The sequence below is a fragment of the Ambystoma mexicanum genome, chromosome 5p (genome assembly GCF_040938575.1).
Source record: "Ambystoma mexicanum isolate Mex_15411 chromosome 5p, UKY_AmexF1_1, whole genome shotgun sequence".
Classification (NCBI taxonomy): domain Eukaryota; kingdom Metazoa; phylum Chordata; class Amphibia; order Caudata; family Ambystomatidae; genus Ambystoma; species Ambystoma mexicanum.
The window spans coordinates 91,598,927-91,743,105 of NC_090930.1; positions in this window are offsets into that span (position 1 = coordinate 91,598,927).

The following is a 144,179-nucleotide window of genomic DNA, read 5'->3' on the forward strand; positions in this document are numbered from 1 at the left end:
CCGCATTGGCTATTCTGATTACATTGCCAATGCAGGCCAAGATTACTGGCAATTCTGGATTTATTTTATTTTCTAGTAATGCTGATTGCATTTTAGTTTCTGTCAAATTTGATTGAATTTGATTAACTAATTAACTATCCCTGAAACAGGAATGTCTAGTATATGTCCCAGAAAAGTATTTGAAACTTGTGTAATTATACTTCTTGCACAATATGTGTGCCAGTTTAATTTCTTTTGGTATATACATGTTTAGTTGGCACATAGTGGAATGATTTAGTGCTATGTCACTATCAATGTTCTGCTGATAATCAAGTTTTTCTGTCTTGCACTTAATTTTCTGATGGGCACACATGTGATGTGCTACTGTTAACAAATTAACAAAGGGGCTGTGTCAGAGATGGACTCTGAAGTATTTATATATCACATCTTCCCCGTTCCGAACGGTGAAGAGGATGGGACCATGATAGGGAGGTAGTTAGAAATGTTTTTGTGACATCAGAGACATTTGTGTGAGAGAGAACGTAGAAGGCTGGCAGTAAGAGAAAAGAGTTGTCTGCTGAGAGGAGAGGTGACAGGAGCATTGCTGTCATGAGAGAGAATGAAATTAACTACAAAAGGATCAACCATACTGTGTGATCTATCCATTTGGACCCGATGAGACACACATAACAACTGGCATCAAGCAGCACTGTGGCAGCAATGTGGCACCCACATTTGCGTTAACATGCAGCTATGGTGCAGGCTTGATCCGCCACCAGATATGGCAAGGCGGGTTGTCCAACTAAGATCAGCAGTCATTTGCATTTCGCATCCGTGTGTGGGGGAATCTCTGTGAGGTATGAGGACCCGGGAGGTGCAAGCATTGGTTGCACTGGGGTGGTGCAGGTGCAGACTTCAGAGCACCATTGCTCGGCAACAGAGTACACTGCTGTGTGTTGTGCCCAAAATCTATATAACCATAATTAAGATGTAGCCCCTAAATGATAACAGAGATGGTCTTCATGACTGTATCTCTTTATCCCCAACTGCCCCTTCCCATTCCATTCCTTCCCAAGTTCTACCCACACTGCATTCCATATACTATTTAGCCACAACACCTCCCCTTTGCTTATCATATAAGTTCACTCTCTCTGTCGTCTGGCAGGACCACCTCTACATTTGCTAAATAAGACGTAAAGGCTTGCGCATAGTCCTTTGAGGGCAACCACTGGCGCCTCAAACTTCTCCACCATGCCAAAAAGGTGGTGAATATCCCGAATCTTTAAGTGACAAGAGACCAACAGATTCTTCATTTCTCCTTTCCTCAGATGTTTCTCCTTCCACCTCATCTTGGAACATTGCATGGAAGAGCAAAGCATCCCCAGTTACTACAACATCATCTTTCATCACAGTATCTATGGGCCGTTTTACAGCCATCACTGTTAGTGACTCTGGCCCGTGGCTGGATCCCATCCTCCTTCACTGTTTTTGCCTGATTAATACAGTCTCACTTTAACTCACTGGCATCTGATTATCTTAAATTCTCCTCTATCGAGTGGTCCAATCTGCATTGGCCTGCATACTTCTTCCGTAAAAGTCCCCCCACCCATTTTCAACATGCTTCGTGGCTAGGCATTGCCCTCATTATCACCAAGGTCAGCTTTCCGATCATTCATGTGATTTTCCTGAACCGGAGAGCTTTCATATATATTCTCCACAGATAGTTCTCTACATTGCTCCTGACCTTTCCTTTGATATGATTGCGAATCGCAACCATATTTCAAAGTCTCACTTTCATGCACTCCAACTTGCAAATTTCCTGCTGCTTTGATAAGTCCCAGCTGGGTCTGATGTTTTTCCACATAGCTACTAGCACTAGGCTGTTTGTTCCCTCTCTCCCTATATGATCTCATTATGCCATACCTCTCTCTTGATGGCAACTTTGCTCTGGATCTGCATGTAGTCAATGATGAGGCCCCCTCTCGTCACATGATCTGGAAGTGGTTTTCTGACCACATCCCATACATATCCGACCAAAAGCTGGACATCTACCTTGGTGTGGAAAATCCAATCCACATGTAAAACACTGCCTTTCCAGTGAACTTCTGCCGTTACCATCCTATGTGCTTTGTCGGGTTGACAGATTTGAGCATCGGGACTGCCTCTGCTTGTTATACCTGATGTCAGTAATGGTATTCAATTCACTTTTGTTTTCCATATTGGCTACTTGCCCTTCAGTTCTCTCATACACTTGTGCCAACTCCAGGACTTCTTTTAATGGGAGAGGCACTCTTTGAAGATGTCTCGGAAGTTGTGATGATGTGCACCCTTCAATTATTCTCAGCCTAATCGCCTCATCATCACCAAAGCTTGTGAACTTTGCTTTTCTTCTGGCCCCTGTATGCACTGGTTAACTGCGTACCGTTCATAGTCCTGATTGGGAGGGACCACCAAATGTTCATCAATGGTAGAGATCAAGTGTTGATACGTTGTTCTTTCCTGAGCTGGAATAGCTGTCACAACATTTTTCCCCTCTTTTCCCACCAAATTAATCAATATGTCCATCTTGTTCAAGGCATCCTGGTTTCCCGCTGCTCTCAAAAAGTCCTCAAACTCCTCCATCCATTCCTGCCACCGTTGTCCTTGATCTTCCTGTGGCTCAAGTATGAATGGGTCAGGGCGACATAAATAAATCACTGGGATCATTGTATTTTGGGTCGGTCTTGCATCCCCACTCCGATTATTCAGAGACATGGCTACTCACTCTTCAGCAGTTGTTTCACTCACTTTCTTTGTCTTTTCTTCTCTTGTTTTATCCTACTTACTCTAATCATTTCTTGATATTCACCTTCGGATGATATCACATACGTGCGTATGCCATTAGTGACAACCCTCAGACTAATGTCAATGTTCATACATTCTGCCCCTGCTTGAGACACTTTAGTTTTTGTAGGCTGAACCCTTGTGATGCAATCCCAATCCAATAAAGGCATGAAATGCTCAGGGCACTGTAATACCGAAGCTGCAGGTAGGTGCAGGGAAGACATTGTAATCTGTAGTACAGCAAGATTGTCTGTATGGTCACTCAAAATGTTCAGTTATTATTCGGTCTTGGCAATTCTGCTGAAATAAGGTTGCAGCATTTGTTTGCGCGAATAGTTCATAAATGTAGCACTTCATCTATTTTGATATATGTGCTTCCATTACGTGCCAACAGTACTTATACTTCCCTCATATCAGTTGTTTCAAAATTAGTTATTTTTCTCTTAATGTTGTCTTACTCTTGTTGTGCAGGTGTAGAACCTTGACGGTTTATTTATTAAATTATTGTTCCTTTATTGACTGTGTTGCTGTGTTTGCTTTTCCTTTACTTGTAATGTCTTTGCTTTTACTCTTAGTTCATTCAGCCTTTGTTTCTTTGTTCTTTCTCCTTTATTTCGTTCTTTCCTTAATTTGGAAATGAAGACACCAACTGCTGTGTGTCTTATTTCCTCTTTGCATGTGGCCTTACTGGGTGAGGTATTTATTTATTAAGTAATCCGTTGTTTGCTCTGTCTTGTCGTTATTTAATCCTGATACCCATGCAAACATTTGCTGTATTAATTATTCTCACTACCACAACAGTGTTATGTATGCTCAGTTTCTGATTCTCTTTATTTTGCAATGTTCATGATGCAGCATTCAAAACTATCTTTGCTTGTGTGAGTGAAGGCGCTCACTCCCCACATCACAAATAAGACTCAGAATAATGGACACATCCGAGTAGGGAATGAGACCAGGAGATTGGTTGTGAGGGGCAACAGAGTCTTTATATAGGATTCAGCATCCAGAGAACTCTGCTGCTTTGAGAGCGCTCTGGTAAACAATACAAATACAATGCATTTTAAAGGGTTACAGTGTCATCAGTGATGTTTTCTATCCACTCTACAAGTTACTTTTGGATTGGTGAGGGAATCGGTTTGAGTATGGTGCTGTAGGGGCCGGCTCCACGAGATTGGCTGGAGGCTTGGCGGGATGTCGGACATCACGTGGTTCATCTGGGCCAGTCTGTGTGAGGTGAAGGTCAGGTTGGGTCCGGGAGAGGCGGCTGGTATGTATATGGCCCTATCCAATATTGGATAGGGCCATATACATACCCAAGAACATTGAACACACAGAGCCTTGTATCAAATAACTTCATGCTGATAGCTCATTGAAACCAACCCAAATCTATGGCTCAGTTAGTAACTGGATGAACAAGCATTGTGGGATGTATCAACCCACTCATCCAAGCCCCGCAACATCACTGTGCGTTGCTGGCAGCAGAAACATCATAATGGCCACTGGAAAGCATGCTGCTCGCTAGAAATCACCAGAAATTGCACGGTGAAAACCTGAACAATAGGCCGACATCCACTTTTACCTATCTTAGTGAGCACAGGAACCACCATTGCACTACCCACAAAGTAGCCTGAAACCACTTGGAAATAGCAATGCTGATTGAAAAAGAATCACAGAGCTGTTGAAAATCTGTTTTCTTGATTGTCAAAAATTTCTAAAATCATGGCTCACAAATTACCTAAAAGATCCAACCTCTTTGTTGAGTGTTCCACATCATTACTGCAAGAATCCACACAAATACCATGTCCGCAAAAATCATATGTTCTCAGAACAAAATCCTATTTTAAAGATACTTGATGGAAAGTCAGCTGTCAAAATGGGTGTAATACCGTTGCTCGCCTCTACCAGAAAGCCGGCGTTTTAAAACCATTTTGTGTAAAGTTGAACATTCCATCAAAATGCCATATAAGGGTGCCACACAGTGATTTCATGTTGAAAAAGACTTGATTTAAAGATATGTTGCTTATTTTAAGTTTATAAATGTAATTTTTTTTTACAAGGAACTATGTTACAATTGATCAGAAAGTAACCTGATGCAGTTAAAAGTCCAAAAGGCTTGCTACCCTGAGAACCCTTCACACCTTGTCATTCCCACCAGAAGGAGGATGTCGCATTGGCATGCTAATCAAGAGGGGAGGAGATGTTCTCTGCAGCCCTGAAAAAGGAACAATAGATGCCTTGGACTGGATAGGGAATGCTAATTTGGGGTGTAACTGACCACAAACTGCTGGCAGGAAACAAGACATGTGACCCTCTAAGTAAGCCCAGCTCTGGGGGCAGACCAGAGTGAGATGTGGATTTAACATTGGAGTAAATGTATGTTTTATAAAAATGCTTATAACAAAGTGTACTGAACTGACAAAAATTTGAAACTTTGAGATTGTGAAAATGAAAAATTCACTCACAGTTTAAGACTAAGCTGAAATCTGTGTGATGTTCTGTGACCAAATCCTGGAATTTATTCATATTGTAGCTGCAGTATTTTTGCTATGAACATAAGAAATTACAGTAATATGCTCAGAGAGGATATGCATGCATGTATCAAATTTGGTGCAGAATGAATATTGAGAAACCCTCCAAAAGCGCGAAAATGTTGTCATTTCTGAACCCAAGCTCGTAGAAACATGGGATTTGAACAGAAATGTACCTTAAGCAATCAGTCATGTAATTATGTATTCTCAACAACTTGTGTAACTGGGAAATATGTTTTTTGTGAAAAAAAAAGATTTTCTATGTAAAAGCAAAAGGGAGGGATTTCTTTTGGACCATAAACACAGCATCACTCTGACTCATTCTGACACACCGATCCTGCCTCAAATCAGGGGACAAGGAATCTTCCAACCTATCAAATCTTTAGAGGGTTGGGCATTGTAGAATCAGCCTCGCCACTCACTTTGGAAATACATAAATAGGGACTGTGAGGACAGATAGGACATACAGTTTTCCACTACTCAACTGATTTCTTGGCTCAGCATCCTGCAGGAAGACTCCAGACTCCAGATCTAGACAGAGACTCTAGAACCAAACTCTAGAACCCTGAAGCAGAGGCCTAACCCAAAAATGAACTCTTTGAAGCAGGCCTTCAGAATCTTTTGCAACCTGATTCTAACCCTTAAACTTCCACAGGGCCTAACTAAACCATTCAACAGCCTGGCTGAGCTGTTTTGCTTCTTGCTAAGAACCCTGTGCTAGAACCAAGATCCAGACCCAGAAAGCAGCGCTGTATCCAGAACCCGTCAGATACAGTCCAAGAGGCCGTCCAGACCGCAGTGCAGTGCTGAGAGCAGAACCCAGAGTGCCTGAGACATGTCCAGTGGCGAGAGTGAAGCCAAACCCTTGACCAGATCTTTGACAAGGCCCACTCCATTCTAAAGCCTAGGAGTGAGTATTTAGTCTAGAACTGTGCATAGTCATCTCTTAGTCTAAAATAATCTTATTCCAAACATTTCCACTTATCCAGAACTGCATTATAGAATCCTGTGTCCATCCTGAATCCTTTCCATTATATTGCCTGTGCTAATTGTAGCAATAATCATCTTCGCACTGATATTTTCTGAAGTGGGACCAGTGTTTTGACTGATAGGGATCAGAGCAGAGGCGCCCTGTTCTGATGGCTGCCCGTTGAGTGTCTTGCTTCTTCATAGCTCCATAGTCTAAGCCTATCCTTGTTGCTAAATCTTTAAAGCGCGATCTGTCATATTTGAAATCCTGACTTTATTTCTAAAAAATCTACCTTCACAAATGCCCCTGTAACTCTTGAACCGCACATTCTAGAACCGATATTTAACCGTCATAGTTTTTCTGTAATGGGGGGCGTGGCTTGGAAGCCATGTGAGTGGACGCGCTCTTGGGAGAGCTCCCGGAGATCCTACAATTATCCTGTGCAATAGGGCATTGGCACTAACTCCCGCAGGCCAGAAACGAGAGTACCTGTCCATGAATATGAGCTGCACAACTATGGAAGAGCTGAAACCTCCACAAGCCCGGCAACGGTAGATAAATGCCATCGAAGTTCCTGGAGTCGCGGACCGGACGGAGTGAAAATGGCGGCCACACCGGACAATGGAGGGGACACAAACGCGTTGAAAGGAATACCCTCCCGGTGATCGGCGGCGACGTGGGCGGTGCAGGCCGTGGAGACACAGATAAGCCTTTGGGAGAGCGTCAGCGCGTCTCTGTGGGCACCGATGACCTAACGCGGGCCTGGGAAACGGTCGGCGACGGTCGGCGGTCGGCACTAGGACCCGCCTGAGCTGACTGGTGCAACGGACTACGTGCTTTGGCCCTGACCTTTGAGGGACACTCGGATAGTGGCCGGATAGTGGCTGATCCTACGACGGGGTCGCGTGTACGGGCCCACGGCTTACAGCGGCTGTGGAATGGCGAACAAGGCCGTCAGACAGAGAGCAAAACAGCCCACATTGGACGAGTTTACCAAGACACCGACGGGCCCAGAGAGTGCTCGGACCAAGGAGAAGCCACCCATGGCCGCGGCTGGCCCAAATCAGGACGTGCTGGCTGCTCTCGCTGAACTGAAAGCGGACTTGAAAAGTGCTTGGGAGGCCAAGCTTGAAATGGTGGTGGCGGACCTGAAAACAGCGCTCGACCTCAAAGTCGGAGAAGTTCGGGAGGAGGTGAACCTACTTCGACAGGATGTGAAGGCCCTATCGGAGCGCACGGAGAGCCTGGAAAAGGAGGGCAGCGCCAACACGGCAGATTGTGCCTCACACAAGGCCGACCTGCATATTTTGGAACAGAAAGTACGCAACTTGGAGAACAGGGCCGAAGAAGCGGAGGGGCGCGCCCGAAGGAACAATATCCGTGTCGTGGGCATCCCGGAAGGATTGGAGGGTCATAACCCCACGGACTTCATTGAAAATATGTTGCTCCAAGAGATCACCGGGGGTGCGCTGTCGCAGGGTTTTGCGGTGGAGCGAGCACTTAGAGCATTGGCTAGGAGGCCTCCACCGGGCGGTCCGCCCAGGCCAATGATAGCCAAAATTCTTAACTACCGTGACCGGGAAAGGATTTTAGAGCATTTTCGTAAAGGAGGAACCATCAAAAGGGGGGAGGCCACTATAACGGCCTACCCAGACTACACCATGATGGTGCAGAGGAGTCGGATGAACTTCGGGGCGGTCAAGAGAAGATTGAGAGAGGCAGGGAAGAAATATATGCTCCTCTACCCGGCCAAACTAAAGGTGATCCACAATAATAGATCTCTGTTTTTTGAGTCACCGGAGGAAGCCATGGGTTGGCTGGACATGCAGGGCAGCCCCCAGGAGTCGGAGGTCCGGGCGGATGAAGGTGGCAATGAGAGATAAGTGCTCTACGACGAGAGAGGGTGTTGCCGGAGACTATGGGACTTGACTATAGTTATTGCTATGGCCTGGGGAGGTCGGGCCTGGAACAGGATGTTAAATGCACTGTTTGCACTGTAATTGTTGTCGTACATGGGAGCCTTTCGGGGCTGGTCCATTCACCCCCGTTTAGTATTTCTTAGTTAAGTGGCCGCTAGGGCGACTTTACCCTACTGGGCTCTGTGTGTAACAGCCGGAACTAGATGTGGGGGGGCCTGAGTTCCCGGGATGGAGCTGGGCAACAGTTGGGGAGGGAGTTGGGGGGGAGGGGATGGGCAGGGGGAATGGGGGGTGTGGGGGCAGTTGGGGTGTACATAGTGTTGGGAGGTTTGAATGGGATCGCGAGCCCTGAGGGAAGATTTTGGATGAGATTTCTGGATAGCATGAATGAGCAGGGATGGTCGGGAGGGAGAGTGCAAGATATCAGTACATCATGGGGGAGCTAAAATTGTTAACATGGAACGTCAGGGGCCTCAATAGCTACCTTAAACGGAACAAAGTTATGTTGTACTTGAGGCGACAAAAGATAGACGTCGCATTACTGCAAGAGACGCATTTGACCCGAGACAAATTAGAGCTGGTGAAGAAAAAGTGGGGTGGAACGGTGGTAGGATCCGCGTACTCAGCTTATGCTAGAGGCGTGCTGATCTGGGTGGCGCCGCATGTCCCGTTTCAACTGCAGCAGGAACGTGTGGATACTGAGGGGCGTCTGGCTATGGTGAGAGGGGTAGTCGAGAACAGAGAGATGTGTGTAGTGAACACGTATGCCCCGAACCAGGGCACGGCAGAGTACTTCCGGACCATGAGTACCAACTTGAGTTGGTGTGTGGGGAGTGTGGTGTTCTGGGGAGGGGATTTTAACTGTGTGTTGGACCCGGGGATGGACAGATCCGACGATAAGGTGATTAGGCCCGCCCCGGCAGCCCGGGTGCTGCGGACGCTGCTGCGGGACTTTGAGCTCGATGACGTGTGGAGGACCAAGCACCCCAATGAGAGACAGTACTCGCATTACTCGGCCCCGCAGCGGTTGCACACTAGGCTAGACTATATTTTTGCCACGTCGGACGTCTTGGGGGATGTGTCTAGTGCGGAATACAGAGCGAGGGTCCTCTCGGACCACTCGCCTATGGTGGTGGGATGGCAATATGGCCGCCCCAGAGCGCGGATCCCGACGTGGCGCCTGCGCGCAGAGGCGCTTAAAGACCAGGTTTTTAGGGAAGACATGCGGGAGGAAATAGTTAGCTATTTCGATACCAACACTGGCAGCGTTGACTCGGCAGGAACTCTGTGGGAGGCCTTTAAGGTTGTGGTACGAGGGGTGGCGATTGCTAAATCGAAAGGTTTGCAGAATGGGGCCCTGGTCGATTTACAGAAGGCGGAGAGAGAGCTGGAAAAGGTGCTGAAGAGCGAGCATATAGATAACGAACTGGTGCTTAAACTGCAGCAGCAGTGTACAGAACATTGGGGGAGGCTCTGTAATCTAAATTACAAAAAGTATATTGAAAGGCAACATGCGGGAGGAGATAAAACGGGTCGTCTTTTGGCATGGTTATATAAAAGAGAAACCCCGAGGCCCCCGATTAGGACAATAATTAGAGAGGATGGGGAGCAGATAGATATCCAGGAGGGTGTCAATGAGGAATTCGTAAATTACTATAAAGCATTGTATGGGGATCCGGGTGGCGGCGACCGGGAGGAAATGTTGGAGACCCTGCAAGATATCGGGTTGCCCAGGGTGAGCACGGAGGAGAGAGAGGAACTAGATGCCCCAATAACACTAGGGGAGTTGGAGGCGGTCGTCCGGCAGCTACCCACTAGCAAGACCCCAGGAACGGACGGCCTGCCCAGTGAATTTTATAAAACTTTTGAAGCGGAAGTACTCCCCCCGATGCTTGATATGCTTAATGAGGCGTTCGAGAAGGGGAGGTTGCCGGAATCGCTCAGGGAAGCGATTATTATACCGCTCCCTAAGCCTAATAAACCCGGGCATAGTTGTGGGTCGTACAGACCAATATCTATGCTGAATCAGGACAGCAAAATACTAACGGCTGTCCTGGCCAACAGACTGCGGAGGGTGATAGACAAACTGGTACACCCGGACCAAACGGGATATGTCCCGGGGAGAAACATTGCCCAAAACCATAGACGACTCCACCGGGTGATTGAAATGGGATCTAACAGTGAGGGGGCAATGGCGATAGTGTCGTTGGACGCTGTTAAAGCCTTCGACTCGGTTAATTGGAAGTGGCTGCTGGCGGCCTTGAGAGGATACGGACTGGGACCAGGATATATTAGATGGGCGGAGCTGCTGTACAGCGCTCGGCTGGCTAGAGTTCGGACGGGCATGATTATATCCGAGAGATGGCAGCTTAGTAGAGGCACTAGACAGGGGTGTCCTTGGTCCCCGATGTTGTATATCTTGGCCCTGGAGCCTCTGGCACTGTACTTGCGGCAGCAGTATGATATCGTGGGCATTGAGGTGGGGGGAGAAAACCATCTGATATCCCTGTATGCGGATGACTTGTTATTGTACTTGAGTCATCCGGAGGAGAATTTACAATATATCCTGGACGTGATGGGGAGATATGCGAGGCTGTCGGGCATAGCGGTCAACCCCCAGAAATCGTACATTTTCCCGTTGGGCTGTTATAGGGGTGTTCCCACGGAGCGGCTGCCGGTGCTCCAGGTGCCCTGGTCAGTCAACACATTCCGTTACCTGGGAATAGATATCTACCACACGGTGGAGGAAGAATACAAGCGCAACACAGAGATGGCTGTTGAGAAGATACGCGCATGTATGAGCTTTTGGCAGAAGTTGCCCTTAGCGATGATGGGGCGTGGGGCGATGATCAAGATGGTAGTTCTGCCTAGGCTGCTACATTACTTTAGCAACATCCCATACATGATCCCTAAGGGTTTTTTCACTAAAATAAATGGGGTTTGCAGAGAGTTTCTGTGGCATGGTACTCGTAACAGAGTAGCGCTCTGGAAGTTACAGAACTTTCATGAAAAGGGGGGAGTCAAACTCCCAAACTTTGAGGCGTATTACATAGCGAGCCAACTACAGTTTGTGTCTAAATGGCTGTCCGACGAAGAGACCCCAGAACTCAGACTATTCGGGCAAGATTGTGCCCCATTTTTCTTAAAGGAGGTCATTTGGTTACCCGAGGCTGTCACGAGAAGGTACCCGGCGATGGTGAAGCTGGGGTGGAAGGTGTGGAGACGGGCATGTACAATGATGGGTGACCCACTTCCGTGTTCTCCGCAAATTCCACTGGTTGCCCTGGCGGGGGTGGATGGACAGCTGAGGGAGATTATTAGGACCTACTGGGAATCGGTGGGGCTGGTGACATTGGGCGATGTGTGGCAGGAGGGTGCTATTAAGGGGTTTGTGGAACTTAGCGAGGAGACTGGATTGCACGAAGGCCAATATGTTACATACCATAGATTGGGGAAGAAAATTCGGGAACTGTGGCCTGAGAATATCATGGCAGACGAATCGGAGGTTACGATGGCGGGGATGTATGATACAACGGAAGGGGGACATGAAATTTCTAGGCTGTATGAGATGGTGATGTCGAAAGTTGGGAAGGAACTGACATGCCTACGATTGGAATGGGAGAGTGAGGTGGGGATCGAAATGGGAGATGGGATGTGGGAACGGGCTTTGGGGTACCACAGGAAAGTGTCTCGAAATGCCAGACTGCAGCAAATACAACTGTACGTCACGCACAGAGCGTACATGACCCCTCTGAGGATATCCAAATTTTGGAATGCAGGCAGACAGGCGTGCCCCAAATGCGACGAAGAAAATGCGGACATGACGCATATGTTTTGGGCGTGCCCAGTGATTGAGGGATTCTGGAGGGAGGCGGCGCGCAAGCTGAGAGAGAGAGGGGTCACGTTTGCCATAGACACCGCCTGGGCATGCCTTCTGGGTGGGTTTCCCAGACCTCGACAGCAGAAACATGTAAGCAAACTGAAAGACTTAGCGTATGTGCTGGCCAAACGACGAATAGCCATGGGCTGGAAAAAATGTAGCAAGCCACGGGTTGAAGTGTGGTGGAATGACCTACAGAAATGGGCGGAGGCTGAGACAGCGGTGTGGCAAGAGGCGAGTTGTATGTCTTGGGAGGAGGAACTGGGCTCTTTGATGGCATGGAAGACATTGATATCCTGCATATTCGGGACAGGGGTTTTGGGAGATCCAGATGATGACGATGCTCGCTCATGTGAAACAGAAGCGGAACAAGACATGGAAAATGGCTCGCGAGGGGGGAGGGATCAGGGGAGTAGTGCGCACTAATGGTTAAATGTTTATTGGAATATTGTTTATTGCACTGCTGTTTGGTTTGTATCATTGTTTGTGTTGAAAATTCAATAAAAATCTATTTAAAAAAAAAAAAAAAAAAAAAAATATAGTTTTTCTGTAATCGCTTTCACGCACGCGGAAAAGTTGCCGCGAATTGCAATTTGGCTCAATTTCTATTTCTGTCAAAATAGCTGTTTCTTGCTTTCCACTGCTGAATTTCATTTTCAATCTGATAATCATTCATGATTCTCTGCTAGTGTTGATATGTACCAATCCAAAGTAATTCTCACTAGTGCTGAATATCCTTTATTGAATTAAAATCATTTTAGCATATTTTCCCTTTCATGACAATCACATTCAAAAGTATTTTTGCCTGTTTTAAAATCATACCTGTTTTCTCTAAGCTTGCTGGGGGGAACTGGGATTGAACTGCATTGTCGATTAATATTCCTGAAACCTGTGTGCCCTCATTTCCATCTCTTCATATTGCATAGTGAGGGGAGTGAGTAGTCACAGGGGAAAAAGTGATCATATTATCTTTTGATTGAAATCATATCTAGTTTATTTTTGTGCTGCATTCTTTCCCATCTTGCATTTCCTTGAACCATAAAAGTATTCTCTGCTACCTTATTCTCCTATTCCTACTACAGACTAGGCATTGACTTAGTTGGAGTGCTGGATTGAAGTCACTTACAGCATTAATACCAGCCAAGAGAGGGAGTGATCAATGGGACACATGTAGCAAAGAAGAAAATAGCCACAATCTGAGTGGGAGAGAGGTTTCTCAAGGCTGGGCAAAAGTGCTGAGAGCTGATGGATGCAGCTTTGGGGGGAGGATATGCTATCACTGTGCCAGCATGAGTCACTTTGCAAGTGACATAGAAAGTGTTGCAGTTCATGTATTCTGTTGTGACTCTGGTAGGAAAGGACATCTGGCTAGATGCTGCAGAGATTACAGATTCCTGGGCGCCATGATAAAGAGAAGTCGTTGAATACAATATTACTGATCACACAGTGGAATACAGGGCAGTGCAATCATCGGTTTGCGCTGTGCCAGGAAAGCTCAGGAGAAGACAACCTCATGGAAACATATGCATAAACAAAGGTGTGGTACCCATGTTAGTTGATATTGCTGCTGACTATACTTAATCAGTTTGAAGAAATGGAGGGAATAGTTCAAGTGTTGCACATTGATAGAACCAAGGATAAGGGCCAAGAATTATGGGGATGTTCCAATAGACATTATAGGAGAGGATGAAGACGTTTGCTGGTTTAAGGGCTCAGAAGCCATTGGGAATGTTTATGTGCCCAGGGGAGGAGGAGAATTACTGTCATGGGATGATCAAGTGGACTTGGCCATTAGACTTGACCCCCTCCACACAGAACAAGTAGTTTAGGTTCAGGAGGAGAAAAAAAAAGTCATTGGTGGTGAGAAGGGCAAAAGTGGGAGATTTCAATCATTGGTTGAAACTCAAAAAGAGGGCTGTGCTTATAGAAGCCTTAGTGAGACTGGTACCTTTAGCTCTGGGGGGAGAACTGGAAGAGGAACTCAAAAGGATGCAGACTGTATTATTGAATCCATTTAAGCCCAATATTTGTGGTACGGAAGTTCAATAGCAACTTGAGACTTTGCATAGACTTGAGGAATTTGAACGAGAATAAGGTGTCTGAGAAGTTTCCACTTCCTAAAATAGATGATCTTGTAGAGAGTTTGTCAAGGCACAAGCAGTTTTGCTATTAGACTTGAGGTCTGCTGACCATCAATTAGAGCTACATGCAGATTCTATTAATTTAGTGGCTTTCATAACATCATCTGGGCTTTATTGCTGTAGGCGGAGGTCTTTTGGCCTGGTATCTGCAGCAAGGTCATGTACAGGCTGTTGGGGTGAGAGAATGGCATGATGTTTTAACAAGATGATGTGCTGACGAGGGGGCCATATGTGCAGGAGCCTGACTGCAGACTTGGGAGGGTATTGGATATATTGAAAAGAACAGGTCTCACCATCAGCTTGGCTATTTCTACGTTCAGGAAGGAGAAGGTGACAAACCTGGGGCATGAGCTATCTGGGTGTGGGATACAACCTAAGCATGACTCAGTGGTAACCATAGGCAAAATGCAGGAACTAACTAATACGGGTGAATTAGCAGCTTGTTTGGGGCTGGTAGAGATTTATGCCAAATACATCAAGAACCTATCAGACAAGACCAAGAATGTAAGAAGCTCACAAAGAAGGGGGCTCTGTTTGGGTGGTCTGAATCTTTTGCAAGGGAGCTTGAAATAGTGAAACAAGATGTGGTGCAGGAACAATTTCAGGGAGGAGCGTCAGCCAATATTATATACTGATGCCAGTAAATTAGGTTTGGTGGCAGTGCTCAAACAAGAAGATCGGGGACAAGTATATATGATTGTGTTTGATTCCTGAAGGCTCTGAAGTGCTGAAACAACATACTCAGTGATTGAGAAGGAAGCCCTGGTGTGTATATGGGGGATTACAAAATGCAAGACTTAGCTCTGTAGCAAGACAGTTGTGGTGAGGACTAACCATAGGACGGTGGTCAGCATATTCAAAAAGGATGGCTTGGAGGATGTGTCCAGAAGGATAATGAAGTGTAGTTTACAGGGTGTGCAGATGTTAGTGAAACATATCACTGGTAGAAATAATGTAGTGGCTGATGTGATGTCAAGAGTATCAGCAGATGATGGGATTGAAGATGTTGGAAAGACAGGAGATGGGTTTTACAAAATCTTAGACATTTTTCAAGTGCAGCAAAGTGTGAAACAAAGTGACTGGGATGAAGCATGAGCACAAGTTGAAGCAAGCGTGAGAGAGTTTGCGATTCAATTGGACTGGCCAGGGGGTAGGTGAAGAATGTAAAGGCTATTAGCAATTCAAGGAGGAATTGTCAGTTTATGGAGGATACCTCTGTGTTTGAGTCACCATTTGGTGGTTCCAGAAGACATGAAAGATAAGGTTCTAAAACTAGGCCACAAATGACACTTGGGTGTCATGGGGACAGAGACCCGAATCTGTGCCAGTGTTTGGTTGCTGGGAGTAGACTGCATGATAGAGAGTAAGGTTCAGGACTGTGATTATTGTGGCATGAGTGAGAAGACACACATTCACACCACCCATGAGAGTTCACAAAGTTGCTAATGTGTCCTGGTTGAATGTGGCCATAGATATTTCGGGGTCTTTCATCAATGGAGGTCTAACAAGCGTGTGTGTGGTGGTGTTGATGGATCTTTTGTCAAAGAGACCTAAAGTATGCATTGTATGTGATGTCACATCTGGTAGCTTGATTAGGCTTCTAGAAGCAATATTCTGGAGATAAGGGTTTCTTAAATGCCTCCTCTCAGAGATTGGCCACGGCTGGTGTTCAAAGAATGTGAAGATTTGTTGGAAGGGTATGGAATGTAACACGTAACCACTGTGTTGTATCATCCATGAGGTAACAGGTGGATGGAGAGGTTTAATCGCACATTGAAGGATTGCATAAGGATTGCTGTAGGTACAAAAAGAGATTGGGCTACGGCAATGATGAAAATAGATTTCCAGTATAGGTTGGTACTGCATGTGGTGAATGGAGAGACACTATTTAAAGTGCAGATTGGATGCAAGCCCAACACTCATCTGTATCCAGTGTGGATGGGTAGATCAAGAGTCATGCAAGCTGCTGTGGAGTTATTGAAGAACCGCACTTGTGAGAGTGAATTGAAAGTCAAAGTGAGATAAGACTTCAAACATGGATGCAGGGACCTCAGGATGAAACCTGGAGATTTAGTAAAGCTGAGGTTACCTGTAGGAGTTAGGAAGGGTGAATCAAAATGTCCGGTGTGACTGAAGTGGTTAATGATGTAGGCTCCTCATTGTGGTAAGATTAGGTGGTGTATTGAGTAAGGAGATGAGGATGATAGTTGTGCACCACAGGGAAGGAAGGGACGTGTTAGGAATTTGAAGCCATCATCTTTGTGACATCAGCAACAAGTGTGTGAGAGAGAGCAGAGAACGTTGGAGAGAGTGGAGAGAGTTGGTGGTTGAGAGAAGAGGAGAGAGGAGCTCCACTGTCATAAGAGAACATTAAATAAACTATAGACAAATAAGCTGCTCTTGCCTGTGTGTTCATTCCATGTGGAACCAATGACAAACATAACAAAGGGTTTAGGAGTGGAAGTAACTCGTTGGTCTCTTGTTGATATATTGATGATATAATGTCCTTAAGGCATTCTTAATAGCTAACTGCACAATAAAGTTAACAATACAACACATTAAGTATGATTATTTACTTCCAAACTGCTTAAATAAAACCACCAGCCACCACACACTACCTTGCTGTCCAACTCCATGGTTGACACACAATGGTCAAGCAATGCCACAAATACAATGGATTATACTTCCTAAACCAATGGTCTGTAAATCGTTTAAAGGATAAACATAGGTATTGGCTGGTTAGCCTCCTTTTTACGAATGCCATGCAACCAATGCTACTTTCAGCAAATGGGGCATTTATGTGGAAGCTTGCCATGTTGGAGAGGTGCGAGGATTTCGAGGAAGGGGACATGGGCAGCTAAGGCAGGTATTGACAAAAGCTCATTGCAGTAGGGGAAGCACCAACACAAGGTTGGGGTGTTGTGTTTTTCAGTAGAAATGGACGACAGAGCGTCTGAGGAAAGGGGAAGTGGCTATAGTGGGTGTCTTCCCACACGTATATCAAACGAGTCTCGAGAAGGGAGAGGAGGAACGAAGTTGCTGGGGACTCACCTACATGGACAGCAAGAGGGATTAAGGGAGAGGGCAAGGTGTGTGGCGGTAGTCTCGCCAACACGCATGCCTCTCAACTCACATGCTTTGGTGGGTGTTACTTGCCATGGAGTCAGATCACTCACCCTCCGTCCATTAGCCGCCAGAAATAAAATCCTCTTGTTTCAGCTGCCCTGGTGACACAAAAGGTCGAAAGGTAAACACATGCATGCAAAGGGGTAAGGTGGACTGAGTAAAGAGTCTCAAGGCAGCTTTGGGAAAAGTGGCAGTAGGAACATGTCATATCATCGTGTAAGGTACATCAACATGGGTCTTTTTTCTTTAAAGGGGAGGTGCACATGTGGGTGAAAGTGACTGGTTGATGACGAAGACACAGAGAGAAAGGCACCCATCCTGCCCCTGTCCAGATTGTGCCAAGGTTTACTGTGATGATGTGAACATTCATACTAAAATATGTCTGCGGATTGAAGAGTCAGAAGGGCATCCTGCTTTCCAGCACAATGCCACTGCACATCACTGTCACTGTATAATGCAACTGCAAAGCACAGTCACTGCACAATGCAACTGCACACCACAGTCACTGCACAATGCTACTGCACACCAGTCACTCCACAATGCCACTGCACAACAGTCACTGCTCAATGTCACTGCACATCACAGTCACTGCACAATGCCAATGCACACCACAGTCACTGCACAATGCCACTTCACACCAGTCACTCCACAATGCTACTGCACATCACAGTCACTGCACAATTCCACTGCACACAACAGTCACTGCACAATTCCACTGCACATCACAGTCACTGCACAATGCTATTGATGGGCATTTGTGATTCTCAAGCAAAGCCACATCACCATATCAATTGTAGTGATGTTGCCTTGTCAACCAAAAATATGCTCATTCAGCCAACAACACAGTCACGCTAGCGAATGCGCGAATAGAGAAGACACTGTGAGAGGGCGTACTTATTTAAGGTAAACACTCATTCAGTACGATGGGACGATCTGACCTTCCAAGTTGTTCACATCTTCATAGTGATTTTTTCCTACATAGAAGAGGGTCATTCTTGCACAGGATTTGGAGCCTAGACTACGCCACAAAACTGCTGCTGTCCTTCCCAACACTGAATTACTTGGGGAGGTACAGTTTGTGCCAACAAAAGCAGATAGTGCATATGAGGCAGGTGGTAAAGGCAGCCTCATTATAACATTGCTGGTAGCCTGACCAAAGAGCCGCCAGGATACCAGCAAATGTAGATAGCATTTCCGGCACCTGGTCCTGCCGCATTGTTGCCAGAATACGGGTGCCAGAGGACTCCATGAGGGGATTTGCGATCATTGTCCTGAGGTTTTTTTTGCCATTGTGGTGCCTGGCATACCTCCAGATGTTAGCTGGAGGTAACCCAGATGTCCCACTGGCAAACCCGGAGTCGGACGGTTCGGTAAAGTGCCAGTTTTAATGAATACCGGGACTTTTTTACCAGACAGGCGGACTCAGAATGATGGTCTCTAGACATCGGAGTGGCACATTTTATAATGAAAATGTGCAGTTTAAGAGCAACTGAGTGCATATTGCAGTGAGGTGTGTGTCAGTGGCTAACAAAAAACGAGACCATCCCCCCCCAACACCAATCTCTAGAGTGTTGTAGGCGCTGGCATTATTAGACATCCTGGCATGTGCTGTGTTTTGTGACCTTTGTGAAGTTTTGATACTTTTTATAACTGTAAAGCTTTGTATAGTGTTTATAACCAATGAATGCTAACTGATAGCTGTTAAAAGGATGAGTCTGCCAAGATGCAACAGACAATGCGCCTTTTGCAAAACACCGTATCTAGATCAGGCATGTGACCTCGTGGCAGGACTTTGCTGAGCCCTGACACCAACCACACCCATGAAGGTGACCTATAGCCATGGATCAAAGAGGAGTTCTTTAAACTCAAGATGTTCCAATCCTCTGATCTTTTAAATTGCATGTATAGAGGTCGGGCGTCACACTGTAGGCAGACAGACAGTAAAATGCAATAGGCCAACTTCTATTGGGCTCTGATGATGGCTGCTCTCTGCTCTTTGATTCATATCTAAGTACATCAAAAATAAGTGGACGTGTCTTCCGGCTGTGATTACACATCTTAGATTGCAGGTCATACGACTTTTCCACCAGGCAGTCAAAGCAAAGAGTGCTGACCACGGTATGTAAAGTTCCTGCCACAAAGCAGGGAGTATGCATGGACTTCAAAGGAAACCTGGGGCGGAAGAAACAGTCCATGCCTGCTCTCCAGGGACTAGCATGGACTACAAGGGAAACCTGGAGGGGATGACACAGTCCATGCCTGCTCTCCAGGGACTAGCATGGACTACAAGTGCAACCTGGAGGGGATGACACAGTCCATGCCTGCTCTCCAGGGACTAGCATGGACTACAAGGGCAACCTGGAGGGGATGATGCAGTCCATGTTTTCGACCATGGACATGCATGGACTGCAGGGGAAGCCTGTTGAGGATGACTCAATCCCTGTCTGTCTCTCATTGACAGTCATGGTCTGCAAGGGAGATCTGGGGAGGATGTCCCAATCCCTGCCTCTACATATGAACAGGCATGGACTGCAAGGGAAGCCTGGGGAGGAAGGAAGCCTAGGGAGGACAATGCTGCCCATGCCTTTATCCCTTGTTTCCCTTGGGCAGGCGTGCACTGTCAGGGAAGCCTGTGGAGGGTGATGCTGTCCATGTCTTTATCAATTCAAAAGGTGTGCACTGTCAGGGAAGCCTGTGGAGGTGGGGGATTATGCTGTTCATGTCTGTAGCCCTTGGACAGGTCTGCACTGTTAGGGATGTCTAGAGGGACGATGCTGCCCATGCCTGTATCCCTTGGACAGGTCTGCACTGTTAGGGAAGTCTGTGGAGGATGTTGCTGCCCAAGTCGGTATCCCTTGGACAGGTGCACTGTTAGTAAAGCCTGTGGAGGATGATGTTGCCCATGTCTGTATCCCATGGACAGGCGTGCACTGTTAGGGAAGCCTGTGGAGGGTGTATCCCACTGTTAGGGAAGCCTAGGCGTGCACTGTTAGGGAAGCCTGTGGAGGGTGATGCTGTCCATGTCTGTATCCCATGGACAGGCGTGCACTGTTAGGGAAGCCTGTGGAGGGTGATGCTGTCCATGTCTGTATCCCATGGACAGGCGTGCACTGTTAGGGAAGCCTGTGGAGGGTGCTGCTGTCCATGTCTGTATCCCATGGACAGGCGTGCACTGTTAGGGAAGCCTGTGGAGGGTGATGCGGACCATGTCTGTATCCCATGGACAGGCGTGCACTGTTAGGGAAGCCTGTGGAGGATGATGCTGTCCATGTCTGTATCCCATGGACAGGCGTGCACTGTTAGGGAAGCCTGTGGAGGGTGATGCTGTCCATGTCTGTATCCCATGGACAGGCGTGCACTGTTAGGGAAGCCTGTGGAGGGTGATGCTGTCCATGTCTGTATCCCATGGACAGGCGTGCACTGTTAGGGAAGCCTGTGGAGGGTGCTGCTGTCCATGTCTGTATCCCATGGACAGGCGTGCACTGTTAGGGAAGCCTGTGGAGGGTGTATCCCACTGTTAGGGAAGCCTAGGCGTGCACTGTTAGGGAAGCCTGTGGAGGGTGATGCTGTCCATGTCTGTATCCCATGGACAGGCGTGCACTGTTAGGGAAGCCTGTGGAGGGTGATGCTGTCCATGTCTGTATCCCATGGACAGGCGTGCACTGTTAGGGAAGCCTGTGGAGGGTGCTGCTGTCCATGTCTGTATCCCATGGACAGGCGTGCACTGTTAGGGAAGCCTGTGGAGGGTGCTGCTGTCCATGTCTGTATCCCATGGACAGGCGTGCACTGTTAGGGAAGCCTGTGGAGGATGATGCTGTCCATGTCTGTATCCCATGGACAGGCGTGCACTGTTAGGGAAGCCTGTGGAGGATGATGCTGTCCATGTCTGTATCCCATGGACAGGCGTGCACTGTTAGGGAAGCCTGTGGAGGATGATGCTGTCCATGTCTGTATCCCATGGACAGGCGTGCACTGTTAGGGAAGCCTGTGGAGGATGATGCTGTCCATGTCTGTATCCCATGGACAGGCGTGCACTGTTAGGGAAGCCTGTGGAGGATGATGCTGTCCATGTCTGTATCCCATGGACAGGAATGCACTGTTAGGGCATCTTGTTGCGGATGCTGCTGTCCATGTCTGTATCCCATGGACAGGCGTGCACTGTTAGGGAAGCCTGTGGAGGGTGATGCTGTCCATGTCTGTATCCCATGGACAGGCGTGCACTGTTAGGGAAGCCTGTGGAGGGTGATGCTGTCCATGTCTGTATCCCATGGACAGGCAGGCACTGAGAGGGCAACTCGGGGAAAGAAGAGTGGGTGTGAGAGGGATGGCAGAGCGATGACGTCTACACCTGGATAGGATTATTCTTTCCTGATGAGAACAGGGGGAGAGTGGAAGATGGAGGATCAAAGTGAAGGGATCAGACAGCCGAGGGATTCTTGAATGCTGAAAGGAGACAGCTGAGCCAAACACTCCAATTCATCCTCATTACAACGTCTGTTGTATTTACGCAGATGTATTTGGCTCTGAATCTCTCTATTCCATCCCATATGTCAGAGGTTCTCGTTCGCTCCATTTCTTGAGCCTCTCCTCATTCCTGCACTTTCCCCAGCCAATAAACTGCTGCCAAACATTGTACCATCCCCCGTACCCATCCCCCTAATGCTTGACCCTTTCACGCCCAAGTTACGCACGCCTGCTCACAGTCAGTGATGTTGTCCCGAATGGGAAAAATGGGTGAACAACTTCATGGGTGAATGACTTTATGGGTGAATGACTTTATGGGTGAACGGCTTCATGGGTGAATGACTTCAAAATAATCAAACTACTCAGGGGAGATAGGGGCTAAAGTGTATGGACTCTCGGCACTTAATCATACACATAGTTGGTCAGGCCCTGCTTCAAGCTGTCCTGTAGCTCTGGTACAGAGGACAAATGTGTTCTTGTTTAAAATTGTATTGATATTTTTTTTTTTATTTATTTGTAGTTGTTTTGGTCGTGAAAACAAATTCACAACCTTTCAACTTGTGACAAAAAGGAAAAAAAAGAATTACATAAAATCACATTTACAAATCACTTAAAATCAGATAAAACATTGTATGCGTTAGTGAACAGTAACAACAGTGGTTTACAACACATGGTTATAAAGCATGTAACAAGATCATTATTTTCTTGGCACTGCATACATTGAGATTTTCAACTGGTGCAAGTAATTAACAACTGCATATCTTACAGCCTTTCTATTAGTATGGAAAATTAAGACCCATAGCTCTTTTGGAGTCAAAATGTGTTGCTCCTTAAATAAAGGCTTGAAATGAACACTCCGTACTGATGCTAATTTATCACATTCTGAAAACAGGTGCATAAGAGTTTCTGGATAATTTTTACAAAACCGGCAGGGCAGAGGGATAGCAACATTATTCCGTTTATTCATCACTTCATTAGTCAGCCACAGATTTAGTCTAAATCTCATAAAGCCATTTCTGTGGTTGGAACTGGGGGACCTCACCATATAATCGGCCACTGTGTTATAACGCTTTAATTCAAATGGAGAAGCCTCAAAATGTTTATAGTTGGAACATGCAAGACGTGTATAAATCCAGTCGCCTTCCAGATCTTTGTTCTTGCTTTGTTTGAATTTTCCATAAGCAAGATTGGATCAATCTGAGCTTTTGCTAGAATTGAGTGGATTTTTCTGGCGCCATGTTTTTGGAAAAACGTCCATTGAGCTCAATAGATATATGGAAATAGTATTGATTATCCCTGTTGTGGCTTTGTTCATGAGACACTTGCGGTACAAAGCACACAGGCGCCATTTGTAGGCTGCATACAGAGAAATTAGGCCCAACTCATATCTTAAAGTTGGAAGTGGTTGTGAGGTTGGTAAGTTCAAAACTTGCCTCCAAAATCGACCTTCCCTCATAGCCCAGTAAGAGTATGACATGATAAACCGGGTTTCTGCACCATAGAGGATAACAGGCACAACTTTCAATTTGAAATACGTTAGAATTGGGATTAGAGAAAATTTACAATATCTTGCCTTGATGATTCGGGCTTGTGAAATACACATTTGAAGTTTCTGGAGTCCTTGTTGATTATAGTGATCAAAGGCACACAAGTTAGACACAGTTGTACCCAAATACACATAGATATTAGTGCTGGTGATCTTACAATTTTGAAGAGGCCAGTATAAATGGGCACTACTTTGTTTCTTGGTGCCAAATTGAATGACCTTTGTCTTTTCAACATTGATTGTTATGCCATTTATTTTTGTATACTCGTCCAGAGCACCCAAAAGAAGTCGCAACCCTTTTGGGGTATGTGACAATAGTACCATGTCATCGGCATATAATAACCATTGTATCTGTACACCCATGATCTTTGGAGAATCGGAGATCAGTGTTGTAAAGCTTCGATAGATATCTGAAAGAAAGAAATTGAACAAGGCTGAAGCTAATAAACAGCCTTGTTTTAGGCCTCTGGCAGTTGGTATTGGGGGGTTAATAGACCGTCATTAGTAAGTCTAATCTGGATGAAGGTATTTGTATGTAGTTGGATTATCCATTTCAAGATTTGCCATGGACAGTTAGCATCAGCCAATTTTTTATAGAGCTGTTCTCTTGGAACGGCATCAAATGCCATTTGGAAAATTGTATTGTATGTGCTCACCGAACGCGAACATAGCTTTACTTACGCAGCAATCGAGTGCTGCACCAAGTAGCGGCTACAGACGCTAATTATATGGTTAATATAGGTTAAAGTTCATACATCTTGGCACTTGTTGCAAGTATACGACTAAGTACATTTAAGCGTATGCAACTCCTGTATATCCCAAGACAATATTACTTACATGCGCCTGCATTTTTATTCCCCGAAAAAATACAACATAAAGGACGCAGATACACTGTTTTTTTTTTCGTTTTTCTCCATTTCAAAGTAGTTTTTTTCCCTATTTGCACACTAAGGATGACACTAAAAATGTACAAGTTAATGACCCTAGGCATAGTGTCATAACAGCTGATGGTGGAGAAAGGCATCAAAGGTTTCCCCTGCGGAGTTTGAGAGAGTGGTACATCCGGAAATGACATGGCAGCCCACAGTAGTTCACTGTGAAAGCCGGCATGCAACCACAAGGACTCAATTTAATAAAATAATACTAATAGTACTAATACTACGACTAATAATAATAATAATAATAATAATAATAATAATAATAATGGCGGTGTGGACCATTGGTGCTTGGGTATTAGGCCCGGCCTGTGGCACAGTAGGAAAGGTCAGGCAGAGCAGTGTTATTGCGGGGGATCACTGATCTGTCAGAACTGAATTAACTTCACATGTGGACTACTCTACAAGAGTCTAAAGATATCCTGGAGCCACCATACTCTGGGTGAGGCAATAACCAGGCACTAAATAGCGGGACTCAAAGGTCTGAGACACGCAAGGCTTTATGCCCACTGAAGATAAGAACCCAGTGCCATCTACAGCATCATGGACGCTTCCTACAGAAGCTAAGCTGGCAGAATTTGCTTGCACCCTTCGCCAGGCCAGGAAAAGTACAGGCGTTAGGTAGTAGAGGAGAGGAACCAATTTGAGATTAGGGCAGGAGACTGCCACATTGAAGCAGAGGGTTGAGGAACAAAACATTTGGCAAAATGGCAGGAGGTTGAAGATGGGTAGGGTACTGCATTGAATTCTGACTGAAGGACTCCCTGAGGATTGGAGTGGGAGCATGATGTTCAGGGGGCATGGAATGAAGCAAGGAGTGGTTGGGATGGTGAAGGTGGTTGTATGAGAGCTGGTTGGTGATGTGGAAGGGATGAAGCGCAGTTGAGAGAGATGACAGTGGGAGTTGCGGGAGATCAGAGAGGTGTCTACAGAGGTCCTGGAGGGTTGGAACCCAAGGGAAAGGCCATTCTGTGTTGAAGGTGATAGATGTGACCTTGTAGAATAGACATGGCAGGTGCTATGCAACAGTAGGCAGGTGCTATGCAACAGTAGGCAGGTGCTATGCAATAGTAGAGTGGTGATGACAGTCGCCCTGTGCAGAGGACAGAGCAAAGAAGAATATACCAGGTTACGGTCAAGAGATAAGGTATGTTAGTACCCAGCGAGCGTCAATCAGATTGTTTGAAACAATATGATTGGACCTTGCTAGGTCCTTACCAGCCCGGCCATGCTTTTGTGGCCGCCATGTCCCTGCCCACGATTGTCTGCCATGGAAAGGGAGAACGGACTATGTGTAGTCTTTTCTTCCGTTAGATGGTGGCCAATTTCTTGTATTTCTTTTTTCCCTAATTTATTAATGGCCACCAGGGAAAGACAGAAGGGACTATGCATAGTCCCTTCAGCCATTCCATGGCATCCATTATTTGTTTAATTATATCTTTTCAATGGCCGCCATGGAAAGGGATAAGAGACTTTGTACAGAACTTTTTCTGTTTTTATTTTAAAGTTGTGAATGCAGGAATGTATTGCAACTGAATAACAATAGCAATACGCCCCTTGCTGGGGTTCATTACCGCTTCAGATAATGCCCTGGGTCCTGCGTTAGGGCCTTTGCTTCACACAGGGCTCTAACTATGGGCTCCGGGGCATTACCTCAAGCACTAGTGCCCCCCAGTTTGGGGTTTGTTGCTTAAGTGATGAAGCATGTTCTTGGTGATTGGTGAGAGATGTGAACGTCTATTCCTGAGTGTGTGCAGGAAGGTACCAGATCACAGATGTTGATGAAGTGATGACCATGGATGCACCGGCATTTAAGTAGTGCTTGTTCTTGGGTGCCAATCAAGTACTGACCATGCAGGTAATGGGCCTCTATGGGGTCTGGCCATGGGAGCAGATTAGGTGTTGACCATGGTGTGAGGTGGGAAGAGCAGTTGATGGTTCTGTGGGTTGACTGGCCCTGGGAGCAATGGGTAGTGTTCACTGTCCGAGTGGTGTCTAAAAAGAGGTTGCTTATCCACACGCAGGATGTGGCCTGTTGGGCTCCGATTTGAGGCTGAGGAGTCGGCGCCTCCTGACTTTTGTTTGAGAATGTTTCTTTCCAACAGCGTTCTGTTTAGTTCAAGACGGGGTTGGTGCAGGTGTGATTTTTGGCTGACCTCCTTTGTGGGGCGAGAAGAGGCAGGAAAAGTGTTTTGGAGGATGTTGCAGGCCTCTGAGAATTTGGTGCAGGAATTGTGGTATTCCATAGTCTCTGGAGAAAACTGAGTAGGACATGGTGAGGTTGACATTCCATGTCAGTGAATGGGATTGTGTTCTAATGTGCTATAGATTGCAAGAGGTGAAAGAGGCGGTGCTACTTCTTCTGACAGGAAAACAGACAAACAAAAAATAATAAATAATAATAATAATAATAATAATAATAATAATAATAATAATAATAATAATAATAAAGTCCATTTTATTTTTAATTCTACATTTATAACACATGGCCAAGCAATTAATTTGAATAATGATACAATGTGACTGATAACACACAGGAACAGAAACAGCACAGTATTTTATGATTGTTAATCTAAAAACATACTCCGGAGCGTCCAACAGAGTTTGTAGAAATACAGATGATAACCATTTTTTCAAATGGTGGAGAGACAATTACCTTAAATTGAGAAGTAATTTTATACATTGACAGATGAATACGTAGATAGACACTGATCCATGTCACAGTCATTGTGTACTTAAATTCTGCAGTTCTATCGCCCTCCCCTGTGCCCTGCTCACTTCTTAACTTTTCTTACTAACTCACTAATGGCCCGCTACCCATAACCCCAACCCATAACTCATAGCCATCTTCGTACCGCATCTAATGATGCTCCAATTTATGGGACCCTCAATTTTACCACATTATCACAAATCCAGCTTAGATCTTTCACAAATGTCAGAGTTACAAACCGAAACCTATACAAATATAGCTACCCTCCCTCTTGCTGTACATCTCAGGCCACCGGTGAACACCTACGACTTCATAAGACATGTGGTTCTTTTTATACGTGGTTCAGATAAGGTTGTAGTTCTTCATTGTGTATGAAAGAACACTACGTTTGCATTCACTGAGAGACTAGAGATGGTGCATCAGACACTGAACCTCTTTTTCTTCAGGCCAAATATGTATATGGTCGCTCTGCTGCTGTTTATGTGTCCCTTATGAACCTAACATCAGCCTTCCATCGAAAGGCTTTGCTTGCAATTGACCCAGATTGGTGATATTCCAAGAGCCCTATTTGATGTTTTGATCAAACGTCAATAATGCTAGAGTTCAATGCCCTTCCAATGGGGAATTCACGCAGAGCTTTCGTTTAGAGGAGATGTTAGACAAAGGTATGTTCTGGCCATTCCCTATTTCAGCTGCATACAATCTCCCTCACAAGCCTCTTGGATGAAAGTGCCCCTAGCATACCGATGTGGGTAATAGGAGAGTAATGCCACTCAGCTATTATGATGATGCCGCCATCCTTGCAAGACCACCAAAGGCACTGTGGAGTCTAGTTACCTCTTATCCCACCAACAACAGGGAAAGACTATGCTGAGCTGACTAAAGTTTTGGGGAGAAATTTGAGTCAGTTTCTGCATAGTAATATAATCACTTTGCTATGGTTTTTTAGATTGCAAATTGATTCGGTAGGAATAGGAACTTGGCATGAGCACCAGTATAACACTTTGCAGGATAGCAAATATCTATTGCGGGGTCATCTGTCTCACTTGAAGAACTAGGGAAGGTACTATTAGGACTTTCTAGAATTCTGGCCCAATTGATTACTGTTTTTTCTGTAACTTCCCAAAAAAGCCAATCTGTGCTTTTAACTCGTCTTAAAATTGACAAGCTTCATTTAGGAACAATAGCATGAGTTTGTCCTGTGGGCTCACATAGGGTGGAGTTTGACATCGGGGAACATATGTGGATTTCTTCTTTTTGTGAATTGTATTCCTCAACCAGGAAAATGTATTTGATCCTGCATTGCAAAGCTTGGTGCTCGTCAACATAGATGAGCTGTCTGCAGGCTGGGGATCCGTTTATATCTTGGGTGGTGGCGTTGATCATCAGCACTGCCGGTAAGACAAGGATGAGATGAATAAAGACACTAAGCAACATGACACTGTATTTATTCTGTGACATCGACATCATAGAAACACTAAAGCACATTCTTGTATCCTGCCCTTACAGATCCTTGAAACGAACATGTTGGCAAATGTGGGAAATCCTCGAATCAAACATCTTGGCAAATTTAGGTGATCCTCAAATCGAACATCTTGGCAAATTTGGGGTTTACATTGCATGTATGGAGAATGTACCACTTTGGTCTAAAATATTCTCAGGATCAAACACTCCAATAACACTAGGTATACTTCTGTTTTTTAAAATCTTTAAAATGTGTTGATTAAGATCAGAAGGGGTTTTAACACATCATTTGTTAGATGACGTTTTTCTATTTTACATATATTTGTTAAGGTTTTTATGATTCATGCTTCGTCATCTGAGGAAAATATGTATTCATTATATCTGTTTTCTTTTTTCTTTTCTTCCATTGCTGTATCCTATTTTTAATTTAAAATGTTTAAATAAACCAATGCAATGTTTTGTATTGTTTTAATGAGGGATCAAAAGATATTGTATTAGTGTCAATGTTTTGCAATATATTGATAAAAACGTTATAGATGTTTATGTTAAATTTCTTATTTTGTGTGATTGTGTTGGATATGTTTTATTCAAATTAAGTGAATTTGATTTGATTTCAAAGGACATTCTCTGTCATTTAATTGAGTGCACTTTACTTCTTCACCTTCATCCACTGAGCATAAACCCAACTGTCTTTGCATATCAGAAACATGGGCTCCACAGATCTGACTTTCCCCTGAGCAAACATCCCCTCCAAAATACTCCACTCTTCACAATGGGCCTCATTACGAGGCTGGCGCTACGAGTCTGCCTTTAACGGCATGCCGGTAAAAACATGTCCGTCTTGGCTCGATTCCGCAAACAGGGGGTGATTACGAGTGCGCGAGCATGCGCACTACTGCATGCCGGTAACGGCCGTACTGGCATGCCGGTAACGACTCTCAAACCCCCAGATAGCGGCATCAATGAATGCACACATAACACCTCTGCCCTCGGCAACACCTAAATAGCTGTACCGGTATTAACATAGTGGTAAGAACGGGCCCGTTATTACCGGACCTGGAAGTAACGTCATGGCGCCGGAACTGGAAATGCTTTGGTGGCCATCTTCAAAAACACAATCCATTGCCATCCTCCACATACTGGACCTTCACCACCAAAACTCCTAGCACACCACAGACAAAATGTCAAAGGCTACCCAGAAAGGCACTGCCCACCTGCATAAACCACGATTTAAAGATGAGGAGCTGAACATGTTAGCCGATACCCTAGTAGAGAATGCAGATGTGGTATTCTGCAGCGACCTCAGGCATCCAGCCCAGCTGAGGAAGAAGGCCATCTGGGAGGAAGTTGCTAGGAAAGTAAGTGCAGTCGGCACCACCGCACGCACAGTGCGTGATTGCAAAAAGCAGTGGGATGACCTCAGGCTGAGAGTGCGAAACATCTTGTCAGACAATCAGAGCCAGGAGCTGGCAACAGGTGGCGGACCTCACTCACCAATAAAATTGACCAGATGGGAGGAGACTTGCAGCTCAGTGACAGATGTGGAGTCCATTGAAGGAGTCGGTGGAGCTGAGTTTGGCGTGCCAACATCGGCAGATGAAGGTGAGTGTCCCTACAAACAGACGACAACCAATCATGACCGTTGACCTCCAAATGTGATAGCAATGACAACCAATTCATGGCGCATCATACACACCTACACATATCCATGTACACATGATGTGCCCACCACTATCACATCCCAATGCATGCTGCATGCCACGCCCATACATGAATACACACCCAACACACAGATGACCTGCACGTATCACACAGCACGCAAGTCACAACACACATCAAGGTCCCACAGCAGACACCATGGTGTACATGTGAAAACCTGCATGATTGCCAAGCAGCACCCCTCAATCTTGCACGTACCCAGTCCGCTGCAAAGCCAGGCATACAACTGAGCAAATGGCGCCCCCTGCACAAAGACAAACGCATGCATGATGCAAGCTCCACCATCACTGATGCCTTGCCACACTCTGTTCCCCACAGGTATGGATGCAGACACCGAGGAAGCACAGGGAAGTGCACAATCCACAACACCTGCCAAAAGGGCCAGGGCCAAGCTGATGGCACCGGGTCATCTACTTCGAGGGGACCAACGATGGGCCAAGCGGCATGCAAGACAACAACCAGTGCCCAACCAGCCACGCTACCAGCCGAACAGGACCAGCAGACACCTGTCCCTGCACCCCTGGAAACACAACCTACACAGGCCAAGGACACATATTCTGACATGGACAATGATGGCACACAGTCCGCTGCCGCAAGTAAAATTGGGGAGATGGCTGCATCGGCACAGCAAAGTGGCAACGAGGAAGCTGGCCCTGATGATTACACCAATGCAGGAGTCCTCCACTCAGAGCCTGTAGGTCAAACACCAAGCCCGCAGGTCACCCCACAGGACACCCCTCGCCAGGATTCATCAGAACAGGGCAGCCTTGGAGAGTGGTCTCTAACATTGCACAACCCCATATTGCCTGCAGTATCACCACCTAACCCACCAACCACCACCCACACTGCTATACGGGACCTTGAGGGACGTCTGTCCAGGATGGAGGGCCGGCAGGAGGAGATGCAAGGCTATGTCAAACAGTACCTTGCTGAAGGCGAGTCAACACACTGTGTCATCTGTGATAGCACTGTGGCCGTAATCCAGGCCATCAACTCAAATTCTCAGCAAGTGCGGGATGGATTCAATGCCTTGGGCCAGACCCTCAAAAGGATTGCAGACAGCATGGAGCAGCGGCAAACTGCGGCTTTGGGGACACAACCATCTAACTCATCCGCATCGACCATGCCAGCAAGTTCCAGGCAGACCAGCCCCGTGCGCATGTACCTGCGTAGTGCGCAGCGCTCAGAGATCCAACCCCCACCTCTGAAGAGGGCTCCACAGTAGCAGGGCCACCCTGCACAATCTGTTTAGCAACGTATACAGACACATGTTGTGCCATTGTTCACTTTGGGTGTTAGGGGGAGGGTGGAATGTGGTGGTGGGTGTAGTACTGGGGGTGTGGGGGGTAGGTGTGGGGTGGCGTGGGGGCGTGTGGGGGTTTGTCAGGGGAGGGGTGTTTGGGGGCATGGAGTGTTAAATCATGTTGTACAAACCATCACTTGAATACACCCGTTGTGTACAAAACATCACATGAGTGGACATTGCTTCTCTGGTGTGTGTCAATTTATTGCTTCATAGTGCACTGTGCCCATATACCCCCACACCCAGTGCCCACAGTTCCCAATACATAGCACCCTCTGTATCCCATCACATCATAATGATTGGTCTATGACCGATTGGCACACGGCGCGACCCTCAAGTGTATGGCGTCCAGGCCTATGTCCAACATCTACTCCTTCCTCTCCTTCTACTTCACCAGGTGGTGGCAGCTCCATGTCAGGTGGCAGGAGTATGTTCCGCTGGATGCACATGTTATGCAGCATAGCACATACCATGATGATCTTGCCCACCTTCTCAGGCCCGTATATAAGGGCGCCACCCGACCTGCTGAGGCAGCGAAACCTTGCCTTCAACAGGCCAAAGGTCTGCTCAATGAGCACACGCGTGCGTGTATGTGCACGATTGAAGTCGTCTTCATGTCTGTTCTGCAGATTCCTGACAGGGGTGAGGAGCCACGCCTTCAGAGGATAGACAACATCACCTGCACGGGAGCAGAAGAAGGTATGTGTAAGGATACTGCTCAGTTGCCATATGTGCTCAACCTGTACATCTTTCAAGTTCACATGCACTATCCTGTCGATGGCAGCCACATCCATATGACTGACTGCCCTGTACAGTACTTGCCAATCCATGGTGCGAGCCTTGGGTGACATACATCACTTAGGGGCCTAGACATTGAAACCACCGGGCCCCCCGATGCATTGTCAAGGTCCATTACGTACGCACATGTGAGGGCAGTGTGGCAGGGGATTACTCAAGATGCTTTTAGCCCCCCATCCCTCTCCTCCCATGGCACAGAGGACATTCCCCTTGCATATTCATATAGACCCCCATTACTCTCCTCCAATGTCCCAGAGGGCATTCCCCATGCATATACATGTAGCCCCCATCCCAACCCTCTCCTCCCATGGCCCAGTGGGCAGACTCACCCAACAGCCAGCCACGTCGTTTGACGTCTCCTTCGATGTAGCGGGGTAGTGAGGAGTTCCGCAGCACCATGGCATCATGCGTGGATCCTGGGTATCTGGCACAGCAATGTGTTATTATCTGGCTGGCATTACACACCATCTGCACATTGGTGGAGTGGTATAGCTTCCGATTGCGGTACACCACCTCCTCGGCATGTGGGACTACCAACTCTGCGTGGGTGCAGTCGAGGGCACCAATTACATTGGGCATGCCTGCCAGTGCATGGAATGCTATTTTGGTGGCAGTCACCTCCTGTGGTGTCCGTGGTAGGGATATGTAGGCCCTTGCGCACTTTAGTAGTGCATCCAGCACTTGGTTTTGCACAACAGAGAAGCATGATTGTGACATGCCATGCATTTTTCCCACTGTGTGTTGGTAAGTGCCTTTGGCCAGGAAGTGGAGCACAGATGCCACCTTCAGCAGAGGGGGGATGGCTGTGCGGATGTTGATCAGGCGACCAAGTCTTCCTTTATTAATTCCACTATGGTGGTGATGTTGTCCCTGTCCAGGCGGTACAGGGTGTGGATCTGTGCTGGGGTTAAGTCAAAAGGATTGGTCTTCATACGTGAAATTGATGGCTGTCTGCGGGGAACAACTGCCTGCACTGGTAGGATTTGCTGGGCCGGCCTCACCCTCCTTCTCCTCCTGCGTCTCCTCTGTGTTACCTGTTGTATTGCCTGCTCAAGGAGTAGCAGTACAGGCATGTCCTCCAGCCCCAGTATGGCCAGTGCAAGTGGTATCATTTTGGTTTGGGAAGGGGTGTGATGTGTGGGTTTGCTCCTTTTGTGCTGGGCCAGACTCCATTGCCTCCACCTGTGCTGATTGTGTGCACCTGTGGCAGTTGGTTACACAGCAGATTGCTGTTAACAGGTGATCTGCGATGCCGGTATTGCCGGCATCATGGTGGGCCTTCTTACCGGCATCTCGTGAGCCCGCATGCTGGTACGGTGGTGCACGGCCACAGCGGATCCGTATCGATGCCGGTAGGACCGGCGTCTAGTGTCGTAATACTGCGGACTGGTGATGGATGCTGGTATTGCCTTACCGGCTCTGTTATTACCGGACCGCCAACCTCATAATGAGGCCCAATGACTGTTTGTACAAAGTGGGTGTGGTGTTGCCCCAGACCTCTCTTATATCTACATCAAACTTTCCCCTTACAACTATTCTCCAAACGGTATCGTTAACCCTAGAAACACTGTCCCTGCTGAAGAGGTTTGCCACACACCACTGTCTGCCCTCCTTCCTGGAGAACTTTAATGACTTATTCCCTGCTAAACTCAGCAAACAAAATGATCATAGTCAGAAACCTCAATACCTGGATTGATTATGTTTCCTGCACAATAGCCACGTCCCTCTTTGACTGAATGACCCTTCTGGAGTTCAAGCAATTGATCTGCATTGCCATTCACTGGAAATGTTGCACCTCGGCGCTTTCCTTCACCTACAGCAGAGAGCACCAAATTATCTACTATCACCTGAATTGGTTTATTGATTGATTGGTAGGTTATTTATAATGTCCCTATACACAAGTGTTTCAAGGTGCAACCAGGCAGGTTGGGGAAAACAGGGTAGAACAAGACAAACAATCTTACTAGGCCGAGTATCATTTAGATCATGCAAGTGTGCAGACAAGAAGTGCATGGGAGAGAAAGGTTGGAGAAGTGCACCCAGTGGAACCGTACCCTGGGTTAGGTGCAAGGAAGGCAGGGCCTCCAAGGGGCACATGCCGCGAAAGTTCAAGGAAGTTCAGTTGGCAGTGCAGGAGGGCCCAAAGGATAGTGCTAAGGACTGGATGGACAGGTGTGGCACCCTATGCATGTAAAGATGTTCTTCTATTGGTCTGGCAGGATGCTGCCAATGAGAGGAGGGAGAAGGAGAGGGCCGATGGAGCAGATGTTTTTTGGTGTGGGATCCAATCAATATCTCCTAGCAGTAGATATCTGCTATTCCTAATTCCTAGCGGCATCGACTTTGCAGATAGGAGGAGTGCCATAACCTACAACTTCCTATGACTTTTAAAACCTACGAATTATGTTGCGTGACTGATGATCAGAATAGCCATTTCAAGAGTACTAATGAAGACCATCTTGCTTTCCGCCGCTGATTGAAAACAATTCTCTTTAAATAATCTATGACATTAGTCATTGCCTTGTCCAACTGTTCCTGCTGTAGTATCGCTGTAGTAGCACCAAGAGGCCTTAGGGCGAACGTTGTGCTTTATCAGTGCCAATTAGATGAATGAATAGCTGAGCCTAGCCCCTGGCACGCTGATTGCCAGGGACTTCTACTGAGGCGATCCCAGGACTCCATCCACCTTTTCTCCCCCATCTTGTCGAAAACTAAAACATGTATTCAGATTTTGAGAAGTCTCCACATAAATGGCGCAATGGGCCCACAATATATCCACCTCCCAGCAAAACGTAATGCATGCAAACACTCAATACGAGAATTCCTAAATTCTATTCTTAAAAGGTGGAAAACAGCGTGCAATGCAAAGGGTAGGATGACCAGTTACATGTTCCCATCCTCCTGTGTCCGTCACATGCTGCATGTCAAGCAACCTCTGGAAGCTTTTAACATCAATTCCTGTGAACGTTCTTCTACTACTTACTTTATGTAACGTTATTCACTGCTCTCCTCATGCATTTCTTTATTATCCTTTCCCTCTGTATAACTTGGTAGACATGGTTAACAGGGGCCTACTTTTTATGCCTGCACAGTTCCACATAGTTTTTTGGACCCTGATGTCTGGGAGGTGTTTGACAGTGTAGTGGCTATACCCCTGCCTACGCTTAGTCATGAGCACTCAGGGGAAAGCGTTGACCAATGATGTAGCCGGAAACACGGGCGGAATACCACAAACAGTCCAGCTTGCCTGAAACAAGAGCGGAAGGCTACAAAACCTTCCACATTCTCTTGGGCACCGAGCATGTCTCCCGGGTGTTCGCCATTTTATTCCTATCTCTCCTGCCCTAACCATCAGTCCATCCCACACCCCCAAGCTCACATTTTGTTCACGCACCCCCTCACCATCCCCTCCACAACCAACCTAATTACCTGCCCGTCGCCTCCTGTCCATTTGGCCTCCCGCCATTAAAATAGATAAGAAATCCATCCGCTTGTTCCTGCTCCCAGAGCATGCATGAAGCTTGTGAGGCAATGGAACCCATTCCGTACCTGCCTCTGACTGGCAAATCGTGAACACACATGGGTCCATCGCCATGATCTGCTAGGAAAACAAGTAGGATTATTTTGGGGACAATGGTTATAACAAGGGCAGGCCATGTTTTCCTGAGGACCAGAAGTTGAGTTGGAGCAAACAAAGACTGTTCGGTAATTAAATGGTGTGGCGAGGTGGAGGGTATCAAAATAGCACTAGTAAACTCTTAGAGCCAGGTTGATGGACTTTTAATTAGACACAAAATGTCCCTGCTGCTTTTAATGAATTTCATTTAGAATATGGTGAGACGTAGATCACAAGATGGTGTATGCATTTTTTTCAATTTGTCATTGATCCAGCAGATATATTTATTGGCTCATCGGTGTAGGCTAGCCAATGACAATGTGCCCTCTATAACCCTTCTTTAGTCTTGGCTTCGACTCTGCATAATATGATATAATATGACATTTATAACGTGCCTATACACAAGTGTTTCAAGGCGCGATAAGGCAAGGGAGGTAAAACAAAGGGAGGACAAAGACAACGATCTTACTAGGCCAGGTGAAATTGAGATCGCACAAGTGAGGGGACCCGTAGTTCCATCAGTCCATTGAAGTCCATGGTTTGCTTGCTTAGGACACACCTGGATGATCTGTGGGATCTATTGACTCTAAAGAGATCGCCTAATCAACCCAAACTGTTCAGATCACTTTTTCAGGTCCTCAGACCCCATGAGAGAAGGTCAATAGGATTTACAGCGGGAGCAGAATTTGGTACGGCGTTCTTATTAGAGATTGCCTGGAAAGGGATTTCAATTGATTCCAGTGAGAGCGGATTTGGCGAGCTTAACCCTGATGTTCAGCTGCATAGCACGACGCAGTATAACGAGAGATTTAAACGGATGAGACGACAAGGCAAATTCCACAGCCGGTAAATTGCCCTCAGAGAGAATGGCGGCGCAAGGACGAGACCAATTGGTAATGGGCGTTACTCATCAGCGTAATTGCGCCCTGGAACGTGCTCGTTCGCCACAGGGACTGGAAAGATCTGAACTGATGGTGTGTGTGTGAGCTGGGCCAGGAACTGCACCTGATTAGCTCTCAGTACATCTGCAGCTGGAACCTGAGAGTGGAGAGGAATGAGGGATTTACTCAAGCCCCAAGCATGGTTAGTCACTTGCGGTATGGGCAAAGAAAGGTAGGCGAGGGGGAATGTAAACCAAAGCCAGACACTTCGGCTTACAGCGATTTAGGCAACAAAACACACACACAATTTGTCATTGTTAAACCTCCAAAAGAGGTTTCTGAAAAAACAGCTTAAAAATGGGAACATTTTAACAATTGAGCCCCGACTTTAATGAGTCCGATGAACAGGCAGAGGAAAATAATACTGGGAACATTCTTGCTGGATAAATGTAAGGCAACAGGCAATGACCGCAGCCATTCCCTTTACAGGCCATTCTAGTTTCACAAGGAAGCAGCAGGCATTGGACAGCATACTGCATGTTGCCTGGAACAGCCAGAGGCATTGCTAGGGGGGGACTGAGAGGGCTATAGCCCCGAGTCTTTTGGTTGTGGCCCCGGATAGATACTCAGGGACTACAATGAAAAGGTTATAGCTAGCCCTGAATCACACCAGTTCTGACATTAGCTTAGCCCCTGATCTTTTCCAGACCTAGCAACAATTTAGCGGCAAGCCAACATTGACACTGGACAACTTACTGTGATGTCCCTAGTGAGAAAAAAAAGTATTGTATACTTGCACAATGGCAACATGCTCACTAGTACCACTAGTGCTAATATGGAGTGGAATTAGCACGAGGTCAAACATTGCCCTGATGCAGAAGTGCATTCAAGGTCCTAGTGCTGATACCACGCACCATTGCACTTACACTGCTGCACAGTTTCTGTGATGATGTGTGCTGCAGTATGAAGGCTTATGATGCATAGAGCAACATTAGGGCAAAAAATAACACCACCTTAAAAATAAAATGCATGCAAACAAAACAGCTTCTTATGTCAATGCAATGTGCATTTGTTGGGCTGGGCGTCGATGCAAACGAGTTGCATACAAGAAAAACAGATCAAGTGTGGCTGCCGTTTGGGACTGCGAACACCCAGTAACGCAACTGCGTTTTTTACGAACATCCAGTAACGCAACTGCGTTTTTTACAGCTACTTTTTCCTTTTACTGCCATTAAATGCTGAAGATATATGCTTTCAAATTCTGGGTAAGTTCTTTAAAGTATGCAAAGGCAATGAATAGTGTATCTGCCGAAGCCCCACAATAGCCAAATCTTCTCTGGGGGACAGGAAGTAATGGGTTTGTTCCAAACCTTGTGGGCGTTACTTTTTGATTCTTATCTGGAATGCCATGCACCTTGCAGAGACTCATATGATGATTTGTTATTTATATAGCGCTCACACCCAATCGCTGTACATGAAACATATTTGCATACATCATCCCAACCGAGGTTGGTACTCATTTATCAACCTCAGTAAGATGAGTTGGCCTTGTTGGGATTTGAACGTCTGACCTGCATATCACACATAGATCACAGCAGCGAGCGCTCAAGCCGCTGAGCTATCTTACCAGCATATTGCATGACATGCCCCTTCCAAAGCAAACTACCAATGAAGATGCACAATGTCAGGTCTACCCCCTAAACAACCTTATTACATCCTTAATTAAGCTATCCTTTGTAAAGGGGATTGTCACAAGGTCTTAGAAATGTTCACATTAAAGCCTCTTCTGAAAAGACCTGGACCATTGATTCTTCCAGAGTTACCACCCCATTGCTGGACTCCCACGGCTCGCAAACGTTCTTGGAAAGTCAGGAACTCTCCTATTGCAAAAATGTGTCAAAGAAAACAGCTTTTCAATAGCTTCCAGTCCGGTTTTAGGCCAAGCCATGGCACTGGAAAAGTGCTGGTGATAGAATGGGATGATATTTTGTAATATTCAGACGAGGGAGCCCCCACCTTGCTGATCATGCTGAACCTTATAGTGGTAATCGACACATAACATTCAATATTCTGTTGTCATCGACACTAAGTGAAGTTACCTGTGTGTCTCAGAAATCTATGAGTTGGTTCAGGTCCTTTCTGTCTGGCCATAAATAGCAGATCAATCTTGGAAACGACTATTTGGACCCCATTCCTGCCACTCGCTCATGGACAACAGACTTTCTCTAGAACTTCAATTCAATGAAATAGGGAAACAAATACTTCTACCTCTTCCGACTAATAAAAGTGATACTCCCCTACCTCAACTTCCCACAGAGAACCCTTGAAATCATCTCCTTGGCACTATCGAGACTATGCTACACAAACAGCCTCTACCTTGGAATGCCAGAATGCCCAAAACTACAACACATCTCAAATACTGCAGCAATCATACTCTTGAGACTAAATAGAATGGACCACTTCACCCCAGCCCGAGAAGCCTACACTGACTACCAGTAAAGAAATGCATTAACTTTAAAGGCCTTTGCATCATCCACAAATCACTACATAGGCAACGATCCACATTTCTGCAACCTAAAATCAACTGCTTCCAACTAGGAAGAAACCTAAAATCGAGCAACAGCATCCAAATGGAAACAAAAAAGGACGAGACAAGGAATTTCGGAGGAAGGGACTCTCCTATTTGATAGCCAAACTATAGAACTCAGTACTAAAGAAAATAAGAAGGACGAACGACGAAAGTGCACCTAGAAATCTGACTCAATTGCAGGGTAGCAGCTGTGTAAGCAAACACCAGCGAAAACCTTGTAAGGAATGTGCAGCTCCTGATCCTATAGGTGTACAACCAACACAATAATCCTGTGTGCCCAGGGGCTTTCAACACAGCTACCACCCTGCACTTTAGTGACTTGGCAATCTGAATGTCTCTTCAAACAATTCTGAGGTGAGACTGTTACATTACTAAGATTGAGAAGTCTACATGTCTGTAGCAATCTTTTTCCTTGCAAGCATACCATGAAGATGTTACTAAAAAAGGTGGCACCAACAACCGAGACCAGTGAAACCTGTTAACACAAACGTGGAGATGGCAGTAAGGTTACTTACTCAAACCATGTCAAAACAGTGGGAGACTAAGTAATTCTACTACCCACTCCCCTGGTATAGTCTTCACAATAAGATAACTCTTTTTATACCTGTAATCAGAGACACACATTTTAATTTGGGTTCATTTACCTCCAGTAATGCCCAATAAAATTACAATTTTGCCCTTACATTTAGGTATTTATCGGCACCCCTTATTTGTAAACTCTATAGATGCAAGGGCTTTGTTTGATCTGTGCTGACCATCCGTCCCACACTTTGTATAGTTTATACACAACAAAGTCTGGACAATTAGACAAATGAGCATAAATAAACTTTAGGTCAGCTGTTAAAAATAGATTTATAATGCATGATTTAATTGTAGAACTCAATCTTGATGTTCACTCATTGACAGAAGCCTGGATCCTAGATGATTCTACCCCTGTTATTCTTTCTGATCTTACACCTAGTAAACTTTAAATATATCTCAAAGCCCCACATCAAAAAGACAGGGTGTGGATATGCAATTTTTATTTCCTGAGCTAAATATAACAGCGCTAAAGTGTCCAACAAACTCAGTCAAATAACTATTACTACTAAATCTTAACATTAGACAAGCCAATGCTATTCATTTCTTATTAGTATACAGGTCTCCTGGCCACAAACAGAACATAATTGATGACCTTTTGGACATGTTGGCTGAGTTATTCATAGAACCCACTAGTCTAGTTGTTTTGGGTGATGTTAACCTTTGGACTGAATCAAAAACAGATAGATATGTTATACAATTACTAGTTTCCTTACAAGACATCAGCTTATCAGCCCTGCTTAAACTCCCTGCTCATAAAACATGCCTTATACTAGATTGAAAATGTGCATGAACATCAGATCTTGCAGACTCTATACCAATCCCCTTCTCCGGGACTGACCATTATGGTATGCCTTTTTCACTTGGCTTTTTACCTTCAAAAGGCAAAACTATAACACTCAACCCTCAAGTATTGTCCTGCCCTTGCAACAGAATCACAAAAGAATCTGTATCTAGATTACTTGCCACACTACCGCCTAACCCAAAACACAACAGATAATAACGATCCAAATAATTTATTTGGGAATCTAGAACATCTCTCTACAGAACAGATCAATAAACATGGTGTATTTTGTCTTTCCAGACCACGACCGGTTCAGAAACAAAACAACAAATGGTTCACTTTCGATGTTAACACTCTGTGCCATGAAGTTAGGAAATTAGATTACTCAAAGAACATCAACTGGCTTATAAAAAAGAAATTGTAAAGGCAAAAAAATAAAATTCTACGGCCACAACATTGCTTCTGACCAAATACAATTAAGAAGGTCTTTACTATTAATGTTCATGTTAAAGGTTTTTTATACCGTGCACAGGTGCACCTGCGTGGTCCCTCAGTGCTCTGGCGGTACTGTGAAAATAAGAGTGGGGGATGTGGGTTAGTGGAATGAGTGGGAGAAAAAAAACAAGGGAGGTGTGATGTGCTGTTGGCAGCTTCCGCTCAGATGTACTGTTTGCTGAGATTGGGTGCGAGATTCGGGAGGGCAATGTCATGTGGTGTTGTGCAAGCGTGTGGATGCTATGTCTTGTTGTTGCAGTGTTTTGTAGTGTGTGTGGTTTGATGTGCTGAGGAGTTATGGTTGTTTTAGTGCAGTATGTCAGAGGTGTATGCAGAGGGTTGATTGTTAAAATTCACAATTCTGTCTAAATATGACGCAGGCTAATATTCGCAATTCTGTCTAGCTGTGACGCAAGATAATATTCGTAATATCTGTCTAGATGTGACGAAGGCTAATATTCACGGTTCTGTCTAGATGCGATGCAAGCTTATTTTAAATATTCTGTCTAGTTTTGACAGAAGGTTATCTTCACGGTTCTGACTTGATGTGATGGTTAATCTTCACAGTCCTGTTTAGATGTGACACAAGCTAATATTAACATTTCTGTCTAAATGTGACAGAGGGTAATCTTTCCAATTCTGTTTAGATGTGACGCAGTCTAATATTCTCAATTCTGTCTACAAGTGAAACAGGCTATTATTCCCTAGTCTGTCTTGATGAGACGCAAGTTAATCTTCACAGTTCTGTCTGGATGTGACGCAAGCTAACCTTCGCAGTTTTGTATAGATGTGATGGAAGCTAATCTTCACAGCTCTCTCTGAATGGTTAGTATGGCTAGGGGAATGAAAGGGTTTGGGAGGAGGTTTAAATTATTAGAAGGTGTTTTGAGCTCTGGTTTTGCCAAATAAACTAAAGAGATGGTTCTGAGGGCAGAGCATAGAGGCAGCACAGTGGAACTGAGGAAACTGAGACAAGTTGATGAAGATAAGACTAGATTATAGATTTTGAAGGGTTTCACACTGTGACAGCGCCACAAATATTTGTAGAATATTTGAAAGATTAGAATCACTGAAAATCATTCAAAATGTGTTTAAAGCCTCGGAGGAGGGGTAGTGTTTCCTCCGAAAAACATAATTTCACACAGACGCAACACTAAAACTTTAGAATTTACCAAGGGCGCAAGACCCAAGAGGTTGACCTAAAATCCCCAAAACAGTACCTAGATTATAGATAGAGAGTGAGGTACAGTTAGAGGCATCAGCAAGGCAGTGGGGGCTAGACCATGGATAGTTACATGGAAAAGTATATGGGATTTATAAAGAGAGTGATTTTGCATGGAAAGCAAAATAGCATGGCAATGGTATGTAAAGATTGAGCAGGATCTGAGTGTGTTTGAAAATGGTGTCTGTCACAAATATGGGGACTTTTTTGTTACCGTGGGAAATGATATAAAGGTACTTCAAGAAGTAGGCTTGTGTAGTAGTCCCGTTTGCTGAGCACATGTGTACGGATCAGTGCTTTTGCTGAGTTGTGCATGGGAAGTGGGCAGATTCTTCTAATGAGGTTTAGTCTAGCTGTAGTGGCAATAGCTGTAATGAACTGGAACTGTTTCATGTCGAAGTCTAAGAGATCCCGATCGTGGTTTACCATGGATGAGGGGGTGAGGAGGTCATGGGGCATATATTGGAGAGGTGAAAGTTGGGTTCTATTTTATGGCAGGAGAACAAGGATATTCATCTTTGAGTCGTTGATCATGAGGCAACATAAAGCCAACCATTGGGAGATGGTGGTTAAGCAGCACATTATGAAATTAGAGGTTACAGGAGTGTAGGAGAGGATGCAGGAGAAGATCTGAGTGTCATCAGCACAGACGTGATAATTAACGCCAAAGGAGGAAATGGGTTTTGTGGAAGAATGATGTGTTTAAGATGAAGAAAAGTGGTATTAGGACTCATCCTTTAGGAAGAACGCCTGCAAAAGGTGTTGGGGAGGAGGTGGTGTCATTCTTTGAAATGGAGAGGGAACTGGACGAGATAGATTGGAGCGCAAGTTGACCACTGTTCACTTGAAGCTAAGTAGTGAAGGATTTTGAAGAATGAAGTGATGATCCAGAGTGTTAAAAGCAAGTGTAATCTCTTGAAGTATGATAATGGAGGAGAGGTGGGAGTGGGGCAGAGTGGTAAGATAATAGACGATGTGGATGAGACCTGAATCTGTGGTGTGTTTAGACTGGACTCCAAACTGAAGAAGGTCTGTAAGTGAATTTACCTCAAGATATTCAACTATGCATTTGATGAAAAACCTCTTTAGGAATTCAGGATGGTAGGGAAGGAGAGAGCCAGGTCTGAAGAATGATGATTTCTTTTTTTTTAAAGTCTGCCCATGACTTCTTTAAGAGAATTATCACTGTGGCTGTTTATAATATTTGGGACAATTTTAGTTGAGAGAGAGATATTTAACAAGGTAGTCAAGGTGACATGTGTAAGATACTTAACAATTTGTAGGGCAAATGGTTGAATTGGAGCACCGGATAAGGTGGCACAGTGTAGGATGGAGAGAAGGTCAGTGGAGTGGTGGAAGAGTTGGATAGAGAGGCTTGGGTGGGGAAGATGGGAGGAGGGAAGAATGAGGGAGGGGTGGGAGAGATAAAAATATTAAACACTTAGAAGTGAGGTGCACTACTCATAGATTAGTGCTTGATATTAATTGTTATTTTTTATTTTCAATTTGATTCTTTCAATTTGAGGTGCAATTTGGTAAGTACCCGACTACACAGAACCTCGTAAATACAATTATAAAAAACAAGCCTGTTGTTAACAACAGGTACCCCCACAAGCACTCCCATGGGAATACTCCCCAAATGTAACTAATAAGTGTTACAAATAATTGTAGGACCACGATATCCCTGTTTTCAAAGCAAATTGAACTGGATGTCTGATTGGGTAGTGACATAACAACAACATTTGTCGGATCTATAGGACACATATTGGGTAACAGAATGAAGTTGTAGTACTTTCGGTGTATTTGAGGATAATTACGATTTGTAGTTTGTAGGAGTATCTGTTTCATTTAGGAATGATTTATACAGGGTGATAATTTTGCCTCCTCTAAATAGACAACTCCTTCATAGGTGTCCTATGGTGTGTTGGATAGTCCAATATGGCCGACGAGTGTGTGCATACCTCTCCCCTCACCCATATGAAGGTGGTTCCTGAACTTGCTTTCATAACACGGGGCACCCATCTGTTTATTGCCAGCCTGCTTTCCCGTGGTCTGTTAAGAGTTTGGAGCTTTGGTGGCTACTAGTAAGTTGGTGAGGAATGGGGGTAATTTGTATCCCTAGACAAAGAAGGAACAGTTTACACCTTTCCATCTCCTTTTTTACAGACTGAAAGGAGTGGTCCCGGCAAGGTTCTACTTTACTTCATGACTCAGTGCAATATGAAATTCGAAAGCAGGTGAGTGCATATTTTATTTTTTAATATTGCACTCACTCGTATATCAGTTTCCAATGAAATTGAGAGCTGATACGATTTTTGTTGGTTTTAGGTTTAAGCGTGTTTGATGAAAATCATTCAGAGGGGTCAGTAATTGACATACTTATGGTTCAGGATTCGGACACATAAAAGTTAGAAGTTAGTAGACATATATTATACCTTATAGGGCTACAAGGGACTATGAATTATTACAGTGAAAAAGTAGTTTAAGAGCCTTGAGAATAGATATATGATCTGAAACGTGTCAGCAACCTTGAAGTGTCAGCCACTAACACATCTAGGACTGATCACTATAGTAAATCTGATTTGTGTTATAGGAATGTTGATTTGTTTCTCATGAACTAAAGTGATTTCATTTGATTTATTGTATATGTGAGTCACTTTCAACAGTATGTACATTAGGAATCAAAGGGAAGAGATAAAACGATTGACAGGGTCTTCCATATATTGGTGCTTTCTTGGAGAAGTAGGAGACAACATCATCAGCAGACTTAGAGGAGGTAATAGCTATTTTGGGGGGAAGTATTGGATAATCCTGCATAGTTTATGTGGGTGGGATAAGAGAGAGGAAATGTGATCAGTGCAATTGGAGGATTTGGCTGTTTTGATCGATGTGGTCAGGGCCAAGAGGGAGTTCTAGTAGGCAGTGTGGAGGGTGCAGAATCATTCTTTGCACCAGAAGTGGTGCAACAGTATCCTCAACAGCTGGATGCCTCTGGAGATCCATGATTGTGGGTGCAAGAATAATGGGGTAAAGGAACAGCAGGGTGGTAACCATTAAAGTGGCTGATCAGTGCAGAGTTGAATTCAGTAACTATGAGATCAATACAGTGGGCAATTAGAAGAGACAGACTTTGGAGTGAGCCTTTGACTTGGTTGTGGTAAGAGGCCATGGAGCTGAACTTGGATGTGCATATGGTGAGAGATGAGGTAGAGGGGTGGTACAGTGGGGGAAGAATGGAGAAGGTGAAGGGAATGAACGAATGGTCAGAGGAGGAGGGGTTCATAATGGGAGCAGCAGAGACTAGGCTGAGGAATAAGATCAGGAGATTGAGGAATTGTCCTTAGGTATGGATTGTGAGCTTATTTACTTTGCCTAGTGAGTTGTCAGATACAATGAAGGCCAGTTGGAGATCTGGGGCCCTAGGCATGCTGGAGGCACTGAGGTAAGCCATTAGGATGGCACAGGAATATCATGCGAGAGTTTTAAGCAAGAGGAACATATGACAGATTATGTTGCTGAGTGTTCCAAAGGATGAGGAAGACATTAAGAATGTTGGGAACAAGGGGCTGCACTGTGATGCGCTCAAAGAAGCGAGCAAGGGTGGATCCATAACATTGGGAATCGTTCCAATGGTGTTTTTTTGCTAATAGTTAGACCAACACTAATGCCTACTTATGAGGAGGAGTGAAAGAAAGAAGCAAAGTCAGTGTGAAGGGCCGTGAAGGACGCAGTGTCATGAGGTGACACCCAGCATCATGCGATAGCTATCACTGAGAGTCTGGGGTGATGGGGCTCACAATGATTAGTCAGGGTTTTATTGCTGCCGAGGAGTTGGTCATTCCAAAGGCCAGTATCGAGGAAGAGGAAAAATAGGCATTATTGGAAGAGACACAATGCATTGAATTGGATTGGAGAGATGAGGGTGGAGTAAGTTGAATGGGAGACAGATGTGTGATTTATTAGTGTTTGGGAGGAGAGTGAAGAATGGAGATGGGGACACGAGGGGAGGGGATAATGGGGCATATAGGGGAGAGATGCAATGGGTGGAGACCATGGGAGAGAGAGCAAGGTAAAGAACAGTGATTAAAAGGGTCTGAATTGGCAGGAGTTTGATATGATATGATAGGTTATTTATAATGCGCTTAATACCCAAAGGTTTCTTAGCGCGGATGCGGGGATCGAACCTGTGGTGCTCTGTCTCGTCTGTGTCGTCTTGCTTCCAAGGCGAGCACAGCACCCCTGAGTTATCTTCCTGATAAAGGGTAGGCATGTGCAAAATAGGAGTGGTTTTAGGGGGACCATAGGGTCCTATGTGACCAAACACTGCAGGAACCTAGGTGACCAAACACTAGAGGTTTAAAATACTCAGGGTCTAGGTGGTAGAATCTCTGCAAGTAAGATGTATAGGGTGCCAGATGTACAAACACTGCAAGATAGATATAAAGGGTTCTAGGTGACACATGTAATACACACGGTCCAAACGAAACAAATAATGCAAGTTAAATACACAGGGCCATAGGCAACTAGATTCTTCGAGTTATATGCACATGATTCTACATGACCAAATACTGCATGTTTCAAAAGTAAAATTGTTGTATGCATTAGCAGCATTTCATTGCAGTTACCAAACTGATGTAGCAAGGAATGACTCACATTTTAGATCTGCCTACATGTGAAACAGGGAGGAGGGGAACATGGTGCAGGAAAGGCAGTCCTAGAACCTACTAGGACCTAAAAAGCCCAAACATACCTTGCCTTTAGCATACATTCCATTTGCAGTGATCCCTGGTGCTGAGTTGCATATGGACCAAATGTATATAGATGACTCCAGGTTGGAGAATCAGGAGTCTGCCTGGCCAAGAGCATGGCTCCAAAATGAGACAGTCAGGTCATCAGTAATGTAACGGGAGAGGCAGTGGGCCTTTGTCGGTAGAACTTTAGGTGGGGAGATGGACAGACGCAGACTCCTGCTAAGGTCTGGAGGGTGTCTGGTCAAAGGTTGGACACCAAAAGGATTGGATGCAATAGGGTCGAGGCAGTTGGACCGAAAACCAAAGGGTCAAATATTTTTTTTTTAAATATATATATTATTTTGGTTTTCGTATAGTAAAAAAAAGTGTTTTTTAGACCAAAAACGGTTTTTTTTTACAAAGAATTGACCCTTTGGTTTTAGGTCCTTTTGATTCGACCCAATTGCATTTCGGTCCTTTGGATTTGATACTTTGACCTATAACTGGTCTGGAGGGGTACAGATTCTTGTGGAGCTCAGAGAATATGTTTGCAGAGTTTTCTAACCAAGGTCACATGGCCAGGTTTCCCATTCAGGGAGATACAAGTAATCAATTCTGTAAAGTGATAGGCAGGAGACTTCTTCTAATGCTCCCGCCCCCAGCACGGCTGAGCATGGGTGAACACTCGGGTCTCCCCCGAGGCTTGGAGGGGGACCCGGTCTTGAGTACATTTGTACCTTTGGTTATGCTACATTCACTTCTTTTCATTATGAACCTGAAGGCACTGATTGATCAGCTTTCAGATGAGAGTTACCATAGCTCTCGTAAGTCATGTTTTTCATCTGTCCTAATTTATTTTATGGGCTGCACAGCACTCAAGCCGAGATATTCTTTTTTGCAAGGTCTTTAGAGCAAGGCTCCAAAGCACGATTTTGGCAATGGATTAGATAAGTCTTGAAAACACAATCAAGTCCTGGCTGGGAAATCAATGACTCGTGTTTTAGAGGTACTTTTTTTTATTTTGGGAGTCATTATGAATTGATGTATATGGACAGTCCTTTTTTATATGGTTTATCTATATATTCCATATTATAGGGAGTGATTAAGGTTAGCTGTTGATCAGTGGTAAGTGCATCCATGTGCTTCATTCTGCAACAATGTGTTCATATGAGAATGTACATTTTTAAGATAAATAATCTTTGTTATTTTGAGGCACATAAATACATTAGAATTAGGGGTTTACATCCCTCTTATTAATCGGGTTTATTAGACCATCATTCTATCTCCACCCTAAACATGTATTTAATAATACCCCAACCTCCCCCCCTCCCGAGCCCCTGCTTAAAACGACTTTGCTTAGTTAGAGACTCAAATAATTAAGGCCTTACTGACCATTAGTACATGATGGGAGAGAATCAGCCAATCAGCACATTTCAATGCTGTGCTTGCATCACTGATATAAACCCAGGCACAGGACATTGTTGAATCGGAAGTGGCCTCTCTGTGATGATTCTGTAACGCTCTGAGGTGCAGCTTGATTCACTTCCGTGTTTCGTACTCCCTAGGTTTTCTACGGTGAAAGGTTCTTTCCTCTAGCTTCTTCCTTTCTTCGCTTCGAGAGCCTCATGGTGAGCGGGTTGCTTTTGTCGGTGTTTGCAAGTTGCTGCCGGAAGTCTGAAGCCTGAAGCCTGCAGGAAGTGGGAAGCGGGCAGCCTGAAGTCTGAAGCCTGAAGCCTGCAGGAAGTGGGAAGCGGGCAGCCGGAAGTCTGAAGCCTGAAGCCTGAAGCAAACCCTGCTCGCCCGCTCACCCGCTCTCCCGCTCGCCCTACTTGCTCCTCCCCAGTCCAGCAGCCCAGCCAGCCCAGCAACGGGGGTGAGGCATCCGGCATCCAGCACCCGGCACCTGGCATCTGGCACCAGTGTGAAGGTCTGGTGAGGCACTAAAGGGGTAAGGCTCTTCTTCTTGCTCTTGCTCTCGCTCTCAGGGCTCAGGGTTCCCCTACAGGCACCAAGTACCAAGTACTAGCTAATAGCTAATAACTAACAGCTAATAGCTATAAATACAGCTACAACGCTCCCAAGCAAGCCCCCTCCATATTAAAACTGACAACTTACCCTCATGCAGGGTGGGGGGCATAATTAATTCAGTCTTTAAGGACAAAGTTGTCTGCTTGGGTAGGCATTTCTATAACAGCTAGAATAGCATGTTAACTTAAGCTCTGCACCTGGTCGAGAGACTGTGGGAGTTAATCCTTTGATCTGGACCAGAACACGTATTCCATCTACATCTACATCTATTTAAACATTGTACCTTCTCTAATTACCCCTTTAGGAGGCCCTTCTGCTTGGCTACCAGGCTTAGCCAAACCACTTCTTCCTGTGCTTATTTGGGGAATTTGGGAAAATCATGGCAACCGAGGCCCCAAGTACAGACGAAACCTTGGGACTCGGGGTTCCCAGTAGCCTTGACCTGGGGTTTACGCCAAACTATCCGCTAGAGGCACAAATGGATATAGGGCAAAAAACAGAATATGCTCTGAACTTGTTGGATTCTGTGAGGGATCTTGACCCTGAGCCTGGCGAAATGTCTGAGGCAAATATCATTTTAAATTATACAGGGTCAGAATCACTCCAAGATGCTCACAGTGATACACGCATTAATGCTGAAAATGTCCCTGAGGCACCTACTATAGAGTCATCTGAGACTCCAGATAGATGCCCCTTGACCATTAAAAACTCTAACAGCATGGGCCTCCCTCTAACCAACAAGGTCATCACTATTACTACAGATGAGGATGATGGCCTGAAAATGGCAGAATTGCCTTGTGAAACAGCTTTGCCCACTGCTTTACCAGAGCCCCTGGTGCAGAAAACCTTCATTAACTCAAACAGAGGCACCTCAAATCGGCCAGTATGGAAAACTAGTGGCTTAAGCTTTGGCTCCCATTTTGGGAATCCATGACATATGTCAAGTGGCAGCTTCCTGAGCACTACAACCCATACGCAACCTACTGTTGAGTTATTCGGCTCAAGTAAAGGGGGGGTGGCGCTTCACATCATCAATAAAAACAAAAAGCTCTACCTGGTAAAACTAGACAAACTTCGATTACCCAATACTTTATTACCAACTGTGGAGATAAAAATTTGGGTAAATCGAACTTAGAGCCTCTTGGTGAGGAGGAACCGGCCCTCGCCATTGATAAACCAAACACTCTAACCTCTCCACCTCTACCAGACAAGAGAGTGAATAACTGCGAAGACGAGGACATTCAGCCCAGTGTGAGGAAGAGAATAAAATCTACAGAAAAACAAGGAAGGTCTTCAGATCGTCAGCCTCCACCGGGGACTAGATGCCCCAGGAAGCATTGTAGGCTATCCACAGCGATGGAGGCGGACTTGAGGTCAAAAGCGTCTATATCAGATGAAGACCTATTATTATTGGACATGGTTGCTACTCAGGTGGAGGAAAAGTCATCTACAAGGGCATCCTTAGATGCAAATATGATTGCAAATTTTCTGTCACCATGAGTCCTTTAATGAAATTGTATGAAAGCATTGCTGATCAACTAAAAGATCAATCCACCTTAATTGCAATGCTCCACTCCAAAATTATTTTTGTGGAAGGGTTCATGTCTGCCTTACCTGAAAACAAGCTCAAGCAGGAAGAACATATTACCAACTTTTTGAAGTCTATTCTGTATCCCTTGATCAAAGACAAGGAAAAAAAGGAGACTATCTATATCAAGCTCCTTTCAAAATGGTACGATTTTTGACACAGCCGAGAGAAGCATCCCTGTAAGCCTGGGTGCATCGGAAATAAACCCGGGTGCTACAACATCCTTGCCAATCCCAGCCTTGAGCTCCATTATAAAAGTGGACAATCTCGATGGTACTGAGAAACTCTCCGGGAAAGATAACAAGTTGAGCCTAAAATCAACCAACAATAGTACACGCAGGAGTATACATCCAAAGGTCTTCATGCCTCCTCCAGGAGAATGGAACCTCATCGAAGTGGAGGATAACCAGGTTCCTGGGACCTCGAAGCAGATCCCCTCCAAGAAACAACATGGAAGAATCAGCAACCTCGAGAGGAATCTCAGGAACCCAAAGGAGACCAAGGGTGTCATAGACAACAACATGTCACTCGATACCATTGAGATGAGTGAGACACCTGCAGCAGTGTCCTCTGCATTTTTGAAAACTTACGACATCTTCATAAATGGTGGGGACACGGGAAACAGCCTTACTGGGAAGTCCAGCTCGGGAAAGAAATGCCCCCAGCCCAACAAACTAACCAAACATGTGAATTTGGCCAAAACAACTGGGAAAAGCAAGCAAGGTCCTCGTCCTGTCATAAAGAACTTCAAGGACTTGGCCCACCAACAAGGGAACCGGCAAGAGGGGACCCAGACACCACAAATCTAAATGAAGATTCTTTTACAAGCGTGGAGTCTATTGAATCTACACAGGAAACTACAAGGAACCCAACTGATTCAAATAACATAACAAGGCCAAAAAATGCCTCAAACTCTGCAAATCTGGGGGACCTGATCAATCTCTCGGTGTACTCTGCTGATTGGGATGAGATCGACACCTCCTTGTTATACCGCTTTAAGGCACTTATACCCAACGATGCCTTGGCATCCTCACCTAGCATTCTACTGGAAGCAATCAACTTTGAGGGTATCGACGGTGAGACATCATGTGATTCTGATTGCGAGGATCAACAAAAACTTCCCTTGACCTTGCCTGCAACTCCCCGTTTTAAAACAGTGTTGTATCCAGAGTTCACAGAAGCAAACAATTTAGAGAGTAGACCCCGCCATTGGTGGGGATCAGATTCATGAAGTTCGAACAAAATAGCAGGGCAACTGATAAACAATCAAAATGGCCAAATAGGAACCAAAACCATGGACAACAGGAAATTCGAGACCATAGCCCTAAAAGAGATTACATGAGTTCCCACTTGCCTGGTATTAAGTAGAATCCTTAGCAATCAAGACAACCTGGTTTTAAATAGAGCTAATATCTTGAGGCTCTTTCATAGCATTAACACACTTTCTGGGTTTAGTACTAAGGATTTCCTACTAGTAGAATTTCCGGATGACTCAAATTATGACAATGTTATACTGCATCTTGCATCTACGGAAGTGAAAACCCTATTAATGCAAAACACTGACCTGTTAAAAAACAGGGGGTTTTCTCTCAAGGCCATACCGCCCTCACACCATGAAAGAAGAGAAGAGGAGAAACATCAGGCTTGGTTGCCGGCCAATGTTTGACAGACTATTATCAAGACTGGGGAGTGGTAAGACTGGCAACGGCGCAGGAAATTGGCCTCTGAGTATAAATAAAACTCATGAAAAGTTCAGAATTATGATTAACAACTCCAAACCGCCAAAGACTGCAGTGGGTGTGCCACGGGGGCCCATGAACACTAACAATGGGAACAACTGGCACTGGCTGGCTATTACATTGGCCCTCATTACAACTCAGGCGGTAAGGGGTTTACGGCGCCGTAAACAGCGCCGACCCTTACCGCCTGAGTACGAGGTCCCTTAGCGCCATGGCGGATTTAACACCTGCTTTTAGCAGGTGTTAAAATCCATGGCGCTAAGGGACCATGGAGTTAATTACGCCACCGTAATTTACGGTGGCGTAATTAACGCCTTCCCCACTCCCATTATGCCCTATGGGGCAAAAATGGGAATGGGGAAGGGTAAATGGGGATTGGGGACTTACCGCCCCGCCAAGGTCGGAATGGGGCGGTAAGTCCGCCAACCACCATGGCGTAAACATAGTTTACGCCATGGTGGTAAAGTCACGGCCCAGGCGGTAACTTACCGCCTGGGTCGTAATGAGGGCCATTGTCTCAAAGATCATAATGCCAGGACCCAGGAAACAACAAACCCCCGCACTATGTTCATTTGGGCTGCTGGAACACGCAGGGATGTAAACATTTGTTGGGAGAAGGTAGTATTCATCTTATAGACTTTGATGTTATCTGTCTCCAGGAGACATGGCTGCGTGTTCAACCAACATTCGAGGGGTTTGTAGTCCTCCTGAATCGGGCTACAAAGGCCCATAAAGGGTAGGCTGATGGCGGGCTTACTGACTACAATCAAAGAGAGTTGTGGTTTAGGAGTAGTATGGTCAAAAAACATTTCACCATTAATTCAAGTTCTTTTGCTGGAATATCAAACTGTGGAGGATGACACCACAAGGTCAATTCTCCTGTGCAATTTGTATTGGAACTGCAAGGATCCAATGGCTAAAAACTTCCTTGACCAGTTGCTGGAGGAGGGTGACGGTGCAATAATTAATAACTCCAACTTGAACGTGATCTTATGTGGGGACCTAAATATTCACTGCTTCGACAACTGTAGTGTCCTCATAAATCATTATACCAGCAACTTACAAGAAGCGGAAAAACAAGGATTGTCATTCAGTAAAGAGCTTCAACTAAGAAACATCTCATTACTAAATGGCTCAATATCAGGGGATATTCAGTCAACTTCTACATGGAAGAGAGGGTCTGAATCCAAAGTTTTGCACTATTTCCTCGCCTAGGAAAACCTCCACACCAACGTAGTGATCACAACATCTTGCAACTATGCCTCGAATTGGGTGCAAGCACACAGCCTGTACCGGATGGAAATATTCTGGAAGTCCAGTCAGGAAGAAATAGACTGAGACTATATCGTAATAATGTAACAAAACTATCAAAAGACTTGAGAGAAAATGGCAGACCAGAAGATATAGACTGCACACAGCACCGACAATCTACAGGGAAAAAATGGGCCCAGGCCGAGTCATGGGATTTTGCCATAAATATAGCTTTTACCATGAAGTAGATATAAGCAAAAAAGAACTAAAACGATTACTAAGGGCACAAAAAAAAAAAAAAACGAATCTGGGTCCGTATGCAGCTGTCAAGAAAATCAGGACAACGCATAACAATTGGTTGAAGCATTATAGACAAACCATAATGCAATCTAATGCAGAGCACATGCTGCAATTGGTTGCATCCAAACATTCAAGGGAAATTTGGCAAATCTTTAACATGTTGGATGGCCCTCAGCAAAGTCTTAATACCAACCCCATTTCAGCGAATGATTGGATGGATCACTTTTCTAGACTCTTCTCAAAGCCCAACTCACACGATATAAATCCGGTAAGAAATTAACGTTTGAAATAGGAGTTTGGAACTGATAGAGAGGGCATTCTTGCCTTAATCAAAACCTCCAAGAACTCCAGAGCAGCAGGCCCTGATTGCCTCATGAATTTGACTTTAAAACAGCACCCTGAGGAATGGGCATCCTTTTTACATCGCCTATTTCTCTTGGTGAAATCAAAACGCACCATTCCGGCCACATGGACAAAATCTATAATTGTACCCATCTTTAAGAAGGGTGATAGGGTCTGTGGCTAAAAACTACAGGCCAACGCCCTTTTGGATGTTATCAGGAAGCTTTTTGCCACTTTGGTCCTGAATCATCTCACAGATTGGAGCCGGGACTCTAAACATAGGGGCGGTTGGCAGGCTGCGTTTGAAAAGGGAATCAGAACATTGTTGAACCTTTTCCTAATCAACTACCTGAAACTGAGAACTGCAAAGAAGAACAGTAAAAACATATATCTTGCATCAGTGGACCTGTCACAAGCGTTTGATTCAGTTAATAGAGATAGGCATTGCAGAAGCTAAGGGAGTGGGGCTGTCCGGCAGATCTACGTGAGGCCATGGAGGCTCTTCATTCAAACTCCAGCATTCAAATTAAACTCAATCAAAAGAGTGACATGACAAACCCGATTAAAACAGGAGTGTGCCTCAAACAGGGCTGCCGCCTAGCCCCTGCCATCTTCAAACTGTATATCTCAGACATGGGCGACGCCTTCACAGACATTGGGTGCTTTCAACCATGTATCGCAGGCATTCCAATGAACAGATTGTTGTATGCCGAAAATGTTATCCTTTTGGATGAAACTTCGATTGGGCTACAGTGCCAATTGGACGCCTTGGCATCCTTCCTGTCTTCCAACAATCTGAGAGTAAATGCTACCAAACCAGCGGTGCTCATTCTTGGTAAGCTAAGGAGCCAATCGCTACAATTCAAGGGTTGGTACATAAACAGAGATCAAATTCATGAGACAACGGAAATGCTTTACGTAGGTATACCAATCAATGCGAGCTACAGTGAAGCCCCAAGAGAAATAGCGCTAAGGCGTAAATTGAAGATGTTAACAGCCCAGGCAAGACTGATCAAACGCAGATAACAAGTGAAACTTAAATTGACAAGAGCATAGGTACCTTGCATTTTGCGACAGCAAGAGCTGCTGATTATTTTTGGTTTTCATTCCCATTTTTTGTATTATGTGTTTATATTGCTAAGGATTTTTTGTTAAACTTAAACTGTAAATGGTAAAAAAAGCTTCTTTTGAAGGTACATGTTAATTAAAAAAATAATAATAATAATAAACCCAGGTGTGTAGGGAGTTGGCGACTGCTCCCATGCATGCTTGGGTATCTACCATTCTCCATGCAGTCCTAAGTTCTGTCCCCTTTGCCAATGCCACTGCTGCCAACACAAAATAATCGTCTTTCGTTCTACCCTGACTTACCCTCTGCCTACTTCTGCTACCATGGAAAGGGAAAAGGTCCTCACTCCCAAGCCCCATCTCACTAATGTGTGGCAGCCATCTTTGATTGGGTGCAACAACAGTGGGCATGGGCCTATCAGTTGTTGCTCCGCAAATCAACATCAGCTGGTATCATCACTTTTGGTGATCTTGCCGTAGAGTCACCAAATCATTTCTACATGGACATTTACCTGAAAGAATCAACCTTGTAAATGCCAATGTCTATTGAGCCCTAGCCGTGCACATGTTTAGTGAAAACAGCCAGTGCAGTGGTTGAGATGAGCAAATCCCGGCTGGGAAACTCTCTATCACTGTTACTGTGCCTTGTTTTTCATCATAATTACTTGTTTTAATATAAAAAAGAACAATAATATCAAAGTCCTTGAAGATATGTGTTATTCCAGTTGTTTTAAGTGCTTAGGGCCCAGAATCACTTAATCACATGCACAGGCAGACATTGCTCACACCATATAGCCAGGAAGAAACACAGAGCGTCTTCCCTGAGCCCCATGATACCGCCAGTGGATGCAATCAAAGATGGCCGCCTCAATGTCCAAAGTGACCTCAGTGCCACTAAGACAGCAATTGATGCCTCATTCAGTGCAAATCTCTTCTCCAGGACATGAGCTACTCTTAGGGCCTCATCACGGCTTTAGCGGTAGCCCTTAAATCCGGCGGTAACGCTGTTACCCAATGGGGAATTCCCGAGCGGGCCCAATGGGGAATTCCCGAACGGGCCCAATGGGGAATGGGCAATACCCGTTCCGCCAAACCCGTGATCCAGCTCTAATAGCGCCTGTGGGTTTGGCGGTAGGGCTAATAACACCAGCGCTTGCAGCATCGGCGTTACCGCCCAACTCGTGATGAGGACCTTACTTTTCAAACTATTTTATTAGATCCACATGTATCAAATGGCTGCCAAAACAGTTGTAATTATTATCCCACTGTGTGGTACTCAATTTTTTTACCTCACAAGGAGGAAAGGCTGAGTTGGCCCTGCCAGGATTCGAACCTGGGTCGTCTTGCACACAGATGTCAGAATGACATTGTTGTGCTATCTGGCCGGCTAATAAGTTAATACCACAATTGAACAGATAAACTACTCTTGTAGTGAAAGAGCCACAATTACTGTCTGAAGGCAAACATGTCAATTTTTCAATGAAAATTTAGACAAGTCGACAAGACTTTACTTCGTGGTACTCACTGTACGATTGGCCACCTCCCCTTGTACTAGTGGCTTTACCCAGCATATCATATGACAATCTAGTCCTCTCTTGTGGTCTCTCTCTCCGCCCCCTCTTTCTCAATCTGTCTCTTTGTGTCACATTACGTGTCTCTCACCTCACTCTCTGTGAGTGAACATCATTTGTTAGAGCCGCCCCTCATGTTTCTGATTGGGGGACCACTAGAGAGTAAAACACAGGTATCTTGGAGGTGGTGGAGATGGTGGTTTTCTATGGTTGAATACATGTATGCAAGTAAAATGAGAACAGCAATGACAGAGGCATCTCATGAAATTGGGGCCAGCCTGCTATTTGCAGACATATGTTGTCTTCATGTGTATCCTGCAGAGATGTTGACATCACACTGAGGGTACACTGTCCATGTGGTGATATTTGAGGGGGTGTACGGAATATACCGGTGTGTTGAACGGCCTTGTAATGAACAGCGGGTCCAGGTTACATGCTCTACAACTGAGTTTTCTATTTTCTTTTGTGCTCTTAGTTATACGTGTTTTGACATATTCTGTAATACATGGGTAGGTTCAGCAGCACTGCCAAGTATTCATTAGTCATCATGCAACATGTAATATTTCCCTTGTACTGACAGAACAAACAGAACATTCGTTTGAATCCATGCACAACTTGTTCACATACAGTGCACACTCTGTGATTGCAATGGCTTCAATTGTCCTTCTTACCCTAACTATTGACTGAACATATGTATCCCTTGTTTCACTCATGTCCTCATGCTGCTTGTGACACACCTTATTTGCCATTGACAACCTGTAGATAACAAGAGTACCATTGCCCAAAACACCTATTCAAAACGACTGTCTGCATGTACGCTTCCTGCAAGAGGCCCTTTGCTGCCCAAGAAAGTGAAAACATACTGGTGTTTTGGTTATCGAAGGACCACGAATAGCATTATGAGTGGTGGCCAGGAAACATGAGGACTGAACAAAGTTCGAAATGCCAGTGTTATGGCTAGTAATCTCCTTCAGTCTCACTATGAGAACCTCAAGCAAGAGTTGTTTCTTCAAGCCATTGGGTGGCTATCCCACAGAATATAGCCAATTCAACAAACTGTATGCCTTTCTTGAAGATGAATAATTCCATGAAGCAACTAGATTGTCCCTTTTTCCCAATTACTGGGGATTGGGATGATGGCTACCCTTCCAACTCTCATGTGGCCACTGTACAATTCATGTGTGTATCCCACACATTTTGACCCTCAACATATTATCCACCAGTTGCTATGATATTTAGAATCAAACATCCCACTCTCCATTTCCATGAAAGGAGTGGAAGGATCCAATGCCGTCGCCCCTGCCTGTGCTTTGCAGGAGGGGGGTTGATGTTCTTTGTAGCACCGGCTTCTGCATGCTCTGACTCTTCCGCCACTGAACAAAACAGCAACTGCATCGTCATTCAGTATCTTGAAATTCCAGATAGCATCTGTGTACTTTCTGGAGGATGGAAAACAGGGAGGCTGCTGCAAGTGGCAAGGCCAATGGGAGGAATGGAAATACTTTGTGTTGGCATCATGCCTACTCAGACATTGGCTCTTTGGGGAGTTAATGCTTAATGTGTGTCTGCCAGACATCCACATCTAGATCACAGTCATCTAGAAAATACATGCACAGGTATTCCTCAGGGCCAGGTGATGGGCATCAGACATACATGTCCTGCCCTTTAACCCATCTTACCAACTGCACAAGACCATGCCAACAGCTTCATCAGTCTACTTCTCTACCATAGCGGTCAACTCTTCTTGACACATAGTAGACTGCTTCAATAGCCCTGATGCCTCCTCCTTCCTCCCAGTCTTCTGACCCCACCTCACCACTTCAGTCACTGGTTCCACCACTGTTTGCACAACACATGGGTCTCTTGATACCATTGTTCATCATAGTGCCATGTACTTCTTCCAACACAGTCCGCATTGCTACCACATCATTATTCACAAAGTGTAATGCGACCTCCTTTTCAACATCCCACTTATCCTCTTCCACCCAATGCTGATGTGCCGCCATTAAACCCGAAGCCACCACACCTCCTACGCCTGCACCTCTCCTCCACTCCCCAAGTATATCCATCACTCTCCACAACAGAGGCAAGCTATCAGTTGCAACATCAACTAAGAGTAGCACCGAATCACTAATTCTCAACCACAAGGTCAACTCCTCCTTCTCTGCTGGTAAACATGTACTAAAGCCCTCTTGGCATGGGTCAAGGAACAACCTTTCCCTGCTAATCTCATCAAAACGTTCCCCTCGATACTCTCAAAACAAAATACCAAATACATGTAACAGCAAAGAAACACATTGGAAAAACCAAGGAAAAGAAGATGAAAGAAATTGTATCAAAGACAGAGCTACACACCTTTGTCCAGAATCCCTTCCCCTACATTAATCACTCTTGCTATCTGACCCTCTCTTTCCCTCTCTCTGATTATGGACCTCACCTGCTCCTCTCTCCATAAGTGTATCGACATTTGCAAAGGAACAGTAAGTCGGCAGGGTCATGTATAACTCACAAATCTCTCTCATTTTGAGGTTTGAGGGTTTTGATTGGCTCCCTCAAAGCACTCTTTGATGTTTGAGGGTTCTTGATGATTTTCAAGTATTTCCCAAAGTCCCAAACTCCTTTTCCAACCTTAGCTTGAGCAGCCAAAACAAGGGGCACATGTCTGTGCTCATACAGATATGGGGACTCAATCCGAGTTTGGTGGTACTACCTTGGTAATTCTATGGAAATTCCACCACCATCAGTTACCAATACCAGCATTTGTTTTAGTGCTATTGCCACTGGATTACAAGTGGTGGCATGGTGGTGTTAATCCTCAGAACTCAATTAGGAATTTGGTGGTTAGATCATGGGCTGCAGTGAAATCCTGCACGCAAAGTTCAAACATGAAACTTGGCAGTGTGGTGAAAATGGTGGTACATTCTGTGACTGCGGGAAGAAATGGTAGATGGTCACCCCTGTTTACTTGTCCTTTAGAGCGTGTGCACTGTCTTCATGTGGAAGGAAACAAAGTTTCCGTCAGGTAGTTGCCTCGTGGCTCCATGTCACAAAGGACATTTAGCCTGTCCTGCTGTGCTAACCAAAAACAGTACAACACAGAGTGGATCTGCCGCAATCAGGCATGTTAACACATTACACACATGGAATGTGACTTTGTACCCTGGCAAACCAGTTACATTATTTAATGTGGAGTCCGGCCAGGTGCTTTCATTGAGAGGATTTACTGATGGGTGGCCGGACCCATCAAGGTAACCTGCTGAAATTGTGTTGAAATGTCAGGATTTTCAACATGACCGCTGTCTCGTAACTTAAACTGCATCTTTACTAAAATAAGCCTATATAAAAAAAATAATAAAAAATAAATGTAAGAATAACAACTGGTTCAAAGTCGAATGTGCCTGCTGTAACAGTTAATAACAATGATATTAATAATAATAATAATAATAATAATAATACTGTCTTTCTTATGTAGTGCTACACACCCATAGGTCTAATAGCACTGAAATAGCAGAGGAGATAATTTTCCCATGGATGAAAGGATGAGGTGACCCTCCCGGGATTCGAACCTGCCACAGAAGGCTGCTCACAGATATCAGGGGTGAGCTCTTAGCTCACTGTGCGATCTGACCTGAAGTTAAATAGTGTATTAGAATAGAAGTACTCCCTTTTAGAGTCTTATGTCAGCTGCCTCTACAGTTGCATATCCAGCTTGAATTCTATTTGAGGTTCATCGGTCCATGAGAATCAGAACTGCCTCCTGAGACCTACTGTTGAGTGCCCAGATCGTCCGATGGTCTCCCACAGCTTGCTCGTGAGGAGCTCACTAGTGACATGGTTTAGTGAGGTTCAATTGGACAGGGCTACACACGTCACCAGGTGCACCCTCCAGACTGAAGATACTGCCACAAGGTCTGCACCCACAAGGTGGCACTGTTCCTTCCTAAGTGGTAACTTCTGAAGACTGCAGCACCTAACTGGGTCCAGCTCTTTATCACAACAGGGATGAGTGAGAAGGTTCACGTGCTCACACTGGTTCTGGCAAGAGACAGCAAGGAGATATCTGATTTATATCTCTATGTTAGAAGCAACTCACAAGGACTGTGGTGAACACCTAAAGACATGTGCTCCTGGGACTATTCCTGTCCAGCACGCAGGACTGCTCTGCAGATTCACTCAGGTCCACAACTTAAACAGGACAACAAAGTCTGGGACTAGTGGTCAGGATGGAACATTGAAAGCCACCCTGACATATAAGGGGCTACTGCTCTATTAAAGCAATAGAATCCGAGGAGGGGGGGCATTACTGGTCAGGTAAGAAGTTCATTTTTTAGAGCTGAAAGGATGATGTTCAAGCTGGATTAATCACAGTGCTTAATTTGTAATAAAATAAGAGACTGGGCTAAAACATTTTCTAACACGCCCATGGTACGTCAGGAGGGGCAGCGCACCTCCCACTGTTGCTACCACCCATGGCTGCTCCACATGCCCATGATACGTCAGGATGGGCAGCTTCCCACCCACTGTTCCTACCACCCATGGCTGCTCCACATGCCCATGATACGTCAGGATGGGCAGCCCCCCCCCACTGTAGCTACCACCCATGGCTGCTCCACAACCCCATGATACATCAGGATGGGCAGCGCCCTGCCCACTGTTGCTACCACCCATGGCTGCTCCACATGCCCATGATATGTCAGGATGGGCAGCCCCCTGCCCACTGTTCCTACCACCCATGGCTGCTCCACACGCCCTTGATACATCAGGATGGGCAGCCCCCCCACTGTTCCTACCACCCATGGCTGCTCCACAACCCCATGATACATCAGGATGGGCAGCCCCCCCCACTGTTCCTACCACCCATGGCTGCTCCACAACCCCATGATGCATCAGGATGGGCATCACCCTGCCCACTGTTCCTACCACCCATGGCTGCTCCACATCCCCATGATACATCAGGATGGGCAGCCCCCCCCACTGTTGCTACCACCCATGGCTGTTCCACAACCCCATGATACGTCAGGATGGGCAGCCCCCTGCCCACTGTTGCTTCCACCCATGGCTGCTCCACAAACCCTTGATACGTCAGGATGGGCAGCCCCCCCCCCCCACTGTTGCTACCACCCATGGCTGTTCCACAACCCCATGATACGTCAGGATGGGCAGCTCCCCGTCCACTGCTGCTTCCACCCATGGCTGCTCCACAAGCCCTTGATACTTCAGGATGGGCAGTCCCCTGCCCACTGTTGCTACCACCCCTGGCTGCTCCACAACCCCATGATGCATCAGGATGGGCATCACCCTGCCCACTGTTCCTACCACCCATGGCTGCTCCACATGCCCATGATACATCAGGATGGGCAGCCCCCCCCACTGTTGCTACCACCCATGGCTGTTCCACAACCCCATGATACGTCAGGATGGGCAGCTCCCCGCCCACTGCTGCTTCCACCCATGGCTGCTCCACAAGCCCTTGATACGTCAGGATGGGCAGCCCCCTGCCCACTGTTGCTACCACCCCTGGCTGCTCCACAACCCCATGATGCATCAGGATGGGCATCACCCTGCCCACTGTTCCTACCACCCATGGCTGCTCCACATGCCCATGATACATCAGGATGGGCAGCCCCCTTCACTGTTGCTGCCACCCATGGCTGTTCCACAACCCCATGATACGTCAGGATGGGCAGCTCCCCGCCCACTGCTGCTTCCACCCATGGCTGCTCCACAAGCCCTTGATACGTCAGGATGGGCATCACCCTGCCCACTGTTCCTACCACCCATGGCTGCTCCACAAGCCCTTGATACGTCAGGATGGGCAGCCCCCTACCCACTGTTGCTACCACCCCTGGCTGCTTCACATGCCCATGATATGTCAGGATGGGCAGCAGCCCCCCGCCCACTTTTGCTAACACCCATGGCTGCTCCCCATGCTGTCAACATATATGGGGTTAAAGCTGTAACTCGCTTCGGCTTATTTTGGTTGACGCACGTGCTCAGTCACTATGGCAGAAGTGTGATTTACAAATACCAATCAACATACACATAAAACAACATACTTGTTGTTTCTTGACATGAGACAAATACTTAAGTGTGTCTTTAAACACAATCATCATTTACATTTTGCTCTGATTTTGTAGGAGTTTATCATGTGACTGAAGGTTACAATAAAAAAGTTGCCAAACTCAACATCGTAATCAAATTGAGTCTGAGATAATACGTGCCTGGGCTCAAAAATAAGTGCCAGGGCTGTGCCCTGGCAAACACCCTACATATTAAACACTGATTAATCAGGATTCTAAAAGGCACTGGACGTCCATTCTAATGCTATACGGCAGGGGTGAGCAACCCGTGGCTCTCCAGATGCTTTGCCCAACAACTCCCTTGATTGCCCACTAGTGAAGTAGTGGCTCATGGGAGTTGTAGTGCAAAAAATCAGTCGATCCAAAGGTTGGAGACCCTTGCTATACGGTATACCGTTTGGTTATTGAACAGCCAAATATTCATTTTGCTGAATATTTTGACAAATTGACTATGATTATTCCCAAGAGAAAATCTATGCACTTCACTTCACAAGCAATGACAGTTGACACTGAAGTCTAATTTGGTTCCTATTGCACTTGTTCAAAAATTAAAACAGGCGGCACCCGTTGAACTTGCGGCCGCATTCAGCAAGTTAGGAGTGTTGGCATACTCATTATGATGAAAACAAAACAACACCTGCCAACATACAAAGGTGTTTTGTGCTCAGGAGTCAGGAATGTTTTCTGTTAATCTATGCTTTGAGTTTACAGGTTGCCCTTTTAAAAATAAATGACTTACAAAGCAGGCAATAACTGAGAGCAGGGGAAAGTCCTAGAGTCCAGCGTGTTTACATAAGGTCATTGTTGACTGAATGACATACCATGGGTAAGAGAAGGATCATACACCAAGGCAGCAACTTGAAGACATAATGATATTTTTAACAGGTGATCTTGATAAATGACCAATCTTTCTCTATATTGAATGAAGCCGTGTGTTACTGTAATTTATAACTCGTCTTCATCTGGGGGCGATCTGTAGAGAGAAGGCTCAGTGAAACCAACCAATCATTGCCGCGCAACGCAGCAATGCTGCATCAGCCTGGGTTACATACTGCTGGAAATGAAGCTCACAAGCAGACAATGGAAACCATTTTAACCTCAATGTATCAAACGCCAAGAGGACGTCATGGGGTCGCCCCTTCCCGCAGTCAACTGCCGGGAAGAGACATATGGCTGCCAGCACCACAGGGGCCAGTAATGTCCTTATAAGCAGATGATAGCATCATGAATCAGTCATATTTGGGGTATTAAATAAAATCATTTAGGTAGTGTCCAGATGTACTGCAGGCTGGTTTCACGGGGCTGACAGGTTGGGCTGACAGAGAGTCTGTGAATTAAAGCCATCTGTCCTGACGCCATCCATCAGCGCTTTCTGCTCCCGAGGCTCGCTGCGCGTGGTTTCGGTGCGGGCTCACAGCTCTTGAATGTTGCCGTGACAACATATGGTTAGAAGAAATTCTTCTGATAAGTTATTAAAGAAAAGACGACGATTGGTCTACTCTGGGCCATTACTGGTTGAGTCATACCTGCAGAGCAAGCCATCAGGCTTCAGGAGTAGGGTGTGGGCAAATGTTATTCAGACATATGAATGCCAAATGCCTTGGGACTCTTTGGCTGGTTGGTGTTCGAGAGTAGTGGGGAATTCCAACATTTGGGTCAGGATCCATGGTCCCCGGGTAATTTCTGCTGCGGGATTGTCTTGTAAAGATTCCCAACTCGTTTTCTCTTACGCACGCGTATCACTCTCTTGCTTCTGAGCTAGGTTTTTGCTAGCCTGGGACAATGGCGGAAATGGACTATTACTATTATTTTTTGCTGGGGGATCCCAAATAGCACGGGGATCAGGGGTGGGGCAGGACTGGGGGAGGTTATTGTAGTCACCCCATAAACATTTGCCTCTCATCCCCTCAGAAGATGAATGATAAACACCTGGACAAAAGTTTAATTTCTTATAATGTTGTCAGCAAAGTAAAACACGTGCACAACTTTTAACACCCCCCCTCCAAAAAATGCACATCAATATTTCCTGTCCAGTGCAACATTGCCATGGGATTTCAGAGCACTCCTGCTAAATCCCTCAGATGGTCACGTGGGGAAGTGTCGTGCCTTGCAACCTAGCAACCACAGATCAAATCCCTGCGTTCGAAAATAAATGTATAGTGCACACGGGAGTACACATGAATTCCCCAAGATTGGGGAGCCGGATCTGAAATCCCCAGAGACATTCTTTTCAAGATCTTGGAAGATCCAGCCCAATAACAGCACTGGCTAGCCAGATGCTCTAGCCTGAAACTACCATGATTCGTCCCCATTGGCTATGCCTGTTGGGTCTGAGGGGAATTGTGGGCAAAACATATCTAAGGCCAGTTGTTATTAGTCAGCTTTAGTATGTATTACTGTAGCATGACATCACTTTGTTTGACAGATTGTCTATTGTATTACACCATGTTTATACCTTATGGTTGCATAGAATGAAGAGATGTTTTTGGAATGTAAAATGTCATTATGTTACACAATCATTTTTATGTATGTTAAATTTGAAACGTGTTTTAATCTTATAAAAAAGTTGTTTTTAATTTTTTTCTCCTGATCAATACCATAGTTTTTGTTTTTTGAGTGGAAAATGATTGAATCTACTAAACTTGGAATACCAGCGAGGCTTTACACTTCACTGCTTAAAGGAGCATGTATTTATTTATTTTTGCCATTTGTATAGCAGGCCAAACCCATGGGTATCTCGGCGCTTTGAAGCTATTTTGGAGCTATAAAGTATTTGCAGATCTTTTTTTAAAACACAGAGCATGTCACCTTATCTTAAACTGGCTTTCAAGTCTGAGATCATTCTCGGTCACCTGATCCAAAACACAACAAAAATCAGACTACTTCCGGTCTGCATGCATAAATAAGTAATGGGGTGCGCCGCCTGCTGACACACCAGACTGGAATCAAGAGGTGAGTTACTGGTGAGTGTATTCCCTGACTGTGAGCACAGGTAAGATTGATGGACAGAGTACTGGAGCATCCATCCTTGCCAGCTAGTCTCCTATCAGTGTCACTCTCAGAACCATAGAACCTGGTCACAACACATCTCCTCTCTCTTCCCACCAACCAAACTTGCTTCGCTTAAGACTGTAATGTTGGGCGTATGGGCACCTTGTCCCCGGCATTGCCCTGGCCCTTGCGTGTGACATACACAATCATAACATCTGTGAAGGCACCTGAAGTGAAAACAGTACCTAAGACTTCTCCAATAAAGAACTTATAAACATCTCCAATCGGCACAATCCTTTGAGGAAACAACAAGCAAGTGTGTGCTTCTGAGGATGAGTATGTTCGTCCTATTTGCATAGACATGCATAACATAAAACTCTTCTCTACTTCAATACACAAACCACATTCTGAGATTGTGACAGCATTTGCCCGGCTAAGTGAACAGATTAAAGAATCTATTGCCTGCAAAAGAAAATATAAAAGTGTGGCAGAGCGAACCAATAACATATATAAACGGCGTATCAATTTTGACTCAGATATTGCACAGGCAAAGTGTGCGATAACATGAGTGCGGTCCTGAATGCCACCCTATGCCCGCTATCCACTAGTGAGATTAGCTGGTATATTAAAGAAGTAAAACAAAAACACTGAAAATGGATAAAGGAACACCGCTAGAAACATAACTTTGGAAAGGAATAGCCTATTTAGCCATCCAAAATGAGCACCCTAAAATACGCCGTACGTTGAGAGATAATGATCCACGTGCAATTCCTATCAATGGTGCTACTGAACCAGAATGGGAATGCCACATAGCTAATACATTGGGCCGGCACTCAATAGATGCACTACCAGTCGCTAAGTGGTACTGCCAAACAACTGTCTTAGAGTTAATAAATAGTATCGAACACTAAACTCTTCTCGGGCAGCAGGCCCAGCCGGCATTTGCAATTTCCTGGTTAAAATGGCCCCTGAGATGTGGGCACACACCCTAATTTTACTTTGTTTACCCACATTGGCGAATATGGCAATATACCCCCTACATGGCGAGAAAGTCCACAAAAAGGGACCATGGAATGTGACTAGTAATTATAGAATACTAGCCATGTTGGATGTACCAGCTAAAGTATTCACCAAAGTGCTGCTGTTGGAATTAAACACGTGGATCAGCAAAACAAAACATACTGCCACAAATTCAAGTGGGTTTTATTAAACAATCAAATACCTTACATATTTTCTTATGTTGACATCCTGTGTAGAATATGATTGGAAACGTAGAAATGTACCGGTGTACAGTGATTTTATTGATTTCTCAGCCCCATGTGATTCAGTGTTGAGAAACAGGTTGTGCCTGAAGCTGTCACGGTGGAACATTCCTCCCGGTCTACTTCGGATGTTGACACTCCTACACCTAAATACCACAGTAAAAGTGCGACTAGATGCTGCAGGGAAATTATCTGCATCCATGCCCACACAATGGGGTGTGAAGCAAGGATGCACTGTGGCGGCAACACTTATTAATGTGTAATTTATATCTGGCTGACCTGGGAGAAGCCTTTGATAATTTAAACATCAATCCTGCAAAAGTAGGTGAACATCGGATTAGCTGGTTGGCATATGCCGGTGATCTCCTTTTGGTAGACCACACTCCCTATGGCCTCCAAGAGTTGATCGCGGCATTAGGAGAATATGCAAATCTGAACGGTTTGGTTGTAAATATAGAGGAGCAAGTTAATGATATTTGCTCCATCTCCAGGACAGCGACGTAATATAAAATGTAAACTAACTGGGCAGAATCTTGAGTGTGTTTCCTGTTATAAATATCTGAGCCTTCATGTTCAGGACAACTTGAAATGGGAACGCATTGGAAAGAAACTAAAGTTAAATGTTATAGAGTTGAACATACAATTTGTCAATTTATTGGTCACCAGAGTGGAATATCTATTGAAACCATATTATTCTTGTATCGGACCAGGTTTTGTTCCATACTTTTTTAATGGAATTGTGCTATGAGGGTATCAATATGCGACATTCTTAAAACGCTTAGAAAGTAAAATTTTGCGAAAGTTACTCTCCATGCCACAGGCGCATTTTGTTGAGTATTTATATCTTGAGTTTGAATGTAATGATAACCAGTTTGATTACATTGGGTAATCTGACATGCTTTATGATAAGCTCAAAAAATTGAACAACTATACATCGATGGTTACGTTTGTATATGCATTCCTAGAGACAGATAATTATAATAGAATAGGAGAGCTGGGGTTATAGATATTACAGAATGAAAATGGCAAGTTGGATGTCGTTCTCTATCTGTGGATGGTGATGTGATAATACTAAACGCACAATTGAAATCTAGACTGAAAGTACTTAGTAGAAAATCACCCTGTTCACCAAACGAAACAGCATCCCAATCTGTGAATATATTGCAACCCGGATGTTGAAACCGTCATATATATTGGAATGTCCCAATATCGCCATTGCACGACAGTTCATGTTACTGAAATTCAACATCAGGGAGGCATTGGCGAATCAAGGTGCTTATCTTGGGATAGAGCGTGGAATGCACTATAGTTGATTTTGTGGGACACAAGAAATCGAAACTGTTGAACATCTGCTTATTAAGTGTGGAAGTCTGCAACAAAGCAGGATGAACTATCTTAAAGCATATGATAATAGATTTGAGACCTTTGAATTAGTCCATTAATGGATAGGATTTTTAAATGGCCATGATCATAACCTGATTTACCATCTTATTAGATGTTATTGGTACTGTGTGGTCATTCTTAAAGCACTAGTCAGCGACGTGTAATTGACTAAAGCCATGTCCCTTGTTTTAATGTTATCATTTATTTGTGTTTTGTTTTCTTGCATAGGATTTTGAGAGCCTGTAACATTATTATGATAAATTGATTATTTATTTATTAATTTTAGCGTAATGTGGTTTAACTGAGTAATGAGGCATTTGAATGCCCTTTTAGTGAAAAGTGTAGTATTTTGTAAATGTAACTGTTGTTTTAAATGCCTTGTTGTGATTGTCATATGGTGTATATACACAGTCTTGTTGCTGGAAGTGTATTAAATAAATAAATACATACATAATAGCCAGCAGTTAATGAATATACAAGTCAGTAAAATGCTTTGTTGAATATCTCAGTGGATCACTGAATCAACAGCGTTTTAGTCTGTTTGGTTTATGCAAACACTTGTACATTTGTGGATGCTCATGTGGGGAGCAGAGTTTTGTTTTTATGTATTTATTTATCTGTTTGTTTTTTTCAAAGGAACCATGGGGTGGTATGGCCCCAAAGGCCTGTTAAATGTGCACTGATCCTATTGAGGTGGCATGTGGGAAAGAGGTATGCACTTGTATGTCTTTTGTTAAGGTACAGTGGCCTCAAAGCACAGGAACGTTTCTAAAAACGGTTGCTCTACAATAATTAATACACATATCTCGTGTTAGTTAATTTTCTGCATCCAGGAATATGAAATAAGAGCTATGTATTAATACATGAGACACATGGGGCTTTGGAGAACAAGGACATGTGGTTTCTGGGACTAATACGGATTAACCAGCGGCAGCTCTGCTTTCTCTTCTATATTTTCATAGCTGTCTGTGTCTGTGCACTGTCTCTTTCTCGCTCTATCTCCCTATGTTGCATTCTATATCCTGTCTTTATCCTTGCCAGTGTTTTTCACCTTGCTACAACTGTGTGTGAGGCACCCCAGTTGCTGCTGGGCACACTGCAGCTGCTGGCTGTAAAAATAAATAAAAAACAAAGACATTTTCAGGAGGTTGTGCTGCCTTGATATTATTAAAAGCAAAGGATTTGTGTGCTTCATGTCTAATGCTGCTAAATCGTGGTGTTTTTAACGACATCCGCAACATAGCTCTTGGTGCTTTAATCAAGACGGTCAATTGAGGTGTCTTAGTTTCAGCTTGGGGCTCCTCGTCCACCCATGTGTACTGCACCTGGTCAGTAAGGCTGGCTGAGGGGTTGAGGGGGTACCTCTCGACATACTTGTGAACCATTGGTCTGTTGGGAATTCATATGTTGCTGGAGAAAATGGCTTTACGTACATTCAAATATATCTATGCACCAACTCCCCAGTGCAGGTGGAAGAAAGTGAATGTTTTAGCTATGCAGAGGCCACTTGAGACATAGGGAAGGACTGGCTTACATATGACTATGTGTTAAGCCATTTACATGCAAAAGGCATTCAAGTTTGTATTCACAAATACTTTCCTAGTGAATATCTTTTTTTTGGTTCTGAACCCACTTGCATACTATATTTCCTGCATTTGTGGGTGTAGTTTTTGACGTACATATAAATGAGAATTTAATTAAACCAGGGTGTGTTCTTTCATGTATTGTTATGTGTGTGTGTGTGTATGGCTTTCCTTACACATGAATGGATCACCTTTCGTTCCAGAAGCATGCACAGTTTTAAAAGGGGCTGTATGCAAGGCATTTAGTCTCTTCATATTTCTAGGCTAGAAATATAATGGTCTCTATTATCAGATATTTAGTTGAACAATCTCTTACTTCCTCTACTACACCAGACTCTGAAAAAGCATTGCAAGCCGGTAGAATGTAGAGGATTTGCACTTCACACATCTCTTAATGAATAGAGTTAATCCTTTCAACATGCATTTCACCGTGAAAACATCCAGACTCATACTATGGTCCCTACTGGCTGCATCAAAGCATTATATCATCCCAGGCAAATGTACTTGGTATTGCACTTTGGCCCATCATGACTCAACACCAGCTTCAATCGCTAAATATATTTGCAAATAATACCTAACTTTACAAAGGCAGTCACACTTTCAAGTGGCAGTCAAAATGCATTCAATTTGGATTTTGTTTTTCAATACAAAGTCAATTAAGCCTTCAAAGGACAACCTCTCACGTTGCATACAATACATATATGGGGAAACACAAAGTACGAAAGTATCAATACCTGTATTCCCGTTTTTTAAAATGTACCCTTTTTGCATTTCCAGTCCATTTATCTTCCAAGTATCCAGGTTTCAAAATTGGAAACATGCTGATTGGGGTTTATTTATCTTTTAAGGTATAAATGCTGTTTTTTGGGAAATCAAGCAAGGGACCCAGTCAAGCATGAATCAATCTGTCAGCAAACCTGTCATTCAGGGGATCTTTTTGGAATTAATCACGAAACGCCGGTTGGTCATCACTCTATGGGCTTTTCTAGCTTTCTTCTCTGAATAGATAAGTCCCATGGGCTGGTCTGTCATCTGGTGTCAGTTATCTTGCTATTCAATCTTCAGTTGGTTCCTTCCTGTCTCGTCCTCACCCAATATTCCATAATACATCCTTCTGTCCTCTGAGAATCCCTTTTTATTTGCCTCTAATCCCACCCCTGCTTTGTCACAGAGAAGTTGTTTGTTTTCCGCATAACCAAAAAGGTACGAGCGATCTGACTCTTCCTGAAGAGATTCTAATTAAGATTGTATGTCCTAATTCTTGTATGCTACCGTGATAAAACCTATATTTTTCTGCACACCATGGCACACATTTTGATATAGTGAATGATGGAATTGTTGCTGATTTTACAAGTTTTTGCCATTTTAAAACCAATACCAAAATGACAACAAATAATTCAGTTTCAAGATTCTAATAGAGCTTACTTGTATTTGCAAGATATCAAAAGCTCACATCAATCAGAACTTGCATGGTGTTGTAAGGATTACATTTTCTTTTGCACAATAAAGGAATGATTTTCTTGTTCATGTGAATGCATTTGGATTTTCTTGGTGTGTTATTGCAGCAGCTCTCTACAAGATGGTAGAGAGGACATGTTGTCTATATCCTCCCTCTCCATGTTATCCTACCCAAATCATTTTTTCTTTAACTGTGCATACAATTAATGACCATTACCCTTGACTAATCCAAGGAAGCTGGCTTGTGCCATGCATATAAATGGCAGTGATATGATCAGTTAACCTTTCACAGGCTAATGCATATTGGACATTGATGGATGATGAAGTGGTCACAGATTATCTGTGAAATTGATGCCTTGTGTTCACGAATAGGTGCTTGAAATAGAGTCATGTAGCTTATCTGCTTTGAAGGCTGTCTTGTTTACAATGAAATATCATTTCAAAGTAGTCTTAAAAGCTATCTTGCCTGACCATAACATGTCATTATACTCTAATGTGATTGAACTGGAGTGTAGGTCCTGAACTTGTGTATATGATTCTAAATGTAAGGAATAAGCCATGTTTGCACACGTAAATACACACATTGTTTCCAATTCCTTTTAACAGCATTTGTGATTCATTATGTTAATCTCCAGGTTCACAATGTAATTTGAAATCTCTAATGCAAGAACTCCAAGTACATACATTTTGTGAGAAATGCATTGAACTGTAACCTTGAGTCCAGTATTATCATGTATGATGTTACTTTCGGTTAATTAAATCTTGCATTCCTAGAGGGTGCATGTCTCTTTTTATGTAACACAATTTATACTTTTGATTTCCTGCACTGGATCTTTTGCCAAGAAGACATGGGTACTGCACAGCACATATTCAAGATGGGCAGTAATGGAAATTAATGTTGGGTACACTTTCTATTGGGTTCAGAATGGCTGGAAGACTTATGTCACTGTGCAGTGATTTTATGAAGTCTGCCTGAAAAATAAATTACTTTCCACCATCTGGACACACACCACAATTTGACATGTATCCCTTCTTAGCGAGAACAAGCAAAAGGCCAAAATCCTAAATAAGCACCAAAGTCGGAACATGATATTTCACAAACTCTTTTCATGAAAGCTTTTCTCTTTTTATTTATTTTAGTTCTCATATTTTTGTTATAAAATATGCTACAACTCGTCGGCCTCTCCAGTGACAACACAGCCAGTGTATTCATCCATGCCTCATAACCCCAGGAGCCAACAGAGGAGGTTATGGAGTGGACACCAGGAATAACTATCTTTCTTGCTGTCCCTGAGCTTCTTCATCAGTCTGTCTACAATGGTTTTGATTTCTGTTCCTTTTATTCTCCAGCACTTTCTGGGCAAAGCCCATACGGTCTAACCAACAAAGGGGTGACCAGGTCATTGTCACTAACATTCAGATGTCCCCTAGGGGAGGTTCATTGGTACTGTCTCACATACAGATATGCTTTTTACTTTGAATAAACATATATAAAAGAAACCAAGTTGTGTGTGTGTGTTTTCTCTATGTCATAACATAAATAGCAAATTGCGCTGGTCACCCCATATTAGCCAGACCCTAATTGGGACAGCGTTTACCTATGAACACCGCATAGACATTCTGAAATAATGTGAGCCCTCCACAGAGTGGTACACTGTAGTTTAATTGCCATAGGATAACGTTATGCTTCCTGATCTGTTGCCGTCACTTCAGAAAATACGATATCATTGATACTAAAGACAGTTATTTAGCACCGTTTGATGACCTTTCATATGCTTTACTATGGTAACAAACAACCAAGAGATTGATGATTCTCCATGGTGTGACAATAATATGGTATTAAAAGGCACTGATGCAGGTGAGGTTCAAACACCATAAACTGACAATTACTGAGCATAAAACCATACCACAACATTGCAAACTCACAGAACCACATTCCAACACTAACAGCGGTGGCAAACTAAGTACAATAATTTAATAGGAATGGAGACAGAGAGAGGTGAGTTAGCACTCTGTCGAGCAAAAATATGAAAAGACAGTAAGTGGCTGATTCACAACAAATATATTGTGAGTTACATTTGCTTATGCAGTGGTGGGGGAAATTCTGCAAATTAATTCCACAAAATGTTCACTATCATTCTCCATTTAGTCAAATTTCACCCCACACCAAATTCACGTTAGTATGTCAAATAACCTGTAATTTTGTAACTACCCTGTAATTATGAGGATTAAATTGCATTGCGATTGTGGAAATGCAGCAATTATGGCAAATGCTTACACCAAATCCTCTTGTGCACCAAATCCTTTCTTTTACTTCAATGTGAAAAATATGATTCATGACGACAATACTCACACAGTTGTTGCAATGAGCGACTCTTACTTCCTCTTGATACATTGACCTCCCAAAATCTTTAAATCAGGAGTAGGCCAGGACTACTCATAGTCCTGTCAAAGTCAATCAAATAACCCTTTGCAGGTTTAAGTCAATTACAAGTGGGAGCACTCTTCTTTGTGCATCATCATTGATGAAGAGCACCATAGAGTACAGTGTTCATTAGTTAGCACAAGTAAAATGGAATACCATTTTCTCAACTGGACATTAGGCACATGCCCTCCTCTGGCCATGATCACACAATTGTCTTCCACACAGAAGTTCCTTTTAATGTGCTTTGTTCCAAGGGGAAATGATATGCAATCAGCACAACCATGGAGAAATGTATGAGACGTCCTAAAATTAATAGAAGTATTCAAATCTTCCTTTTCTTCTGGAGAAGATAAGTGGCAGCCAAGTTGGAGGTTTTTAAAGGTTCCTGTGGTTGTGCCTCTGTAGGTAAAACAGTGCATGATATTTGCAGGTGCATCCAGCATCGCAGTTCCAGAGTTGTATGTCCTGTGGAAGAAGGAACTTCCTTAATCAGAAATGGATACATCCAGAACAATTCTGGTTCCAAGGGATGAGCTTGGCCAGAGAAGAGTTCTGCAACCTCTGGCCCTCTAGATGCGTTACACCAAAAATCGCATCACCGCTATCCAACACAGCCAATGGTGAGGAAAAATAGTAACCAATGTCCTAAACATTTGGAGAGACACAGGTTGCAGGCCACCGGCTTACTGGTTGATCAGCACTGGATTCAGAAGAAGTGATCATCCTATGGAGCAGGGGTCTGCAAGCTTTGGCTCTCCAGATGTGTTAAACTGCATGTCTCATCAGCCCTAGCCATCAAGGTAACTGGTGAGGGTATGCAGTATTCATAGTCTGAAATAGTTTGAGAATCACAGGTTGCAGACACTTGCTATGAAGCCACCAGTTTAGGGAACATGTTGATGGAGGGTAGGTTCTATTAATGTTCTGCTTGTTGCATGTTAATTCCGCATTACAGATCTCTTAGCTTAGGTAGCTTAGGTAGCTTCAATACTCCAGATGCTGCTGCTCTATCCATAATAATATTAGAGCCTATTGATCATTCATTGAGACAGTGCTATATTATAGCCTTATAAACCTCGGAAGGGATCAATATTGTGGTATAATGATTTGCCAACAAGTTAAAGTCCAACGTGAAGGTGAGGGCAATACTGCGAAAGAGTATTTATCCATCGTTAATGACCTCTCCCCTCGAAGCCTATTAGCATATATCACATAGTGGTAATATCAATACATGTTTTAGATTTTGGTGGTGAAGTAAAAAGTGTTAGTACAATAGAGGATACAGTAAATAGACAAACAGAGTTTGCACATAAAATCAGTCTTTTTTGGAGTATTACAATTACATGGTTGCTGAAACTGGTTTATGATAAGCATGCATTAGGTGGCATGCAACTGTAAGTTATTTCTCTTTAAGAAAGAGAACACATTTGCCTATTTTTAGCTTTTGTCTTTCATGTGTTAAGTAGGATGTTGCAGCAACAAAATGATCCTCTGATTTTTCAAAGAAATCTTGCCTGGAAATTGCATTATTTGTTCCCTTTCTGCTCTTCAAGACAACATTTTCAGTGCAAATCAATACCACCAGGTATTGACTGCATTCTGAACAGTTTGATTGGCTGACAGGAGGTAAAAAACAATCACCATGTGCTAATTAAGCAATAAGCCCCGAGCAACTGAGCACCTGGTGCATTACCTGATTCGGTAATGCCCAAGCGGCTCGGGGCTTATTAGTAGCCCGGCCCACAAGACCAGCATTGTTGTTCTGTTCCAAAATGATACAGCGTTTCAGAACAGAAACAATAAAATGTCAAAAAAATGGCTGCCTGGAAGGGAAAACTGAGTCCATTTTCCCTTTCCATGGCGGCCATCGGTTGCCGGCGCGTTGGGGACAGAAGTGTTCCCAGCGTGTTTGCTCCCGTAAAAGGACCAAAAAGAAGGTAAGTGGGGTTGGGAGGGCAGGGAGGGGATTGTTTGGAGGGTGGGGTTGGGGGAGAGGGACAAAACACTTACCTGAATCCCCGGCGGGGGAGGATGGCAGCCTCCAGCCGTGTGGAGGCTCGGAGCGGGGATTGCCCCGTTTCGAGCCTTCTCATTAGCAGAGGGGCTGCCACCCCCCCACACCCCCACCTGGAACAAAGGAAAGGAATCCCAGGCGAAGGATTCCCGGTCGGGTAAAGCCCCGGCGAAGGCCAATCAGATAGCATGTAACAATCTGATTGTCCCTCGCTGGGGTACTAATAATCATTAATAACGCCCCCACTTCAGAGGGGAAAAAATAACTTTTAAGATACAAAATAAACAGATAAAACAATCAACCATTAAGAATAAAGCTTCTAGGGAACGAGTGCAACTTAAAGGAGAGAGCGTGACACACAAGGAGGCTGCTTTGGTGGCGCTTGTGGTCATGGGCTTGCAGAAACCCCACTGTGCGAAGACAGGGAATGAGTGTGTATACACGCCTGCCTGGACTTTACATGGAACAATGATCAGACCTGTCCAGTGCTGCCATAGACTTGTGCATTGGAACAATTGCCTTGGTCTCAATAATTCCTATTTAATATAAGTGTCAACTGATGATGGGAGTTCATGACAGGACCCTTCAAGATTGAAAAATGCTGACATAGGCCCCCTGGGACCTGCAACCTTTGGGAATTGAAGTACACAGATCTAGAGAGACAAACGACGCAAACCCATGACCAAAGGTCTGATGTGACTGACATGTGCCATCTCAGGTTGCTCTCCTCTGTTCATCGTGTAAGTAGGAAGGGATCACGTATGTGCTGCTGTCTTCGCTTCACAACCAGGGTGTTGGAGAATGATTTGCGCAGATGTTGATTTGCTGTTGAGGGATTGATTGAAGGAGTCCTAAAAGAAGTCGGTTAGCATCAGTACATACAAGAAAGGTTAGGGGTTGTGGTGAACCGGGCCACATTCAAAATCCCTGTTTTATTAAGATGGGAACACATTGAAAATCACCTTCGTGGGTGCAGAACTCTCAGTTAAGGTTATTTGAAGTTGAAATTCCAGATGCTATTCACACATAAATATTGTTACAGGAATAGTTTGTTTTTTAGTTGCGTAATTATATTTGTCTTAGTTGCGTATTTATAACGCGCTTAAACACCCAGAGGTTTCTAAGCGCGGACCACCTGTTTTGCTTCGTGTAGTCTTGCTTCCAAGGCGCGCACCGTTGCCGCTGAGCTATCCTCCCGGGACTATTCTTTTTCCACTCCTGCATCACACTCTTTGGACCCAATGGACACAGAGATTAATGAGGTAATTAATGACAATCCCTCTCTCAGTCTCACCGGTAGCATCTGGAGTGAGAACACGCTGTCCATGTGCCCAGGTTCTAGATCTTTCCTCCGATTAACCCCACTTAGGGCTCCGACGTCAACCAACCAAGGTATCCAAGGCAATGATCCTACGACTGAATCTTCAACCAAGGAGGACCATATTGCCAAGCGACGTAATTGTAAACGAGTGCTTTCCAAACTTGCAGCTATGAAATAAACTGCTACTAGTCTTGATAGGGGCCAAGGGGAGGTGGGAGGGGCGAGGGGATCCCCAGGCAAGCCTTCTAGTTTCTTGTTTGCTCTTACTGAACCCCACAACCCATCCCTGGAATGTTCTATTAGGAACAACCTGCCTGTTAACGCTTGAAGATATGGCCAATAGCCCTCTTTTTGATCAAGTGAGACCCCTTCCGGCTATTACCCCTTGTGAGCAAAATGACTAAATTCAAATGATGCAGTCCCTGTCTGAGAAGCTGCACAACCTGACTAGTAAGGCCCCCAAACCTCATGTAAACCCCATCGTTTCGGAGGCTCATGAGCGATGAACAATGGGAATTCAATGTCTTATCGTGAAGGAATCAAGAGCACGCAGAAGTTGCCCTAGGAGGAGCATTCTTTAGAATCACGATCATAGGGGGCTAAGAAGTGAAACAGTTTTCCTCCATGGGGTACCCAAATTGCCAGCCAACAAGCGAGAACCAACAAAGGACCTTCTAAACAAATGCCTACATCGGCTTTGCATTGTTGGGGGCTGTGCTTTTGTTTCCAGGGAAGGCTTGACGGGCTGTTATAGATCGCCTCGCGAGGGTGATAATCCCTATGACTCTTTAAAACTGGACTTTTGGGACAGGAGAATGGCCAAGGATGTTCTGGGAAGATCGGGGGAGCCATGGTCGGATTGCCAATAGTGGAATCGTAATTAGCCATATCCCTACTCAGGCTCTGTTGGCTCACCTGGAAGTACCCAAACTGCCCTTGCTTTATCTGGTGTGAGCTTTACACCCTTGGGGACAAGGCTAACTCGGACCTGTTGTGGGTTTGGGCTTGCGGAGCCTTCAACGGAGACTTGACTGTAAACAAGGGTTTGCCCTCGCTTGCGAATTGCTGTGCCTCAGTGGGCCTTTTAGCCACTGTCTTTCTCTCTTTATTTCTTTTGACATGATGATATGATGTATTATGGGCATTAAGTAAATGTTTTGTGTGAGGCTGTACTTTGATGATGATGGCCTATGTATTTATTGATTTGTGGGTAAATCATGTCATTTTGCAGAGATAACACCTAAAAAGCATGTCTAAACTTCACTTTAAACATTTGACTTGTGGGCAAATGGTAGACTCACTGTTCCTCTGCTGCTCGTCTTTAAGTCGTGAATCGCCAGAGTTCCATACGTATGCACTTCTGCACTGTTCAACGGCTCTCCTATGAGGGATCTGATTTCCTCACTGTCATTGGAGGCTCCACGTGATTTGGCATCATGGGTGTAGTGGTGTGCTGAAAACACAGACATATCTAACAAGCCATCATTCATGCAAAGTACAGGCGGTGAAACATATCAGGTGCGGCCTGGGCCCGGCTTCCTGGAGTCCATATGCCGAACTTCAGCCACACAAGGTTTGAAACAAAGCCTGGTTCAGAGAAGGGCAGTCATTTGAGGATATTTCCAGGCCCCCTCTTCCTCTGTACGATCTGATAGGATTGTTCTGTGACTGGACGGTGCACCCGCCATTGTCCTATGATAACGTACGACTGCTCATGCCGGTCATGGCCTCCAGCCACTCTGTTTCCCCTCCACTGATGAAATCAGCAGATACAATACAAAGGGATTTTATCTGCATGTATTTTTAGGAACAAACAACAGACACATGGTTGCGTGATCCTGAACAAAGGCTGCATTCAGATAGTTGGTGACATGTTGCAATGCTTTTTTTTCTTTTTTTAAAGACCATTGAAAACTGCATCTGCTGATTAATGTTTAAGACAATATATGACGGTGTGGTTAACACAAATTCGAGAAGTGTCAAGTGAAAAGACCCTTAGATGTTAATGTTTCTGTATTATCTTTTTTGTTGAAAGAAAGACACATTTATTAAATAGCTGCCCCTTTCTATTTGTACGTCGAGGTATTATTGGTAGTCCTTGCTTATGAAAGTAGTTGCAAGCTGTGTGTGATCTTGGGCATGGTTTGTTCTACCTGGTCCCTAGAGAACTGAGAAGTGGTTAGAAGGTGATTGTTTCGATTCAAGCCATGAGTTCGTGCTGCTGCAGGGCCCTTTCAAAGTAGACTGTGACAAACATGTTAGTGTAACGCAAGGGAAGAGATGAAAGCCTTCTATCTGACCTCTGTGATGGAACAGCTCCAGCTGCTCCTGTGGTTGAAGGTATACAGTTCAGATGGTGACCTATCAATGTTTAAGCAGCAATTTGATGTATATGGTACAAGAAGATGTCTTTCTAGAAGCCACCAGATCCTAGCCAAAACCTCATTGCCACAGTCTACGCATAATCTTAAACTGGCTGCCTCCCGTGGCTCAGATCCGTGTAAGATACTTCTATCTCCATTGAATACCACATCAACATTGTATGTGTGACCCTGGGTGAGGCTCCTGCCTCAATTCCATTAGTCGTGTTGCCCTTGCAACACGGTTGTGATTTTTCTCGAGAATATAACTGGAAACACCTGCAACAGCTTCAGAAGCTCTGGTGGTATTTTCTTCAAGCATGGAAACTCAAACCCAGCCAGAACAATGCAGTGATCTTTTACCCTACCTAGTCTGTCCCAACCTCCTGGAAGACATACCGAGTGATTGACGCATGGGGTCCTTGGGGCATGCCTATGTTATTGTGTGTGGTGCTACTTATAAGTGGGAAGTCCTTATACAGGATGCAGGAATAAGCAGGATATTCATTATCACGGATCACCTGCTACTGTAACCCTGTCACACACCTGCCCGCTTCCCGGAAAACCATTTATAGAGCAATATTTGACCTCAGAATTGGTTTGTAGTGGTGTTGGGGGTTGGGAGGCCATGATATTGTTCAGTAACATGAGGCCATTATGCATTCACTGATGAAAGATTGGTGCATGAAGCGGCAGCAGTTAGCAAAGCCTTCTGGGTAGCGAGTGGAATCGGTTAGTAGGGAAATAATCTGGCCAACAGTCTTTATTATTGGGGAACATGGTCTGTGATAGGGGGGTGCTCTTTACATAAATTAGTGGTGTGACTCTCTCCCCTGAGATGGATTTAAGCATGGATGCTTTGAATTTGTGGATGCTTCTTGATTGGGTGCAGAGTTGAATCTGGCTTTGGCCGCATGAATGCCTCGTGTGCGTGCTGAACTGTGGGATTTCACGGTGGAGAGGTCTTCCTGCAGTAGTTATTTCAGGAACCTATTTTGTTGCCTGTGGATGCAGAATTCTCTGTCAGTGTGTTCTTGTGATTTGCGGAGCACTGAGGACTTTGGTCCTTTGAGTCGTGCGCTACCCTGGGCACGGATGATGACTGCTCCCGTGAATGCGAGTATTGCCTCTAGGATGTTCATGATGAGAGCTCTGGAAAAGTAGGGAGCAGCGAGTCCTGCTATTCTAACACGAGTTGTGGAGAGAAAGGGGAAGAAGAGCTTTACAAAGTATAAGTATCCAGGAATGTTAGAATAACAAGTGAGAAAATGACCTTGTAGAGAACCGGAAGGCATCACAACATAAGGAAGAGCTGGAGATAAGGTCCAATACACGTGACAAGAATCCAGCAAATGAAGAACTCCAGCGACTAATAGGAACCGAAATAAATTAGAAGAAATTGTCCAAGTGACAGAACTATGGACCTTGAAGGCACTGGCAGGCTTCTAGGTGTTGTGCCAAAATTCCAAACAGGACAGGCAAACCATACCCATGGTAAAATCCAAAAGCATAGTCTACTTGGAGTCCAGGATCGGAAATCTTACCATGCTGCAGTAGAGCAGAACCTGAGTAGTGCACATCCATGCTAAAAATAGTAACCGCCGGATCGCAATCCCCAGTATGAAGCATGGCCATAGGTTTTTAGGTTGCAATAGGTCTGCTGAATTTCTTGCAGATGTTCGGCGAGCCCAGGTCACAGATTCCAGGCAGAGATTTTGCCAAGGAGCAGATTCCAGCTGAGCCTCCAATCCTGGGGTCTGTACGGGTCACACATGGTGAGTACCGACACAAAAGACTGCCTTGCATGGGGTGGACAAAGCAGTAGGGGTTGGGGACATGACAGTGTGAGGTCCAGTCCATTGAGAAAGTCATGTACTGTTGCTGAGAGATAGTGGGTAACTGCAGGGAGCTATTGATGTCTCACAATCTTTCTCGGGGATGTTATCTAAGGTTCAGTGTGGAGCCTTTGCCTCTTCGGGTGAGCTCTGGTGGTAGATAGTGAAATGAAGACACTCGATGGGTATGGTGGACCGGTCTGCTCATTCCAGAAGCACGTGACTCAAATACTGAAAGTTATCAGAAGCAGAGTGTACCAGGTTCATAATTTTGCCTCTAATGTTGGACGTATCCATCCTCCACAAATGTAACATTAACATGCCACTTAAATTAGTTTATTTAAAATATAATGCTCTACGAGCCCTCATTCATTACATCTAGTCCCAGGAGTAAGTGTCAAGGTAGGACTCATTGGGAAACCGACACCAAGCACTGGCACGGAGGGGTTAGTTCTTCCTGGGCCACAAGACCTCCACACGCTCAATCGGGGTTTTCAGACACCTTTCACTCATGACCTAGGAAAGGAGCGCAGCCAATCTCAATGGTTTTCACAGACTGACTGCTCCAGCGCAAGTGTATTCCACTGCTTTCAGAGATCCGCGTGGTCTGCACACGTGCACACTTTGAGCCTTTTTACGCTGCATTTGTTTTGCACCTTACTAAAGTAAACCGTGCTGCAGCTGCCTGAAATTATCACCCACTTTATTTTGGCACCTGGCATTATTTCTTGCAGTCTGCTAAAGCCCTTTAACTCTGAAAACTCTCCTTCTGTCATGCTCCCATAACGTAAGCATTTAACCGCATATGTTTGCTATATAATGAGCTTACCTTTGTCTGCTTTCCCACTCTCCTCCCCCACCCACTTTTTGTAAACTAGTCCATATTGTGCGCACACATTTTCAAATCATTAGACTGAAGGCTCGCTCTGAAAGTGTGGTAAGTGACCCTGGAATTTGGTGTTTGGCAAAAGGCGTGCTGCGAAACCCATTAGCAGGTCGCATGGCGCTGCGGCCACCGCATGACACTCCAGTAGTGACATCTTGGCAGCCTAAAAGATGTACAGAGAACCGTCAGCCGGTCTGATAGCACAGCGAGTAGAGCGCTAGCGTTGACATCTGTGCAGAGCCTGCTGACACAGCTTCGAATCCTGGCAGGGCCAAACTCAGCCTATCATCCTTCCGAGGTCGATAAATGAGCACCACACGCAGTGGGTAACAATAACCAGCGCTCAGATACCTGAGGGTTTGTAGCGCTATATATAAATGCTCAATTATTATTATTATCAAAGGCAATATCACTGTGGATTGGAAGGCACTTATCCTAATCCGACAACAATGGTTTCATACTATAGGACTCAAATACATGCCCATTGGTATAGAATCGGCACATTCACTTCTCCCTCCAGCCAAAAGTAAAACACATATATGAGCTTCTGGACCCTAGCATTCTGGGCCTCATTACGACCCAGGCGGTAAGTTACCGCCTGGGCCGTGACTTTACCACCATGGCGTAAACTGCGTTTACGCCATGGTGGTTGGCGGACTTACCTCCCCATTCCGACCTAGGCGGGGCGGTAAGTCCCCAATCCCCATTTACCCTTCCCCATTCCCATTTTTGCCCCATAGGGCATAATGGGAGTGGGGAAGGCGTTAATTACGCCACCGTAAATTACGGTGGCGTAATTAACTCCATGGTCCCTTAGCGCCATGGATTTTAACACCTGCTAAAAGCAGGTGTTAAAAGCACCATGGCGCTAGGGGACCTCATAATCAGGCGGTAAGGGTCGGCGCTGTTAACGCTGCCGTAAACCCCTTACCGCCTGAGTTGTAATGAGGTCTTCTGTCTATTACTTGTACTCCTATACTTAAAGGCACCTATGCAAGATCTCTGTGTGCCTGATTACGGATGATGTCCAGCGAATCGTGATTCAGATCAAGGGGCCGATTCTTGGAATAGTGTGCATTTATCCTGCAAAGGCTAGGCGCCGAGTACGACATTGTGCAAGCCGGCACGCAGAATAACAAAAGTAGTGCTTCACATATTCATGGAATTATCTGTTCAAAGTAGCCGTATATGCAAGTCGCGGCCAGGACACCCCCGACACGCCCCCACACAAAACAAAAAAAGCTAGAACAGCTACCTTTGCAAGCTCCCCCGGGCGCAAATAAATGCACCCTTCAAACAGTGTGTGGTGTCCCCTGCAAGCAGGCCTGCATTTCAGGGACTCTGCTCGGGGTCACCCAGAACTGGTAGCGGCACCCCAATAACATGCGTACGATTTATCGTAACTCGGGTAAAACTCTGAAAATCTATTTGTAAACCCTGGAAACCATTCCTTCACCATACAACACTGCGTATGTACACCCTTAAGTCCGATCGGATCCCTGACTGAGTACACGCATCCCTAAAACCGACATGCAAACCCGCCTCTGCGCTGCGATCCCTATGCGCGTGTCTTTACGCCTGCCTTTGGGTTGTGGAGAGATCGAGGGATTTGCATGGGCATTTCGCAGGTAAGAAGGTGCGTGGTCACATCCATGAATACGCTTTGTCGTGAGCATTTGTGGGCGTGCTATGGACTGCCTGTGGCCCATCCCTCGTACCGCCCACTTTTTCCGTTGTTCTTCCTCTTTTTCCGAGTTCAGCTCGCTACTCTGGCCTCTGCGCAGGCCTCGGACATGCTCTGGATGGTGTGTCGTGCAAGGCACTCGTCCAATCGCAGAGTCGTGCCAGGCCTGCGTGGAATCCTCGCAAGTATCAGAAAAGTCCCACGCATTCGGTTCCATGAATCGCCGAATGGGGATTTGCACGCAGATTGGCACGCAAATCTCTGATTTTGCACATAATATTTCCATGAATCGGGACCCACATTTCTGCTCTTCTTCTATCATGGGCTTAACATTAGCGGAAGAGTCATTGACAGTGCTTGGAGAGCTCTGCATTGGGAAAGGTGGACTGCAACAAGACATACCAGCAAAAGTTCTCCTTGGTGGTCAGAGATGATCAGATTGTGCTGTATTTATGTGAAGTTTTTCTACAATGCACACACTGTACTCTGCTTTCCAGGCTGCTCTGTTCTGACAAGTCAGCATTACCCGTTCCAATTCTTAAGGTGCTTATTCAGTCCTGTTTACTGCTTTTTATTCAAGGACATGCGCTCCTGATTTAATTGTGGGAAACAAAAGTAACCTAAGAAGTGGCTCCATAAAATGAGGTGGTGTATTCCAGCACTCGTTTTTTTTTTTGCAGAGTTGATATCCATTTCGTGTGTCTGCAGAGTGCAGAAGTGCTCCTTTCCATTGCTTTCCGTGTCGTCATCTATGGCCTTTGATTATAATAAGGAGATGTGGGTGCTGCATGCTCAACAGGAAATCAATCACACCCAAAAAACCCAGTGAACATACATGTCTGGTGGCCGAGCTACCAGAATGGCCCAGGGTCCAAACACATATATGAGGGTGTGACTGGGACAGCCTTGTTCAAGTCGTAAATTGTCTGTTGGGTGTTGGTCACATATGTTGCAAGGTGTTATCGACAGAACCCCAGCAAAACTTTGATAATACAGGAGAACAGTCCTGGAGATTCTGCTGATGCGGGGTTTATTGTGAGCAATGTTCTCGCCATACATACATCTGATCAAAATGGTGTAAACTCAGATGGGGAGATATTTGCTCTACATAGTTACATTGACCTCGGTTCGGTGTATGTAATTTTGGTTGCTCCTTATTTGGCAACAATTATTAAGCATCCCCCCTATTTTGATGTTTAAGGTTGTCCCTCATCAAGCTCCCGCCTATGCCTATCACCCTCTTTCCACCAGCCAACTCTTTACTTAACCCTAATCCAAACATTCATTGCAGGGCTGCGGTAGCGGCCCTGTGGTTATGGTTAAGTTGCTCCACCCATAGTACGAGCAGTTTTTGGACAGCCTATAACTTGGGCACTGTTCAACATATTGGCATGACACTTTTCGAAAAATCATATGCCCACCTCTTAATACTTCTGCAAAGTTTTGTTTGTTTTCATCAAGGCGGGGGGGTCCAAGTTATAAGAGGGGGGTCCCAACATTTTAACATTTTGAAATCTGGGTATACATTCCTTGTAAAAAAAATGTTGATTGTGGCTACAATGCAAACCCCAGGACGGATTTGCACCAAACTTGCACGAGGAGCGGTGGCCTCGTCCTGAAAGTGCGCTTTTGCAACTTTGGTGTAAACTGTCCAGTAGATGTTTTTAAATGGCCAAAAAATAGGTCCAAAAATATGTGTGATATCTGCGTCCGGTCTGCAGATGCACTTCCTGGTTTGATATCTGCGGATCGCTCTGAACCAATCAGGGAGCCGTGTGACATTCACGGACATTGTATGTGACCTCGGATTGGTCAATAAGAAACGTGATGTATGTCAAAGCTCTTGAAGCAGTTGCCATGTTGGATATGCTAACTTCACCCGTAGTCCTGTTGGGTGTCCTGACCCACGTTTGAGCTAGCATGCTGCAACATTTGGCGCTGTGGGCTTAGAAAATCAAAGATGGCCAAAAAGCCCACAAGTGCGCCAGAATCCAGGAGAACCACGCAGTTTGCGCTCACTAAAATGGTTGCCTAACTTGCCACCCACCAGTGCGAGCAGGATGGGCCGGGGTGCCATGAGTGAAATGTGTGCCAAAGGAAAAACCGCACTTTAAAATCACCTTTTGTTTCTCTGAATGCCAGCAAAAAATGCCTATTTTCAAACATTGCAACACATCCAAAAATGTCACTGAACACCAGCGGACATCTGACAGAATGAAGTATGTGTGCATACTAAATCTGGGAAGTTGAAGAGCCCCAAAACAATGTTCATAACAAGACTGGCTGAGCTCTGCAGGTCTGCAGCAGCCTAACTGAAACTGGATTTAAAACTACCAAAAATCGAAAATGTTTAAATTAACTGAGTGACCTACTTTGAGTGTCACAAAGTTTGTCACTGTTGAAATGTCATAGTTTTGAACTTAGAATCAGCATTCTAGCTGCATATGTAAAAATTGTCTTGACTTAAACTGGGGAACAAAAAAATTACATTTTATCTGAAACCTGGCTTAATGAAACTGAATTCTGCTTGACATCTACGCCCACATGAGTTAAAACCTGCTCAGCCACTCTTCCCCTTGCCAAAAGGAGTTGTCACCTCTCTGATTAGATTAGGGGTGGAGCAGCTACAGGGAGTTGAACAAAGGCCTGTCCTGGGCCCAGGCAGATGGTTTATTAGGGTGGTCGTAAATGGCTTCCTTTTGAACAAAGCCCTTCCTTGACTCAGGCAGATGGTTTATTGGGGGGACCGTAAAACAGCCTCCTCTTGGCAGAAGCTGGGAGGGGCAGGGTCTCTGAGCATGGCAGAAACTGGATAAACTGGTTTCTACACCATGTGACCTGAAAAGACACACCCCTGTTGGCCAGAATATGATTCTAGAAAGATGTATAACTCACAGTGCGGACAAAATTATTTAAATGATACCATAATTCTTGTGAATTTTCTGTGCACGTTTTAAGATGCGTTGGGAATTTGTGTGATGTTCTGGGGCAAAACCCCGCTATTTATGGATACTACAGACTCTGTGTTTAAGCTAGAGGCATGGGAATTTACTGGAGTATGTATGGACAGCCGTGTATATGTGCATACATTTTAATGAAGAACCAAGGTTGCATTACCCACTAAAATAGAAAATGTTGCCGTTTCTGAATGCAAGCCCTCAGGAAGAGCAGATTTGGGACAGAGACTACCTCATGTGATATGTAATATGTACATGCAATGACAAACCACTATGTATTTGAGAAATGTGTATTTTGATCAAATATAGATTTGTGGGCAAACTGACCAGGGGAGGATCCTCTGACCCATAAAACCTACAGCATCACTCTGACTCACAGTTCCTTCCCCAATCATGGGAGAGGGGAGAATTGGGCCAATGACAAGTTGAAAGAGGGGCTGGCTAGTGATGCTGCACACACACCCACTTTCAAAAGACATAAAAAGAGCCACTGGAAGCTAGAGAGGGGATTCAATTCCATTTGCCGCGGAGCATGCTGACCGACAACTTCACATCTAGAGATCCAGACTTCAAATCCATCAATTTCCAGAACCTGTAGCAGTACCCAGAAAGCAGTGTTACATCCAGTATCCAGAACCAGAGGCCAGAGATCCAGAGTGACCCATACCGCTGTTAGCAGAATCAGAGAGCTGACCCAGATCACTGTGAAGTGCCGAGACCAGAACCAGAGTCTGGTCCAAAACCTGACCAGATCCGTGGGGAGGCCTATTTCAAAATATATTGTGAGTACCCAGCAGAACTGTGCAGAACCAATCTCTTAGTTAAAATAATATAATTCAATCTATTTTAAATCTAACCAGAACTGCCTCCTAACTGTCACCTGTCATTTGCAAAGCTGTCACCTGTCATTTCTAGCTGCAAGCTGTAACCTGTCGCTTTGAACTTTTAAAATTTCAAATCCGAAAAACAACCTTCACAAAATCGTTCATAACTCCGTAACCGTTTGTGCTAGGAACTTGGTTTAACTTTCCCCTGAAAGCTTAGAATCTCAGCCTTTCAACAAGCCTAGAACCGACTCCTTATACTTTCTCTGTAATCACGATTCTCGCACCCGCAAATTTTGCCGCGATTTGCGATTTGGCCCGATTTCTTTACTTGTAAAAAGATAGCTGCTTTTGCCTGAACCACTAAATTTCGTTTGCCTCTTAAGAACCATCCCTGAATCATTGCTAGAGTGAGCCTGGACTAATATTAACTAGATACCACTCACCCTGAACCTCCTGAAGGGAATTAAAAGCATTTTCAGCATATTTCTCACTGCATTGTCACCATATTCAAAGCACTTGGGTCTGTGTTTCAAAACTCCTATCTGTTGTATAAGCTGCTGGGGGGGAATTGAACTGAATTCTATTTGATTGCATTCCTAAGAACTGAGTCCCATTCTATTCATCTCCTTACATTGCATTAAGGGGGGGGGGGGGTGAATTGTCCAAGAAAGTGATTACATTGTCTTTTGCTGAAATCCTATCAAGTTATTTTCTGTACTGCATTTCATTCCACATTGCATCCATTTGAAACCATAAAAGTATTGTTGCTATCGTATCCATCCTATAACCACTCATCATTGATTGTAAAGAAGTGTGCTAGTGCCGGACTATCCATTATTGATTACTGCTCAGATTAAGTGTGATATTTAATTATTAATTTATTATAAAGTGTGATATATATATATATATATATATATATATATATATATATATATATATATATATATATATATATATATATGTTGTTTAAATTATCAAATAAACCTTTTAAACTTGCAAAACAGAACTACTTCTTGTCTCAGTAGGGTCAGGGGGATTCCAAGAGAGGGGTGTTATAAAGGGGTAGTCATCCAGAACTCATGAACTGGACGTAAAGATATATAAATAAGGGTTTCCATTCAGTATCCCAGACTAGGCATTGACTTAGCAGTAGTGTTGAATTGAATCCTCTTACAGTCCACAGACATCATAGTAAAAACATTAAAAAACACAATATTACACTTGTTGAATGAAGCAATCTCTGGCAAGATGAGGGGTGATGAGGATGGGATGGTATATGCTGAGAAAATGCCCAAAATCATGTGTCTTATCTTCTACGATATCTGCAAACATCTCAGATGTTCGGGGACACTGCTGTGATGTTGCGAACTTGACAAATGTTCAAGGAGATCCATGGATATTTCGTCATTACAATGTCTGTAAAGAGAGGTTTTTGGATGGCTTTGGCGCCATTCAATGAAAGTGCATGACATTTTGGAATATAATTTTAGACCCAGCTTGGAATGTGTTTGCAAAGATTGGTGCCGTTCCACCAAAAGGTGCAGAATTAGAGGGGGATCCCTATATGTCTATATGGCTTATACATCGGGTGCTGTTTTCACAAATCCTGCAAACACGTTTGTAAAACGATTGAAGACCCAACTTTGAAAGTGTTGTAAAGTTTGGTGGGATTTTGTCAAGAGGGGGTGAAATTAGAGGGGCGTCCCAATATTTTCACCTGGCTTATAACTTTGGTGCTGTTTGACAAATCTGCACAAAAGTTTGCAAAAATATGATAGACCCAACTTTGAATGTTTGTGCAAAGATTTTGTCAAGTGGGTGCTGTGTTCTATCACTATTTCTGTAGCTATATTGTTACACTTAAACAAGGACGGAGTTACAGAAACCTTGTGCCAGGAACATTGGCAAGGACATGGAAGCATGGTTTTGCAAATGTGTCCGTATTTTATGTTTTGAAGTGTCATAAGGAACGCACAAAGAATAGTGATATATCTTTGGTTACTGGGGTATAGCTTGTGGCCAATGGCCATGGCCACCAGTGACTGGCAAAAGGATTAAAGTGGGCATGGCTACCAGTGACTGGCTATGTGGTAACGTTTTTTGGAAATTTGGAAAGCCTTGAATGGGAAAAATAAAATCTGCTTCTGGCCACAGTCCAAAATGCTGGGCGGGATTGCTGTAAACCTACGCAAAGAGCATCAGCAAGGACCTGAAAGCATGCTTTTGCAAATATATCCTGTGTTTTATTTTTTCCAAAGTGTTCAAATACATGTACACAAATAGTGATATGATTTTGGTTCCTTTTCAGTGGGCCTAGCCTTCGGCAAGACAATTGTCTATTCTGATTTGTTTATTGAGGCATGCAGAATGGCTGAAGCCTATACCCCATGGTTTGTGGAGACTGCCTATGGCTGCAAGCCATGAGCACTGTCCATTTGTCCCATTATGGGAGTATAGTGGACACTGGACCCGGATGCAGGCTTGCTGCATTGGATAATGTTGGTGGGGCTGGGATCATGGTCGAGCTTCATGCCCTAGGCAATTCAATCATGACTTGCATACCCAGCAAGCTTTGCTGAAAATTACACATGCCAGTATGTGCTGCAAAAAATATGTTTGTGAAAGGACATTTATAGTTCTTTCACATATGTTAAAAGAGGAATTATTAATAATTTATATGCAGTGCTGTTGCATCATGAAACATTGTCACTTATAAAAACCATTGAAAATCACTGAACAAAGTTGTTAAAGCGACAATATGGTTAAGTTGCACTAATAAAAACCTATGAAATTCTCTGAAAAACAATTGCTATGGGATGCTATGTTTAAGTTGCACTGATAAAAACCTATGAAATTCCTTGAATAAAAAACATTGTTAAAAGGACGTTATGGTTGCAAGGTAAAATCAAAATACCAAAGAATTGTGCCAGTTATGGTAAGCTATGCAACCATAACTCGCACCACCACCATGCACTGCCAAGATTAACATCTGGGACATCAGAGATGACATAACTAATGGCATCATTGATGATATCATGGATGGCATCACATATCTGGGATGGATGATTTTGTTCCGTGACAGTGAGAATTTTAAGCAGATGACCTGATCTAGTGATACTACACCGAAAACATGAGATTATTGAGAAAGCGGTAGCCACACTACTGCAGCAAAACACCAACACCAACAATCTCCTTCAAACCTACCAATCTAGGTTCTGTCCCGATGCAGCATGGAGACAACAAATATACAGGTGGTCGACAACTCCCACTACATCCTTGATGGCGGCCAAATATGCCTCCTAGTTCTACTCAACCTCTCATCTGCTTTCGACACTGTAGACGATCAGGCCCTTACGGACGCCCTACATCAGTGCATGGGGATCCACAATCTTGTCCTGTGCTGGTTCAAGTCCTACCTCTCCAACTGCCAGCAGTTTGTTCAGATGGACTCCTCTAGATCGTCAGTGCTACCCGTCACTTATGCAGTCCCACATGGTTCCATCCTCTCCCCAGTGATCTTTAATCAATAAATCAAGCAGCAGGGAGCACTCCTATCACAACATCTACATCTACCAATACACCGACGACACACGAGTTACCACAATATATTACCAAGGATTACAACATGAGATTATTGAGAAAGCAGTAGCCACACTACTGCAGCAACACACCAACACCAACAATCTCCTTCAAACCTACCAATCTGGGTTCTGTCCCGATGCAGCATGGAGACAACAAATATACAGGTGGTCAACAACTCCCACTACATCCTTGATGGCTGCCAAACATGCCTCCTAGTTCTACTCAACCTCTCAGCTGCTTTCGACACTGTAGACGATCAGGCCCTTACGGACGCCCTACATCAGTGCATGGGGATCCACAATCTTGTCCTGTGCTGGTTCAAGTCCTACCTCTCCAACTGCCAGCAGTTTGTTCAGATGGACTCCTCTAGATCGTCAGTGCTACCCGTCACTTATGCAGTCCCACATGGTTCCATCCTCTCCCCAGTGATCTTTAATCTATAAATCAAGCAGCAGGGAGCACTCCTATCACAACATCCACATCTACCAATACACCGACGACACACGAGTTACCACAATATATTACCAAGGATTACAACATGAGATTATTGAGAAAGCGGTAGCCACACTAATGCAGCAACACACCAACACCAACAATCTCCTTCAAACCTACCAATCTGGGTTCTGTCCCGATGCAACATGGAGACAACAAATATACAGGTGGTCGACAACTCCCACTACATCCTTGATGGCGGCCAAACATGCCTCCTAGTTCTACTCAACCTCTCAGCTGCTATCGACACTGTAGACGATCAGGCCCTTACGGACGCCTTACATCAGTGCATGGGGATCCACAATCTTGTCCTGTGCTGGTTCAAGTCTTACCTCTCCAACTGCCAGCAGTTTGTTCAGATGGACTCCTCTAGATCGTCAGTGCTACCCGTCACGTATGCAGTCCCACATGGTTCCATCCTCTCCCCAGTGATCTTTAATCTATAAATCGAGCAGCAGGGAGCACTCCTATCACAACATCCACATCTACCAATACACCGACGACACACGAGTTACCACAATATATTACCAAGGATTACAACATGAGATTATTGAGAAAGCAGTAGCCACACTACTGCAGCAACACACCAACACCAACAATCTCCTTCAAACCTACCAATCTGGGTTCTGTCCCGATGCAACATGGAGACAACAAATATACAGGTGGTCGACAACTCCCACTACATCCTTGATGGCGGCCAAACATGCCTCCTAGTTCTACTCAACCTCTCAGCTGCTATCGACACTGTAGACGATCAGGCCCTTACGGACGCCTTACATCAGTGCATGGGGATCCACAATCTTGTCCTGTGCTGGTTCAAGTCTTACCTCTCCAACTGCCAGCAGTTTGTTCAGATGGACTCCTCTAGATCGTCAGTGCTACCCGTCACTTATGCAGTCCCACATGGTTCCATCCTCTCCCCAGTGATCTTTAATCTATAAATCGAGCAGCAGGGAGCACTCCTATCACAACATCCACATCTACCAATACACCGACGACACACGAGTTACCACAATATATTACCAAGGATTACAACATGAGATTATTGAGAAAGCAGTAGCCACACTACTGCAGCAACACACCAACACCAACAATCTCCTTCAAACCTACCAATCTGGGTTCTGTCCCGATGCAGCATGGAGACAACAAATATACAGGTGGTCGACAACTCCCACTACATCCTTGATGGCGGCCAAACTTGCCTCCTAGTTCTACTCAACCTCTCAGCTGCTTTCGACACTGTAGACGATCAGGCCCTTACGGATGCCCTACATCAGTGCATGGGGATCCACAATCTTGTCCTGTGCTGGTTCAAGTCCTACCTCTCCAACTGCCAGCAGTTTGTTCAGATGGACTCCTCTAGATCGTCAGTGCTACCCGTCACTTATGCAGTCCCACATGGTTCCATCCTCTCCCCAGTGATCTTTAATCAATAAATCGAGCAGCAGGGAGCACTCCTATCACAACATCCACATCTACCAATACACCGACGACACACGAGTTACCACAATATATTACCACGGATTACAAAATGCCATAATAAAAAAAATACTGCAAAGTAAAAGATGTAACCACAAAATTTATCCAACATATTTGGTGAGTTGGCCATTGGAAACTTTAAAACACTTACTGGTCATGGACTTTCATTTTAAAGCATAACCATATTGTGCATTCATTATCAAATTAGTATTGTGTGGTAGTGCAGTACTGTGTGCTCATTTGTCTCACACAATAGTGTCACTATGTCCCAAATCCAGGCTGAGTTTTCTGAATTGGCAAAATATCTCGAGGCAAAGCTTTATGCCCATGCCAATATGGAAAGACAGAATTACCACAGAGGTAGAACGGGAGGAATTTGAACATATTTCTGATGAAGGAAGCATTGTGCAGGTGTGCCTCCTGAGGCTATTCCAAAAACCAGAACCCAAGGAGAATATTATATGCAAAATTGTGGTTTCTGCTACACGGGTCCATAAAGATACAAGGGAATGACAGTGAAGCTATTAGCAAGTTACAATGCAGTTTGGACAATTAATGTAATCAGGTGCATCAGTTACAAGTGGATCTAGACCGGGAATAGCAAGCCAAATGCAGCAATCTGGCTACTCAATTGGCTCAGAGAGAGAATCAATTTTACAAGAGTGAGCAAGAATGAGCCCACTTAAAAGCACTTTTAGATGCAATAAGACATGACAAAAATGGTGCTATTTCAGAAATACAAACCCTTAGAGAAGATAACAGGGAGAACGACAGAGAAATACAAGCCATGGAACAGGAGATATTTAAATTACTGGAAGAAAATAACAAAAAAGGACAAAGCACTTAATCAGTATCAGACAAAAATCAATGAATTGCAAGCAATAATCAATAAGGTCAGGGATGAGAATTCTGATCTCTATCATGAGGCAGAACAGCTTCATAGACAGTGCAAGAACTTAGAACAGCAAATATTTAGTCTCAAGTCTCAGGAAAGGCAACAAAGCACTACATTCAATGGAACTGAACTCAATCACAGCTATGTCTAAGAAATCAATGTGCCAATAGTTGTTCCTGTGGCCAGACCTGGTTATAACCCAATGGCGGGGTCTGAATAGTCGGCAAGTATTCACAATCATTCCTGCCCACAAGAGAACAGAATTGAGCGACAGAATGACAAACACCAGAATGAACCATGTAGTCCTATCATAATTATGAAATCTATCAAGACTTTGATTAAACCATTCTAAAAGGGAGGCAATTGTTGCATGGAAGACGATTTAGAACCTGTTGACAATATATTTAATGCCTTCCAGATACCTAGGGAACAATATAGACAGTACTTTCACCTACCCTTAGATTCAACAGCTGCTAGTGTCATGCGTGGTCTCCATGAACAGGAACATTTGTCATGGGCGAACTTTGAGAAAGAGGTTAGACATCAGTTCTCACCTTATCAATAATACAGGATGCCAAAAAATCAGCTTATACTATGACGGCAAAGCCAGATATGCCCCCTCGCCAGTACCTTCAAATCTGAAAACAGCATTTTCACACTTTGATGTGGCCTTTACAGTAACTCAGCAGAATTTAACACTTTATACTTTTATGGACTCAAAAAAGAAATTGTATCCCAGTTAATTTGTGAATTTGACTGGGACAACCACTAGAATGGATAATAGAACAGGGGCCCGAACTATATGATGTGATATTTGGTCAGAGAGAGGAAGGACCTAAGAATACGGAGACAAAACCAAAGTCTAAAGAACCTGCACCAGCAATTCTAGAGGTAGAATTTGTAAAGATGCTGCTTGAATCAGCCGAAAATCAGGCAAGAAGCACCATGACACCAAGCCAAAGGGGCATGCTTTTACAGGGGACATCACCCCAAACTCCTATGTTCAAATCAATTGATCCCAGCAATTGGGATTCTTACATTATCCCTAAATATGGGGTAATTCTCCCAGAGTGGTATTTTTTCAGGCCTAAATGACAATCAAAATCATATGTACAATGCCCCATACCAGACACTTATTTATTTATTTTATTTATTTATTTGCATTTGTCAAGCGCGCTTGCAGCCCATAAGGCATTGAGGCGCCGTTACAGACGATGAACGGACTTATGATTTACAAACAAGTGACCAGAGGTCTCATAGTTACACAGTAGCAAACACAGATACACTAGATACATTTGACCCTTATACATGGTATATGGCCACCAAGAAAGACCAAGATATGTGGATAGATTCATTGAACATGGAAACCAGCATAAGGGACAATTCCCACCAAATGAAAGAAAAAATACAAATGATGTCCCTCAACAATATAATGGATCACCACCAGCAGTCGTCCATCGTCAACGGATGGCCACTCCGCATTCTCCTCCTCCTGTGTCACATGAATTCAGAGGAAACACAAATAGAAATCAATCTCCTGAGCGCTACCAGAACAGGCCTAATCAGAGTTAATTTAACCATTGCCGGGCCAGGCCACAAAGATAAGAATTCAGAAACAATAACAGGGTTCAATGCTTAGAGGCCCAAGTAAAAATGTTGTCTGAACAAATAGGAAAGTTACGTGCAGTACGAAAGCAACAGCCAAGTGAAGGTGCAGAATGTCAGAGGTGTGACCTGGTGCGTTCTGACAATAAGCAATTAGTTAATCATCTCTGCACTGATGAAAACACAAATGTCTATGAATCACCTTTGAATAATGGTTCTGAATTGCTTACTGATTTACATATAAGAAATAACTGGTGAGGACCCAGACAATGAGAAAAGTACAATAAGACATTGGGGTGTGAACACTATTTCCCAAGTCGGAGGGGCAGTCAGTGGCTACACTCCAAATGGGTTCTGGGCCCAAGAGAATAGACAAAGAATTTGCAAAATGAAGGGGGCAAAATCACAGAAAGGTGAGATGAAACAAAGTCCTCCTGCACAATTTCAATGTGGAAGAAATACCTATTGAAGGTGTAACTGAGATTGACATAACGATAGGGAAGCATCACACGTGACAGGAAGTGTTGATCACATCCATTAACGAAATACCCTTTCTCATAGGGACAAATTCCCTGAAGAGGTTGTTGCCCCTCATTGATGAGGTAAATGAAGTATTGTGGTATTTAGCTAAAAATCCATTGAGACCCAAGAAAATAATGACTCAAAGCAACAGTGTGAAAGAATGCCGCACCGTTGCTAATCAGAAAGTGCAGTGGAAGTATAACTTCAGAATGGCTGTGTGCCCAGCGCCACTGTCATTCTCATCTGTCAGGATGAAATGCGAGAAGAAATAGAGAAGCAGTCTTTCGAGATTCATTTGGACCCCAAGAAAAGATGACAAACAGAAATAGATGACAACACATTAAGTTTTTATCTAAATGTATGCAAACCAAATGTCACTGCAGAGATAAATAAAAAAGTACATTTCAACCATCTCCAAAATACACATCGGAGATGGGCAGCCATGGATTCCTATTCAAGTGATGGGTATCCTGAAATGATTGAACCACTTTAGCAGTTGAACATGAAATGAGTTTCATTAATGAAAAGGTACACCAGCAAATAATTGACCGGGAGGAGATCCCAAAGTTCAGAATAAAGAATCAACACAGTTTTGGACTCAATGACCCCCGGTCAGGACAAAGGATCATAGGAAGATGCATCTTAAAGAATACAATTGCCCCTAAGAGTATTCATCACAATGTGTGGCTCGTGAGTGGGACACACAAAACATTATTTTTGGGAAATGACATCATGCACAAGATGTGTATGGTATTAGACTTTCTAAATCAAAGGTTTGGTCCCGGTTGGTTGGAGCAGCATCTGAATTTGAAGACAAAAGACAGGCTTACCATTACGCCCAAATGACACCATATGCAGTTGAACTGCAGGTGAAAAGGGCTGTTACCATTCCTGCATTCACCAGACAAGTTACAGTAGCATTACAAATACAGAAAGGGACAACATATAAATGATTCTGATGCATTTGTATGCCTAAATGAATCCATGAGGCAGCAAGGGTTAGAAGGGTTAGAATGCAAATATACACCACTGATAGAGATTGGGGATGGACCCATTCAAATCCTCGTGGACAATAAAGGGTGTCAAGACATTCATTTGGAACAGAATTCAGCAATAGGAATGGCAATAGAAAAGGCTTGTTACTCTGCCAATTTCAGTAACCCATTTATTTTTTAACAGTCCTGAAAGATATGTTACTGCACAGAGTGAGTTGCCAGAATCCTTGGATTCTAAGCCTAAAGGACTCTTTGAAGTTCAGTCTGTGTACCCTTATGAGCCAAGTGAAATAGTGAGCTGTCATCAAGATGATTGTATTCTATTCAAATTAAGTGAATCTAAAGGAGAAAGCAGCATTTTGAAATGGAGGTCAATGTTTCAAAACATTTGGATGTAGCGACCCTCCAAAGATACACTGCCACACAGTACAGGAGTTCCTCCTTTGGATGACTTGCCAGAGTTCTCTAAAATGTTAGAGGAGCAAATTGAAGCTGCATATGCTTGCACAAGTGAAGAAAAAAAAGACCAATTGAGAAAAATACTTATGTAATTCACACAGGTTTTTGCCAAAGATGCATATGATTTTGAGTTAACCGAGTTGCATGTTGCCACACTACCAGAAGTACATGGTATGGAGGCAGTATTTATGGGATAATATAGGTTACCCCTGGCATGTTTGGAATCACTAATTGAAATAATCAAGAATTTAGAATCTAGAGGAATCATTAGGCCTGTTCATAGTACATCAAATACCCCTATATTAGGTATGCTAAAACCTAATGGCCAATGGCGCTTGTGTGCAGATCTATCGGAATTAAAAAAAAAGTACCTGGTTCATGGTGGCCGCTTCCATTTATTGCTCAGGGTCATGCACAGGTCCATGGGTCAAAGGTTTTTACCACATTAGACCTTACAGCTGGATACTGATGTGTGCCAATAGCTGAAGATATTCAAAATGTGTTTGCATTTTCTTTTGACAAATCACAATATCCGTGGTGCCAGGCAACTTTTGGGTAGGTCAATATTGCCAGTGAATTTGGGAGATTCTTGAGCAAGGCCCTCATGGATGCAGATGTAAGGGCAAGAATAGTTCATGTGGATGATGTGCTAATCAAAAATGAAGATCTGAAACGCCATTTCAAAGAGATCAGCCATGTGCTTAGTCAGCTACAGAAGGCTAGGGCACGATTATCTTTACAGAAAGCTCAGTGGTACAGAAAAAAGGTAAACTTTCTAGGTAATGAAGTGACAGAGTACGGGTTAAACCCACAAGAGAAAAAAGTGGAAGCGATTCATGAACTAAAAGATCCCACTAATTTGAAAAGTTTAAAGAGTTTGTTAGGAATGACAAGTTACAAAGGAAATGAGAATTATGCAGAGATTACACAACCTTTAACAAGATTACTGAAGCAGGGCGTACCCTGGAAATGGGTAAAGGAATAAAATGAGGCAGTAGCCAGGCTAAAACAGTGTTTGTGAAAGCACCATGTTTGGCATATCCAATGAAATACCAGGATTATGTTGTCGAAATAGGATTTAAAGATCACTGCATGTCAGCAGTGTTATATCAAAAACATGACACAAATAACAAGCTTACCATTTTAACAGTCAAATGACTTCCAACACTGCTCTATCGAGTAACCCATGATGTCCTGCTGCAGGCGAAGACATGGACTATCTTCTGTCATTAAACTACAATTCTAAGCTTTCTTAGAAACTCCCACCTAAAGCAGTACGAAACTGCATCACTTTGCCATTGCATACTTTCTGATATTTCCTTCAAATCATGTTCATATGCACTATTAAAGGCCCACAAATAATATCTATTTCAGATATTATTAGCGAGATCAATAGTGCCTTTTAAACTCTGCAAACAGCTGTAACTTCAAATCAAGTCACACTTAGTAAGTAGTACCTGTGAAGACAAGGAGAGTGTGCAGACAACTATTCGTATACACACTATTCGATGACATTATTTCTGACATCTTTTTTCGTAGGGACGTAAATGTGCAAATGAGTGCAGAATTATTTATGCATATTTACTTTTTTGAAATTTAAACCAATGAACTTTACACCTTTACACGCATGTGAGTGTGAGAGAGAGAGAGAGAGAAAGAGAGAGAGAGAGAGAGAGAGAGAGAGAGAGAGAGAGAGAAAGAGACAGAGAGAGCGAGAGAGAGAGAGAGAGATAGAGAGAGAGAGAGAGAGAGAGAGAGAGAGAGAGAGAGAGAGAGAGAGAGAGAGATGTTCAGCTTGGACAAATATTTGCAGACATGTGATCTGGTAAAAAACGAAAAAAAGTGCAATCAGAATAGTTCGAAAAAAAACTATAACATTGTACCTTTGCATAAAAGCAAATTCGGAAACTTCACACAGATACACTGATATAGAAAGTCTTTTTACTACGCTTGTCGCATATGCAGTAACATGTGTGGGCAAGCGCAAGGTACATTAATGACCACAATAGCAGAACTCCATGTGTTGCCCATTACAAACCCTAACAACGTCTTATCTGTTATAGCTCACATTTATTGTAATAATATAGCTAGTCCAGGAAGTGTTGGAAGACGTTTCCTTTTTCTGAAGCAGTTAAAGGATTTTTTGCCTCTTCTATAACGAACAGTGCAGCTTTGAGGCATAAGGTCCAGGTGTGTGACTCTCTTGAGAGGCGCCTCAGCAGCACATACACCCCATCAAGGCATAGCCCTAGAGGGAATGTTATACCTCTGCCCATTCTGAGACATTGATAGGGCAGATGAACAGAACATAGGTACCAGCTGGAAGGGTGGCAGAAATGTGTATCAGCAGAGATCAGAAATGGATGATGTGTTGAAGTAGAGTACACAGTTGGGGATCTATCAGCAACATCCATCTTGCTCAGAATAATAGACTAGCACACCTGCCAAGATCAGGACTGCTGCACACTGCAATAAAGGGTATATGCAAAGTAAAGTAAACAAGCATTGCCAAAGACTATAGTTTTGACTTGGTTAAGGCATTTATAATTCGCCAGAAGTACATTTATAACTGCACATGAGCCATTAACTCTTGGAAGACTACTTTGAAATAACAATGACAGGCAGTTGCTTGATAAAGTTAGCTTAAAGAGATCCCAGCAGATGTGTTATGGGTAGGTTAGGTAGATTATGTGTGGCAATTGGCCACATGATTATAATGATGATGGCCACTCAATGAGAGGGTATAATAACCCAACACTCGCACAGCTTGTGTGTCCCTCCTCACTTCCAGTTCCCCTACTAACTGCACACCAATGCAATAGTTTTGACATATAAATGCATGTTAGCACCACTAATTATCCAAAACTAATAAACCAGTGAACAGAGCACTGTGGACATTGTCGGCAGTCAGTGTATGTATTTGCAAGTGTTTTCCCCACCAATTAGAAGACAATCATCATATTGGCCTTGCTCATCATCATGAGGTTTTCACATGCTTGTAATATGTTCAATGGTTACTGTGTTACAGACTGCAACTTTTGACAAATGTGCATTCCTGTAGGAGATGTGACATACAAATACCCCAGAGGCTGGTTACAGGTAAGGGCAGTGATATCAGGGCATATCATACAGGTACAGGCAGTGAGATCAGGGCATAGCATACAGGTAAAGGCAGTGACATCAGGGCATAGCATACAGGTAAGTTGCACAATAGAAAGCATGTGAGGGATATTTCAACCCATGCCAATGAACCCTATTACACCCCTTTGCCAATGGGGAAATAAACTGCAAAAAATGGATGCACTAACCCCTGTGTGCGCCAAATCTGCAACACTGTGCATGGTTCAAAAACCACAAAATAGCTGCACACCCTGCCACACACAGGCAAAGTTGATGTCAAAGCAAGAACTCCCTGTGAGAGAATGAGAATGCCAGTGGGTGTTGTTACCTGTCACATGAATCAAGGCCCCAGAAGTGGGCTAAAATCCAAAAATGCCCTTAAATACAGCTTCCTAATCAAAGGCAACCTTCAAAGTACTGTTTTGGCGTTAAATTCAGTTATTTTCCAAGTTAATCATTGAAAGGAAAAGTGTGCTTAAATCATAGATTCGCCAAGCAGTCAGAGGAATCCAGGCCTCACTGACTGACAGCTGCATAAGAAAATTAGCTGTTAAACCCAGTTTAAAAGTCTTTCTTTTTCCTGAAGAGATTGCAAAATGCACCTATTTAAAGCATGTTTGTGAAGGGCTTAATTCGTTTAAATGTCTAAATCCCTTATAAACTGTGCTTATTTTTATATGTGTCAAAGAAAAGACTGAATAGCACACTTATGAATATGGACGGTAATCAACAATGGGTAATATTACAATATCACAATCTCTTTAATCAGTAAGGAGTAGGAATAGGAAGGATACTGTAGCATAGAATACTTTATATGATTCAAGGAAATGCAATAATGGGAAAGAATGCAACCCAGAAATAGACTTAATATGATTTCAATCAAAATATAATATGGTCACTTTTTCCCCTGTGACTACTCACTCCCCCCTATGCAATATGAAGAGATGAAAATGAGGGCACACAGGTTTCAGGAAGACAATCAAGAATGCAGTTCAATCCCAGTTCCCCCAGCAAGCTTAGAGAAACAGGTATGATTTTAAAACAGGCAAAAACACTTTTGAATGTGATTGCAGTGAAAGTGAAGATATGCTTAATTGATTTTAATTCACTAAAGGAGATTCAGCAGTAGTGGAATGTTTTGGGTTTGGTGGAAAGCTTAGGATCTTAGCTTTAAAATGACAGTTAAATTGTGCTTCTACGAAGTGTGGTTTGAAAGCTACAGAGGTTTTTGTGAAGGTAGATTTTCAGAAATAAAGTCAAGATTTCAAATGCGCGTTACAGATTTGAAATCAACAGGATGGACACAAGATTCTATAATGCAGTTCTGGACAGGTTAAAATGGTTGGAAGAGGATTACTTTAAACTAAGAGATTGGTTCTGGGCAGTTCTAGACTAGATACTCACTCGTAGGCTTTGAAATGGAATGGGCCTCGTCAAAGATCGGGTCAAGGGGTTTGGCTTCACTCTCACCACCGGACAGATCCCAGGCCTTCTGGGTTCTGCATTGAGCACTGCAGGGCGGTCTGCGGCATCTTGAACTGGATCTGACGGGTCTTGGATTACAGCACCACTGCTTTCTGGGTCTGGACCTTGGTTCTAGCACAGGGTTCTTGGCTAGAATAGAACAGCTCAGCCCGGCTGTTGAATATGAGAATCAGGTTTGCAAAAGATTCTGAAGCCTGCTGAAAAGGATTCAGCTTTTAGTTTAGGCCTCTCTGCTTCAAGGTTCTAGAGTTTGGGTTCTAGAGTTCTGGTCTCTGGATCTAGATCTGGAGTCTGGAGTCTCTGTCTGGATATTGTGTGGATCTGGTCTGATAGAGTGCTTCACAGGAATCAGTGAGTAGTGGAAAAAAGAGTGTTCCTTATCTGTCCTAAACCGTCTCTTTTTATGTGTTTCCAAAGTGGGTGGGTAGGCTGATTCTCTATGCCCAACTCCCTAAGGATTTGATAGGTTAGAGGATTCTCTGTTCCCTGACTGGAGAAAGAATCAGCGTGTCGCCCGGTGTCATGTTTATAGCTTAACTGAAATCCCTCCTCTTTGCTTTTACAGAGAAAATCAATTTTACCCAAAAAACATATTTCACAGATACACAAGTTGTTCATAATACATATACACATCACGAATTACTTAAGGTACATTCTTGTCCAACTCTGATCTTCCTAAGAGCTCTATTTCAGAAATGACAATTTATTTGTGCTATTGGTGGGTTTCCCAATATTGGTTCTGCACCAAATTTTACACAAACATACATATGCTCTCTGGGCACATTCCTGTAAATTCTAATGTTCATAGCAAAAACACTGCAGCTGCAATATTAATAATTCTGGGGTTTGGTCTCAGAACATCACACGGCGTCCAGCTTAGTCTTAAATTGTGGGTGAATTTTTCATTTTAAGAATCCCAAAGTTTCATATTTCTGTCAGCTTGGTAAAATGTGTTATACGCAATTTTATAAAACATATTTTTGCTGGGCTACCTGAATCCACAATGGTTTGTCCCCGCCCCCAGAGCTGGCTGACTCAGAGGGTCACATGTCTTGTTTTTCCCAGAGCAGTTGTTGACCAGTCACACCCAAATCAGCATATTCTATTCATCCCAAAGCCCCCATTGTCTTGACTGAGAGCAACATGCCAGGGGCCTTGGCTAGTTCCTGTTCACACCAGTCTCTTGGACAAGGGCAGAAGGAAGCTTATTTGTCTAGGGATAAGGTGTGAAGGGTTCCCATGAACAGAAGGCCTCTTGAAGTTTTGACTAAATCAGATTACCTTCTAGTCAATTGCAACATAGTTCCTTGTAAAAAAAAATACATTTATAAACTCACAATAAGCAACATATATTTAAAACAAGTATTTTTCAACAATGAAATCACTGTGTGGCACTCTATATGGCATTTTGATGGAATTCTCTACTTTGGCCTATTTAACTTCTGAAACACAGCTCTCCTATCAAAATTATAAATCGCCAGCATCTGGCAGAGGCGATTAAGGGTACTATACCCATTTTGACAGCTGTCTTTCCATCAAAAATCTTTAAAAGTGGATTTTGTTCTAATAACACATGATTCTTTCTGACATTGGATTTATGTGGATTCTTGCAGTATAATGATGTGGAATACCCAACAAGGAGGTTGGATCTTTTTAGGTGATTTGTGAGCCTTGATTTTAGCAAATTTAACACCAAATAAAAATGGATTTTTGAGACAGCTCTGTATTCCTTGGCAGAGATTTTGCACTGTGAGCAGCCAAAGGATGGGTTTTGGCAGTGGTCTCTGGGGCTCACTAAGATAGGCAAAAGTGGATGGCATCCTATTTTTCAGGTTTTCACTGCACATTTTCTGGTGATTTCTGGTGAGCAGCATGCTTTCCAATGGTCATTATGATGTTTCTGCTGCCAGCAATGCCTAGTGAATTTGCAAGGCTTGGATGAGTGGGTTGAGACATCCCACAAGCCCCCCTCTTGTGATGGCTGTTGGACTTTCATCGATGGAACTTCGCAAGACTGGGATGTCCGCATCATCTCTCCGGGTTCCACAAATGGCAAAGTTCAGCATCTTTTCCTCCATCAGAGGTGGATCAATCAGTTCTCCTCGCCAGTCCTGATGGGAGAATTGAGCGATACCCAAGGCCCCTCGGATCTTTGCTCCCAGTCCCCGGGTCGTCCTCCTTGGTCGTCTCCATGGTTTCTCTCTCCTAGGATGACAAAGCAAAAAGGCAACAACATATTTGTAGACATTTCCCCACTTCTATTAATGTAGTAGGGGGGGCAGATACATTTTGTAAATCAGGAGACATTTGCATTCTTATTATTGTATTTTATAGAATATATGTGAACTATTTTAGGGTTGGAATGTTATGGATCTGGAGTGGCCCCCTCTGGGGTTCCAGAGGACTTCTCCAGTTGCTGCAGAGTGTGCCTGGGATGGCAAAACTTTAGCTGATTATTATGGACCCACTTATCTTCCCCATCTGCCGAACTGCCTTTGGGGATGCGGTTCTTGTAGGCGACTGGTGAGATCTTATCCACAATTTCAAAAGGTCCCTTCCAGGTAGGCAGAAATGTTCGCTGTTTGGCCTGCTTCCTTTGGAAATTGTATAGATAGACCCGGTCTCCTACATTGTATTCTTTCCTGGTAGTTTTCAAGTCATAGTGGGTCTTCATGCTATTGGCTGATCTTTCTAGAATTCGCTGAGCATAGGCAAAAGCATGTTGAAGGTGTTTTCTTAAATTTTCAACATACTCATGAGTTGTGGAGGCATTGATCAATGTCTGCTCTTGGGTCCTGTAAAGCAGATACTGGGGAAGCACCATCCTGCGTCCAGTCATCAGCTCAAACGGTGACATTTTAGTTGCAGATGAAGGGGTAGATCTGATGGCCATTAGGACAAGAGGTAATCGGATATCCCAATTTGGCCCAGAATCTGCCACAAACTTTTTTAAGATGCTCACATTGGTTTTGTTGTAACTTTCTACTGCCCCACTAGAGGCTAGCCAGTAAGCAATATGTAGCTTCCTTTTAACCCCAAGTATCTCCCACATCTTTGTCATTACTTCGCTGGTGAAATGGCTACCTCTGTCTGATAATCCTTTGGGATAGTCCAAAACGCGAAAAGATGTTATTGATCATCAGTGCAGCTGCTGTTTCTGCCTTGCAGTTTGGGACCGGGAGACATTCCACCCATTTAGTAAATAAGCATGTCACGGTCAACATGTACTTATTCCCCCTAGAGGAGCGAATCACGGGCCCGATAAAGTCGACTTGTAAATCTGACCATGGCAGTGTCATCCCCCTCTTTTGGAGAGGCGCACAGTGTGTGAGGGATGTTGGCTGAAATTGTGCACACACAAGACACCCCTTCAAGTATTGGTCGAGGTCCTGCCCCATGTGTGGCCAGTATGCAACCTCTCTTAAGATCTCAAGTTTTGTATGAAACCCCCTATGACCGGCTGTGGCCGCATCATGGGCGTGACTTAACATAAGGCTTCAGAATGAGGTAGGAACCACCCACTGATCATGGCCAGCTAGGGATTTCCTTACAAACAAACCGTCTTGGAATCGGAACATTTTTGGACATTTCATCAACACTCTAAGGTCCTCTTTCCCATTGTAATCGGTATCCGTCAGGGGTAAGTTCTCAGGGTCCGTTGCCAGGAGTGCCTTCTCACAGTCGTTGAATTTTTCCTCCACAGAAGATAAAGTTTTACTCGTATAGGAGATTACTTTATTGACCTTGTCATGCTTTTGGTATAATACTGCAGTCAAGCATGTATTAGAGAACCCTGTCTCCAGGAAGAACTCCTTGTTTCTGGCAGGGTAAGCTAGGCAAGGCGCTTGTGAGAGGCTTCTCTTGAGTTGTCTTACTGCCTCGGATTGTTCTGGACCCCATTCCCACTTGACCCCCCCCCTTCAAGAGATGAATCAGGGGTCTGGTGATCTCTGCGTAGCCCTCAATGAACTTTCTGCTGTAATTAGTCAGTCCAAGGAGGCTCCTTAGTTCCCGCAGAGTGGTGGGGTTTTTCAGTTTCTGAAGAGCTTCCACTTTCTTTTCTTGGGGACAGAGACGCTGAGGAGTAATCTCATGCCCCAAGAAATTAACACAGGTTCTACACCACTGTGCTTTCTGAAAGGAGAATTTTGCTCCGGTGGCCCTCAACTGGGTCAGAACATAACGGATCTCCGCTATGTGTTCCTCCACAGTTGAGCTTTTGATGAGGACATCATCTACATAAGCCAGGTTACCCCTCTCATGCAGGTCGGGCATGGCCTTATGCAGAAAAAGGTTGATCTCATTGCCGGAGTTGAGGTATCCGAAGGGAGTACGGGTCCATGTGTACTGCTGGCCCCCAAAGGTAAAAACCAGCTTGTATTGGTCCTCCCTACTGACAAGTACAGTCCAGTATCCATTGGTCAGATCTATTGCAGTGAATACCTGTGACCCCTGGATCTGGGCCAGTCCTTGGTCAATGTAGGGAAGAGGCCATCTGGAAGTATGGACCCGTTTGTTGAGCTCCCTAAGGTCAGTGCAGAGTCTCCACTGGCCTTTTGGCTTCAATATCCCTAGCAACAGATTATTGAAGGTGCTGTGGACTGGACGGATTATCCCGCGGGACTCAAGGTTCTTCATTATTTCAGTAAGGGACTCCATTGATGCGAGAGGCAAGCAATATTGCTTCACAAACACTGGAGTCATGCCAGGGTCCATGGGAATTGTTGTTGTGTGGATGTCGGTGCGACCACAGTCATATGAGTCCACAGCAAAGAGATCTTGAAAATCCAAGAAAACTTGTTTCAGCTTTTGCTTCTGCTCCAGAGTCACACAGGCATCAGCTAGGTTGACTCTCTCTTCAACCATCTGCCTGAAGCCTGGAAAGACTTCTGGTTTCTCTATCTCAGCAGCCTCCTCCAGCTGGGTGGAGAAATCCCTGGTCAGAGTGCTGATTTGGACTGTTGGCTTCAGGTGGGAAAGGGAGCCCATATGGACATGGAAAATCACCTCATCTCTCCTCAAGTCACAAGTCACATCTTCCTTACGGTAAGGGAAGGAAGTGTACACCAGGAAATTCCCTCCATGCAGGGTAAAGATCCTGTCTGGTGTTGTGTTGTCAAAACAGTCCTTGGGGATTGGTCCTAACAGTTAATTTCCTAAATCTATGGAGAAATGTTGGTTATCAACCGCCATTCCAATAATGGTGGCTGCGGCTAGAGTGATACTCTTTAAGTCGCTGTTATCCACCTCTATTGGAATGGTGTGATGTTCTATATTGACTAGTGGTGTTGGGTTTACCCCCAACCCTTGCTGTTGGAGAGAAGCATTTAGATGAATATAAGCATCAGGGTTTTTCAATTTCTGTCCTCTTTTAATTTTCACTTCCAGGGGAGAATTATCGCGTCCTTTCTGGGATGGTGACTTCCTCTCCAATCTGAATTTCAACTGCATAAGGCAGCAGTTGAGCTGACCTAAATGCTTTCTCTGGATCATCAAAGCCCATGGGATTATCCGCTAATCGGGACCAAGCCTTGAAGTTTATTAGGTCCAATCTAATGGCAAAGCGATTGAGAATGTCACTGCCTAAGTAAAAGGCGGCAGTGACGTCTCGCACAACCCAACAATTATGAACTTTGCTCTTGTTGCCTATGGAGATTTTGAGCATATACCTGCTTGGCAGGAGATGTTTGAAATTGGTAGCTTCCAGATCCATTTCCCATTTGTATATCAGTTTGAATGTGGGAATGGCTGGATCTTTCGGGAGTTGGCGGAACATGGCTTCGCTGATGAAGCTCTTACCGTTGTTCACACACACTCGGGTGAGAACAGAGTCCTTCTCTTCATTTAACTGAACACAGATGAACAACTGCTCTCCAATTTACTGAACATCAGCCAGGCTCTGAGCTGATTTCACATCTTTCTGGACAATTGGAGTGGGAATTTCTGATTGTGGATTGGTAAAGAATTACAGAGTGTTTCCTTCCGGTGTGGAATACCACCTTACACTGGAAGGAAGGTTTATTTTCAGAAATAGAGAGGACCCCCCATCTCCAGTTTGTTGTCCTACTGCTATTACTGTCACGCCTGGAATTTGGTTGTTCTGGAAGTGAAATTCTACTTGGTCAGATTTTTGTTCAACCATGTGGCAGGTGCCATTTAAACCAACATGGTTGACACTCTGTTTTAACTTTATTGGTCGGCTAGTCTGGGTCCAGAGGACCATGTTTACGCAATCTATTAGGGGTGAGAACCTTCTCAGGAGGTCATTCCCTAGTATACAATAGGTGGCCTCTGGAGTGACTACTATGACCCGGTGTTTCACATTGTGTCGCCCAATTTTAATGTCCAAATCCGCAGTCCCCTCGACGGGAATTTCCTTCCCGTCAAAGTTGTGAAGTTGTTCAGGAAGAGAGGTGAGAGGAATTTGGTAATTCTCCCCCCTTCCTGAATTTAGTTCATCAAAGGCCTTTTTGGACAGTAGGGTAGCTTGAGATCCAGTGTCCACCAGTGCCAAAATTGTACCCTGCCCCTGTACTTGAACTGGGGCATAGTATCTTCCCTCCTTCTCCACAAGGATGCACAGATAATGCACATTTTTGGACAACTGGTGGGCTAATTCTCTGGTTTTGGACATGGAGAGAGAAGAGATTTGGGCAGAATTCTGTGGAGAGTCTTGGGAATCCGAAAGAAAAAGTTGGCAACTGGAGATAGGAGAAGTTTTGGGTTCCCCTGGTTCTGGTTCTGGGCCGCCCCACCCCCCTTTTTGGAGGCAGTCACCAGGATGGGTTTGAACCAGGGGATTTTCATGTTGTTGGTTCTGTGGTAGGATGATGGGCGGCGCTATCTCAGTCCCCACACCTACCTAGTCTGGATTTGAATTCCACGGGACCCATTTTTCTTTGGGAGGAATACCCCCATCTCTGAAAGAGAAGATCCTTTTCCCAGGATCCTCTGAGGATCCTTCTCCCTCAAATTGGAAGATCTGTATCTCCTCCACAAAATTGGTCTGTTTTGGTCCTTTGTTTCTCCTACCACCTCTCTGCTCCTTGGGTGGCAGACTTTCAGGGGTAGGAGATTTTGTTTCCGGTTCCTGGGTTTCCAGGGGCTGTTTACAAGTGGGGAAGGAAGCTTCCTCCAAGGCTTTACACCCCCCTTCCCCTTGTGTCTCCTCACTGGGAACCGGTAAGTTATCGGGGTGCTTCCCCCGTCATTGTTCTGGAGCACCAGGTCCAGAGTTTGGGGCATTCTGTGCCGGCATGCTCATCTGAGGGTTCTGCTGAGCCCTCAGCATGCAACCCAGATCCTGTGCCATGTTTTGGACCTGGCGCTCGAGCTGTGAAACCCGCTAAGGCTGATACAGGGTTCTGTTTTCTCCCCTGGACTGATCCCGGGAAGGGTAGCTATCCCTTCTCTGGTAGTACCACGGGTTGGGAAGATTTGAGCACGCCTCCACCCTTGGCCTCCCCTCTCCTGGATTAGGTGGTCTGGGCTCAGGGAAGTGGGGAAAGAAGATGGATGATTTTGGGGTTGGAAGTTGGGTGGATACCTGGGGAAAAAGTTCTGCCCAGGATTTGGGGAATTTCTGCCCTCCTGTGGGAAGTTAGGATGGACGTTCCCTAGGTTAGGTGCTTGGTTGGATCCACCCCCACCCCTTGGGCTGAAGGGGTCCACACATAACCCAGGATGGGTCGGTTTCCCTTGTAGCGGGGACTTACATAGTCAGGGGAGTGAGGGATCCCATTTGTGGGACTACCTCCTTGACTCCCTGTCTGTGACTGCCCCGAGGGCCTTCTGGGCTTAGAATTATTCTGTGCAGGCAGGTTTTTAGGCCCCCCCCATCTCTAAATCTAAAATGGGGGCAACCTTTACCTCTGCCACCTTGGCAGCAGCATGGCTGCTGGTCGGTTTGGGGATTTTCTGAGCATTGTTTTTATTTTCTATGGACTTCTGCACCTCATAGATTCAGGTGGCCTGTTCAATGACCCAGGCTAGTGACCTTTCTCGTGAAAATCTCTCACTAGCTGGGTCATGATGTATTTGGGTTAGGCATGGAAAAAAGTGTTAACAAATTCTTTGCTATCCGTGCGCACCCTTTTGGTAGTCTGCGCAAAAGCACGCTTCATCTCCTGCACAAATTCTTGTGGGTCCTGATCCTCCCCACATTGTAAATTGTAGGCTGCCTTTCGAGCCTCTTGGGGATTTCTGTGAACAGAAAAGTGCTTTAAGATGGCCGGCCTATATGTGGACCATCTTGCATGGTTTTGGTCTTCCAACCCCGCAAAGAAACTGGAGTATTCTGGGGAGAATGTCCATTTTACGTACTGAATGCAGCTACTGCTGTCTTTCAAATGGAAAGTCTCCATCATTTGCTCAAAGAGCTCCAAGTGTTCCCAAACACAATACTTGGAGTTCTCATGATAAGGAGCGATGACGCTCCTTATTGCTTTGATCTGTTTTAAGGGGTCCTTAAGCAAGGCCCTTTTGCCTTATTGGCCTTATTGGTTTGAGTAACCCTGGTCCATTCATCCTCTGACTCAGAAGCACTGCTCCCAGAGGTGCCCGTCTGATCTTCCAGGTTTTCCCAGATTCTACGAACCTGGGAATTGCTGACAGAATGTGGGGACCTAGTCTCCTGTGTCCTGGGATGCTCAGAGGAGTCTTCTGATTCCTCCTTGCTCCCAGGATTTGATGGGTACACCCACACTGACCTAACTGGGCAGAGGTTTTCAGGATGCCCTTAGTGGGCCTACTCTCCCGGGGTTCCCCACTAAATTGCACTGTACTTGGGTGCCCACACCCGGATGCCTGCCCATCCATTCCTGGGAGGTACCGGCCAATGAGCCCCCTACTTCTGACTGGATAGTAATCCACCATCCCCGTGGCCCTGGGCTCATGTGCGCCAGGGGACATGGGGGTGGCAGAGTCCAGGGATGGAGGCCTCTGGTACTAGGGCTCTTGAGGTTATGCTCAGGTGTTTCCCTTTCCCAGCGAACCTCATCTCTATCAGCCCCTGCTCCCTGTTGCCCTGCCAGAGCCTGTGCTTTCAGTTCCTCAACCAAGGCCTTACTAGACTCTATCAGTCTCTCCTGCATGGCTACCTGTTGCTGGAGCCTATCATTGTGCTGGCAAAGAGCCTCATTCTCTCTCTGTGCTTCCTGGTCTGTCCTGGAGTACTGGGCCGGTCTTTGCTGCAGGAGGGTTACCTCCTGATTCCCATCCCTACTGGCCTGCCCCTTTCTTGCCAGAGCATCTTCCACCCTCCTGGTGTGCTCTAACAAGTATTGATGCTCTTTTTGGAGGTCACCTAGTCCCTGGAGGGCCAGGTGATTTTCTTCCAGCTTGCCTTTTCAGTGGCAGACTTCCTGGCCTAAGGAGTCCCTTTCCTGAGCAAGAGCCTGCCTCTGTGCCACCAGGTCGTCCCTCTGCATTTGAAGGGCACCAGCTTCATGGCGCTCTTCATCAAACTCTGCATGGGTATCCAGGTCTTTCAAAATCAATGTATTGCTCTCCTCTTTTGCTTTATCCAATTGGCTTTGCAGGGTGGCTACCTACTTTGTGCATGACCTGTTGAAGTCTATCTGTTGCTCCAGCTTTTTCTGGCTCTGCATTAGGGAGTCCAAACCTTCTTGATACTCCTTCTGCAAGGCCAGAATTCTGGTATCCTTGTCTGCCCTTTCCTGTTGCAGGATACCCATGTCCTCTTTTATTTTAATTAGAATCTGCCTACTTTTGTTTTCTGACTCCTGGCTCCTCTGCAGCCTGTGCTCCGAAGAGTCCAGATCAGATTGGGCCTTCCTCTATGCCATCAGTTGCCTACTTGCCAGATCTTGGCCTTCAGCACATAGAAATAGACGTAATATGATTTCAATTAAAAGATAATATGGTCACTTTTTCCCCTGTGACTACTCACTCCTCCCCCGCCTATGCAATATGAAGAGATGGAAATGGGGGCACACAGGTTTCAGGAAGAAAATTAAGAATTCAGTTTAATCTGAGTTCCCCCAGCAAGCTTAGAGAAACAGGTATGATTTTAAAATAGGCAAAAACACTTTTGAATGTGATTGCAGTGAAAGTGAAAATATGCTAAATTGATTTTAATTCACTAAAGGACATTCAGCACTAGTGAGAATTACTTTGGATTGGTACAGGTCAACAGGTCAACACTAGCAATGATTCATGAATGATTATCAGATTGAAAACGAATTTCAGCAGTTGCAAACAAAAAACAGCTATTTTTACAAGTGGTGAAATGGAGCTAAATTGCAATTTGCTGTGCGTAAATCACGATTACGGAAAGACTATTATGAATTGGAATGCCGTTTTGTTTTTTTTGGAGAGCTTAGGATCTTAGCCTTAAATGACAGTTAAATTCCGCTTCTAGGACATGTGGTTCGAAAGTTAAAAAGGTTTTTGTGAAGGTAGATTTTCAGAAATAAAGTCAAGATTTCAAATGACAGATTGCTCGTTACAGATTTGAAATCAACAGGATGCACACAAGATTCTATGCAGTTCTGGACAGGTTAAAATGGATGCAAGAGGATTACTTTAAACTAAGATATTGGTTATGGACGGTTCTAGACTAGATACTCACTCCTAGGCTTTGGAATGGAATGGGCCTCGTCAAAGATCTGGTCAAGGGGTTTGGCTTCACTCTCGCCACCAGACAGGTCTCAGGCCCTCTGGGTTCTTCATTCAGCACTGCATGGCGGTCTGCGGCCTCTTGAACTGGATCTGACGGGTCTTGGATTACAGCAATGCTTTCTGGGTCTGGACTTTGGTTCTAGCACAGGGTTCTTGGCTAGAATAGAACAGCTCAGCCCGGCTGTTGAATGTGAGAATCAGGTTTGAAAAAGATTCTGAATCCTGCTGAAAATGATTCAGCTTTTAGTTTAGGCCTCTCTGCTTCAAGGTTCTAGAGTTTGTGTTCTAGAGTTCTGGTCTCTGGATCTAGATCTGGAGTCTGGAGTCTCTGTCTGGATATTGTCTGGATCTGGTCTGGCAGAGTGCTTCGCAGGAATTGGTGAGTAGTGGAAAAAAGAGTGTTCCTTATCTGTCCTAAAAAGTCTCTTTTTATGTATTCCAAAGTGGGTGGGTAGGCTGATTCTCTATGCCCAACCCCCTAAGGATTTGATAGGTGAGAGGATTCTCTGTCCCCTGACTGGAGAAAGAATCAACGTATCACCCGGTGTCATGTTTATGGCTTAACTGAAATCCCTCCCTTTTGCTTTTACAGAGAAAATCAATTTTACCCAAAAAACATATTTCCCAGATCCACAAGTTGTTCATAATACATATACACATCGCAAATTACTTAAGGTACATTCTTGTCCAACTCTGATCTTACTAAGAGCTCTAGTTCAGAAATGACAACTTATTTGCACTTTTGGTGGGTTTCTCAATATTGGTTCTGCACCAAATCTTACACAAACATACATATCCTCCCTGGGCACATTCCTGTAAATTCTTAAGTTCATAGCAAAAACACTGCAGCCGCAATATTAACAATTCCGGGGTTTGGTCTCAGAACATCATACAGCATCCAGCTTAGTCTTAAATTGTGGGTGAATTTTGCATTTTAAGAATCCCAACGTTTCATATTTCTGTCAGCTTGGTAAAATTTGTTATATGCAATTTTATAAAACATATATTTGCTGGGCTACCTGAATCCACAATGGTTTGTTCCCGCCGACAGAGCTGGCTGACTCAGAGGGTCACATGTCTTGTTTATCCCAGAGCAGTTGTTGACCAGTCACACCCAAATCAGTATATTCTATTCATCCCAAAGCCCCCATTGTCTTGACTGAGAGCAACATGCTAGGGTGCCTTGGCTAGTTCCTGTTCAAACTAGTCTGTCAATCTCTTGGCCAAGTGCAGAAGGAAGCTTCTTTGTCTAGGGATAATGTGTGAAGGGTTCCCATGAACAGAAGGCCTCTTGAAGTTTTAACTAAATCAGATTACCTTCTAGTCAATTGCAAAATAGTTCCTTGTAAAATAAATACATTTATAAACTCACAATAAGCAACATATCTTTAAATCAAGCCTTTTTTAACAATGAAATCACTGTGTGGCACTCTATATGGCATTTTGATGGAATTCTCTTCTTTGGCATATTTAACTTCTGAAACACAGCTCTCCTGTCAGAATTATAAATCGCCAGCACCTGACAGAGGCGGGTAACGGTACTACACCCATTTTGACAGCTGTCTTTCCATCAAATATCTTTAAAAGTGGATTTTGATCTAATAACACATGATTCTTTCTGACATTGGATGTATGTGTATTCTTGCAGTATAATGATGTGGAACACCCAACAAGGAGGTTGGATCTTTTTAGGTGGTTTGTGAGCCATGATTTTAGCAAATTTGACACCAAAGAAAAACAGATTTTAGAGACAGCTCTGTATTCCTTGGCAGAGAGTTTGCTCTGTGATCAGCCAAAGGATGGGTTTTGGCAGCGGTCTCCGGTGCTCACTAAGATAGGCAAAAGTGGATGGCAGCCTATTTTTCAGGTTTTCACTGCGCATTTTCAGGTGATTTCTGGCAAGCAGCATGCTTTCCAGTGACCATCATGATGTTTCTGCTGCCAGCAATGCCTAGTGATGTTGCAGGGCTTGGATGAGTGGGTTGAGACATCCCAAAAAGGCTAATGGCTGCTTAATGGTTCCCGCATATTGACAACAAGGAGCACAATGAGACTTCATTAGACAGTTGTCTTGTGGCTGAGCCAAGAACAAAGGACAGGCTCTGCTGGGGAGGGACAGGATGCTTCCCTCTACACCCCACCCTGATCAAAGGGATCTGACAGCTGTTGTTTGTTGAAAGATGAGAAAAAAAAAACTCTGAACTTCTTGGTGTTTAAATCTGTATTTGTGGTTAAGTTTGAAACTTTTTAACTGTGCAACCTAAAGAAGGTTAAGTCTGAAAATTGGTAGATCTTAACCTAATTTTAGGCTTTTGCTTTGAAGACATTGATGAAACCTGTATCACTTAAGGAATCAAAGTTACGGAAAAGAAAACTCTCATTGTAGCAGAACTATTAATGTTGCAAGCTTAAGGTTGTATGTACATGATCCACCGATGAGCACCCAGAGATGTTCCAAATTAGAAATTATTTATCCAAACTGTTTTGATTAAAATTGATGAATTCCCATAGAATGAGAACGACAGCTCTCACACAGATGGGAATTGAACGCCAGGATAAAGCATAAAACAATGTAATGCATGTGTCTGATTTTAGTAGAGGGCATAATTGTAAATTTGTGCATTCATGGGAAAGCTAAATTGTGGTCAAAATCAATGTGGGAGTTTCTAAATCCCATCATCAAGATGAAAGCTCTGTTCTGACTGCCAACCAAAACAAGGCCAGTGCCTGTGGCCACTCACAGCCAGAACACATCCAAATTTCTGCACAGCACCTTGTTCCAGAACTCCAGAACTCTTCATCTTGTAGTTGACTCCAGACTTCTTTGAAGATCCAGATTTCTTTGCAAAATCCAGACTTTAGAATTGCTGAACTCTTTCTAGCTAGACCCAATTTCAAACATCCCAAACTTGAAGGGATTTAATACTGATTCAGATTGGCTTGCTATCATTAACGCTTGCCTGCTGAAACTTGCAACCTGCTATCTACCGTGTCCAGTGTCCAGATGGGCCCATCCAAATCCAGTCTGAGGTGCAGTCCAAAATTGACCAGAACCATGCCGGTGATCAATCCCTCCATAAGTGCCATGTTATAACAAGGGACTGTAAGTATTAATAGGAAGAAGAGTGACCCATAGTAGATTTGCATTGTCTTATCCCAATCTCAAACCATCCCATCTTTAATTTCAGAAGCCTAGTATTGTCAAAACCATTCTTGGTCTGATTTTCCTCATTTCTTGTACCATACCCTAAGCCAATAGTGATTTTGAGTAACTAAAGTAACTCCCAGAAAGGAATCGAGTATCCACCACGTAATGAGTTACGCTGGCCACGTAACTGTGAAGATTCCCAGGTGGCATTCTCTTTATCATAGTCGTTAATATAGTGTAATGAAACCAATCTGTCATTTTTAAAACTGAATTTCTGTTTTCATTTTCGCGCCTCTTTTGTAAAAACGCCTCTCACTAAAACCTCTATACCTTCTTCAGTTTTAAAGATAGAAACGACATTTCAACTCTCACTGATACCTAAGTCCCTTATCTACAGCCACAACCACACAGCAGAAAAATGTCTTTGACCCATTTTTATCAAAAATCCCATAGTGAAATTATGCTGTGAATTTGCAGTTTCTAAAAGTTTACACGTGTTGTTTCCCATTCAAAGTGTTTCTGAAACTGTATCCTGATCTAAAGTTCATACTGTTGTTTTTCTTGTAGCTCATGTGTGTTAGGATCTATTTTGTGTTGCTTTCCTCTGAATTTTTTCTTCATTTAAGCAATTTCACAACCTTTTGCACTGTTTTACAGACCCATGTTTTCGGTTTTCTCTCTTATTTGGGGACGGAAGATTGCATTTAAACTCTAGACATTGTCTTTCATTCCTGAATACCTGCTGATTACTGACATCTGTGTAGGATTGCTCATTTGTACCTTCAGAACTGTGCAGGGGGAAATATTAATCTAAACGCTTCAAACCAAAACTGTTGTTTTTCCTGTGTTTTACCTTCTGCATTAGTATAAGTGAATACATTTGCTTTGTTTTTTTTTTTTAATTGTATTGTCACCGTTAGGTGATTGGTGCCCCATATATCTATATATTAAAATGTATGTGTGATTTGAATATTAAATAAATAAATAAATAAATGTGTACCTTTACAAACTAGCCTGATTCCTGATCCAGTGTGACCTGGGGGTATTTTGAGAAGGGTGTGATATGAGTTTTATATCATTCAGAATATTGAACTTAGAAATAAATAAATAAGGGTTTCATTGTGCTCTACATGCTAGCGATACCTGGGTGTGTGCCTGATTGAAATCCTTAACAGATTTTGGGGGCTCGGGCCGTGATTCTGAATTTGAGATACCACCTGTGACAGTCTAACACAGCATAATAGCCTGCAGGGTACAGGCACCTTGTGGGGTTGGTGTACTGTGCTACACTGTACAAGCACCTCTCAAAATAAATACTCTAAAAAATTGAGCCTGTTTGTAAAAATAAATGAACCCTGAAATAAGTCATAAGGAAATTGATATTTATAAAATGGCGACCCCAGTAGAAATTAATATTGCTAGGGAGCACCTCCTGCACAAACTGTTTGTATGGGGTGAGTGGCCAGAACAGAATGAGCAGATCTGCCTGCAGGAAATAAAAGAACAGGTCACTGCCATAGACCTAGATGTAGGACAAGGGCCCATTACACCAAGCGCTTAGGGAACTGTACATGGCCCCAAAAATAAAAGAGGAGCAATGTAAAATCGCCAAAATAGCGGCCTAGCTGTGCCTCCACATAGGAATCATGCAGGAAAAGCATGCAGAAAACATAGTTCTGGCAAAGAAGCAAGGGGAAACACTGCAGAAAATCCAAACTAATCTGGACTCTGTAGAGCAAAGGCTCCAGAAGTGCCAAGAATCAGAAACAGAGGCTAGGCAGTATATAACCAAACTAAAGGAAGATCTGGCTCTCTTACAGCAAGAGAAGGCAGAGCAAGATACCAAATTATAGACACTGCAAGATGAGTGTCAGGAAAGGGTTGACTCTTTACAACAGAGTCAACAGAAACTGGAGCATCAAGTCTGCACAGAACAGCTAGTTATCCTACAAGACCACATAGACACATTAAAAGAGGAAAAGAATACATTAACTCTTAAAGATTTAGAATCTCAAACAGAATTTGATGAGCAGCGCCAGAAATCGAGTTCATTTAAAAAGCAGAGGGATGGCCTGGCTGAACAGAGGGGCACTCTAAGTCAGGAGGGGGATGCCTAGTGCCATGAGGTCAGCCAATTAAAAACTAAGTTAGAGGAAAGAAAGCTGCCCCCCCAGGAGCTTAGTGAAGTTAAAATAAAATATGAACAGCTACTAGAGCACATTAGGCGGGTGGAGGATGCTTTCAAAAAGAACACTCAGACCAATAATGACAAAACTCAGGAGGTGAGTCTCCTGCAGCATAAATTGGCCCAGTATTTCCAATCCAGGCAGGAAGCACAGAGAGACAATGAGGCTCTCTGTGAAAAGAATGACAGCCTCCACAAAAATATTGCCATGAAAGAGCAAACCATTGAGACCAGTAAGGCCTTAATAGAGGAGCAAAAGAGTCAGATTTTGGCATGTCACCAGGGAATAGAGGCAGATAAACCCCTGAGCATAACATCAGGACTCCTGCAATCAGAGACTCTAACCCCTTCAGAACTATCGACTCGGCTCCTTCATGTCCACTGGCTCAAATGAACCCAGAGCCACGGGGATGGTAGACTTCAATAGAATTGGCAACATGGCACTGACAGATCAGCACCTCCCATAAATGGATGGGTGGGCACCTCTGTACAGATTCTCAAATGTTAGGGCTAGCCTCTCTGATCAGGAAGACTCCAGTGAGGGGAGAATCAGGGAATTGGATTCTCAAAAATACTGCCTTCCAAAGGATCAGTCTGTCAAATTTGGTGGGGAACTCCATAAAACTAGGCCCACAAAGAATATCTTAAAGACCTTTTCCCAACTAGGGCAGTGGGGGGGCGGTGGGGGTACTCAGCCAATCCTGGGAGCAAGAGAGAGTCATAAGACTCTCTGAGCACCACAGGCATCATGAAACTAGGCCCCCACATTCTGCCACCCATTCTCTAGCTTGCAGAATTAGGGAGAGCCTAGATAATCCGATAGCCACCTCCTGTAGCAGTGCATCTGAGTCAGAGGATGAGTGTACACGATGACTAAAACTAAAAAGGCCAACAAAATTAAGAGGGCTCTACTAAAAGAGCCCCTGAAACAGATCAAGGCCATTAGGAGCGTCACAACTCGCTATCTCAAAAATGCCAAGTATTCAGTCTGGGAGCACCTTGACTTATACAAGCAAATGATGGATAAATTCCACCTGAAAGATAGCCAGAATTGTATTCTGTAAGCGATATTCAATCAACACTGCAGCCAAGTCGATGCCTAGTCTGGGATGCTGAGGAAAACTCTTATTAATGTATTTTTATGTCTAGTTCAGTATTCTGGATGACCACCCTTGTATAACACCCCCTCTTAGAATCCCCCTGACCCCACTGAGCCAAGAAGTAGGTTTGTTTTGCAAATTAAAAGGTTTATTTGAGAATTTAAACAATATATATATATCACACTTTATAATAAATTAATATCTGACAGTACACTTAGACATATGATGTTGATCAACGATGGGTAATCTGGCACTAGCACACTTCTTTACAATCAATGAGCCGTTAGTATAGGATGGATAAAGTAGCAAAAATAGTTTTATGATTTCAAGGGAAAAGCAATGAGGAATAAAATGCAGTACAGAAATACTTGATATCATTTTAGCAAAAGATAAGATAATCACTTTTTCTCTGGCAATTCACCCCCGTCCCCTATGCAATGTAAGAAATGGAAGGAGATGGAAAGAGGAGCACACAGTTCTCAGGAATGCAACCAAATACAATATGAAATTCAGTTCCCCCCCCAGCAAGTTTAGAGGAAACAGGCAGGAGTTTGAAACACAGGCCCAAAATGCTTTTAAATGTGATGGCAATGGATGGGAAAATGTGCCAACTGATTTTAATTCCCTCTAGAGATTCAGGGTGAGTGGGAGATGCATGTTGATATTAGTTCAGGCTCACTTTAGCAATGTTCTATGAGTTATTACCAAGTTGCAAACGGATTTTAACAAAAGAAAGAATGGAGCTGCTATTTTGACAAGTGGAGAAATTGAGCCAAAATCGCAAATCGCGGTAAATTTCGCGAGTGCGTGAATCGTGATTGCGGAAAAAGTATAAGGAGTAGGAAGTCGGTTCTAGAGATACGAACGATTAAATAAAGGTAGATTTTCGGATTTAAAGTAAAACTCAAAATGACGGGTGACAGCTTGCAGCTTCAGAATTGACAGGTGACAGTTGTGCAGCTTTACAAATGACAGATGACACGATTTCTAGGAGGCTGTTCTACTTAGGTTAAAATAGTTTGGATTAGATTATTTTAACTAAGAGATTGGTTCAGCACAGTTCTGCTAGGTACTCACAATATAAATTTGATATAGGCCTCGCCACGGATCTGGTCAGGTTTTGGACTGGACTCCGGTTCTGGTCACAGCGGTCTGGGTCACTCTGGATCTCTGTTCTGGTCTCTGGCAATTGTTCTTGGCAAAAGAATTCAAACAGCTCGCCCGGCTGTGGAATAGTTTGCAAATGATTTTAAGGTTGCTGAGGCCTGCTGAGAAGAGTTCTCAGTTTGTGGGTTTAGGCCCTTGCTTTAAGTTCTGAAGTAAAGTTCTGGTCTTTGGAGATTGATGGATTTGAAGTCTGGATCTCTGGGACTGTTTGGGTTAGGAACGAAATTTAACTTTCCTCTGAACACTTAGGATCTAGGCTTTCCAACTAACCTAGAACCGACTTCCTACTCCTTATACTTTCTCCGTAATCGCGATTCACGCACTCGCGAATTTTGCCACGATTTGCGATTTGGCCTGATTTCTTTACCTGTAAAAAGATAGCAGCTTTTTGCTTTCCTTTGCTAAAAATTCGTTTGCCTCTTAATAACCATCCCTGAATCATTGCTAAAGTGAGCCTGAGCTCATCCCAAGTATCTCTCACTCACCCTGAACCTCCTAAAGGGAATTAAAAGCATTTTCAGCATATTTCTCACTTCACTGCCACCACATTCAAAGCACTTGGGCCTGTGTTTAAAACTCATCCCTGTTTTCCCTAAGCTTGCTGGGAGAACTGGAACTGTGTATTGCATTATAAAGTGTGATTTGTTGGGATTCTTCAGAACTGTGTGCTCCTCTTTCCATCTCCTTCCATTTCTTACATTGCATAGGGGAGGGGGGTGAATTGCCAGAGAAACAGTGATTATCTTATCTTTTGCTAAAATCATATCAAGTATTTCTGTACTGCATTTTATTCCTCATTGCTTTTCCCTTGAAATCATAAAAGTATTTTTGCTACTTTATCCATCCTATACTAACTCCTCATTGATTGTAAAGAAGTGTGATAGTGCCAGATTACCCATTGTTGATCAACATCATATGTCTAAGTGTACTATCAGATATTAATTTATTATAAAGTGTGATATAGATATATTGTTTACATTCTCAAATAAACCTTTTAATTTGCAAAATAAACCTACCTCTTGGCTCAGTGGGGTCAGGGGGATTCTAAGAGGGGGTGTTATACAAAAGTGGTCATCCAGAATACTGAACTAGACATAAAAATACATTAATAAGGGTTTTCCTCAGCATCCCAGACTAGGCATTGACTTGGCTGTAGTGTTGATTGAATATCGCTTACAAAAGTGGGGGCTCGTCCGGGATATTCTGGGTTAGATTTACCATTTGTGCAGATCAATACAGTGTGCCAACTGACCAGATACACATATCCGGTTAGATCACCACGCTGTTTTACACTGTGAAAGCACCCCTCAAAGGAACGCTCTAAGGAAACGGTCTGTTTTTGCAAAAAAAAATACAAACTTCTGTAAGTCAGGAAGGAACTCAAATTCCAGAATGACGACCTTGGTTGATATGAAAATAGCCAGAGAGCACTTCTTACATAAGCTATTTGTGAGAGGTGAGTGGACTCATCAGGACCAAACGGTCTGGCTGCAGGCAATCGCGCAACAGGTCACTGAAACAGGGTCAGATATATGGAGAGATCAGGGTCCATTACATGTGGCCCTGAGTGAATTATACATGGCTCCTAAAGTTAAAGATGAACACGACAAGATGGTTAGGATAGCGGCATATTTGTATCTATATACGGGAGCCATGCAGGACAAATGTGCTGAAGGCCAAGATCTGGCAAGTAGGCAACAGCTGGCGTTAGAAAAGGCCCAATCTGACCTGGTCTCTTCTGAGCAGAGGCTGCAGAGGAGCCAGGAGTCAGAAAATGATAGTAGGCAGTATATCATTAAAATATAAGAGGACATGGATAGACTGCAACAGGAGAAGGCTGACCAGGATACCAGATTTCTGGCCTTGCAGAAGGAGTACCAAGAAGGTTTGGACTCCCTTCTGCAGAGCCAGAAAAAGCTGGAGCAACAACTGGACTTCAACAGGGCATGCACAGAGCAGGTAGCCATCCTGCAAATTCGATTAGACAGAGAGAAAGAGGAAAGCAATAAATTGATTCTGAAAGACCTGGATACCCAGGCATAGCTTGATCAGGAGCGCCAAAAAGCTGGTGCCTGCCAAAGGCGAAGGGACGACCTGGCGGCACAGATGCAGGCTCTTAGTCAGGAAAGGGATACCTTAGGCCAGGAAGTCTGCCACTTAAAAAGGAAAATGGAAGAAAATCACCTGGCCCTCCAGGGACTGGGTGACCTCCAAAAAGAACACCAGAACTTGTTAGAGCACACCAGGAGGGTGGAGGATGCTCTGGCAAGAAAGGAGCAGGCCAATAGGGACACAGCTCAGGAGGTAACCCTCCTGCAGCAGAGACTGGCCCAGTACTCCAGGACCAATCAGGAGGCACAGAGAGAAAATGAGGCTCTCTGTCAGCACAATGATAGGCTCCAGCAACAGGTAGCGATGCAGGAGAGACTGATAGAGTCTAGTAAGGCCTTAACTGAGGAACTGAAAGCGCAGGCTCTTGCATTGCAACAGGAAGCAGGGGCGGATAGAGATGAGGTTCGCTGGGAAAGAGAAACTCCTGAGCATAACCTCAGGAGCCCTAGTACCAGAGGCCTTCATCTCTCCCAGTCCCTGGACTCTGCTACCCCTATGTCCCCTCGCGCACATGAGCCCCGGGCCACGGGGATGGCAGATTACTATCCAGCTAGAAGTATGGGGCTCATAGGCTAGTACCGCCCAGGAATGGATGGGCGGGTATCCGGGTATGGGCACCCAAGCACAGTGCAATTTAGTGGGGAACCCCAGGAGAGTAGGCCCATTAAGGGCATCCTGAAAACCTCTGCCCAGTTAGGTCAGTGGGGGGGATACCCAGCAAATCCTGGTAGCAAGGAGGGATCTGAAGACTCCTCTGAGTGTCACAAGACACAGGAGACCAGGTCCCCACATTCTGCCAGCCATTCCCAGGCCCGCAGAATCTGGGAAAACCTGGAAGATCAGACGGGCACCTCTGGGAGCAGCGCTTCTGAGTCGGAGGATGAATGGACCAGGGTTACCCGAACCAAAAAGGCCAATAAGGCAAAAAGGGCCTTGCTTAAGGACCCATTGAAACAAATAAAGGCAATAAGGAGTGTCATCACGCCTTATCATAAGAACGCCAAGTAATCTGTTTGGGAACACTTGGAGCTCTATGAGCAAATGATGGAGACTTTCCATTTGAAGGACAGCCAAAGCTGTATTCAATATGTAAAGTGGACCTTCTCACCAGAATACTCCAGTTTCTTTGCGGGGCTGGAGGATCAAAACCATTCAAGGTGGTCCACATACAGGGCGGCCATTTTGAAACATTTTTCTGTGCACAGAAATCCTCAAGAGGCTCGCAACGCAGCCTACCATTTGCAATGTGGGGAGGATCAGGCCCCACAAGAGTTTGTGCAAGAATTAAAGCGTGCTTTTGCGCAGACCACCAGAATGGTGCGCACGGATAGCAGAGAATTTATCAATACGTTTTTCCATGCCTTACCCAAATACATAATGACCCAGCTCGTGAGAGATTTTCATGAGAAAAGATCTTTAGACTGGGTCATTGAACAGGCTACCCGGATCTATGAGGTGCAGAAGCCCATCGAAAATAAAAATAATGCGCCGAAAAACCCCAAAACCAACAGCACCCCTGCTGCTGCCAAGGTGGCAGAGGTAAAGGTTGCGCCTGTTTTAGATTTGGAGATAGGGGGGGCCTAAAAACCTGCCTGCACCAAATAATTCACAGCCCAGAAGGCTCTCGGGCCAGTCACAGACAGGGAGTAGAGGAGGTAGTCCCACAAATGGGGTCCCCCGCCCCCCTGACTATGTAAGTCCCTGCTACAAGAGAAACCGACCAATCCTGGGTTATGTGTGGACTCCTCCAGCCCAAGGGGGGGATCCAGCCAAGCACCTAACCCAGGGAACTTCCCTCCCAACTTCCCACAGGAGGGCAGAAATTCTCCAAAACCTGGGCAGAACTTTTTCCCCAGGTAGCCGCCCAATTTCCAACCCCAAAACCATCCATCCTTCTTTCCCCAATTCCCTGAGCCCAGACAACCTAATCCGGAGAGGGGAGGCCAAGGGTGGAGGGGTACCCAAATCTTCCCAATCTGGGGTATTACCGGAGAAGGGATAGCTACCCTTCCCGGGATCTGCCCAGGGGAGAAAATAGAGCCCTGTATCAGCCTGAGCGGGTTTCACAACTTGAGCGCCAGGTCCAAAATATGGCACGGGATCTGGGTCACATACTGAGGGCTCAACAGAACCCTCAGATGAGCATGCCACCGCAGAATGCCCCAAACTCTGGACCTGGTGCTCCAGAACAATGACGGGGGCAGCACCCCGATAACCTACCGGTTCCCAGGGAGGAGGCACAAGGGGAAGGGGGGTGTAAAGCCTTGGAGGAAGCTTCCTTCCCAACTTATAAACAGCCCCTGCAAAACCAGGAACCGGAAACAAAATCTCTGACCCCTGAAAGTCTGCCACCCAAGGAGCAGAGAGGAGGTAGGAGAAACAAAGTACCCAAACAGACCCAGTTTGTGGAGGAAGTACAGATCTTCCAATTTGAGGGAGAGGGATCCTCAGAAGATCCTGGGGAAAGGATCTTCTCCTTTAAAGATGGGGGAACTCCTCCCAAGGAAATATGGGTCCCAAGGGATGCCAATTCAGACTGGGGAGATGTGGAGACTGAGCTACCGCCGCCCATCATCTCATCCCAGAACCCACGATACCGAAATCCCCTGGTTCAAACCCATCCTGGTGACTGCCTCCAAAAAGGGGGGGTGGCCCAGAACCGGAACCAGGGGAACCCACAATGGCTCTGATCTCCAGTTGCCAACTATTTCTTTCAGATTCCCAAGACTCTCCACAGAATTCTGCCCAAATCTCTTCTCTCGCCATGTCCAAAACCAGAAAGTTAGCCCAACAGTTGTCCAAAAATGTGCATTATCTGTGCCCCCTTGAGGAGACGGAGGGAAGATACTATGCCCCGGTACAAGTACAGGTGCAGGGTACAATTTTGGCACTGGTGGACACTGGATCCCAAGCTACCTTCTGTCCAAAAGGCCTTTGAGGAACTAAATGCAGGAAGGGGGGAGAATCACCGAATTCCTCTCACCTCTCTTCCTGGACAACTGCAGAACTTTGACGGGAAGGAAATTCCCGTTGAGGGGACTTCAGACTTGTACATTAAAATTGGGCGACACAAGGTGAAACACCCGGTCATAGTAGTGACTCCAGAGGGCACCCCTTGTTTACTAGGGAATGACCTCCTGAGAAGGTTGTCACCCCTAATAGATTGTGTAAACAAGGTCTTCTGGACCCAGACTAGCCGACCAATAAAATTAAAACAGAGGGTCAACCATGTTAGTTTAAACGGCAACTGCCACATGGTTGAACAAAAATCTGACCAAGTAGAATTTCACTTCCAGAACAACCAAACTCCAGACGTGACAGTAATAGCAGTAGGACAACAGACTGGTGATGGGGGGTCCTCTCTATTTCTGAAAATCAACCTTCCTTCCAGTTTAAGGTGGTATTCCACACTGGAAGGAAACACCCTGAAATTCTTTACCAATCCACAATCAGAAACTCCCACTCCTATAGTCCAGAAAGATGTGAAATCAGCTCAGAGCGTGGCTGATATGCAGCAAATTGGAGAGCAGTTGTTCATCCCTGTTCAGTTAAATGATGGGAAGGACTCTGTTCTTGCTCGAGTGTGTGTGAACAACGGTAAGAGCTTCATCAGCGAAGCCATGTTCCGCCAACTCCCAAAAGATCCAGCCATTCCCACATTCAAATTGATAGACAAATGGGAAATGGACCTGGAAGCACCTAATTCCAAACATCTCCTGCCAAGCAGGTGTTTGCTTAAAATCTCCATTGGCAACAAGAGCATAGTCCATAATTGTTGGGTCGTGCGAGACGTCACTGCCACCTTTTACTTAGGCAGTGACATTCTCAATCGCTTTGCCATTAGTTTGGACCTAATAAACTTCAAAGCTTGGTCCCGATTAGCGGATAATCCCATGGGCTTTGATGATCCAGAAAAAGCATTTAGGTCAGCTCAATTGCTACCTTATGCAGTTGAAATTCAGATCAAAGAGGAAGTCACCATCCCAGAAAGGACCCGACAATTCTCCCTGCAAGTGAAAGTTAAAAGAGGACAAAAATTGAAAAACCCTGATGCTTACATACATCTAAATGCTTCTCTCCAACAGCAAGGGTTAGGGGTAAACCCAACACCATTAGTCAACATAGAACATGACACCATTCCAATAGAGGGGTATAACAGCGACTTAAAGAGTATTACTCTAGCCGCAGGCACCATTATTGGAATGGCGATTGATGGCCGACATTTCTCCATTGATTTAGGAAATGAACTGTTAGGACCAATCCCCAAGGACTGTTTTGACAGTGACAGTGAGGACAATACAACACCAGACAGGATTTTCACCCGGCATGGGGGGAACTTCCTGGTGTACACTTCTTGCCCTTATGGTAAGGAAGATGTGACCTGTGACTTCAGGAGGGATGAGGTGATTTTCCAGGTCCATGAGGACTGCCTTTCCCACCTGAAGCCTCCAGTCCAAATCAGCACTCTGACCAGGGACTTCTCCACCCAGCTGGAGGAGGCCGCTGAGATAGCCAACCCAGAAGTCTTTCCAGACTTCAGGCAGATGGTGGAGGAGAGAGTCAACGTAGCTGATGCCTGTGAGACTCTCGAGCAAAAGCAAAAATTGAAACAAGTTTGCTTACATTTTTAGATCTCTTTGCGGTGGACTCATATGACTGTGGTCACACCGAAATCCATACAACGACAATTCCCACGGACCCTGGCATGACTGCAGTATTTGTGAAGCAATATCGCTTGCCTCTCTCATCCATGGAGTCCCTCACAGAAATCATTAAAAACCTTGAGTCCCGTGGGATAATTCGTCAAGTACACAGCAACTTTAATAATCCGGTGCTGGGGATTTTGAAACCAAACGGCCAGTGGGGACTCTTTGCTGACCTAAGGGAGCTGAACAAATGGGTCCACACTTTCCGATGGCCTCTCCCCTACATTGACCTAGGGCTGGCCCAGAACCACGGGTCAAAGGTATACACTGCCATTGACCTGACCATTGGGTACTGGACCGTATCCATCAGTAGGGAGGACCAATACGAGCTAGCCTTTACCTTCGGGGGGGGCAGCAGTATACATATGGAACCGAACTCCCTTTGGATACATCAAACCCTGCAATTAATTTAATATCTTCTTGCATAAGGCCATGCCTGACTTGGGTGAAAGGGGTAACCTGGCCTATGTAGATGATGTTCTGATCAAAAGATCATCCCTGGAGGAACACATAGCGGAGATCTGTTATCTTCTAACAAAGTTAAGGGCTGCCGGAGCAAAATTATATTTCCAAAAGGCACAGTGGTGCAGTAACCATGTCAATTTCTTGGGGCATAAGATAACTCCTGAGGGTCTCTGTCCCCAGGAAAAGAAAGTAGAAGCGCTCTTAAAACTGAAAGACCAAACAACTTTGCGTGAGCTAAGGAGCCTCCTTGGACTGGCTAATTAGAGCAGAAAGTTCATTGAGGATTATGCAGAGATCACAAGACCCCTGATCCATCTGTTGAAGAGGGGTTCATTAGGAGTGGGGTCCAGAACAATCCAAAGCAGTAAGACAACTCAAAATAAGCCTCTAACACGTGTCTTGCCTAGCTTACCCTGTCAAAAAAAGGAGTTCTTCTTGGAGACAGAGTTCTCAAAAACATGCTTGATTGCAGTATTATACCAAAAGCATGACAAGGTCAATAAAGTAATCTCCTATGCAAGTAAGACTTTATCGTCTGTGGAGGAAAAATTCAACGATTGTGAGAAGACACTCCTGGCAACGGTGTGGGCATTGAAGAATTACCGACCATTTATCCAGGGGGAACACATCATAGTGGAGACTCCACATCTGCCTCTGCAATATCTTCAAAGTGACAGAATCCGGGCCGGAAATGTGAGTAATTCCCAAATTACTTCCTGGATTTTGTCAATGCAAGGTTTTCCTGTGAAGATCAGATATGGCCAAAACAAGAAGGGTCCCCTCACGTGAGGTGTGGCTGACTTGCATGGTTGTGCCAGAGAAAACTGTCTTCGAGGACGAAAGTCTTAAAATCAAGGACAACATGGAGGTGTACCTCAATTCCCCACACAAAGTCTATGAAGAAGAGGGAATGCTCACTGTCTATGTGGATGGGTACTCCTACCATGCTGACATCAACGGGGAAAAGGAACTAGTGGTCGGCATGGGGAATGCCTAGGTGAATGATACACCAGAACCCTCCGCTGGGAACAAAATCGGTCCACGTAGTAGTCAAGTGGCAGAGCTGATGGCCGTGCATCAAGCCACCCTCACTGCTGTCCAACACCAACTCCACGAACTGGTCATAATCACTGATTCAGATTATGTACAGAACTGGTTCGTGGAGCACCTGGTTAATTGGAAAACTGAAAATAAACCACTAAAACATGGAAAATGAATACAGAATATTGATGATCTGGTAACCTCTAGTGGGATGACCCTCTACTGGAAAAAGATCCAGGGTCATTCTAAAGTAGAGGGACCAGAGAAAACTGGAAATGACCTAGCTGATCAGCTGGCCAAAAGCGAAGCCATCCAAGGGGATCGACTTGAGATCGAGTCTCTGTTGGGAGAAATCCAGGTCACTGCTAGCACTAGGTCCCAGACAAATGCTCACAATGAACTCTCAACTGCCCAGTGAAGTAAGGAGACCCCAGATGCTGATTTGATTAAGCCTCAAAAAGGTGATCCAATCATTGGTAAATTTTATCAACACATTGAGGACCCTGAAAACTTTCCCCTGATGGATGCCGATTGAATAGGGAAAGAGGACCTCAGAGTGTTGATGAAATGTCCAAAAATATTCCGAATCCAAGACGGTTTGTTGGTGAGGAGATTCATATCTTGCTGTGACCAGTGGGTGGTCTCTACCTCATTCCGAAGCCTGATGCTAAGTCATACTCATGATGCAGCCACAGCCGGTCATCGGGGGTTTCATATGACATTAGAAATCTTGCGAGAGGTTGCATACTGGCCACACATGGGGCAGGACTTCGACCAATACTTGAAGGGGTGTCTTGTGTGTGCACAATTTCAGCCAACATCACTCACACAACATGCTGCCCTCCAAAAGATGGGGATGACACTGCCTTGGTCAGATTTGGAAGTCGATTTCATTGGGCCCGTGATTCGTGCCTCTAGGGTAACAAGTACAAGTTGACCATAACATGCTTGTTTACTAAATGGGTGGAATGTCTCCCGGCCCCAAATTGCAAGGCAGAAACAGCAGCTGCCCTGATGATCAATCGCATCTTCTCGTGTTTTGGACTACCCCAAAGGATTGAGTAAGACCGAGGTAGTCACTTCACCAGCGAAGTGATGACAAAGATGTGGGAGATACCTGGGGTAAAAAGGAAATTACACTTTGCATACCGCCAGTCCTCTAGTGGTCGAGTTAAGAGGAACAATAAAACTATTGTGAGCCTTGTGAGCATATTAAAAAAGTTTGTGGGCCAAGTTGGGATATTTGATTACCCCTTATCCTGATGGCCATCAGATCTACTCCTTATTCTGCAACAAAAATGTCTCCATTTCAGCTGATGACTCGACGAAGGATGGTGCTACCCAAGCATCTGTTCTACAGAACCCAAGAGCAGACATTGATAAATGCCTCCACAACTCATGAGTATGTTGAGAATCTGAGAAAGCACCTTCAACATGCTTTTGCGTATGCTCAGCGGAATCTAGAAAGATCTGCAGACAGTATGAATACCCACTATGACCTTAAGACAACTAAAAAGGAATATCAGGTAGGAGACAGAGTCTACGTGTACAATTTCCAAAGGAATCAAGCTAAGGAGCACACATTTCTCCCAAGTTGACGGGTTCCTTTTGAAATTGTGGACAGAATCTGACCAGTCGCCTACAGAATGCACATCCTTAAGGGACATTTTACAGAAGGGGAAAACAAGGGGTTCCATATAAACCAGCTACAGAGTTGCCATCCCAGGCATACTTTGCACCAAATAGAAGAGCCTACCGGAAACCCAGATGGGGAAAATCCGGAGATCTAAAAACATTATTAACGGTTCATTAATTATGTGTGAGGAAAGTGTTGAGACTATCACTGAATATAGAGGGGGAATATTGTCAATTTTTATTAAATGCGTGCATCCGCCCCGCTACACCCCTCGGGGAGCAGTAGTGGCGAAATTTCCATGTTCTGTTTTCTAGTACTGGAAGTAAATCCACCTAATAACCAAGGAGGACCTTCTCGGGGACTGGGAGAAAAAAAACCAAAGAGACCCGGAGTGTTGCTTCACACTTCCAACCAGAACCAGGGAAGAGAGCGTATCACATCCATCACTGACGGGAGAAGCAACCGGATCTCTTCACATGGACCGAAGGAAAATAATAATCCCATGTGCCCGACTCCCCCACGACTGGACGTCACGCTGAAATCAGGGGGGATGTGTGGGATATTTTAACCCATGCCAATGCATCCTATTAATCCCCTTTGCCAATGGGGAAAGAAAGCTGCCAAAAATTGATGCACTAACCCCTGTGTGCACGAAATCTGCAAAACTGTGCATGGTTTATAAACCACAAAAGAGCTGCACACCCTGCCACACACAGGCAAAATTAATGTCAAAGCAAGAACTCTCTGTGAGAGAATGCCAGTGGGTGTTGTTACCTGTCACATGAATGAAGGCCCCAGAAGTGGGCTAAAATCCAAAAATGCCCTTAAATACAGCTTCCTAATCAATGGCAGCCTTCAAAGTGTTGTTTTGGTGGTAAATTCAGTCATTTCCCCAGTGAATTATTGAAAGGAAAAGTTTGCTGAAATCATAGATTCTCCAGGTAGTCAGAGGAATCCAGGCCTCACTGACTAAAAGCTGCATAAGAAAATTAGCTGTTAAACCCAGTTTAAAAGTGTTTCTTTTTCCTGAAGAGATTGCAAAATGCACCTATTTAAAGAGTGTTTGTGAAGGGCTTAATTCTTTTAAATGTCCAAATCCCTTATAAACGGTACTTATTTGTATATGTGTCAAAGAAAAGACTATTGTGAATTTTAAAAGCAACCCAGTATTGGAGTTAAGTAACTGCTTAATTCTGATTGGGCTGTGACCAGCCTGGGAAAGTTTGACATCTCAGTTTGGCAGTCCCTTCCTACAGGAAGGCTAATGGCAAGATTAATGGTTCCCGCATATTGACAACATGTAGTACAATGAGACTTCATTTGACATTTGTCTTGTGGCTGAGCCAAGAACAAAGGACAGGCTCTGCTGGGGAGGGACAGGATACTTCTCTACACCCCACCCTGATCAAAGGGATCTAACAGCTATTGTTTGTTGAAAGGAGAGAAACAAACTCTGAACTTCTTGTTTTTTAAATCTGTATTTGTAGTTAAGTTAGAAACTCTTTAACTGTGCACCCTAAAGAGGGATACGTCTGAAAATTGGTAGATGTTAACCTAATTTTAGGCGTTTTCTTTGAAGTCATTGATGAAACATGTATCACTTAAGGAACCAAAGTTACGAAAAACTCTCATTGTAGCAGAACTATTAATATTGCAAGCTTAAGATTGTATGTACATGATCCACTGATAAGCGCCCGGAGGTGTACCAAATTAGAAATTATTAATCCAAACAGTTATGATTAAAATTGATGAAATCCCATAGAATGAGAAAGACAGCTCTCACAGAGATGGGAATTGGACGCCAGGAAAAACCATTAAAAAATGTAATGCTTGTGTCTGATTTTAGTAGAGGGCATAATTGTAAAAATGTGTATTTATGACAAAGCTAAATTGTGGTCAAAATCAATGTGGGAGTTCCTAAATCCCATTTTAAAGATGACAGCTCTGTTCTGACTGCCAACCAAAACAAGGCAGGTGCCTGTGGCTACTAACAGCCATGGGGGTGTGTTTTTGCCCACACCATAAACTTGGTGATGTAATTTGGTAGCATAAATATGGGAACTACACAACACATAGGATACACTGCTTCCAGAACACATCCAGATTATCGTGCAGCACCTTTTTCCAGAACTTCTAGCTAGACCCAATTTCAAGCATCCCAAACTTGAAGGGATTTAATACTGATTCAGCTTTGCTTGCTATCATTAAGGCTTGCCCGCTGAAACTTGCATCCTGCTATATACCGTGTCCAGTGACCAGAAGGGCCCATCCAAATCCACTCTGAGGTGCAGTCCAAAATTGACCAGAACCACGCCGCTGATCCAATCCCTCCAGAAGTGCCCTGCTGATGGTAGACCTGACCCAATCCATGACCAGAACCTTGACGGTCCATTTCAATCACAAGGGACTGTAAGTATTAATATGAAGAACAGTGACCCATAGTATATTTGCATTGTCTTATCCCAATCTCAAACCATTCCATCTTTAATTTCAGAACCCTAGTATTGTCAAAAGCATTCTTGCGCTGATTTTCCTCATTTGTTGTACCATACCCTAAGCCATTAGTGATTTTGAGTAACTAAAGTAACTCCCAGAAAGGAATCGAGTATCCACCATGTGAAGGGTTAAACTGGCCACGTAACTGTGAAGATTTCCGGGTGGCATTCTCTTTTTCATAGTCATTAATATAGTGTAATGAAACCAATCTGTTATTTTTAAAACCAAATTTCTGTTTTCATTTTCGCGCTCACTTAGCAAAAATGCCTCTCAGTAAAACCTCTATAACTTCTTCAGTTTTAAAGATAGAAACAAAATTTCAACTCTCACTGATAACTAAGACCCTGAGCTACATCCACAACCACATAGCAGAACAGTGTATTTGACTCATTTCTATCAAAAATCGCATAGTGAAATTTTGCCGCAAATTTGCAGTTTTCAAAAGTTTACACGTTTCGTTTCCTATTCAAATTGTTTCTGAAATCCCATCCTGATCTAAAGTATATACTATTGTTCATCTTGTAGCTCATGTGTGGTAGGACCTGTTTAGTGTTGCTATCCTCAGAATTATTCTCCATTTAAGGAATTTTGCAACCTTTTGCACTGTTTTACAAAGCCATTTTTCACCTGTCATTTTAAAATTGTCTATTTCCAAAAACGGTTTTCTCTCTTATTTGGGGAGGGAAGATTACATATAAACTCTAAACATTGTCTTTCATTCCTGAATACCTGCTGAGTACTGACATCTGTGTAGGATTGCTCATGTGACCCTTCAGAACTTGTCACGACCCGTGACCCCACTAGCCTGCAGCCAATATGGAGGCACCCACACAGTCTAGTTCCTAAGAACCAGACTATGCGGTGCAGTGTTTTAAGGTGTGGTAGCCCGGACTACTTTACCTGGACTACTTTACAGGGGGGCTATATAAACCACACCCAAGCTACAGAATGTGCTTTGTGTTATTCTACAGCCAGCAGCATGACGCTCATTGTGTTCAGAGACCAGCACCTGGCGATCCTTGAATAACGGACCTGCAGAGGAGACAAAAGAACATCATTAGCAGTCTCTGCTTACCTGCAACTTTCAATCCGTCGATTCCTGCTGCTCACGGCTTCCATCCAGTTGGCAGCATCATCAGGACCATAAGTGGGTTATTTTGGTTTTGGTAGACGGCAGACTACCCCTGAAGAATTTCTGTTTACTTTGTTTACACACACGTTCAGAAAGAAACATGTTGGGGAAGTGATGAATGAATGAGTTTGTCTGAATTTGAATTAGAATGAATGTAGTGAATGATTAAGTTGATTTCTGGTGACACTTGCACAACACTACCCTGGAGCATTTTCAATCTTTATTCACTCCTGGTCTCACACTGCTAATTATTGTTTGGTATTTGTTGTGATTACTTTATATTTTTTTTCTGTTTATTCTGCTGCTTTACCTCCAATTGTGAAAGGGTACTAGCTATTAGCATTTGCACTTTACACCAGTTGTCTGGTTATTGAAGTTTTTAATGTTGATGACTAACAAATTCTAAGTATTTTAATGATGATGAAAACTAATAAATGAGATATATTTTTTGTAAATTTGTTTGGAATCTAATCAATTTCTGGTGATTAATGTTGCAAGCATTGGGACACTAATTGAAAAGGGAAAGCAATAGGCCCCTTGGCACTGTTTTGTTTGTTGTTCTGTGTGTCGCCCAATAATATTATAGAGGATGTGCCAAGTAGAGGGCTCATAATCCTCTTACCTCCCCAAAGGTGTTTGTTTGTAGCATCATCAGGACACCATGCATGCACTGGAACAAAGCACCTGGAGGGAGAGAGGAATGTAAGCGATATTCAATCAACACTACAGCTAAGTTAATGCCTAGTCTGGGATGCTGAGGGAAACCCTTATTGATATATTTTTAGGTCCAGTTCATGTACTCTGGATGACAACCCTTATATAACACTCCTCTCTTAGAATCCACCTGACCCCACTGAGCCAAGAAGTAGGTTTGTTTTGCAAAAAAAGGTTTATTTGAAAAATTAAACAATATATATACATTCACTTTTATAATAAATTAATATTTGATAGTACACTGAGACATATGATGTGGATCCACAATGGGTAATGTTACAGTGGTACACTTGATTACTTAGGAGTAGTATAGAGGATGAGGTAGCTGAAATGCTTTATGGTTTCAAGGAAATGCAAGGTGGAATAAATGCAGTACAGAAAATAAACTGATATGGTTTCACAAGAGATAATATGTTCACTTTTCCCCTGGTGGCAAATCACCCCCCCTATATGCAATGCAAGGAGATGGAAGTAACACACACAGTCTTCAGGAATACAATCAAATACAATACGGAACTCAGTTCCCCCCCAGCAAGCTTAGAGGAAACAGGTAGAAGTTTGAAACACAGGCCCAAAATGCTTTTAAGTGTGATGGCAATAGATGGGAAAATGTGCTAACTGATTTTAATTCCCTCTAGAGATTCAGGGTGAGTGAGAGATGCTTGTTGGTATTAGTTCAGGCTCACTTTAGCAATGCTCTATGAGTTATTACCAGGTTGCAAACGGATTTTAACAAAGGAAAGAATGGAGCTGCTACTTTGACAAGTGGAGAAATTGAGCCAAAATCGCAAATCGCAGTAAATTTCACGAGTGCGTAAAGGGAGTAGGAAGTCGGTTCTAGGTTTGTTGGAAAGCTTAGATTCTAAATCTCGTTCCTAGCCCAAACGGTTCCAGAGATACGGATGATTTAATAAAGGAAGATTTTCGGATTTGAAGTAAAACTCAAAAATGACAGGTGACAGCTTGCAGCTGCAGAATTGACAGGTGACAGCTCGCAGCTTTAGAATGACAGATGACAGGATTACTAGGAGGCAGTTCTACTTAGGTTAAAATAGATTAAAATAGTTTGGATTAGATTATTTTAACTAAGAGATTGGTTCTGCACAGTTCTGCTAGGTACTCACAATATAAATTTGAAATAGGTCTCGTCACGGATCTGGTCAACACGTCCAGCGGCGGTTCTCTCTGCTCGGTGGGTCAATCAGGCACCAGTTCTGCTCACAGCGATCCGGATCTCTGGTTCTGCTCACAGCGGTCTGGGTCTGCTCTGCGGTTCCGGCAAAAGTTCTTGGCACAGAATTCAAACAGCTCGCCCAGCTGTGGAATAGTTTGCAGATGATTTTAAAGATGCTGAGGCCTGCTGAAAAGAGTTCTCAGTTTGTGGGTTTAGGCCCTTGCTTTAAGTTCTGAAGTAAAGTTCTGGTCTTTGAAGATTGATGGATGTGAAGTCTGGAGTCTCCCTGCAGAGCGTCCCGCAGAAAATGGAATTGAATGTCCCTACCTGTCCCAGCAGTCTCTTTTTATGTGTTTTAAAAAGTGGGTGGAGAGGCTAGCATCACTAAGCCTGTCCCTCTCTTGATTTGATAGGTCAATAGATTCTTTGGTCCCTGATTTGGGAAGGGATAGTGTGTCAGAGTGATGTCATTTTTATGACCTGCAGAAATTACACTCCCCTGGTCAATGTGCACACAAATCTATTCCTGATCCAAATACATATTTCCCAGGTACACAGTTGTTTGACATCACATACACACATCGTATATTACTAAAGATAGTCCCTGTCCCGACTCTGGCATTTCTAGGAGCTTGCATTCAAAAATGGCAACTTATTTTCGATTTTAGTGGGTTTTGAAACATGGGATTTTCATCAAAAATTATACAAAGGTACATTTCCCTTCCACATATATCCCAGTAACTTTCCATGTCTCTAGCTTAAATACATTGTCTACAATATTCATAATTAGCGGGGTTTTGCCCCAGAACATGGTACAAATTGGAGTTTGGACTCAAATCGTGAGGGCATTTTTCAAACTAAGTCTCTCAAAGTTGTACATTCCTGTCATTTGGTTACAATAAGTTATGACTGTTTCTATAAAATATATATTTGTTGCAATTCAACTCCCCAAAGTGATTGGGTCCGCCTCCAGAAGTCTGGGTGGGTCAGTGATCACATGTCTCGCCTTGCTGGCAGAGGGCTGTTGACAGGAAACACTCAAAATGAACATACCCCATTCAACAGAAAGGGGCTATTGTCTCTCTCCTCCAGGCTGAAGGGGAAACCCCCTCCCTCTCACTCAGAAGGGCCATGTGATATCCTGCCTCCTGTGGTGAGTCTCTGGGGTGTTAAGAGTTCTCAGCCTCTTGGCCTCTGGGAACAGCAGGTGGCTAAGATTTTTTAATTAACCAACTGACCTTTGAAGTCCCTGTTGACTCAGGTCCCTTTGTCAGCCAGTTCTCCTGTCAGAGTTTAGACCGCTAGCACCGCCTTGGGAAATTTGTCGGTACTGCATCCATTTTTGAGTTGTCTTGAATTTGACAGGAGATTTTTGCTATTGTCCTGATAGGCATCCTGACATTAGAGTGGTTATGTGGAACCCCGCCACAAGAAGGTTGAATCTTTAGAGTGGTCTTGTGCCAACTGCGCAGTTCTCCTGGATTCTGGCGTGAATGTGGGCGGCGATAGCTCATCCCCACATCCACCCAGTCTATTGATTTAGTTTGTTCTGGGATAGAATAATGGGCGGCGACAGCTCATCCCCACATCTACCCAGTGTATTGATTTAGTTTGTTCTGGGATAGAATAATGGGCGGCGACAGCTCATCCCCACATCTACCCAGTCTATTGATTCAACATGGGTCAAAACCCTTGACAAATCCCCCCGCCCGACTGCGCTTTGATTCAAGTCGAGGGGAAGTCGGGTGCAAAGGAGGTTTTGAGCCCTTGCGCTGGTATGTCCGCATTATCTTCTTCTAATTCTGTAGATGACACAGTTCAGCATCTTTTCCTCCACCCAGTTGGATCGATCGGTTCTCCTCGCCGGTCCTGATGGGAATATTGGGCGCTACCCCGGGCCCCTCGGGTCTCTGCTCCCGGTCCCCGGTCGTCCTCCTTGGCCAGTCTCCAGGTTTTCTTTCTCCTAGGACGACAAAATAAGCGGCAATACCTATTCATAGACATTTCTCCCCCACTATTGATATAGTGGGGCGACATATACATTTTATACTTTAATAGACATAGCATTGCAATTTTGAAAAACAAGATATAATTCAGAGACAGTGGCTTACAAGCGTCATAATATTTTAGAGACTATGGCCCTCATTCCAACCCAGGCGTTAAGTTTTTAATGGCGCCGTCGACGCCGTTAACCCTTAACGCCTGATTTCCACCTTAACGCCTGCTTCTAGCAGGCGTTAAGTACCAAGGCGCTAAGCGTCCTTGGCACTAATTACGGCACCGTAATTTACGGTGCCATAATTAGCGCCTTCCCCACTCCCATTATGCCCTATGTGGCAAAAATGGGAATGCGGAAGGGTAAATGGGGTTTGGGGTTTTACCGCCCCACTCACCTTGGAATGGGGCGGTAAATCCGCCATCCACCATGGTGTAAACAGAGTTTACACCATGGTGGTAAAGTAGGGAACTTACCACCTGGGTTGGAATGAGAGCCCATATGTGGAATATTTTAGGGTTGGAACTGAATTAATCTGGAGCGGTCCCTCTGGTATTGCAGAGGACTCCTCCAGTTGCTGCAGCGTGTGCCTGGGATGGCAACACTTTAGCTGATTTATATGTACCCACTTGTCTTCCCCTTCCGCCAGACTACCTTTGGGGATGCGGATCTTGTACGCTACAGGGGAGATCTTGTCTATAATTTCAAACGGTCCCTTCCATGTAGGCAAACATTTTCGCTGTTTGGCCTGGTTCCTTTGGAAATTGTATAGATAGACCCGGTCCCCCACAGTATATTCCTTCCTGGTGGTCTTCAGGTCGTAGTGGGTTTTCATGCTATCAGCTGATCTTTCTAGATTCCGCTGAGCGTAGGCAAAAGCATGCTGAAGGTGTTTCCTTAGATTCTCCACATAGTCATGAGTTGTGGAGGCATTTATCAGTGTCTACTCTTGGGTCCTGTAGAGCAGATGCTGGGGAAGCACCATCTTGCGTCCGGTCATCAACTCAAATGGTGACATTTTAGTTGCAGATGAAGGGGTAGATCTGATGGCCATTAGGACCAGAGGTAATCGGATATCCCAACTTGGCCCAGAATCTGTCACAAACTTTTTTAATACCCTCACAATGGTTCAGTTGTATCTCTCCACTGCTCCAGAAGAAGCTGGCCTGTAAGCAATATGTAGCTTCCTTTTGACCCCCAGTATCTCCCACATCTTTGTCATTACTTCACTGGTGAAGTGGCTACCCCTGTCTGACTCAATCCTTTGAGGTAGACCAAAAAGGGAAAAGATGTGGTTAATCATCAGGGCAGCTGCTGTTTCTGCCTTGCAGTTTGGGGCTGGTAGACATTCCACCCACTTGGTAAACAAGCATGTAACGGTCAACATGTACTTGTTTCCTCTAGACGAGCGAATTACAGGGCCTACAAAGTCGATTTGCAAATCTGACCATAGCAGTGTCATCCCCCTCTTTTGGAGAGGCGCACGGTGTGCGAGGGATGCTGGCTGAAATTGTGCACACACAAGACACCCCTTCAAGTATTGGTCGAGGTCTTGCCACATGTGTGGCCAGTATGCAACCTCTCTTAAGATTTCCAGTGTTGTGTGAAATCCCCTATGACCGGCGGTCGCCGCATCATGGGCGTGACTTAGCATAAGGCTTCGGAATGAGGAAGACACCACCCACTGATCATGGCCAGCTTGGGATTTCCTTACCAACAAACCGTCTTGGATTCGGAACATCTTTGGACATTTCATCAACACTCTAAGGTCCTCCTTCCCAATGTAATCGGTATCCGTCAGGGGAAAGTTCTCAGGGTCCTCAATGTGTTGGTAAAACTTACCAATTATTGGATCCCCCTTCTGAGCTGTAATCAAATCAGCATCAGGGGTCTCCTTACTCCATTGTGCAGTTGAAAGATCATTGTGAGCATTTGTCTGGGACCTAGTGATAGCAGTGACCTGGATTTCCCCCAACAGGGACTCTATTTCAATTAGATCCCCTTGGATGGCCCCGGTTTTGGCCAGCTGATCAGCTAAGTCATTTCCAGTTTTGTCTGGTCCCTCTACTTTGGAATGACCCTTGATCTTTTTCCAGTAGATGGTCATTCCATTCGATGTGACCAGATCATCAATATTTTGGATTAACTTCCCATGTTTCAGGGGTTTGTTATTAGCACATTACATGCCTCTGGTTTCCCAGTTAACCAAGTGCTCCACGAACCCGTTCCGTACATAATCCGAATCTGTGATTATGACCAGTTCGTGGAGTTGATGTTGGACAGCAGTGAGGATGGCCTGATGCACAGCCATCAATTCTGCCACCTTACTACTTCGGGGACCAGTTTTGTATCCAGCGGAGGGTTCTGGAAACTCCTTCACCCATGCATTCCCTACGCCGGCCACCAGTTCTTTCTCCCCGTTGTTGTCAACATGGTAAGAGCATCCATCCACATAGACAGTGGGCATTCCCTCACACTTGTCTTCTTCAAAGACTTTGTGTGGCGAATTGAGGTATGCCTCCATGTTGTCCTTGATTTTTAGACTTCCGTCCTCAAGACAGTTTTCTCTGGCACAATCATGCAAGTCAGCCAGACCTTGCGCGAGGGGACTCTTCTTGTTTTGGCCGTATCTGACCTCCACAGGAAAGCCTTGCATTGACAGAATCCAGGAAGTAATTCGGGAATTACTCACATTTCCGGCCCGGATTTTGTCACTTTGGAGATATTGCAGAGGATGGTGTGGAGTCTCCACTATTATGTGTTCCCCCTGGATAAACGGGTGGTAATTCTTCAATGCCCACACCGTTGCCAGGAGTGCCTTCTCACAATCGTTGAATTTTTCCTCCACAGATGATAAAGTTTTGCTCGCATAGGAGATTACATTATTGACCTTGTCATGCTTTTGGTACAATACTGCCGTCAAGCACGTATTAGAGAACCCTGTCTCCAGGAAGAACTCCTTGTTTCTGGCAGGGTAAGCTAGGCAAGGTGCTTGTGAGAGGCTTCTCTTGAGTTGTCTTACTGCCTCGGATTGTTCTGGACCCCATTCCCACTTGACCCCCCCTTCAAGAGATGAATCAGGGGTCTGGTGATCTCTGCGTAGCCCTCAATTAACTTTCTGCTGTAATTAGTCAGTCCAAGGAGGCTCCTTAGTTCCCGCAGAGTGGTGGGGTATTTCAGTTTCTGAAGAGCTTCCACTTTCTTTTCTTGGGGACAGAGACCCTGAGGAGTAATCTCATGCCCCAAGAAATTAACATGGGTTCTACACCACTGTGCCTTCTGAAAGAAAAGTTTTGCTCCGGCGGCCCTCAACTGTGTCAGAACATAATGGATCTCTGCTATGTGTTCCTCCACAGATGAACTTTTGATGAGGACATCATCTACATAAGCCAGGTTACCCCTCGCACCCAGGTCGGGTATGGCCTTATGTAGGAAAATGTTGAATTAATTGCCGGAGTTTAGGTATCCGAAGGGAGTCCGGGTCCATGTGTACTGCTGGCCCCCAAAGGTAAAAGCCAGTTTGTATTGGTCCTCCCTACTGACAGGCACGGTCCAGTATCCATTGGTCAGGTCTATTGCAGTGAATACCTGAGACCCCTGAATCTGGGCCAGCCCTTGGTCAATGTAGGGAAGAGGCCATCGGGAAGTATGGACCCGTTTGTTGAGCTCCCTAAGGTCGGCGCAGAGACTCCACTGGCCGTTTGGCTTCAATATTCCCAGCACCGGATTATTGAAGGTGCTGTGTACTGGACCGATTATTCCCCGGGACTCAAGGTTCTTAATTATTTCAGTAAGGGACTCCATTGATGCGAGAGGCAAGCGATATTGCTTCACAAACACTGGAGTCATGCCAGGGCCCGTGGGAATTGTTGTGGTGTGGATGTCGGTGCGACCACAGTCATATGAGTCTACCGCAAAGAGATCTTGGAAATCCAAGAAAACTTGTTTCAACTTTTGCTTCTGTTCCAGAGTCACACAGGCATCAGCTAGGTTGACTCTCTCTTCCACCATCTGCCTGAAGCCTGGAGAGACTTCTGGTTTGGCTATCTCAGCGGCCTCCTCCAGCTGGGTGGAGAAGTCCCTGGTCAGAGTGCTGATTTGGACTGGAGGCTTCAGGTGGGAAAGGCAGCCCTCATGGACCTGGAAAATCACCTCGTCCCCTCTGAAGTCACAAGTCACATCTTCCGTACCATAAGGGCAAGAAGTGTACACCAGGAAGTTCCCCCCATGCCGGGTGTAAATCCTGTCTGGTGTTGTATTGTCCTCACTGTCACTGTCAAAACAGTCCTTAGGGATCGGACCTAACAGTTAATTTCCTAAATCAATGGAAAAATGTCGGTCATCAACCGCCATTCCAATAATGGTGCCTGCGGCTAGAGTAATACTCTTTAATTTGCTGTTATCCACCTCTATTGGAATGGTGTCATGTTCTATGTTGACTAATGGTGTTGGGTTTACCCCTAACCCTTGCTGTTGGAGAGAAGCATTTAGATGTATGTAAGCATCAGGGTTTTTCAATTTTTGTCCTCTTTTAACTTTCACTTCCAGGGAGAATTGTCGGGTCCTTTCGGGATGGTGACTTCCTCTTTGATCTGAATTTCAACTGCATAAGGTAGCAATTGAGCTGACATAAATGCTTTTTCTGGATCATCAAAGCCCATGGGATTATCCGCTAATCGGGACCAAGCTTTGAAGTTTATTAGGTCCAAACTAATGGCAAAGCGATTGAGAATGTCACTGCCTAAGTAAAAGGCGGCAGTGACGTCTCGCACGACCCAACAATTATGGACTATGCTCTTGTTGCCAATGGAGATTTTAAGCATACACCTGCTTGGCAGGAGATGTTTGGAATTAGGTGCTTCCAGGTCCATTTCCCATTTGTCTATCAGTTTGAATGTGGGAATGGCTGGATCTTTTGGGAGTTGGCGGAACATGACTTTGCTAATGAAGCTCTTACCGTTGTTCACACACACTCGGGTGAGAACAGAGTCCTTCCCATCATTTAACTGAACAGGGATGAACAACTGCTCTGCAATTTGCTGAATATCAGCCAGGCTCTAAGCTGTTTTCACATCTTTCTGGACTATAGGGGTGGGAGTGTCTGATTGTGGATTGGTAAAGAATTTCCCCCATCACCAGTCTGTTGTCCTACTGCTATTACTGTCACGTCTGGAATTTGGTTGTTCTGGAAGTGAAATTCTACTTGGTCAGATTTTTGTTCAACCATGTGGCAGGTGCCATTTAAACTAACATGGTTGACACTCTGTTTTAATTTTATTGGTCGGCTAGTCTGGGTCCAGAGGACCTTGTTTACACAATCTATTAGGGGTGACAACCTTCTCAGGAGGTCGTTCCCTAGTAAACAAGGGGTGCCCTCTGGAGTCACTACTATGACCGGGTGTTTCACCTTGTGTCGCCCAATTTCGATGTCCAAATCTGCAGTCCCCTCGACAGGAATTTCCTTCCCGTCAAATTTCTGCAGTTGTCCAGGAAGAGAGGTGAGAGGAATACAGTAATTCTCCACCCTCCCTGCATTTAGTTCATCAAAGGCCCTTTTGGACAGAAGGGTAGCTTGGGATCCAGTGTACACCAGTGCCAAAATTGTACCCTGCCCCTGTACTTGTACCGGGGCATAATATCTTCCCTCCTTCTCAAGAGGGCACAGATAATGCATTTT